Genomic DNA, 144179 nt, shown 5'->3' with positions numbered 1-144179 from the left:
TTTCACCCATGCCTCTCACTGCCAAAGTAAAAGATATTTCCCCACTCTGATCATCCTCAGCCCTTCTACAGAGTTTGAAACAGTTTGAAATCATTTACAGTCATCATAGCTTACAGGCTCTTATCATTAAGAGGGTTGCTGCTGGTTGACCTCCAGCATCCCTGGTCTCTTACAGAGGTGCCTCTGGAGAGTCCTGTGGGCCCCACTTTCTCCAGTTTAGAGATATCCATAGGCTCTGCCCACATCCCCTAGGATCGCTTTCTAGGGTGGCCAACTAACAGCTTGACTTCCCTAGAACTGAGAAAGTTCCTGAGATGTGGGACTTTCCATTTTGAATGCAGTCCTCGGTAAGCTGGAATGAACAGGTCACTCTCTTTTCTAATTTACACATCTGCTTCTGTGTTGGTCTTCACTCCCGGTGCCTGTGTCTCCTTGCTGAAGAGCTACTTTCACGCTGCTAACCTCCCCTAACCTCCTCCCCACGACCCCCCAGAGAGCCAGAAGTGACTGAGAATTTATCTGTCCCTGGGGCAGCTCTTAACCAATGACTGAAATGTAAAGGAGTTTAGACATGCCGGCATTTTTGACCCTGAAGGGGACAATGCTGCATTAGGACGTTCACTGTCTCCAGTGCTTCTTGCAAGATTAGGTCAAACTTACTCTCCATGGGACTTTGGTGCTACAGCCTTGCCTGGTTGTCTCTCCTTTGCTGTCCCACTTCCTCATTCACCTCTAGTGTTCCCAGGAATACCTCCTAATAAATCACTTCCTTATCTCAAAGTCTACTTCTGAGGAGTCTAAATATTTTAGTTGTCTATTGCTGTGTGTAAAACCATCTCAAAGTGTAGTGGCTAAAACAACCATTTTATTATCTCTCACAGTGCAATGGGAGGACTGGCTCAGGGAGGTGGTTCTTCTAGCCTGTGTAATGACAGAGGGGCCACAGTCATCTGGGGGCTTTACTGGGCTGGACTGTCCAAGGTGCCCCATGCTGTGGAACCTCATGTGTCTGAGGTCCCTTGACAGTTCTGCTTGTCACACCTGGGGTCTCCCATGTCTGTGGTCTGATGGAGGCTGGGGCTAGAGTCACCTGGAGAGCCCACCTGATTACTGGATGCCTGGTCTTTGCTCCCCCTCCACGTCGTTCCAAGGCTGCTTCACTTGTATTCACTTCCTAGGGCTGCTGAAACAAAGTACCACAAATTGCTGGCTTAAAACAACACATACATATTCTCTCACAGTTCTGGTGGCTGGAAGTCAAAGTCAAGGTGTCAGCAGGGCCATGCTCCTTCTGAAGGCTCCAGGGAAGAATCCTTTGTCACTCTTTCTAGCTTCTGGCAGTTGCTCTCAATCTTTAAGGTGCCCTGGCTTGTAGCTATATCATTGTGATCTCTGCCTCTGTCATCACATGGCCTTTGCCCGGTGTGTGTCTATGTACTTACATGACCTTCTTATGTCAGATGGTAAAGAATCTGCCTGCAATGCGGAAGACCTGGTTCAATCCCTGGGTCAGGGAGATCCCCTGGAGAAGGGAATGGTAACTCCCTCCAGTATTTTTGCCTGGAGAATTCCATGGACAGAGAAGCCTAGCAGCCTATAGTACATGGGGTTGCAAAGCGTCAGACAAGACTGGACAACAAACATTTTCACTTTTTCACTTTCTTATGAGCATACCAGCTATTGGCTCTAAGTTTCATCTAATCCATATGATCTCATTTTAATGCAGTTCTGCCTACAAAGACCCTATTTCCAAATAAGGTCTCACCTACAGTTTTCGACTGGGCACACGGTCTCTCTATGTGGCCTCTCTATTAGAGTAGCCAGACTTTTCAGAGGCAGCTCAAGGTTCCCAGAAATGCAGAAATAGAAGCTACCAGGGCTTATTAAGACTTATCAATCATTTGCAGTGTGCCTGGCACTGTTTTAAATGTTAAGGTTACAATAAAGAACAAGATGGGAGAGGTGCCTGTAGTCATACAATCTCCACTGTAGTAGAGAGAACATCACTAACCATTTCTCTTCCCTAGAACTCTTAGAGTTAGCATGTTGCAATAAAATGTGGGAAGAACTAACAAACTACATCTGGACTCTAGCTGAGCTTTGGGTTCCAGACAGAATAAAAGATAAGGGAACCTGTCCCAGGGCTCAATCACATAACATCCCTGGGCCTCCATTGCCTCATCTAAATAATGGGGGTCTGAACCCGATGACCTGACAGCCTATCAGACAACCTACCAGTCTTCCAACTGAGGTCTCCACAATTGATGCCACAGCTTTCTTTTGCTCAGACAAATTTCCAGCCTTCATCTCCTTCATGGGCTTTAGAAGTAGCTAATGCTTTATGGTCAGAGAAGGCAATGGCACCCCACTCCAGTACTCTTGCCTGGAAAATCCCATGGATGGAGGAGCCTGGTAGGCTGCAGTCCATGGGGTTGTGAAGAGTCGGACACAACTGAGTGACTTCACTTTGACTTTTCACTTTCATGCATTGAAGATGGAAATGGCAACCCACTCCAGTGTTCTTGCCTGGAGAATCCCAGGGACGGGGAGCCTGGTAGGCTGCCGTCTGTGGGGTCGCACAGAGTCGGACACGACTGAAGCGACTTAGCAGCAGCAGCAATGCTTTATGGTAAAAAAAAAAAAAAGTAAGGGTGGAATGAGAGCTATAAAGAGGAAGAAAGAAAATGAGGTTCCTGGGCCATTGGTAATCACCTCTCCCACTTTACAAGACAGCCCATCTTCTTGTACTCTTTCCTTTAAATTATGACTCTTCCCTAAATTATTAACACACATCTGCTCAAATTGTGGTTTCCATCTCAACTGACCCATTTGGCAGTAGTAACAGGCTGCAAATTGTGATCTGGGCCAACATCATCTGATTTTTTACCATTGCTATCTTGAGCATACACCTGTTACAGAGAATGCCAGGTGTGCAGCAACAGATGTGCCTGGGATTCACAAAGAAAAACAGGTAGCTGCTCCTCTATGTTTCTAAGCATAAAAACACAGTGATACCCATTACTATATTTAATAGAAGGGACCCGAGGATCAGCCCACTGGTGAAATATAGGTATCTTGTTCCAAGCAAGTCAGCAGAGCTGAGAATATGGGCCTTTTTTGAAAATAAGTGTTAACAGCGCTCTGAATAAAAGGTGACTCTGTGCCAGTGTTGTTTCAAAGTGCAGTACAGGGACCACATGTATCAAAATTACTTGGGCTGCATATAAAAGTGCAGATTTCTGGACCAATTTCAGAGACTCAGCGTTAGTAGATCTGGCACTTAATCATTTCCCCAAAGCACACTGAAAATATTGAATCCTATTAGTATCTCATCCTTTCATGCAGTTCTCATCATTCCGTGTTCTTTCGTCTAGGCTGTTTGGATTCTAGGTCAGATCTTCTCAAATAACCCTCTTGTCAGGGACCTGGAATGAGCCCATCAATACCCCAACTCCTACCCTCTCTTCCTTCTACCCTCAGCTCTGCACTCTCCACTTCTGCTGAAGCTGTAGGGACACAAAATCCAAGGGTGGAGCCAAAAATAGAATCACCCCAACCAAGGGCCAGCCGTAGGCTCTGACCTGAAGGCAGGATAGCTGGGGAACCCAGAAAGTTGGCAATGCAAGGAAGTCTGGTGAGTGTGGTAGAAAGGGGAACAGCCAGGCAGTATCCCAAAGCAGCACGCTCTGACTGCCATACACTACAGTGAGGTCAAGTTTCAAAACCCAGGGGTGGAAAAGGCTAGATTTTGTCATATGTCACTGAGAAAATTAAAAGGATTATACAATGAAATATTCAGAGTGTGGCAAGAAGCTTATACCAGAAGAAGAGACTTTTGAGTCAAAAAATTTTAACTACCTTAAAATTTAATACATTCCCTATCATTCAACAGAGATTTAGTTCCTGCCATTTAATCTGTTGCATTCAAAATTAATTCTGTTGTGTTGTAAAAGTCATTCATCTCATGTTGATTCCATGAATATTTATCAATGCCTGCAGGGGATACAATGGTCAGCAAAAACTAACTTGGTCCTTGCCCTTTGGGAGTTTATATTCTACCAGAGGAAGAAAGTCGTTGAGTAAATAAACACAGAAACAAAGGCATTATGACAAACTGAGCTATTATGACAATGAGGTTCAGAGTGTTATAAAGATATATTACAGGAGACCTGTCCCGGTCTAGTAAGGTGGGGAGTGGAGGAGCAGCAAGAAGGTGTCCCTGAAGAAGTGACATGTGGTCTAAGGGTGAAGAATGAGTAAGTTAACCAAACTTGGGGGGTGGAGGGGAGGAGAGGAGAGCATTTTGGAGCAGTAGGATGAAGATACCCACGTGCAAGCAGGCAAGTAGTCCTGACTACAGACAGCAGAGAGAAGGGGGTCCATATGAGGCTGGATTTTCTAGTCCTGTTAAGTAGGTAGTTCTTTATCTAAGAACAATGAGAGCCATGAAAGCAGGAGATAATATGGTCAGCTTGCATTTTAAAAGGCCTCTTATCCAGCAGTGTCACAAGCAGATGAAGAGGGCCAAGGCTGGAAGTGAGGCCACTACTCAGGGGCCTACGGCAATAGGTCAGATGAGTGATGACAGTGGCTGGGGCAAAGCGTGTGGCCATGGAGATGGGGAGAAGAGGATTTGAGACATATTTCAAAGGCATCAGTGACAGGACTTAATCATCGATTGGATATAGGATTGAAGGAGAGGGGAGGGATGAGTCAGGAATGATGTCCAGGTGTCTGGCTTACACCACCAAATGGAAGACCCTGTCCTTCCCTGACGGAGGAAATACTTAAGAGGATGGGATTTGTGTATGTGTTGGTCGGTGCGGGGTGGTGGTGGATAATTACATAAACTTTTGGGTATGTTTAGTTTGAAGTGTCTTTGAGACATCCCAAATGGAGATCTAGAGGCAGGTACCTGAAGTCCAGGAGTCATCATGCTTGGATGGCAATTGCATTCACAGGTGTGAATGAGGTTACCTAGAGATTCCATACACCCTATGTTAACACAGAGTGGTGGTTGAGGGCAGGAGTCCTGGAATAAAATTGCTTGGATTTGAATCCCAGCTCAGTTACCTCCTAGCTGTGCTACCATGAGAAAATGACTCAAATACTCTAAACCAAATTTTCCTATCTATAATACAGAGACAATAGCACTTCCTATCTTATAGCCCTTTTGGGAATATAAACTGGCAGAAGGTATTTAAAACTCTGAGTGTGGTTCTCAGAATCTAGTATCAATTTTGTTAACTAGTGTGGACTTTCCTTCCTCTAGAGTTAGTAAGTAGGACCCAGGGCTAAGCCTTGTGGAAATCCAATGTTTAATGACTGGATAAAGAAGGATGAAGAAAAACCACATTATGGTCTGAATCTGTGCTGTCCAAATCCACCCACCAGAGAAACTAGGTCAGCAGCTGTATCTGGAGTCTGCTAGGGTGGGTTATCCCTTTTCAGGCAGATAGAAAGGGAGGCAAGAGTTCTTGAAGGGAGCTCCAAATCAAAGGCCTAGTTCAAGGAATAAAGGGAAATAGAGTAGGGCATGATAAAGCAGAGTTCAGGAACAGGCTAGAAATAGCCCAGGAGCAGATCAGAAATGAAAGAGCAAAAGACTGGGAAATGCTTGCTAACTATGGGATTCCCGGAGCATCCTCCTGAAGGTAGGGGGACAAGATGGGAGGAGCCACAGGATTTCATACCATCCTCAGAGAGATCGAGGCCTGCTGCTCAGAACCACTTACCCTAAAAATATTTAAAATGGTTCTATACATAAACAGGGGGTTTCCCAAGTGGCTCAGTGGTAAATAATCTGCCTGCCAATGCAGGAGACTCAGGAGTTGCAGGTTCAATACCTGGGTTGGGAAGACTCCCTGGAGAAGGAAATGGCAACCCATATTCTTTTCTGCAGAATCCCATGGAGAGGAGCCTGGTGGGCTTCAGTCCATAGGGTCACAAAGAGCCAGACACGACAGTGACTGAGCATGCGTGCGTGCATTCATAAATAATGAAATAACACAACTTGGTAGCCCTTCTAGTTTAAGAGATTAAGACCATCCTATGTTATATAATGGAGAAGGCGATGGCACCCCACTCCAGTACTCTTGCCTGGAAAATCCCATGGACAGAGAGCCTGGTAGGCTGCAGTTCATGGGGTCGCTAAGAGTCAGACACGACTGAGCGACTTCACTTTCACTTTTCACTTTTATGCATTGGAGAAGGCAATGGCAACCCACTCCAGTGTTCTTGCCTGGAGAATCCCAGGGACGGGGGAGCCTGGTGGGCTTCCGTCTATGGGGTCGTGCAGAGTCGGACACGACTGAAGCGACTTAGCAGCAGCAGCAGCAGCATGTTATATAAACTTAGGCAGGACACAGTATGAAATTTTGATACATATATATTATGTTAATATGTCACTTTAAAAAGACATTGTCTGCTATTTTCAACTAGTGTTATTGTTTTGGGCTATAATATATCAGACAGGAGTTATTTACTTTATCCAAAAAACAGATTGAGAGCCACATTGAAAATGTTGTAAAAATGCTTATCAAGATGATGATAATGATGATGGTAATAGTGATATCTTCCATGGCATTATCAATGTTGTTCAGAGACAGTGGGATCTGGTCAAATGTGACACCTGTGCTATGAAAAAAATTTTATATATACATATTAATTTGTGTGTGTGTGTGTGGAGAGAGAGAGAGAGGACAAGAGGAGTATGCATGGCAAGAAAACTTAATTAAAAGGAAATTTGGATTGAAACCAAATATATAGCAGTAGAATTTGCATTATTAAAGTATTGATATTGGCTCCTGCTCCCAAAAGTCTATTCTCATTATTAGGATAGCTTCTATTTCTCCCATTAGATTGATGAATTGCTGAAGGAAGCAAAAAGTGAATTCCTCTCAGTAAGTGAAAATCATTTCATTGAGCATGAATTTCTTTTGGTCCAGCCCCAATACTAAAATAGTCACAGGATGAATATCAAGTGGTCTCCAGTCCAATCTATTTTCAGTCCAAGGCAAACATGCAATGCAGTTGAAAGGAAGAAACATTATTACTGGAAATTTAATAGAGACCTTGGGAAATGTTTAAATAGACTAAATCTACCACTCCCCCTTCCGGCACCCCACCCCCTCCACCCTCGCGTAGAAGTGTTGTTCTGAAAGGTCTCCAGTTGACACGGTCTGTTTACTTATTGATTGCATGTTTCCCACTGTGCCGACAGCCTTCTAGTCCCTGGGATCATTTTTGAAAGTAGCTTTTTAGTTTTTTAAATCAGGGCATTGTAATGTATTAAAGACAGGCAGAATGAAAAGCAGCTCTCTCTCCACACACACCCACAGGCATACACGCACCTCCACGACATACTCCCTACCCGTCTCCTTGCTGCCCTCCCTCTCTGCTGGCATCCTCCCGTTTTACTGGAGTTTGGGAGTAAAAGTCACTCATGCAATCCTCACCTTCCGATTCCACGCAGTTAAGAACCTGGCAAAAGAAGCAAGCGGGGTATCAAAGCACGGTATCAGCACTAGCGGCAGTAAAGCTGGATAGAATAAAACGGCGCAGACTTAGCACCGGATCCGATTTCTGTTACCAGCCAGAGAACACTCGGCGTTTGGTTAACCTGTGCGGAAGTACAGCCCGGACCTATTAGTTCTCTGCTCAGTAACTTTATACCTGGGAACCTACTGGACCGTGACTTATTAGCCACCTGCAAGTGGAGAAGCCAGATCGAGTGACTTTGCTGGACTAAGCCTGTCACTGTATCAGTGACAGGCTAACCACTTGGAGACCTGAGACAGGCAAGAGCAGCTCCTAGAAGCACTTGGGTCTAAGTAGCCAGGAGAAAAAGAACCGTGACCTACCAGCACTTAAACTTCGACCAATAAGGAAATGTGTCCCTCCTCGCACCAATCAGAAGACCATCTTCCTTCAAGAGAAGAACAGGGAAAGGTGGAAAGGGCAGTGCCAAAGCAAATTTCCCACCCGGGGCCACTGGCCATTCCAGATACATGTAGAGAAACTGATACTTTTCACTATTTTCCCGATGGAAATAATGCACAAAAATACTTTTTCCTTTCATATCAAGCACTGGTTATTGATGACCCAGAAATACTAGGACAGAAAAAAGTTTATTGAGGTCAAGTTTAATTATTCATGTTCACCATTTTGATGATTATTAACCCCCTTTTTCAACTGGCAGCAAAGGATTTCTGGAGATCAGCTAATTTGGTGTCTCTGAAGAAGCTGATACAGTTTGTTGTTAAATGTGTTTTGCTTCACAGACAATGTGCTGTGATGGAATGGTTTGGCCATGAATCTGCAAATAAATGAATAAATCACACACCTGTTAAATTGTGTGCTGCACATAATGAAGGGGTTGTGATGTGGGTTTTTTTCTTTTTTTTTAAGCAAAAATGTTACTTCTCTCCATTTGCTGCTCCTAAACAATTTCTAAATGTAATGTCTTGTATATCTCCCCTCTTAGTGATACTCAACGGAGAAGGCAACGGCACCCCACTCCAGTACTCTTGCCTGGAAAATCCCATGGACGGAGGAGCCTGGTAGGCTGCAGTCCATGGGGTCACTAAGAGTCAGACAGGACTGAGCGACTTCACTTTCACTTTTCACTTTCATGCACTGGAGAAGGAAATGGCAACCCACTCCGGTGTTCTTGCCTGGAGAATCCCAGGGACGGGGAAGCCTGGTGGGCTGCCGTCTACGGGGTCGCACAGTTGGACACGAATGAAGCGACTTAGCAGCAGCAGCAGTGATACTCAAAGTACTCATGGTGTCAGTATATATGAATTTTAATTCAGAGGCTACAGGAGTGACTTGAGCTCGTCACTCACTTCTTGCACTTGAGCTTTCATGCACTGGTAGAAGTGAATGGATCAACTTCCAGGCTCAGCGGTGAGCAGACTGGAGAATCCCAGGTGAGACTAAAGGGGAAGCCTAGGTTTGGGGTTGACCTTGTCCTGCCTCCCTGGGTGGCCTCGACCACAGGGGACAAACGTAATGAAGCAGAACTGGTAGCAGAAGTCTAGCAGCAAATATGTATCTGCATAGGTTGTCAGTACTATATGATCAAGTTTTTAATCTCTGTAGCTTCTATTCTTCTTACTCATGGTGTCAGTATATATGAATTTTAATTCTATTTATTCTCTCCATCAACTTTGAGAGTTGCAAATATAAGCACTGTGATTTGGCCTATGAGCAAATTAAAATATACCAACATGCTGATCCTGTTCTAGGTCATACTGGAAGGCAAGTAAGGAGAAGTAGGAGTGATAGACGCTGAACTGGTGCCAGAGCATGCCACTCACCTGGCCAGGTGGCCTGTGGAAGGTGGAAGGTGCGCAGAATCCTGGAGGAACTCACCTAAACCTTGGAGCCTCAAGGCAGCCATTCAGGAACATCTGCAATGGATGAGATCAGCATGCCAGGAACGTGGCCGTTTTATCCACTGGCCCAGGCTAAAGGAAGTAAGCAACCATGGAGAAGTTGGGTTGAAAACTTACTCATGGATAGCTTCTGAGTTGTTCAGTAGTTCTGCTGAGTTGTATCTTGCAGCTTTAAAACAATTTCATCTTCAAGAATAGAGAAATGCATTCCCTATGAAAGAGGATATTGCATCTTTATCTAAGCTAAACGATAATTGTAACACTGAATTTGTGCTACTCTGTACCTGTTATCTCCCAAGATAGTCAGGAAAAAGAGTAAAGGCATTGGAGCCAGAAAAGCTTGCTTTAAATTCATGTTCCACGTTTCTAGTTGTCATTGACGGAGTTACTTAAGTTACTGATTTGTTTATTCATCTCAAAATAGGCATTTTTAAGATTCCAAATGAAATAGAATCTAAAAAATACAGCAAACTAGTGAATATAATGAAAATAGAGGCAGATTCACAGATATAAAGAATAAACTAGTGGTGACTAGCAAGGAGAGGGAACAGGAGAGGGACAACATGGCAGGTTAAGATACACAAACTATTAGATATAAAAGAAGTTATAAGAATATGCTGTATACCATGAGGAATATAGCCAATATTTTATAATAACTATAAATGAAGTGCATGCTAAGTTGCTTCACTTGTGTCCAACTCTTTGCAACCCTATGGACAGTAGCCCTCCAGGCCCCTCTGTCCATGGGATTCTCCAGGCAAGAATACTGGAGTGGGTGGCCATTCCCTTCTCCAGGGGATTGTCCCAAACCAGGGATAGAACCCAGGTTTCCTGCATTGCAGGTGGATTCTTTACCAGCTGGGCAACCCATAAATGGAGTATAACCTTTAAAAATTATGTCACTATACTGTTCACCTATAACATATAATATTGTACATCAACTATATTTCAATGGAAAGTTTTTTAAGAGGCAATAAATTATTATACAGTAAGGCTATTGGAGGAATTAAATGAGATTGTATGTGTGTAAAACAGAAACACTCAGATTGAAATAGACATGTAGAAATTAGATGCTTTTACTGTGTTTTGGCTACTTTATGTATTAACTTCTTGGTTCACCTGTTCCATATATATTTATCTATAACAGCATCAAAGAGGTTCTTTAGCTTGAAATATCATAAAGACAAAGGGATGTGAAAGCGGTAGAAAAAAAGAATTTTAAATGATTGAATGCTGTATTACTGACAGCTATATGCAGTTGACTTAGCCGTAATTGTGCTAATAAACTATATGTTCCATATAGTGGAGTTTTGATAAAACTTACAATTCCTCCTTACTGAGAACTGAAGCCTCCCACAGGAAAGACTAATAGTCTCTGACTCGGGGTAAACTTTCCTTTCTTCTTTGTACTATTAGTTCAGCTAAGCCTTTCCTGCCTGCCTTGAGAGGTTGCAGCCTAGTTGGCCAGCTCTTATCACTTCAATGATAAGAAATTATCAATGCAAAGAAATAGAGGAAAACAACAGATTGGGAAAGACTAAAGATCTCTTCTGAAGGAGGCAATGACACCCCACTGCAGTACTCTTGCCTGGAAAATCCCATGGACGGAGGAGCCTAGTGGGCTGCAGTCCATAGGGTCTCTAAGAGTCGGACACGACTGAGCAACTTCACTTTCACTTTTCCCTTTCATGCATTGGAGAAGGAAATGGCAACCCACTCCAGTGTTCTTGCCTGGAGAATCCCAGGGATGGGAGAGCCTGGTGGGCTGCCTTCTATGGGGTCGCACAGAGTCAGACACGACTGAAGCGACTTAGCAGCAGCAGCAGCAGAGATCTCTTCAAGAAAATTAGAGATACCAAGGGAACATTTCATGCAAAGATGGGCTCGATGAAGGACAGAAATGGTACGGACCTAACAGAAGCAGAAGATATTAAGAAGAGGTGGCAAGAATACACAGAAGAACTGTACAAAAAAGATCTTCACGACCAAGATAATCATGATGGTATGATCACTCACCTAGAGCCAGACATCCTGGAATGTGAAGTCAAGTGGGCCTTAAAAAGCATCACTACAAACAAAGCCAGTGGAGGTGATGGAATTCCAGTTGAGCTATTTCAAATCCTGGAAAATGATGCTGTGAAAGTGCTGCACTCAATATGCCAGGAAATTTGGAAAACTCAGCAGCGGCCACAGGACTGGAAAAGGTCAGTTTTCATTCCAATCCCAAAAAAAGGCAATGCCAAAGAATGCTCAAACTACCGCACAATTGCACTCATCTCACATGCTAGTAAAGTAATGCTCAAAATTCTCCAAGCCAAACTTCAGCAGTACGTGAACCGTGAACTTCCAGATGTTCAAGCTGGATTTAGAAAAGGCAGAGGAACCAGAGATCAAATTGCCAACATCTGCTGGATCATGGAAAAAGCAAGAGAGTTCCAGAAAAACACCTATTTCTGCTTTATTGACTATGCCAAAGCCTTTGACTGTGTGGATCACAATAAATTGTGGAAAATTCTTCAAGACGTGGGAATACCAGACCACCTGACCTGCCTCTTGAGAAATTTGTATGCAGGTCAAGAAGCAACAGTTAGAACTGGACATGGAACAACAGACTGGTTCCAAATAAGAAAAGGAGTACGTCAAGGCTGTATATTGTCACCCTGCTTATTTAACTTATATGCAGAGTACATCATGAGAAATGCTGGACTGGAGGAAGCACAAACTGGAATCAAGATTTCCGGGAGAAATATCAATAACCTCAGATATGCAGATGACACCACCCTTATGGCAGAAAGTGAAGAGGAACTCAAAAGCCTCTTGATGAAAGTGAAAGAGGAGAGTGAAAAAGTGGCTTAAATCTCAACATTCTGAAAACTAAGATCATGGCATCTTGTCCCATCACTTCATGGGAAATAGATGGGGAAACAGTGGAAACAGTGTCAGACTTTGTTTTTCTGGGCTCCAAAATCACTGCAGATGGTGATTACAACCATGAAATTAAAAAACGCTTACTCTTTGGAAGAAAAGTTATGACCAACTTAGATACCATATTTAAAAGCAGAGACATTACTTTGCCAACAAAGGTCCGTCTAATCAAGGCTATAGTTTTTCCAGTGGTCATGTATGGATGTGAGAGTTGGACTGTGAAGAAAGCTGAGTGCCGAAGAATTGATGCTTTTAAACTGTGGTGTTGGAGAAGACTCTTGAGAGTCCCTTGGACTGCAAGGAGATCCAACCAGTCCATTCTAAAGGAGATCAGCCCTGGGATTTCTTTGGAGGGAATGATGCTGAAGCTGAAACTCGAGTACTTTGGCCACCTCATGCGAAGAGTTGACTCATTGGAAAAGACTCTGATGCTGGGAGGGATTGGGGGCAGGAGGAGAAGGGGATGACAGAGGATGAGATGGCTGGATGGCATCACCGATTTGATGGACGTGAGTCTGAGTGAACTCTAGGAGATGATGATGAACAGGGAGGCCTGGCGTGCTGTGATTCATGGGGTCGAAAAGAGTCGGACACGACTGAGCGACTGAACTGAACTGAACTGAACTATCACTCCTGATAAGAGTATTCATTAGTATTGATAAGGAAGGTCTCATTCTCTCCAGTGACTGAGTCAAAATGTTAGCCACTGTTTACTTGGGATATTGAAACAGTCCTTTGTATTTTTGTTTCCCTAAAAGCGTCCTTGGCTTTTTTATCTGACTCGAGTAGCCCCCGCCCTTATCCATAAACCATACATTTCAAGACCCTCCGTGGATGCCCAAAAGCACAGATAGTACCAAACCCTATATACATCAATATTAGGTTTTTCCCTATATATACATAGCTATGATAAAGTTTAATTTATAAACTAGGAGATGTAGTTTAATTTATAAACAGTAAGAGATAGACAACAATAATGCATAATAAAATAGGATAATTGTAATGATACACTGTAATAATAGTTATGTGAATATGGTCTCTGTCTCTCTCAAGGTATTTTCTTGTACAGATTTAAAAATTTTTCCATATTAACTGACTACTTAAGCCCCGTATTGAATTTTAATTTCTTTGTCCTTCTTTACAATTTCACAAAAAGAAGATTAATTCTTACCATAGATTTTGGCAACCACAGAGAACCATTTTTTTTTTCTTTTTGTATTAAGTCAAGAACTTTCACCTTTTCACTTAAAGTTGGAAAGCACTTTACAGTTCCTTTTTGGATATCCAAATTGCCAGCATCATTACCTTGAGGCCATCATTAAGTAAAATAAGGGTTACCTGAAAACAAGTTGCCGTGTGATACGGCAACATTTGGTCTGATAACCTAAATGACTACCTGGCGGAATACACTCAACAAAGGGCTGATCCACCTCCTGGGAGAGATGGAGCGAGATTTCATCATGCTTCTCCCAGCAACATGCAGCTTGTATGTCTGTGTGTGTTCAGCTGGTTAGTCATGTCTGACTCTTTGCAACCCCATGGACTGCAACCCGCCAGACTCATCTGTCCATGGGATTCTCCAGGCAAGAATACTGGAGTGAGTTGCCATTTCCTTCTCCACAACACGCAACATAAAATGTTGCATTCAGAAATGTTTATTTCTGAAATTTTCTATTTAATCCTCTCTGACCAAGGTTGACTGTGTTTGATTGAAATCTCAGAAACCAAAACAACTTGTAAGGAGGGTCTTACTGCATTCTATGCCATACTGGAGAGATTTTACTTTCGTTTTTCTTCTCATTTTCTCCTGCTACTGATGGAAAGGGAATTTTTCATGTTGGTTTCAACCTGAACAATGGATTCCCTCATTGAGTAAAACGTGGATGCCACAGTACTTTCTGTGTAATTTTTGCACCTGGACTGTACTGTAAGGCTGTACGCTGTAGTTATTCCTTAACTAACCATTTACAGCTGATGCTGAATGGGCTTCCAAAGCGCATAAAGTGATACTGAAACCTATGTCTGCTATCTTCAAGTGCCATTTTCAGCAGTTTGTCAGCAGGGCCTTCTAGCCTCATAAAATGACTAAGTAGAAGGCATAAGTGAAAACCATCTGGCTTCCAAAATGCTGCTCGTCTCTCTCCTCACTCTTCTATAGCCTCTGAAATTCTTAGCACTGTTCATTCATTCTTCAACCCACAAGTATTTATTGAGGTCCTCCAAGGATTTCATGACAGAACTAGGTGGAAACTCATATAGCAGTATATGTACATCAATATACATGAGGCTGCAGCACACACAGAACTCACAGTGGGCACAGGAGGGGGACAACTAAGCAATTATTACAATAATGGGTGCTCAGTGCCATTGCAGGAAAAGCACAGTCCTCTTGTGAACCTTTCTAGAAACTTTTAGCCTGTGAGGGTGGAGGGAGGCAGGAGACGCTTCCTGGAGGAAGTGGGATTTTAACAGTCCTATGACACCATTCTTCTAAACTAAGGCATTTCTTTTAACCTTTGTTAAACGACTCAGTGATAAAGATTTCACCTGCAATGCAGAGACACAGGAGATACGGGTTCCATCTCTGAGTGGGAAAGATCCCCTGGAGGAGGAAATGGCAACTCACTCCAGCAATCTTGCCTGGACAATCTCATGGACAGAGGAGCCTGGTGGGTTACAGCCCGTGGGATTGCAAGGGATCGGACACAACAGAACTGCTGAGCAAGCACCATCACCATACCAAAATGCAAACCACTTACTTGAAAGAAAAACACTTTTAGATCATAAGAACTATGGGAACTAGTTCAAACTAGTGTTCACAAACTGAGGCCCTGAAGAAATAAATATTTGAATTGTTAAATATTGGATGGTGGCAGAAGGGAAGTTAAGCCTAAGGTGGCGTTGATAAAAGAGCTGGGAGCCACTTTTGTGGAGAATTTTGTGTCTGCAGAGATTTGAGGCACCCGGGTGGGGGTGAGGTAGGAATAGGGCTTGGGGCTCAAAACCCTGAAACAAGATGCAGCTGCAGCAATCATTTCCTCCACATTTAGTTTTGCCTACAGCCTTCTCCACTCTTGAGCTAGTCCTTACAAGTCCCACTCAACGAGGAAAATGCCTCAACTTGGCTTCTAGATAGTGAAAGTGAAGTGTGAGAGGAAAAATATCTTTAAAATATCTGACAATATGTCCAAGGTATCTGAGAGCCAAGACAAGTTTGGCTGGAAAAATCCATCTTGTTTTCCTGTAGGTTATCTCTGTGACCCCTCCTTCTATGTAAATTGTTTATAACTGTGTGATTCTATAACTCAACATAAAAATTGATCATTCATTATTTGGTTACATTATATGAACATGATCTGGCATCTCCATCTTCCTCATTCCTATAACAGTTCAGAAATGCCAATAAGTGAATCTCCTCTTTATTATTTATAAAAACTTTCAGCCAAACATAATTGCAACATAATTTACACAGGTACTCTGGATATAAAAAAAATCCTTCACCTTAATCTCAATTTGTGTCATTTTTGAGTCCACCCAAACCCATGTCCATTGAGTTGGTGATGCCATCCAATCATGTCATCCTCTGTCGTCCCCTTCTCCTCCTGCCCTCAATCTTTTCCAGCATTAGGGTCTTTTCCAATGAGTCAGTTCTTCCCATCAGGTGGTCAAAGTATTGGAGTTTCAGCTTCAACATCAGTCCTGCCAATGAACACCCAGAATTGATCTCCTTTAGGATGGACTGGTTGGATCTCCTTGCAGTCCAAGGGACTCTCAAGAGTCTTCTCCAACACCACAGTTCAAAAGCATCAATTCTTCTGCACTCAGCTTTCTTTATAGTACAACTCTCAGATCCATACATGACCACTGGAAAAACCATAGCCTTGACTAGATGGACCTTTGTTGACAAAGTAACATCTCTGCTTTTTAATATGCTATCTAGGTTGGTCATAACTCTCCTTCTAAGGAGTAAGTGTCTTTTAACTGATGGACAGGGAGCCCTTGCATGCTTCGGTTCATGGGGCCGAAAAGAGTCAGACACGACTGAGCGACTGAACTGAACTGAGTCCAACTCAAAACATTTATCAAATGATTTGCTTTCTTCTATTAAGTGACTCAGTAGTAAAGAATCCACCTGCCAATGCAGGAGACGTGGTTTGATCCCTGGGTTGGTAAGATCCCCTGGAGAAGGAAATAGAAACCCATTCCAGAATTCTTGCCTGGGAAATCCCATAGACAGAGGAGCCTGGTGGGCTACAATCCATGGGGTCACAAAGAGTTGGACACGACTGGGCAACTAAACAACAGCAACATTAAGAAAATAATAGGAATGGTTTTCCTATGAAAATGAAGAGAGTTCACAAGTTATTGTCAACTAGGCAACTGGGAATTTTGTCTCTATTCCTCTTCCTGCTGCGAGAGATGTAAACTCTGAACCAGGAGCCCTACCGCTCCTCCTGATAGCAGGATGTGTGTGTGTGTGTGTGTGGTAAGTTGTTTAATTTATCCGATTTGTTTATTCATGCAAAAATGTCATAAAATTATTATAGAGTTAATAACTGGGGGAATTAAATGAGATTGTGTGTGTATCTGTGTATATGTTTGTAAATAAAACATGTACCACACCCAGGCTGAAATAGGTAGAAGTTAGATATTTTTATTGGGTTTTAGCCACTTTATGCAGAGAAGGCAATGGCACCTCACTCCAGTACTCTTGCCTGGAAAATCCCATGGATGGAGGAGCCTGGCAGGCTGCAGTCCATGGGGTTGCTAAGAGTCGGACACGACTGAGTGACTTCACTTTCACTTTTCACTTTCATGCATTGGAGAAGGAAATGGCAACCCACTCCAGTGTTCTTGCCTGGAGAATCCCAGGGACGGGGGAGCCTGGTGGGCTGCGGTCTATGGGATCGCACAGAGTCAGACACGACTGAAGAGACTTAGCAGCAGCAGCAGCAGCAGCCTGACTCCTGACTCCTCTATTGGTTCTTCTAGTCCATATAGGTATTGATCTATAACAGCATCAACAAGTTTCTTCAATTTGAAATATCATAAAGACAGAGGCAGATAAAAGATACAGAGAAAAAGAGAGAAGAAAGAGAAGAGAAAGGAAAAAAGGAAACTAGACGGCTGCACACACGTTCGTATGTTTGAGGGGCTGCGCGTGGAGTTTCCGCTTTTGCCACGGGGGGAAGATCTGCACCTGGTGTCCCAACATGGAAGTGTGGAAATGGGACACATTTCATGGAAATGATAACAAAGATCTGAATAACATGCCATAGTTTCACTTTCACTTTATTCCAACAACAAACCTGTGAAGAAAGTAGATTAGTTAGTCACTCTTCGTTTGCCGGCTTTCAACCTATGGATGTGCTCAGATAAAAACAAAACTCTCCTGTGAGAACACACTGCATGGTAGCAGCAGATGATGTTGGAATGTGGGATGCTGCCTTTTGGACTCTAAAACCACATTACTTGCCATCAGTGCATTTTGCTGTGTTTGTGTTTATTTTAAGACATTTTCCCAAACATTATTATCCACATCAGGTCCAGTAAGTCCAAGAGCATAAGAGTGTTAGAAGTCTTTGTCAAGATATACAATCACCATGGAAACAGAAGAGATTTTTAAAATTTTACAGTGGTGAAAAAAGGAATATTTCGTGTGAATGTAGAATGAATTATTCAGAGTAGAAATGACTCTGAAGGACAAAGAGCAAGTCATGCCACATAAAAATGCTGTGCATGGTCCAACAGACAATAACATCAAGAGAAAGGAAGAGGGGCACAGTGGAACACTATTTGAGTACGTGGCTAGACATGGGCTGGGTAGGAGCCTTGTGTAATTCTAAGCATTGGAGAAATTTAAGGATTAGCTGATGTGGCCCTACTCCTGAAACGCTTGTCTCTTGCCAAACAGAAAGTCTTTTCCAGTCTGCCTTACATCCACACAAGGGCAAAAATGGTGAGAAGGGGGACTAGCCGCAAAGGGACAGTGCAGGACCTGGGAGATTCCCAAGAAGAGCAGTCATCTGCTTGCACAGACTTCCATTAGACACACACAAGGATGATTTGAAGAAAATACATCATTCACTCATTCAAAATATATTTATTCAATGTATTCTGCATGCCAAGTTCTATTGTCTCAGGTAGACGTTCATGGTAGAGCACATGTATGAACAAGATCAGCCTTAATTAAAAGTTTACAAAACTGATGCATTCTCCTGTTGCTAGCAATGCACTTGGGACTGGAAGTTTAGTCATTTTGAAAATGAAAGAAAGAAAGAAAGTGAAGTCGCTCTGTAGTGTCCAACTCTTTGTGACTCCATGGACTGTAGCCCACCAGGCTCTTCTGTCCATAGGATTTTCCAGGCAAGGGTACTGGAGTGGGTTGCCATTTCCTGCTTCAGGTGATCTTCCCAACCCAGGGATCGAACCCGGGTGTCCCACATTGCAGGCAGACTCTTTACCATCTGAGCCACCAGGGAACTTTCCAATAAATGGATTCACTTACAACTTGATTGTAAGTAGAGTTTCTGTATTAACATGTGGTCTACTGGTGAGGAAAGTAGGGTTTGGAGAAGTTAAGAGATTTGCCCTCAAGTAGTCAGAACTGGAATGAAAATTCAAATCCCAGAGTTGACTTCAAGACAATTCTCTCTTCTGTGCTGTTCTTAGTCACTCAGTCATGTCCAGCTCTTTGCAACTCCATGGACAATAGCCTGCCAGGCTCCTCTGTCCACCCGATTCTCCAGGCAAGAATACTGGAGTGGGTTACCAAGACCTCCTCCAGGGGATCTTCCCAACCCAGGGATTGAACCCAGGTGTCCCACATTGCAGGCAGATTCTTTACTGTCTGAGTTACCAGGGAAGAAGTTCTCTCTTCTACTACATCATGATTCTTTAAAATAGGGTTCAATATATTTTGCAAAACTGGACCGAAATTTAATCCCCCAAATTTCCTTCCTTCAGTTCTTGGAAGGAAATGACATAAGATGCCTTAGACTTTCTTTTTTACATATGATGAGATCTTCTTTTTAATAATCAACAAAGTATGTTACTAAGAATTACTAAAATACAATATTAGAGTTTACCAAGGACTTACTCCTATATTCTACTAAGAAGACTGAATAGCACCAAAAGATTGTCAGTTTTGGCCTATGACCTACTAAAATGCATGGAGATAGTTTGGAACTTCTGCAATTTTGAGTAAATACACTCTACATTTTTAGTGTTGTTATTATGAGTGGACTGGAGATTTCAACTTCTGCCACCATTATCTTTACTTATAACTCATTGCTAATTTAATTTTAGAATTCTCCTAGTTTGCTCTGAGTTGTTAGGTTAATCTTATAGTGAATAGTGAGTTATCAGTAATATTTGGGGTCAAAATTATCTAATGACTAGATTTTAAGACTTAGGTTCTTCGAAGCTCAAAATAAGCATTTATTTTGCTAAAGCACATATATGTAGAATCCACCCTCAGCCAACAAAAGTACTGATACATGGACAGTTCATTTGGAAAGTGGAAATGAATAGAAGAGTGAACAGTATTTTCTACCTGTGCTCAAGAATATCTGAGAGTCACTTTAATCAATGAAGAAGTGAAAGAAAAGTGAAAGTGTAGTCGTTCAGTCCTGTCTGACTCTGTGATCCCAGGAACTGTAGGTGGCCAGGCTCCTCTGTCCATGGAGTTCTCGAGGCAAGAATACTGGAGTGGACTGCCATTCCGTCTCCAGGGAATCTTCCTGACCCAGGGGTTGAATCTGCATTTACCACAATGGCACCCCACTCCAGTACTCTTGCCTGGAAAATCCCATGGACGGAAGAGCCTGGTGGGCTGCCGTCCATGGGGTCTCGAAGAGTCGGACACGACTGAGCGACTTCACTTTCACTTTTCACTTTCATGCATTGGAGAAGGAAATGACAACCCACTCCAGTGTTCTTGCCGGGAGAATCCCAGGGATGGGGGAGCCTGGTGGGCTGCCATCTATGGGGTCGCACAGAGTCAGCCATGACTGAAGCGACTTAGCAGCAGCAGCAGGCAGATTCTTCACCATCTATTACTATCCTCTAGGTGGCACTAGTGGTAAAGAACCCACATGCCAATGCAGGAGACAAGACACACAAGGGCAAATAGGGGTTCGATCCTTGGATGGAGAGGATCCCCTGGAGGCAGAAATGGCAACCCACTCCAATATTCTTGCCTGGAGAATCCCATGGACAGAGGAGCTCGGTGGGCTGCAGTCCATGGGGTCGCAAAAGAGTCAGACAGGACTGAGCAACTGACACACACACACACACAGACACACACACACACACAGACACACACACACAGTGTATCATTTACTACTGGTTAGCTATTCAAGAACTGCTCCCAATCCTTTCTCTCTTTCCACCTCACACTATTGATGTTGGAAAACAAAATCTGTGCTTTCCCCATTTCTCTTGAAGCTAGAGACAAGCTTCTCTGGCCTATGAGATGTAAATGGAAGTGTTTTAGAGGAGGTTTCTTAGCAAGCTTCTTTTTTTCTCCAGTGAATCAGAGCACCCTCACTTCCAAATTTTTCTACCATTGAAAGCAACACCCAGAACAAAAACAACTGTTTTGTAACTATGAGGAAAGCAACAGATTCACAGGGATGCACTGTTAAAACCCTGAGCTTATGCCGGCAGTTGCCTATCTACACATTTCTTATTATGGGAGAAAAAGTAAATCCCTATTCGATAAGGTCAATGAGTTTTGAGTCTTAGGATCCAAAAGCATCTCTATTAATAGTTATGAATGAGAAAATAAGGATTCACGTGCTGACTTTTGTATATCAGCTCAGTTCAGCTCAGTCGCTCAGTCACGCCTGACTCTCTGTGACCCCATGAATCGCAGCACGCCAGGCTGCCCTATCCATCACCAACTCCCAGAGTTCACCCAGACTCACATCCATCGAGTCAGTGATGCCATCCAGCCATCTCATCCTCTGTCGTCCCCTTCTCCTCCTGCCCCCAATCCCTCCCAGCATCAGAGTCTTTTCCAGTGAGTCAATTCTTTGCATGAGGTGGCCAAAGTACTGGAGTTTTAGCTTTAGCATCATTTCTTCCAAAGAAATCCCAGGGCTGATCTCCTTCAGAATGGACTGATTGGATCTCCTTGCAGTCCAAGGGACTCTCAAGAGTCTTCTCCAACACCACAGTTCAAAAGCATCAATTCTTCAGCACTCAGCCTTCTTCACAGTTCAACTCTCACATCCATACATGACTCCTGGAAAAACCATAGCCTTGACTAGATGGACCTTTGTTGGCAGAGTAATGTCTCTGTTTTTGAATATGCTATCTAGGTTGGTCATAACTTTCCTTCCAAGGAGCAAACGTCTTTTAATTTCATGGTTGCAGTCATCATCTGCAGTGATTTTGGAGCCCTCCAAAAATAAAGTCTGACACTGTTTCCACTGTTTCCCCATCTATTTCCCATGAAGTGATGGGACCAGATGTCATAACATTGCTTCCAAGAGGACAAAGTGTCCTGGGTTCCGACTTTGTTTTAAAATGTTTTAAACTCTTTTTAAACTGATGCAACATGGTAAATCAACTGTACTTCAGTGAAAATGTTTTTTCACAAAGTTTTTGAACTTAAGGCCCAAACTGCTAAGCAGGTTCAAGTGTTCATCTTCATTATATCTCTCTCAACTTGCTGTTCTCACCAACCCACACACACATTTGTGCACACACACCTACTCAAAGACCTATATTTGCCCCTATTACCTAGTGCCAGGATGATAAATTGCTTTCATCTCCGGTGCCAACATTGATAGATTGGTAGTGGCTGTCCAGATCACTATGCTGAGAATAATTCTGAGGCAGACAATACAACTCGAGAGGAAGAGTTGATCAATCTGCCAAGGCCGCCATACAATGTGAAAAATGGAGCGGCAGCACCTGTGTTTTTGTAACAGTTGACCTGATCCAGTGTATCAGATTTTAATTGCTCAACCTAGTGTAATTCTTTTCTTCTCTCAACTCTGTAGGTAGGAATTCAGTATTTTGAAACTGGGACGTTTAAGTCCTCAAAGTATCGTAAATAAAACAATATCCAGCTAGCATACTTGAACTGGAATTGCAGAGAAAATATCATATCTTAAGTAACATTCAATATTTGCTGTACTGACCATGGGGTGCACCGCTTGCCTCTCCCCTTGAAGAAGAGCTTGACACTCAGCTACAAGATGGGCAACTAGCTGATAACATCCAGATGCAGAGCCTGCAGAATCCGCTTCAGCTTGCAAGCTGAGGACACATACTTCCTGAGCACTCAGACACTGATTAGAAAGGCGAGGGGTCAAGGCCTCACCATTTCTACCCAATATGCGGCTTCACTACTCTTCGCTCTGAGATTCCCCTTGTATTGGTCAAGACTTCATTAGATCTGTATCATGGTGTGAGGCCCTCAGAGCTTGATTCAGCTTCCTTCTGCCTTTTCTTTCACAGGGGGGAATGCCAGTTCAGCATTGCTGCCACACCCTGCTCCCTCCTTCTTTGTCTTTCACATGTGGTACTCCCTCCTCCTCCAGTACTCCTAACTCCATCGAGTGTTGGCTTCCTGGAGGCCCCAAACAAACACACAGACCTCGTATGGATATGTATGTGCTCAGTTGTTCAGCCGTGTCCGAATCTTTGCAACCCTATGGACTGTAGCCCACCAGGCTCCTCTGTCTATGGAATTTTCAAGGCAAGAATACTGGAGTGAGTTGCCATTTCCTTCTCCAGGGCATCTTCCTGACCCAGGGATCAAACCTGTGTCTCTTTGCATTTCCTGAGTTGGCAGACAGATTCTTTACCACTGAGCCACCTGGGATGATGCTAGTATGCTAGTATGGATATGGCTACTTACATTTACAAGGGCTTCCCTGGTGGCTCTGCAGCAAAGAATCCACTTGCCAATGCAGGACACTCAGGTTTGATCCCTGGGCCAGGAAGATCCCCTGGAGGAAGAAATGGCAACCCACTCTGGTATTCTTGCCTGGAGAGTCCCATAGACAGAGGAGCCTGGCATCCTGCAGTCCATGGGATTGCAAAGAGTCAGACACAACTTAGCAACTAAACAACAACAACTTACATTTACAAGACTTTTACATTAAGTGTACAACATTCCAAAAGAGGCAAAGTGCTGCATTGGCTTCAGCATCTGAGAATATGGATTAAAATCCCAGGCACTTAGCATCAAATGGCATTAAACTGGTGTCCTTATCTTTAAAATGAGGATACTAATGGTGATAACTGCTGGGGCCGTGTGAGGACTGAATGATATAATATCCATGAAATTGATTTCTAAACTATTAAGCCCTACGTTTCCCAACTTCCCTGGTGGCTCAGATGGGAAAGAATCTGCCTGTAATGCAGGAGACCTGGGTTTGATCCCTAGGTGGGAAATATCCCCTGGAGAAGGAAATGGCTACCCACTCCAGTATTCTTGCCTGGAGAATTCCATGGACAGAGAAGCCTAGGCACAGTTCACGGGGTCACAAAGAGTCGGACATGACTGAGTGACTTAAAAAAAATGCTGCATAAATTTTGCTTATCACTAACATGATTACAAACAAAACTAGTGGAGGTGATGGAATTCCAGTTGAGCTACTTAAAATCCTGAAAGATGATGCTGTGAAAGTGCTGCACTCAATATGCCAGCAAATTTGAAAGACTCAGCAGTGGCCACAGGACTGGAAAAGGACAGTTTTCAATCCAATCCCAAAGAAAGGCAATGCCAAAGAATGCTCAAACTATCGCACAATTGCACTCATCTCACATGCCAGTACTCTTGCCTGGAAAATCCCATGGATGGAGGAGCCTGGTAGGCTGCAGTTCATGGGGTCGCTAAGGGCTGGACACGACTGAGCGACTTCACTTTCACTTTTCACTTTCATGCATTGGAGAAGGAAATGGCAACCCACTCCAGTATTCTTGCCTGGAGAATCCCAGGGATGGAGGAGCCTAGTGGGCTGCCATCTATGGGGTTGCACAGAGTCAGACACAACTGACGTGACTGAGCAGCAGCACATGCTAGTAAAGTAATGCTCAAAATTCTCCAAGCCAGGCTTCAGCAATACGTGAACTGTGAACTTCCAGATGTTCAAGCTGGGTTTAGAAAAGGCAGAGGAACCAGAGATCAAATTGCCAACATCTGCTGGATCATCAAAAAAGCAAGAGAGTTCCAGAAAAACATCTATTTCTGCTTTATTGACTATGCCAAAGCCTTTGACTGTGTGGATCACAATAAACTGTGGAAAGTTCTGAAAGAGACGGGAATACCAGACCACCTGACCTGCCTCTTAAGAAATTTGTATGCAGGTCAGGAAGCACCAGTTAGAACTGGACATGGAACAACAGACTGGTTCCAAATAGGAAAAGGAGTATACCAGGGTCCAGCCCAGGTTGGATCCAGGGATTCCCTCAGGATGACGGCGTTGGCGATTAAGGATAGCAAAGCAGAGATTTTAGAGGCTCATTATAACTGGTTTACGTGGAAAATCAATATAACCCGTGACACCAGGTTTTCTCTGACCACAGAGGCCGCAGGCGCTCTCTCGAATCGCTGAAGGTGCCCCACCTTGGGCACCTTCTCGAGTGGGTCTTAGAAGCCCAGGCAAGTAAGTGGTCTCAGAGGACCTCCACGCTCCAATTATTTTGGCCTGAAGGAAGATCAGAAGAGAAAAGGAGGAAAAGGAAACAAGAAAGAATGACACACAGGGAGACCAAGCTTTGAGCAAGGCCCATAGCTTTATTTTCAAAGGGAGCTTATATACCTTAAGTTGTACATAGAGGATAATAGGGGGTGTGAAATCATGCAAAGTCGGCAGTCTTTGATCCTTATCGAGACCAGGCTTTCTTTTCTGCAAACTTATTGTATACAAATGGTTTAGGTGATTTACATCATCTTCTGGCCAGAAGGCCTGTTAACATTTTATGACTCTGATAAAGGTCTGTCAACCATAAGACTTATTTTCTCCAAGAGTAATTATTTTAAAGTGTGGCGCCATCCTCTGAAGGTGTTAGATAAAGCTGCATTCCTATAGGGCAGAGGTGCAGTGGGTTTACAACAAGGAAAGAATTTATTACCTTAAGGGTCTAAAGTTGTTAGCACCAAGGCCACTACTTATTTTTTCTACATACCAACTATATTAATTAATACACTTTCAAGGATACAATACAGGGGATGTGGAAACTTGGCAGCAAGCATTGGCTCAACAATGAAATCTTCTACTAGTTCTAACAATTCTTAACTCTCCGAGAGGCTCTATACTGTTTGAATATCTTAAGCTTCCCGTGCCTCTCGCTGTTGGGAGACTGTAAACAATCGTATGGATAGCTGTAGGAGTCCAGGTAAACCTGTCAGGCAAGTTAGAGAGCCATCTGAGGGGTTTGGATTGAAACACCCCTATTATGCCCAAGAGGCTAATTAGCTAGAGCTCTAAGTTGATTTCCTTCGGAGAAAGGTGATCGGGGATAGCCTCCTGTTAATGTCAGAGGAGTTGGTGAAAGTCGTAAAATAGTAAAACAGACAGATTCTGGTTTTGGGGTAGATGCTCAGGCAGGTCCAGGGGGGCCCCTCGAGTCCTGACTCGCCTTTGCATATTAGGCCTCTCCGCATGACCTTTGTCATGGGTGGGAACTCCCGTGCTGGCTCCCAGCAGGAGTACATCAAGGCTGTATATTGTCACCCTGTTTATTTAACGTCTATGCAGAGTACATCATGAGAAACGCTGGGCTGGAAGAAGCACATGCTGGAATCAAGATTGCTAGGAGAAATATCAATAACCTCAGATATGCAGATGACACCACCCTTATGGCAGAAAGTGAAGAGGAACTCAAAAGCCTCTTGATGAAAGTGAAAGAGGAGAGTGAAAAAGTGGCTTAAAGCTCAACATTCCGAAAACTAAGATCATGGCATCTGGTCCCATCACTTCATGGGAAATAGATGGGGAAACAGTGGAAACAGTGTCAGACTTTATTTTTCTGGGCTCCAAAATCACTGCAGATGGTGACTACAACCATGAAATTAAAAGACACTTACTCCTTGGAAGGAAAGTTATGACCAACCTAGATAGCATATTCAAAAGCAGAGATATTACTTTGCCAACAAAGGTCCGTCTAGTCAAGGCTATGGTTTTTCCAGGAGTCATGTATGGATGTGAGAGTTGGACTATGAAGAAAGATGAGTGCCGAAGAATTGATGCTTTCGAACTGTGGTGTTGGAGAAGACTCTTGAAAGTCCCTTGGACTGCAAGGAGATCCAACCAGTCCATTCTGAAGGAGATCAGCCCTGGGATTTCTTTGGAAGAAATGATGCTAAAGCTAAAACTCCAGTACTTTGGCCACCTCATGCGAAGAGTTGACTCACTGGAAAAGACTCTGATGCTGGGAGGGATTGGGGGCAGGAGGAGAAGGGGAGGACAGAGGATGAGATGGCTGGATGGCATCACTGACTCTGTGGACGTGAGTCTGAGTGAACTCCGGGAGTTGGTGATGGACAGGGAGGCCTGGCGTGCTGCGATTCATGGGGTGGCAAAGAGTCGGACACAACTGAGCAACTGAACTGAACTGAACTATTTATTACTGGGCTTCCCTGATAGCTCATTTGGTAAAGAATCCACCTGCAATGCGGGAGATCCCAGTTCGATTCCTGGGCTGGGAAGATTCCCTGCAGAAGGGATAGGCTACCCACTCCAGTGTTCTTGGACTTCCTTTGTGGCTCCAAGTAATCTTAAAAAACAACTACTGGCAGATCAATTAACATTCCTTTACAAGTATTGATTGTGCCTTTACCAGGATCTAGGAAACAAGGTTAACAAAGTCCCTGCCCTGGTGAAGCTTACATTTTCTACGCTAACGAAGTCAATATGAGTTTCATTTTAAAAATACTAATTAATTAGCAACAGGTCGCTAACAGTGGAGGCTGTATCTCTGGCTTGTGTTCTTAGTCACTCAGTTGTGTCCAACTCTTTGTGACCCCATGGACTGCAGCCCGCCAGGCTCCTCTGTCCATGGGGATTCTCCAGATAAGAATACTGGATTGGGTTGCCATGCCCTCTTCGTCTCTGTCTTGGTTCAAGTGTAATCCCAATTTGTTCTTGTCCCAGGCTTTGTCTTTGTTGATCTTTCCTGCTGAACTGCCTTTTCTTGCTTTTAGTTTCACCATCCTTGATGCTGTGAATCCTGCAGGGGGCTAACAGACTAGAGTGGTAACTTCTTACTACACTGCAGTTCAGCTGGCCTGCTGCTTGCCTCACACACTTTTTTTTTTCTCTTTGCTTTTCTCTCCTTGGTGACCCTACCCCCTCTTTTCCTGAACATTTGCACATCTCACTTCTCTAGCCCCTATTTCCCTGTCTTCACTTTGGCATTTCTTTTTTTGCTGCCACCCTCAGTGGGAGTTGTTCTCTCTGTGTCTTCAGACGGTCTTGTTGTTTTGGCAGGAAAACAACATACTTTCTGGCAGAAAACAACAGAAGACACACATCTCAGGAAATTAGACCTCTGTTTCTAACACTTCTTGGCACATTGTAGCCACAAGAACCAACATGCATGTCTAAGAGGTTTCGTCACTTCAGGTGAACTCAGGCCTCAACAAGATAGAAAGGAATGCAGCCATGCATTACAGACTGTGATCAGGGTCAGCTGGTCACCATTCACCAAGAGGTTGGCTGGGATGAAGTCACTGTATGGAGTATACAGTATCAAATGTCTGCAGAAACCTCTGGTCCAAAATATTTTATCACATTATACACCCAATTTTTAAATTGGCTTTTAAAATTTTTATCCTCATGCCTAGAAGCCAATAGATTAGTGGTTACCAAACTTTTTGACCATACTCTACTGTTAGAAATAAATATGTGTGCAAGTTAAGTCACTTCAGTTGTGTCTGACTCTTTGCAACACTGGACCATAGCCCTCCAGGCTCCTCTGTCCATGGAATTCTCCAGGCAAGAATATTGAAGTGGGCTGCCATTTCCTCCTCCAGGGGATCTTCCTGAACCAGTATCTTTTATGTCTCCTGCCTTAACAGGGAGGTTGAGAGCTGTGCTCAATTTCTGTGTTAGGAAGATTCCCTTGGAGAAGGAAATGGCAACCCACTCCAGTATTCTTGCCAGTTTCTGGCCTGGAGAAACTGTACTGTTTCATAGACTGTAGCCCAACAGGTTTCTCTGTCCATGGAATCACAAAGGGTTGGACATGTCTGAGTGACTAACATTTTCACTTCACTTTCTTTACCACTAGCACCACCTGGGAAGCCCAGAAATAAATATCTATATGTATAAGTACATGCATGTGTTTGTACATATGTGCATTTGTACACATATGTATTTTTATATATCTGAAACTAAAATTTCACAAAACAATATCACCTTTATTATGTGTGAAGCTCAAATTGTTCTTTTTCTTTTTAATCTAGTCTATCAATAATAACTTTTTAAATATATTGGTCTTGATCTTGGGATTTTTAATTTTTTTTTTGGTGCCTTTTCTACTCAATGTGGTAAAACTTATGGATTTCCTTCTTGGACTAATATTTTTAAATACGCAAAACAAAACTCATAGGATTACAAAGAAAATCAACTGTATTGAAATAGTCTTATCTTTGGACCTCTGTGGGGAAAAAGGGCCACATACATGGACCCAAGTTAAGAACCCGTGCTTGACTAAATTGATCTAACAACCGTCTGCAAGCCACAACCTGCAGTATGGAAGCGATGACTGTAGACAAAGGCTCAGAATACTTTGTAGTAATTCAACATTTCAGATGCTTTTTATCTTCTCATGGTTTTGTCATTCTCTTCTCCCTCCCTTTCTCCACGCTTCCTTTCCAGTGACAGCCCCTCCCCTGTGTGTGCACGCATGTGAGAGCACACACACACACACACACACACACACACACACACACAGAGCCAGGTCTTAGGTCACGTATCTGAAGTGAGACAAGACCCTGGACTACTGTGTCTGGCCCCCTTATGTCCTTACTCTCACTCCCAGGCTTTGCCTGGGTCCCAACCCCTCTGACCCCCACCACAGATCTATTTCATTGGCTTATTATCTCTGCAAGCCAGTGCTCGAAACTGTGGTTTTCTTGGTTTCCTACATGGCACTGTGATCTGATAAGTGCATTCTAACCAGAATAATGGTGGAGCCCAGAGTCCTCAAGTATCTCTCAAGTTTCAGTGACCTCTCTGTGACAGGTGTTTCCGTTAGATCTGTGGCTGAGCCTCCACCCCACTGCAGGAAGCCTCTCCCAGTCACTCCCAGGTTGATGTCCCTGATGCCCCAACCTGGCCCCGCGGCCATACAGAGCACACATTCTCCCCAGCAGTGAGCAGCTCAGTGAGGGCCTTCAGGAGGAACTGAAGTCACGGGCCACACTGAACGGCACAGGTGCTTTCTTGAATGGTTTGTGGCTAGGATTTGCCACAAAAAATGTGCGCCCTCCCCTAAACAAAGCAGGAAACAGGAAAAAGAACAGTCTGCTTCCTGTTTGGCCTGAGAATGAGCAGGCAGCTCTCGAATCATTATAATAGGCCAATAGAACTTCCTGGTCTAAAATATGAAACAGTTCAGTTCAGTCACTTAGTCGTGTCAGACTCTTTGCGACCTCATGGACTGCAGCATGCTAGGCCTCCCTGTCCATAACCAAATCCTGGAGTTTACTAAAACTCATGTCAATCAGATCGGGGATGCCATCCAATCATCTCATCTTCTGTCCTCCCCTTCTCCTCCTGCCATTTTCCCCAGCATCAGGGTCTTTTCCAATGAGTCGGTTCTTCGCATTAGGTGGCCAAAATATTGGAGTTTTATCTTCAGTATAAGTCCTTCCAATGAATATTCAGGACTGATTTCCTTTAGGATGGACTGGCTGGATCTCCTTGCAGTCCAAGGGACTCTCAACAGTCTTCTCCAACACCACAGTTCAGAAGCATCAATTCTTCAGTGCTCAGCTTTCTTTACAGTCCAACTCTCACATCCATACATGACCACAGGAAAAACCATAGCTATGACTAGATGGACCTTTATTGGCAAAGTAATGTCTCTGCTTTTTAATATGCTGTTTAGGTTGGTCATAGCTTTTCTTCCAAGGAGCAAGTGTCTTTTAATTTCACGGCTGCAGTCACCATCTGAATGATTTTGGAACCCCAAAAATAAAGTCTGTCACTGTTTCCACTGTTTCCCCATCTATTTGCCATGAAATGATGAGACTGGATGCCATGATCTTAGTTTTCTGAATGTTGAGTTTTAAGCCAACTTTTTCACTCTCTTCTTTCACTTTCATCAAGAAACTGTTTAGTTCTTCTTTACTTTCTGTCATAAGGATGGTGTCATCTGCATATCTGAGGTTATTGATATTTCTCCCAGCAATCTTGATTCCGGTTTGTACTTTCTCCAGCCCAGCATTTCTCATGATATACTCTGCATATAAATTAAATAAGCTTAAGGTGACAATATACAGCCTTGTATAAGGTGACAGTATACAGCCTTGGTATACTCCTTTCCCGATTTGGAACCAGTCAATTGTTCCATGTCCCATTCTAACTGTTGCTTCTTGATCTGCATATAGATTTCTCAGGAGGCAGGTCAGGTGGTCTGGTCTGATTCTCATCTCTTTAAGAATTTTCCAAGCAACACATTAGGAAGGCTTTTTTCTTGCCTTGAGTCACATCCTATTTCTGTTGGTATTGTTCTGTGCTTCTGGGCTCAGGAAAACAAGTCCAGCCTTTCAGATGATAATGGCAGAGCCCAGGGAAAAGGAAGTAACTCAATTCTCCGTGGACTTCACAGTGAAGGGTTTTAGTACAGTGTTGATTTAATCATTACAGTAACTCTCTGAGGTAGGTATTATTAATATTATTACCTAGTGTTATTAGGTTTAGTAAACAAACTAGAGAATGCATAGTTAAATTCAAATTTCAGATAAAAGCAAATAAATTTTAATATAAAGATGCCTCTTCCCCTCTCCCCAAATTGTGACATTAATGTGTGCATAGAGAACAGCTACCAAAGTGTCATATATGTTACTGGCATCCCTATTATTATGTCCATTTTGGAGCTGTGGAAACTATGGTTCAGAGGCTGGCAAGAAGCAGAGCTGGGATCCAAGCCCAGGTCTTTGGTTTTAAAGTTCAGTTGTTTTTTCTTTTCTTCCAACACATGATACAATTACATAGTATCTCCCCCTGACCCACTCCAAGCAAAATGTGGACTTCCTTGGAGGTCCTGTGGTTAAGATTTCCCCTTCCATTGAAAAGGGTGAGGATTCAATCCCTGATAGGGGAGTTAAGATCCCCCATGCCTCATGGTCAAAAAATCAAAACATAAGACAGAAACAATATTGTAATAAATTCAATGTTGTGTTGTTGTCTTCATGGGCTTCTTAGGTGGTGCTAGTGGTAAAAAAACCCATTTGCCAATGCAGGAACTATGAGAGACAGGGTTCTATCCCTGCATCAGAAAGGTCCCCTGGAGAAAGGAATGGCAATCTGCTCCAGTATTCTTGCCTGGAAAATTCCATGGGCAGAAGAGCCTGGAAGCTACAGTCCACAGGATCGCAAAGGGTCAGACACAACTCAAGCGACTGAGCATGCACAGAGAGAGCTACCAAAGCAATTAAAACAAACAAATAAACATCAAGCCAGAAAATAGCAAACAAAGAAATCAAACATATTTTCAACTAAGAGAAAACAACCCAGAGGAAACTATTGCTCTGTTTACTTGTGGGCAGAATTCCTGGTGAGAAACCAGCAAGAGCTTTAGCTTGGCGTGAACACTGGAGGTGTTTGGTGACCCTGAGAACAGAAGAGAACTGTGGACCGGAAGCCCCTTCCATACAGAGCTGTTTCCAGGGCCTCTGGAAAGCACCCTCCTTTATCACGGAAGTGGAGGGAAAGGGGAGATTGGACTGCTGATGCATGCCTTTCCACCTGGTGTCACTGGAACCTGATGTCCTAATCATATTTCCCTGTCACCTCTCAGCACTGATTTACTTTCTCTTCCCATTCTCCATGCGGCAGAACTAATTGCCTGCCTAATTGCCAAAACTAATTGCAGTGACATTCATTGTTCATCTGCTCTCTTCTCTGGCTGGAGCTCAGGCAGGTGGCTCACGCAAAGGCAAGGATGGAATTATTTCTGGGTTGCTTCAGGGACACAGTGCTTCAGAGCAGTGTCCCAGCAATAGCTTCAGTCATGGAGGTGGGTCAAGGAAATAGCTTCCTGGCTGTGGAGAAGACGGTGGTTCCTGGCAGGGGTTCACCTTCTTCTGGCTTGAAATGGGATTGGTTTGACAGATTTTGAGTCCATTAAATTATACTTCTCTGGAGTCCTTTTCTCCCATTTAGAGATTAGAATTAGACTTGTTGATTAAAAAATCGAGAGAGATGTGCCTGCTTCTCTCTGGCCCCATGGTTGGTTAGAGGCAGGGCTTGGATCTGGTACCCTGATGCTCCTTACTGTTACTCTTGCACTAGTTTTCTTTTACATTTCCTTATACATTTTTATTAAAACACTATCAAGTAATTTCCTCATCAGTAGCTAGAATAACAGTTGTTAATATTTACTGAGTTGTTATGAACATGAAGCCCTTTCCATACTTTTAAAATTTAATCCTCAAAAACAGCAGCGTGAGGAGGTGCTATCAGCATCCTTAATTTACAAATGCAAGGAGAGCTTAATAGTTTGCTTTGGTTCAATCCGCTGGCCAATACAAAGTCATGTGCAGGATCCTTATGACCATTTCTGGATTCTGATAGATGGAAGAACTTCCAAAGATGAATTGAAGGTAGTAGTTGGAGCAGTTTAAAACTAATCAGCCAAATTATGCAAATTATTATGTACATTTATTGTTGACCCAGGAGTCATGACATCCTCTTTTCTTCCATATTACTGACACAAACACAAATGGACTGCAATCCTGGTTTGGAGTTTAGCTCAAGGAGTTTCGGAGGACTTCCGGGGACTCACCACACAAAGGACAAAAAGACAGTGTGTTGAGAGTTGGAGGCCCAAGTATCTGCCTCTAGCAAGCTATGCAGGATGACCTGGTCACCTCAGTTTCTTCCGTGAAATGACGGGATTAGACTCCGCGGTCTAGTAGACCAAAATCATCGCCATCCTACGTGTCTTAGATGGCCCGTCCAAGATGGAAGCACACAATGGCAGAGGCCTGTGATAACTTTCAAGACAGCTCTCCAGTTACTGTAAATAAAAGTCTTATTGTTTGGTTCTTGATCTTGTCCCCACTCAGTGACAGGAAGAATAATAAAAGCACTGTCACTATTGTGTGAAATGAGAGATTTCTCATCCAGAAGAGAACTAGGACATATACAATAGCAAACTATGTGGAAGCTGAGAAAATAATTATATAATTGATTAAACAGGGTAGGAAAAATGAATTGTGATAAGGGAAAAAGACTAACAGTTTAAAAAAGTTTTGGAATTTTGTTTGCCGAAAAGGAAGTAGTGTAAGGTGACTAATGTATAGAAAGAAAGAACTATTTCAAAGAATTTTTAAGAGGAAGACCTAAACACAATTAGAAGAAAACCAGGAGAGAAAAAAGAAAAATTTAATTTTATCTGATGGAAAAAAAAGCTGTCTTCATGAAAAACAGAGATTTTGAAATGAAGAATTCTGTCTTCAATTGCCTTTTTAGAATTCCTCTGGGTAGTTTTATGAGGCCCTTGTGATCTTAAAACATCGAAATGCCTGTTTGAGGGAAATATAGTAAGGCATGAATTTAAAAATGAATTTTATAGTAGAACACTCATTAGCAGGATGTTCCTTGGAAACCTGGTAGAAAGATCTCCAGAGAAGAGGGCAGAATTTGAGTTCCTAATCCGATCCTTCTTGCTGTGTGACCTTGGGCAAGTCCCTCCGTCTCTCAGGGCCTCGTGTCCTCCGATTTGCATGAAGTCATTGGATTGAATGCCTCGAAGGCCATATTCTGTATGTTTGCATTGCTCATTGTAGATCATACTTAAAAAACCATTTGGTTAGTCATAGGTCTATAGACCATATGCATTAGGATAAAATCCAGAAAATGTATTTTTAAGATTCACATCTGGGCCGGATGAAACACAAGCTGGAATCAAGATTGCCAGGAGAAATATCAGTAACCTCAGATATGCAGATGACACCACCCTTATGGCAGAAAGTGAAGAGGAACTAAAAAGCCTCTTGAAGGTGAAAGAGGAAAGTGAAAGGACTCCAAAATGGACATAACAATAGGGATGCCAGTAACATATATGACACTTTGGTAGCTGTTCTCTATGCACACATTAATGTCACAATTTGGGGAGAGGGGAAGAGGCATTTTTATATTAAAAATTATTTGCTTTTATCTGAAATTTGAATTTAACTATGCATTCTCTAGTTTGTTTACTAAACCTAATAACACTAGGTAATAATACTAATAATACTACCTCAGAGAGTTAGTGTAATGATTAAGTCAACACTGTACTAAAACCCTTCACTGTGAAGTCCACGGAGAATTGAGTTACTTCCTTTTCCCTGGGCTCTGCCATTATCATCTGAAAGGCTGGACTTGTTTTCCTGAGCCCAGAAGCACAGAGCAATACCAACAGAAATAGGATTTGACTCAAGGCAAGAAAAAAGCCTTCCTAATGTGTTGCTTGGAAAATTCTTAAAGAGATGGGAATCAGACCAGACCACCTGACCTGCCTCCTGAGAAATCTATATGCAAGTCAAGAAGCAACAGTTAGAACGGGACATGGAACAATTGACTGGTTCCAAATCGGGAAAGGAATACATCAAGGCTGTATATTGTCACCCTGCTTATTTAACTTATATGCAGAGTACATCATGAGAAATGCTGGGCTGGAGGAAGCACAAGCCAGAATCAAGATTCCTGGGAGAAATATCAATACCTCAGATATGTAGATGACACCATCCTTATGACAGAAAGTAAAGAAGAACTAAACAGTTTCTTGATGAAAGTGAAAGAGGAGAGTGAAAAAGTTGGCTTAAAACTCAACATTCAGAAAACTAAGATCATGGCATCCGGTCCCATTATTTCATGGCAAATAGATGGGGAAACAGTGAAAACAGTGAAGACTCTATTTTTGGGGTTCCAAAATCACTGCAGATGGTGACTGCAGCCGTGAAATTAAAAGACACTTGCTCCTTGGAAGAAAAGCTATGACCAACCTAAACAGCATATTAAAAAGCAGAGACATTACTTTGCTAACAAAGATCCATCTAGTCAAAGCTATGGTTTTTCCAGTAGTCATGTATGGATGTGAGAGTTGGACCATAAAGAAAGCTGAGCGCTGAAGAATTGATGCTTCTGAACTGTGGTGTTGGAGAAGACTGTTGAGAGTCCCTTGGACTGCAAGGAGATCCAGCCAGTCCATCCTAAAGGAAATCAACCCTGAATATTCATTGGAAGGACTTATATTGAAGCTGAAACTCCAATACTTTGGCCACCTGATGTGAATAACTGAGTCATTGGAGAAGACCCTGATCCTGGGAAAGATTGAAGGCAGGAGGAGAAGGGGATGACAGAGGATGAGATGGTTGGATGACATCACCAACGCGATGGACATGAGTTTTAGTAAACTCTGGGAGTTGGTGATGAATAGGGAGGCCTGGCGTGCTGCAGTCCATGGGGTAACAAAGAGTTGGACACAACTGAGCAACTGAACAGAACTGAGCTGAATGTGTTGCTTCTGGCTATGGGTTGCAGCTCAGGCTCAGAAAGGCTGAAGAGGAGAATGGAACATCAGAAGAGTGACTGAACTTTGCCTTCAGGTAGGTCCCTTCCCTGGGCTTCCCTAGTGCTCCATGGTAAAGAATTTGCCTGCAATTCAGGAGCCACAGGAGACCTGAGTTTTTTCTTTTTTGTTTTTCTTTTTTAATTTTTTAATTATTATTATATTTTTACTTTACAATGTTGTATTGGTTTTGCCATACATCAACATGCATCCACCACGGGTGTACACATGTTCCCCATCCTGAACCCCCCTCCCACCACCCACCCCAAACCATCCCTCTGGGTCATCCCAGTGCACCAGCCCCAAGCTTCCTGTATCCTGCATCGAACCTGGACTGGCGATTCATTTCTTATATGATATTATACACGTTTTAATGCCATTCTCTCAAATCACCGCCCCCCCACAGAGTCCAAAAGACTGTTCTATACATCTGTGAGACCTGAGTTTGATCCCTGGTTTGGGATGATCCCCTGGAGGAGGACATGGCTACCCATTCCAGTATTCTTGCCTGGAGGATTCCATGGATAAAGAAGCCTGGAGTACTACAGCCCGTGGGGTCACAAAAGAGTCAGACATGGCTGAAGCAACTTAGCACGCATGCACAGGTCCCTTCCCTACCCTGAGATTCTGAACTGGTATTTTGAGCTGCTTTTCCCATGAAGAAGAACTGAAAACAGCTTAGGAGGAGACAGGTGGAATCAGGAGTGTGGTGACACAACACAACAGCATTTTCTCAGTGATTTTAGGAAAAGTCAGGGATGGAATCTGGTGGCTGACTTCACACTTGGTGGTCTTCAGTGGACCTTCTGAGGACCCAAGTAATCAAAGGCACCTTCAAAGTTGGTGAGCATGAAGCTTCTATAATTAAGAGAGCCCTCTTTAAGTAAAAAAAAAAAATTGCAGATTTACAAATACAAAATTAGGCAAGGAAGTGAAATATTTACTTCAAATAAGAAAATAGATCATGACAGATTTCAGGATCACTGAAGATTTAGGTCCTTTTCTTCCGAGATCTTGTCAGGCAATTTACCAGAAACACTTCTGATTGTCAAGCTGCTCTTTCCACCTGGATCGCTCTACAGTGCTCAGCAACTCAGACCCCTGTGGGGCCAGATAAGTGAGGGGATCTTCTGTGTATACTTTACTCGGTTCATGATTTATCTTCTCCTGCACCCAACTGAAACTTTTATGTGTGTGTTAGTCACTCAATCGTGTCCGACGCTTTGTGACCTCATGGGCTGTAGCCCGCCAGGCTCCTCTGTCTATGAAATTCTCCAGGCAAGAATACTAGAGTGGGTTGTCATGCCCTCCTCCAGGGGATCTTCCCATCCCAGGGATCAAACCCAGGTCTCCCGCACTGCAGGCAGATTCTTTACCATTTGAGCCACCCAGGATAATAGAATACTTTTATAATTGTACTTATTATATATATAATATATATATATATATATAACTGTACAGTTATAATATATACAAGTGATATTGTAAGAGTGTCAATGGAGAACTAAAAAAAAAAACCAGTGGGGGGAACTTTAATAATCCCACCATCTTAACCAACCATCTTTTTCCTTTGTCCATGTTCCCTTTTCAGTCCATGGGCATAACATGTGTGTTTGAAATCATGGTACAGATACAGTTTCATATTCTTTTTCTCTTAACATGCCATCATTTCCCTATGGTGCTCTATTGTTTCTATCAACTTGGTATTTCTAGGATGCACAGTTATCCAGTCTCCTACCATTATCAGAAATTTATATTATACAAATAAGAATGATGAAGATGAGAATGGAGTTTTACCCTGGCTATGGACAGTTCTAGGCTTCCCAGGTGGCACAGTGATAAACAGTCCGCCTGCCAATGTAGGCGGTAGGAGACTCAAGAGACTTGAGCTCAACTCTTGGGTGGGGAAGATCCCACAGAGGAGGAAATGGCAACCCACTCTAGCGTTCTTGCCTGAGAAATCCCATGGACAGGATCCTGGCAGGCTGAAGTTCATGGAGTCACAAAGAATCAGACTTGACTGAGCGTACACAGACAGCATGGACAGTTCTAACGTGCAAAAAAAAATTTTTTTGAAGAAAGACCCTACTGCTGCTGCTAAGTCACTTCAGTCGTGTCCGACTCTGTGCGACCCCACAGATGGCAGCCCACCAGGCTCCCCCGTCCCTGGGATTCTCCAGGCAAGAACACGAGTGGGTTGCCATTTCCTTCTCCAATACATGAAAGTGAAAAGCGAAAGTGAAGTCACTCAGTTGTGTCCGACCCTCAGCGACCCCATGGACTGCAGCCTTCCGGGCTCCTCCGTCCGTGGGATTTTCCAGGCAAGAGTACTGGAGTGAGCTGCCATTGCCTTCTCTGGAAGAAAGACCCTAGTAACATTTTAATTCACAGAGGCATAAATAATCTGTCATAAGAGAAAAATCAGTCAAAACAATTACTAGGTGTGGGCAAATAAAGAAACCATCAGCAGGTTGGATTTCTACTTTTCAAGTAATTTCTTCAGGTAAGCAATGGAAAATCCAGTGCGAATGACCCTTCTCATGAGGTTATTGAATAGAATAAACAGAGATTGCCATCTGACTGAGTACTACAGGGGACATTATTATTTTCTTAAGGAGCATTTCCTAGTGCAAAGTATTTCTACCAAAGTCACCCCTTGCCAATTCTAGGGAAATAATTTAATTATGCTATTTAGAATAGAAATTATTCCACAGAATAATACTGTGAGGACCCTCTCTCTGAGAAAATCGGAACAAAACGTTTCTGTAGGCTCAGTAGTTCTGCCTTCCTGGGTGGAAATTAGCTGCTGAGCACAGTGATTCAGAACTTCATGGAACAGTTGCTGTGGGTGGACTCATGCCACTCACGTCCCCCTTTACGCCCATGGCTACACCTTCTAACCTTTTACTTTCTCAGCTTCTCAGTGTGGTGCAGCAACCAAACCACCCTGGAGGGGGTTGGCTTTTTAAAATTCCACTATAAAAAAAAACTTGGGTAATGAAGACGTGGCAAAAGAATCAAAAATCTCTTATTCTAAATCCTCTGATGTCAACCGCCAGCAAGATCAGGGTTTGAAACGGTTGTTTATGTGATTTGAAATTGTCTCCACAGTGCAGTCAATTCATAAGTAAAGTGATTACAGCTCCTCACAAGTCACTGACAGCTTTACACCTAAGACGGGTCTAAGCTACTAAAATTATGCCTAAGTCATTTTTGGAATGAACCTAAACCTTAATTGACTTGATTCACTTTATTTGGGAGGTTCCTAATATGTCAAAGGTTGTCGCAAAGGTCCTGTATGAGAATTTAAATCTCATGCGCTCATGTGAAGGGCAGACAGGGGTCTAAGAGTGTCTTAGCAGAGGCCAGGTGTCTATTTCAGCTGAAGATATCATAGAAGTTATGACAGTGTTGAGGCTTAGACCCTCCCCAAACTTCAACCTGTAACCTCTCTTCAAACTTTGTGGCTTTATTGCCTTATAATGAAAGGCAAGATTTGGGGTTAACTACAAAGAACTGGTTTCACAGAATCTCCTAAGGTATTAATCTCCCTTCTGCATCAGTGACTCATTTGATGTCACAGGGATGGCGATGATCAAAGGGTTTCCGCCTGGCAAAGACAAAAATGTGTACATTCCATTTTTTTTTTTAATTTTATAAAAGCCAATGTCTATGTGAACCAAAAACAGGGACTGACATTGTGACCAGCCAATTTTCTCCCTGATGCTTTTGTAAAATGAAATTTTCTTTGCTTCCTATTTTTATTCTGTCTTATAGTGTTGCTGGCATGGGTAACAATCACACTTGGCGCTTCTGTCGTGCTTTTCATCCAAAGATTTCAAAGTGCTCCCCAACAGGATTTCATCTTCACTGCAGGGCAGGGAGGAAGGTCAGCTCTATTTTGCCTAGTGAGCAGATGGAATGCTGAGAGGTGACATGACTTATAAGCCTGCCCTGCAAAGCGGCAGGGGGAGAACCAAGTTAGAGCCCAAGCTTCCCAATTTCTAACTCCATCTGCTGTTCACTTGTCCAAACTGATGTGGCCTCTTCTTCGAAGGGCTTGAACAGTCAAACCCAGCAAGACATGTTACAAACAGCTTGTTAAGTGTTTTCCTTGGAAAGTCACCATGCCAAGGTGAACTGACCTCCAGGAGAAACTAGAAGCCCCAATCCAAAGAGGTTGGATTTGTTTTGAGAACTAGTTTTCAGACTTTAGGAGCTTGGAAAAATATGCCTAAAAAGTGAGTGCAAATCTTCTGAGTGAAAAATGGCTACCAGATTTCAATACTTGAAAATATCAAAGTATTGGCAAGGAAGTCAAGCAACAGGAATCTTATACTCTGCAGTTGGGAATGTAATTAGTACCACCACACAGGAAAACAATTTAGCAGTAGCTTATAAAGTTGAACATGAACATGCACTTCAACCCAGTCATTCCATATCTGTGTATTAATATACACATGTATGTATAGGTATACCTGGGCTTCCCTGGTGGCTCAAAGAATCTGCCTGCAATGTAGGAGATGGGTTAGGAAGATCCTCTGCAGAAGGGAATGGCTACCCTCTCTAGTATTCTTTCCTGGGAAATCCCATGCACAGAGGAGCCTGGGCTTGCAAAAGAGTCAAACATGACTTAGCAACTAAACAACAATAAGTGTGCTGTGCGCTATGCTCAGTTGCTTAGTTGTATCTGACTCTGTGACCTCATGGGCTATAGTCCACAAGTCTCCTCTGTCCATGATATTTTCCAAGCAGGAATATTGGAGTGGATTGCCATCTAAACAACAAAAAATATGTACACATAAGATATATATAATTCATGAGGTGAAATATTATCCGGGGTGAAGATGAATAAATCATATATCCACATAAAATATGGATAAATCTTATCTATAGTACTTAACAGGAAAAAAGCAAGACTGAGTAGATAAGCTAAAAACTGAATCTATTTTTGTAAAGCTCAAAAATATGAGAACTAAACATATGGTCAGAGGCACAAACATATACAGGACAAAACTATTTTTTAAAAAATAAGGGATGATAAAGACAAAAGCAGGTGGTACATCTACATCTTGGGAAAGACAGGAATCTGAGATTGGGGAGCATATAAATCAAGGTTCTCCAGACAATCAGAGCCAATAATATATGTATAGGTAGAGATTCATTATAAGGAATTGGCTCATAAGATTATGGAGGCTGGGAAGTCCCACAACCTGCCATCTGCCAGTTGGAGGCCCTGGAAAGCAGGTGGTACAGTTCTGGTCCAAAGGCCCAAGAGTCAGTGAAGCCTATTGGGGAGATCCCAGTCCAAGGGCAGGAGATGACCAACATCTCAGCTCAACAGGCAGGAAGCAAAAAGGGAAAATTTTTCCTTCTTCTACATTTTTGTTTTATTCAGGCCCTAAACAGGTTGGGTTACTTTGCCAACAAAGGTCCATCTAGTCAAAGCTATGGTTTTTTCAGTAGTCAGGTATGGATGTGAGAGTTGGACTGTAAACAAAGCTGAGCGTCGAAGAATTGATACTTCTGAACTGTGGTGTTGGAGAAGACTCTTGAGAGTCCCTTGGACTGCAAGGAGATCCAGCCAGTCCATCCTAAAGGAGATGAGTCCTGAGTGTTCATTGGAAGGACTGATGTTGAAGCTGAAACTCCAATACTTTGGCCACCTCATGCGAAGAGTTGACTCACTGGAAAAGACCCTAATGCTGGGAAGGATTGGGGGCAGAAGGAGAAGGGGACAACAGAGGATGAGATGGCTGGATGGCATCACCGACTCGATGGACATGGGTTTGGGTAGACTCCAGGAGTTGGTGATGGACAGGGAGGCCTGGCGTGCTGTGATTCATGGGGTCGCAAAGAGTCGGACAGGACTGAGCCACTGAACTGAACTGATCCAATAATTAATCAGGAAAAGTATCTGAAGCAAGTATGACATAAAAAGAGTTATTATAGTTAGTCTATAAAGAGTTCATATAAACTGAGAAGCAAGATATTAAATATAAAATCTGAGAAAGTATATGAACAAACAATTTATAGAAAAATTCACATGACAAGTATATGAAAGAGGTTTAAGCTTTATTCATAAACAAAAAATGCAGATTGGTTAGAGTAACTTTTTAAAAATTTGTAACATTGATGAAGATTGGAAAAATCCTTAGCGCTGGCAGGAGGTCAGTGGAGCAAGCATAAACACTGCTGATGTACATTTTTTTTAAAGCATTTTAGAGATAGAATTCAGTAGCTTTAACTAAGCCCATAATTTTTCACCCAATTCAGTACTCAAAACCTTTCCAAAAGAAATCATTAGACACTGAAAGCAACATGTTCAAAGCAACATTATCTTTAACGGGAAAAAATCTGTGCAAATGCTAAACAATAGGAAAATGGTTAAATAAAGTGTAGCAACCCTCAACAGAAAGCATACAACTATTAGCAATGGTGTTTTTAAAAAAGTATCTACTGATATGGAGGCACACTCATGCTAAATGAAAATCAGATACAGAATTATTTGTACAGCACAATTTAGATTTGTAAAATACATGTACACACACACATTCTCTCTCACACACACACCCAAAGGAAAATGCATGGAAGTTGCCAAAATGTTTAAATCGTGATCACTGCATTATGGATTTGTGTGGTTTTTAGTTTCTCCCATATTTCTTTCCATGGCTTCTAAATTTTCTAGTTTAATAATAAAATATAATATTTTTGAGATAAAAGCATACACAATAAACAGGCATTTCCTGTAACACAATAGTGCTGGGCCATAAAGTGTCTACTGTAGGGTGATGGACTCACATGTTTTAACAAAGAGAATATCACATCCTGGGAGCCCTCTCAGCCCAGGCAAAAGCAGGACAGTTGGTCATCCTATCTTTTGGCTTGAAAAAAATCAGTGGGGTGGAAAGAAATCCCAACTGTGAACTGCAAAAGCAGTCACGATGATTCCTTGAGTCTCCTTATAGATAGAAGTGGCTATTTTGACCTTGCAGATTTTTATCAAGAATTTTAAACAAGTCATGCCTTAAAGAGATTGTTGAAAGCAGGGCAGATTGCATCAGTGCTACATTAAGGCTGGTTAAGCTACATTACACAGGCTCTGAAAGCATACCCAAATAGGTCAGGAAACAACTACCTCTTTCTTGTCTTCAAGAAGAGAAACCTATTTTATTTATCTCTCTTTTCATTTTTGTGCTGAGCATATTCTTTCCTTTTGCAAGAGTGGGAGTGGCCGGTGTAACATGTAACCAGAGGAAAACTGAGCTCAGCTTAGAGGAGCTGAGGGGAGTCAGCTCAGAGGGTGAAGTGAACTCCCAGTTAGGGCTAAAGCCCTCTGGAAGAACAAGGATTCAGGTTAGACTGCCTTTACCTGCCTTTCCTGAACCATCAGGACAAATCCCCTCCCATGCTACATCTACAGGGAGTTTTTCTACATCTTTGCTTAGGAAGCATCTGGAAAAAATGATAGCGTTAACATACTGAGTGTGCCAACAGCCATCACTTATCACAGAGGAGAGCCACTTGTGGCAGACCAGGAAGTGACAGGGCTGTCAATTGTCTGTGTTTGAGTCAAGCCTTGTACCTTTCAGTTCAGTTCAGTTCAGTCGCTCAGTTGTATCCGACTCTTCGCTACCCCATGAATCGCAGCACGCCTGGCCTCCCTGTCTATCACCAACTCCCGGAGTTAACTCAGACTCACGTCCATTGCATCAGTGATGCCATCCAGCCATCTCATCTTCTGTCGTCCCCTTCTCCTCCTGCCCCCAATCCCTCCCAGCATCAGAGTCTTTTCCAATGAGTCAACTCTTCTCAAGAGGTGGCCAAAGTATTGGAGTTTCAGCTTCAACATCAGTCCTTCCAATGAACACCCAGGACTCATCTCCTTTAGGATGGACTGGTTGGATCTCCTTGCAGTCCAAGGGACTCTCAAGAGTCTTCTCCAACACCACAGTTCAAAAGCATCAATTCTTTGATGCTCAGCTTTCATCACAGTCCAACTCTCACATCCATACATAACTACTGGAAAAACCACAGACTTGACTATATGGACCTTTGTTGGCAAAGTAATATCTCTGCTTTTCAATATGCTATCTAGGTTAGTCATAACTTTCCTTCCAAGGAGTAAGTGTCTTTTAATTTGATGGCTACAATCACCATCTGCAGTGATTTTGGAGCCCCCAAAAATAAAGTCTGACACTGTTTCCACTGTTTCCCCATCTATTTCCCATGAGGTGATGGGACCAGATGCCATGATCTTCGTTTTCAGAATGTTGAGATTTAAGCCACTTTTTCACTCTCCACTTTCACTTTCATCAAGAAGGTTTTGAGTTCTTCTTCACTTTCTGCCATAAGGGTGGTGTCATCTGCATATCTGAGGTTATTGATATTTCTCCCGGCAATCTTGATTCCAGTTTGTGCTTCCTCCAGTCCAGCGTTTCTCATGATGTACTCTGCATATAAGTTAAGTAAACAGGGTGACAATTTACAGCCTTGACGTACTCCTTTTCCTATTTGGAACCAGTCTGTTGTTCCATGGTCCAGTTCTAACTGTTGCTTCCTGACCTACATACAGGTTTCTCAAGAGGCAGGTCAGGTGATCTGGTATTCCCGTCTCTTTCAGAATTTTCCACAGTTTATTGTGATCCACACAGTCAAAGGCTTTGGCATAGTCAAGAAAGCAGAAATAGATGTTTTTCTGGAACTCTCTTGCTTTTTCCATGATCCAGCAGATGTTGGCAGTTTGATCTCTGGTTCCTCTGCCTTTTCTAAAACCAGCTTGGACATCAGGAAATTCACGGTTCACGTATTGCTGAAGCCTGGCTTGGAGAATTTAGAGCATTACTTTACTAGTGTGTGAGATGAGTGCAATTGTGCGGTAGTTTGAGCATTCTTTGGCATTGCCTTTCTTTGGGATTGGAATGAAAACTGACCTTTTCCAGTCCTGTGGCCACTGCTGAGTTTTCCAAATTTGCTGGCATATTGAGTGCAGCACTTTTACAGCATCATCCTTCAGGATTTGGAATAGCTCAACTGGAATTTCATCATCTCCACTAGCTTTGTTCGTAGTGATGCTTTCTAAGGCCCACTTGACTTCACATTCCAGGATGTCTGGCTCTAGGTCAGTGATCACACCATCGTGATTATCTGGGTCGTGAAGATCTTTTTTGTATAGTTCTTCTGTGTATTCTTGCCATCTCTTCTTAATATCTTCTGCTTCTGTTAGGTCCATACCATTTCTATCCTTTTTCGAGCCCATCTTTGCATGAAATATTCCTTTGGTATCTCTGATTTTCTTGAAGAGATCCCTAGTCTTTCCCATTCTGTTGTTTTCCTCTATTTCTTTGCATTGATTGCTAGATACAAAAGAAAACAAACAAACAAACACTGGGACAGAATTCTGGTAATTGTTGATCTAGGTAAAATACATTGTATGTATTATTCTTTGAGTTTTTCTGTGGACTTTTACATTTTCAAAACTATAAAGTCAGGGGAAAAGTAAGAAACCTTTTCTTGTTGAAGTGTCTGGCACTTGGCTTCTTATCTGCAAACCTGTTAAAACAGAAAAGATGAACAACATGGCCTGAATGGGAATGAATAAGTCAAGCACTTAAAATACACCCTAATTTTTTATAAGTCAAGCAGGAATTAGTAGAGGGAAATCTCTGGGTTTTAATATAAAGTGAAGTCGCTCAGTTGTGTCCAACTCTTTGAGACCCTTTCGACTGTAGCCTACCAGGCTCCTCTGTCCATGGGATTTTCCAGGCAAGAGTACTGGAGTGGGTTGCCATTTAAACACCACTTAATTCTCAATGAAATTTTAGAGGAATTAAATACATGATGTGTGAGCACTTAGAAAGCACAAGAACAACCCTTAGGAGATGACATATGTTATGAAGAATTTTTGTTGTTCAGCTGCTAAATCATGTACAACTCTTTGTGACCCCATGGACTGCAGCATGGCAGGCTTCCCTGTCCTTCAACATCTCCTGGAGGTTGCTCAGATTCAGTCCATTAAGTCGCTGATGCTATCTAACCATCTCATCCTCTGCCATCTTCTCCTTTTGTAGTCAATCTTGCCCACATTGGGTCCCCCCCCCCCCCCAGTGAGTTGGCTCTTTGCATCAGGTGGCCAAAGTGTTAGAACTTCAGCTTCAACATCAGTCCTTCCAATGAAAATTCAAGGTTGTTTTCCTTTAGCATTTACTGGTTTGATTTCCTTGCAGTCCAAGAGACTCTTAAGAGTCTTCTCCAGCACCATAATTCAAAGGCATCAATTCTTCAGTGCTCAACCTTCTTTGTGATCCAGTTCTCACATCTGTACATGACTACTAGAAAAACCATAGCTTTGACTATATGGACCTTTGTTGGCAAAATGATGTCTTTGCTTTATAATATATTGTCTATGTTTGTTATGAAGAATAGCCATGCAAAACACCTTTCCCAGAGGGGAATCAAAGATACAATTTAATTGCAACAGAGTATTTGAAAAAGTCAATCATATTGGTATTGTGATTAAAATGGAAAATATAAAGTGGGTGATTAGCTGAGTCTTCCTTCCCATTCTTCATTCCTTCATCCCTTCACTCATTCGTTCAGTATTAATCATGTGTTCAGCACTACAGAGACAACCACCCTATTAGAATGAATGAACACATTACTGTCAACTCAGGCTTAAAGGAAATTTCTAAGTTTCTAAAGTGTGCTCTAGGACCAAAGCATCAGGATCACATGTGGTGCTTGTTAGACATGCACATCTGAAGTCCCATCCCACACTTACTGAGTCAAAATTTCCAGAAATGAGACTTGGCAATCTGCATGTTTAACAAATGTTCCAGATAATTCTTTTGTACACTAAAATCTGAGAGCCACACCAAAGTTCTCTGCTCTCTTTTCTGAAATCTTAAATATATTAATCAGTAAGTTAGGTGGATTCCAAGTTGGAGTAAAAATTGATAAACCATATTAAAGAATCAAACTTGAAAAAGACCTTGACAAAGGACAAAGGTGGAATGAAATTAATGATATACAACTTAATAGGGTTAAATGTTAAGTTCTGCATCTAAGTTCAAAGAATCAACTACTTAAATACAAGGTGGAAAAGCTCTGGACTGACAGCAGTTCACTGGAAAAGATATAAAGTTCAGTGAGAGTCAAAAATGTGGTATTATTTTTTTAAAAAACTAACACAAATTTTAGTATGCATTAATAGAAATTGAAATTAAGGAAGGGAGAGGGAGGGTTACACTCATTATATTTTGCATTGGCAAAGCACATCAATTTCAAGATATTTAAACACCTGTTTTTTAAAAAGTCTTTGTCAACCTAGAGTTTGCCCAAGGGAGGGTAACTAGGTTGTAAAGTGTCTTAAGACCACATCAGTGAAGACTCAAGAAGAAGAATGTATCTCATATAGAAAAGTGAAGATTTACTTCTTCATGATAGCTGACTTTGTGGGATTGGAAAACTATCAGTTGAGGAAAGAACTGATTTTTTTTTCTGTATGATTCTACAGAAAAAACCTGGGAACATTGGGGCAAAGTTATAGAAAAGCTATTTTTGGTATAATGTAAGAAAGAATTATCTAAGAGTTGGAGGGCTCTATATACTGTATTAGCTGTTCACTTTAGAGATAGTGAGTTCCCTAAGTAGGTTAAAGCATCTGTCAGAGACATTGTGGAGAGGATTCCAATTAATCAATAAATCAACCAAGGGAGGTCTTGCTCAGACCAATAGTGCTGGTGGGCTGGGAACTAAGGAGTATGGTTAACTCAACCCTCTATAACTAAAATACAAAAAAAAAAAAAAAAGAAAAAAATTTTAATAAATAAGAAAGAATACCTGCATTACCTAGGTGGTCTCTTCAAACAATGTTTCTGTTTTTTAAATTTCTGTATAAGTTTATCCAGAATGTGTCAATGAACAGGCTTCAGACCTTTATCTTGTTTTATCAGCTGTTAATCCTTCCAAAGGCAACCATTTCTGATATCTTTTACGGAACCTGTTTTGGAAAAGGCAAGAGTCAGAATGCCCACGACATACTTCCATGGTCTCCTGCAGAGGAAACCTGACCCTGGTCAACTGACATGCTTTTAATCCATAAACTGTTACTCCCCTGACACAACAACAGACAGCCTCCCCAGAAGTGGGAGCTGAACTCGACGTGTAAGCTGGCTGGTGCTCTATGAGGCAACTTGGCACAAAATCTGTATCAAAATAGGGTTAATATGACAGCAATTAATTGCAGGAATTATGTTCCCTCTTTTGAAGAGTTTCTCATGTAATACACAAATTGGTTTGAGCATTTGGAAGATGGAACAGAAGAGAAGATGCCCTGGAAGAAAATGGACTATAAAGGATATGAAAGACCACTGGACATACTGAAATTATTAGAGAAACCAATAGATACATAAAGGAAAGAAGAAACCAAAAGATATACAAAAGAGAGGAGAGGGTGGCTGGCTGGTGGGAGTAAAGACTGTTGAAGTAGTCCTTCAGAGTTATGCTATGGGCAGAGGATGAAACACTCTACTGCTGAGGTGATGTCAAGATAATTCATTTGCTAGAGCCATCTTGGACTTTTTCTCAGCTCACTCTGTTCTTTGAACAATATTCCAATTTCCAACATAACTGTTGTTCAGTTCTTGAGTTTGTCCTTATTTGTGTGTGAATCCTAAGCAATACTTCTCTGACCTTTCCACTTAACCGAAGAAAAGAAGAGCCTGTGTACTACTAGCAGTCTGGGATGGAGTCCATGCAGCTGATCACAAGTTCAACGTTTCTTTGTGATCTCTTGTTATTTTCTTTTTTTTTTTTTTTAATTTTTATTCAATTTTAATTAAAAAAAAAATTATACATGTGTTCCCCATCCTGAACCCTCCTCCCTCCCCATACCATCCTTGTTATTTTCATCTTTAAAATTTCATGAGAAATTTGCATTCTCCTCCTTAATATATCTGTACTGATTTTTATATAAATATGATGTTCAACCCATTAATTTAAATTAACATCTTAGGGAGAGACACCACATATTTTTTCAGTTGCTTCCCAAATCTCCTGGCCCGTAACTCTTGTAATCCTTGGAGGTGTGGCTACCTCAGCTTGAGAAACATGGTTGCATGACACACTAACGTTACCTGAGGTTATCTGAGTGACTGGTCCCTGAAGATTCTAATATATGCTTTTAGGGAGTTTTTTTTTTAAGTTGACAGTGGAAGTTTGCAATTTACTATTTGAGCTTTGTTGCTAAGGACACTGGTTTGCAACTGGATTTGGTTTGGTTTGATTTTTGCTTTATTTACTTATTTAATTGAAGTAATAGTTGATTTATGGTGGTGCAGGTATACAACAAAATGATTCAGTTATATACATATTATATATAACTATATTATATATATATATATATATATTTATGCCACGTGCTCAGTCATGTCCAGCTCTTTGCAACCCTGTAGACTGTAGACTGCCAGGCTTTTCTGTCTGTGGAATTTTCCAGGCAAGCATACTGGAGTAGGTTGCCATTTCCTCCTTCAGAGGATCCTCCTAACCCAGGGATCAAACCCACATCTCCTGTGTCTCCTGCATTGCAGGCGGAATCTTTACCCACTGAACCATCAGGGAAGCTATACACATACACACACACATATTCTTTTTCGGATTCTTTGCTATTATAGGTTATTAGAAGATAATGAATCTAGTTCCCTGTGTTATAAAGTAGGTCCTTGTTGGTTATCTATTGATATTTTATATACAGTAGTGTGTTTCTATTCGGAGAAGACGATGGCACCCCACTCCAGTACTCTTGCCTGGAAAATCCCATGGACGGAGGAGCCTGGTAGGCTGCAGTCCATGGGGTCTCGAAGAATCAGACACGACTGAGCAACTTCACTTTCACTTTTCCCTTTCATGCATTGGAGAAGGAAATGGCAACCCACTCCAGTGTTCTTGCCTGGAGAATCCCAGGGAAGGGGAGCCTGGTGGGCTGCCATCTGTGGGGTTGCACAGAGTCGGACACGACTGAAGAGACTTAGCAGCAGCAGCAGAAGCAGTGTGTTTCTGTTAGTTAAATGCTTTTAGAGATATTAATATGAAAGTGTGTGTGTGTGTGTGTATGCCTCAAAGCACCAGAACCTCTTCTGAATCACAAAAGCCAGGAAGACAGTATTGTAGGTATTTTAAATACATGTTGATTTATAATAAAATTAACCACAGGCTACAGAAAAATGGAATTTAATGTTTAAACATAAAAATGTTTATTTGTATAAATTTTTATATCTTCCTATATATTAAAATAACTATATATTTTTTTCTTTAGTCATTGTTGTTTTCCCCCGCTTTATTGTAGGCCTGAAGAAAGTCCATCTTCTTTCACATGAACCTTACTGAAGAAATAATAGGGAGAAGAAAGAGAGAGAAAGTTATAGAATGAGCAATACAAAGAGACAAGGATAAGATTAGACCTAAAACTAGTTCAGGTGTAGAGTTGCATATAGAGTACTTTTTCTATTGCTGCTGCTGCTGCTAAGTCGCTTCAGTCGTGTCTGACTCTGTGCAACCCCATAGACCGAAGCCCACCAGGATTCCCCGTCCCTGGGATTCTCCAGGCAAGAACACTGGAGTGGGTTGCCATTTCCTTCTCCAATGCATGAAAGGGAAAAGTGAAAGTGAAGTCACTCAGTCGTGTCCAACTCTATCGACCCCATGGACTGCAGCCTACCAGGCTCCTCTGTCCATGGGACTTTCCAGGCAAGAGTACTGGAGTGGGGTGCCATTGCCTTCTCTGACTTTTTCTATTACATTTTATTAAAAATTAATTATGTTAAAAATTATGTGCTTTATTTGCTAAAATATCATTGACAGTTATTACATGTTATTTATTAAAACCCTTATAAGAATTAAAATTTTAAATTAAATATTGACTCCCAATAAACTAAACTTAATAAGTAAGCCTAATATTAATGGTGAAGGATTACAGGAGAAGAAGACATTCATTAAAAGTTTTATACATAAATAATATGTTCAAAGATAATGATTTTCCAAGCCATTCCCCTCCCCCCCTGCATTTCTAGTGTTTACATTCTCTAGAAACTGGTGTGTTCTTCCCAGGCACTATTATGTCCAGTAACATTTACTGAGAACTCACTAATGACTGTACTCAACAGTTTAGTTCAGAGCCCCTTACTGGATAGTTATATCTACCTGACACAATAACACTAAGACTGACCCTGCCTGCAGGAGCCCACAGTCTGGAAAGAGGGAGGGATGTGAAAACACATCATTGCAGTGAAGCCTGGTACATGCTAGAGGAGAATGTGTACAGGCATCGAGACAGGAGGCTCAGGAAAGTGTCCACAGATACAAGGGTCCCTGGGTAGAATTCTGACATAATACTAGGCAGGACTTTGACAGCGGAATATCCAAGAGGAGGAGTCCAAGCAGAAATATCCAGTGTATGCAGATGTGTGAAGCAGCATGGGGTGTTAAGGAGCAGCCATTATTTAGGTGTGACTGGGAGAGGTTAGAGGAAGAGAATTACAGAGTGAGTAAGAAAGGAAATGGGATCCAGGCTAGATTTGTCGTTCCTTCTCTCTGTGTGACCATAGGCATATGACCTGATCTCTCTCTACAAGCTTCGGTTTTCTCATTTATGATTTTTTTTGTATAAAATCAAATAAGATAAAGCAATTTGAGATGAAGGCGAGGACTGGTTCTGAGCTCTCAAAGTAGACTAGTTGTTCATGGTGTTTGTGGAGATTGATACAACTAAACACAAAAAAGGGAACTCCAGGCCCACGACCTCACAGGGACCACCTTAAACTCACTGCCATCCCAATGTCTGTAAACTGGCAACAACACAAAGACAGGACTGTGGTGTATGTGTGTGTGTGTTCGTATGTGTGTGTGTATGTTGACAGACAAAGACACAAACAGAAAGACAGAGACAGAGATTGACCCTGGGAAGCAGGAATTATAATTCTACCTGTGTCTTCTACAGGCTTCCCTGGTGGTTCAAACAGTAAAGAATCTGCCTGAAATGCAGGAGACCGGGTTCAATCCCTGGGTCGGAAAGATCCCCTGGAGAAGGAAATGGCAACCCACTCCAGTATTCTTGCCTGGAGAATTCTTCTATGGACAGAGGAGCCTGGAAGGCTACAGTCCATGGGACTGTGAAGAGTCTCTGACACCTCCCAGATGATTACAATACTTCATCCACTTTTCATAATGAAATAAATATGTTGTACTGCCCCTTTTCTTCTCATTATCACAGCTGGCCTGGACAACCACGGAGCTTGTAGGAACTGCACATGCTCCTCCTCCACTCCCTGTGTGACAGATGAACTCCTACGAAAGTGATGCCTATTAGAGTGAAATACAATACGCTTCTTTAAAGACCATTTGATTGAGGCATGATTGACATACAAAGAGCTCTATGTAGTTTGTGCATGTATCACTTTATGAGCTGGAGATACGTATATATCCATGAAACCATCACCAAAATCTATGCCATAAATATCAATATATTTATCATCTCCAAAATTTTCTACTGCCTTTTACTATTTTTAATTTTTTGTAATAGCATATAACAGCTACCATCTTAGAAAACTTTGAAGTACGTAAGATAATATCATAAACTATAAGCACTTTGCTTGTAGTAGTAGATCTCTAGGACTTATTTATCTTGTATAACTGAAACTTTGTCAGTTCAGTTCAGCTCAGTCGCTCAGTCTTATCTGACTCTTTGCAACCCCTTAGACACACCAAGCTTCCCTGTCCATCACCAACTCCTGGAGCTTGCTCAAACTCAAGTGCATCGAGTCAGTGATGCCATCCAACCATCTCATCCTCTGTCGTCCCCTTTTTCTCCTGCCTTCAATCTTTCCCAGAATCAGGGTCTTTTTCTAATGAGTCGGTTCTTTGCATCAGGTGGCCAAAGCATTGGAGCTTCAGCTTTAGCATCAGTCCTTCCAATGAATATTCGAGGTTGAGTTCCTTTAGATTGACTGGTTGGATCTCCTTGCAGTCCAAGGGACTCTCTTTGTACCCTTAGACAAATAACTTCCTCATTTCTGCCTCCCCGTAGCCCCAGCAACCACCATTCTACTCTCTGCTCTGTGAGTTTGACTATTTTAGATTCCTCATGTAAATAGGATCATGTGTTGTCCTACTTTGGCTAATTTCACTTAGCATAATATCTTCCTGGTTCATCCATATTGTCACAAATGGCAGGATTCTCTTCTTTTTTAAGGCTGAAAAATGTTCCATTGTACGTATATACCATATTTTCTTTTATCTGTTGATGGAAATTTACATTGTATTTACATTGCACCCATTCCTTGGCTATTGTAAATAACACTGCAATGAGCATGGGAGTGCAGATGTCTCTTTGAGATCCTGATCTTAATTCCTTTGAGAATGTATCCAGAAGTGGGATTGCTGGATCATATAGTATTTTTTTTTCTATTTCTTGAGGAACCTTCAAACTAATTTCCATAGTGGTTATGCAAATTTACATTCCTTTCAACAGTCTACAGGGTTCTTTTTCTCCATGATATACTCAATAAAAGTCCTCACATCGAAGTTCAACTGGACATCTTTCTAGTTTTTGATTGGGAAGACACTTGGAATTCATTTATCTGAAAGTCAGTTTCCCTAAACATTGCCCTCAAACTCGTATATCCTTCTCTGCTCCCAATACTAGTCAATAATAGCATCATTATACACCCAAAGCTCATGCCAGCAGCATGAAAGTCATTCTTGATGCTTCCTGTCTTTTACTCCCTGTGTTCAGTCAGTCATCAAGTCCCAGTAAATCTGACTTCACATCACCAAACCTGTCTTCTTCCTTCCACTTCTGCTTTGGCTTCGTCAGTTCAGGTCCTTATTTTTGTTATGTTCTCATGGGACTTAACTGTGAAAGCCCTTCTCACGACTTCCTACATCCGACAGAGCCGTCACCCATGAAGGCAGAGATGTAACCTTACACAGTTCTGCTTAAAGCCCTTTCAGGGCACTCTACTGTCTACAAAGTGAAGTCAAGACAGGGCGGCCATGGTCCTACCTGATCTGATCCTGCCTCCCTCTTTAATTTATTTCCCACCTCACAACCCTTCACATTTTGTGCTCTGATTATACAAAGTTCCTGATTGTTTCCCAGAAAAACTCTTCGAAGACTTCGTACCTTTGTACCTACAATCTTCTATACTTTGCCACTCAAAATATGCACCATGGACCAGCAGCATCAACATCACCCAAGAGCTTATTACTGAATCAGAATCCATGTTTTAACAAAATCTCCAGGTGATTCTACTCACATTAAAATTTTAGAGTACTGCCTAGAATGCTTTTTCCACCTACTTTGCCCAAGTCATGGGTTCTCACCCTAGAGATGGAATGCCCCCATTTTATATATTTTTAAAAGGTATCCTGCTTTTTACTATCTTGCAACAAATGCTATAGATAAGATATATACACTCATAATTTTTAAAAATCCATAATAATACTTTAACTGTAATAGGAAAAAACGCAAGTAGTATGGAATAAAATGGATGTTTCTGCATGTATATGCTTGGGCACACCTACACTCAAAGACATAACAAATGTTTGCCTAGAACCACAGGGGACTGATAGGTACAGATGAACCAATTCAAGTGTATTGTTTCAGAGACACAAATGCCAAGAGCAATGAGACAGTCAGTGATATGACTTTTCAGGCTGGTGAATGACTCTTGGCAAAATTCCAAAAAGAACAGAACACAATCTTTCTTTGACTCATAAGGGAGTTGTATTCCTAGAAATGCACTTTTTATTAAAACTGGGTAAAGCATACTTTGTGTTTACATGTGACATGAGTTGGATATTAGGCTCAGACAATTGTAACCAAATTTTCACCCAAATGTCTGGTGGAACACTCAAATGTCCTGTTGGATGCAGGATGAGTCTTTGTGAGTAAGATCAAATCATATGTAGCAGAACATCTAGCATTTCTGGCCTTCATCCACTAAATGCCTCCTATCAGTGACCAATGGTAACACCCACTAAGGTTCTCAAACTCTTGGAGGGAGCAATATCTGTTCTGCTAAGAACTTTTAGTCAACTTGACCAACTCTAGAGCTTCCTTCAAGCCTTGATCATTCTCACCACAGTCTCCTTCTCCAACCCTGGTACTTTCTGGCTCTTTCCTTCCACAGTCCTTAGCTCTCCTGAATGTAGTACTGGCCCAACCTCCTGCAGTGTGGGAGGGCAGGTGTATAGGGCAGGATGCCTATTGATCACCTTCATACTTGCCCAGGGAATCACACAATCTGAAATTGAATAAACGTTCAAAAACATTGCTGAATAAATGACTTTAAAAACAAAAAAACAAAAATAAAAAGAACAATAGAGCTCTAAGAGCATGTAGATTGAAGATTAGAGATATAGTCATCCATAACAACCAAGTGTTACCTAATATATCTACTTTACCCTGACATGATAAAAATAACACGCTTCTCAAACAGGCAATTTGAAATTAATATCATAGTTTTTTTTCACACTGATGTATTGAGCATAACACTTGGACCCTCAGGAAATTTACCACTAAAAAATACACTCTTTTATATAGTTCAAATAGTGTATAGAATAGGTCTTAAATATATTCTTACTTTTAGGGTGGGTTGTGGAGATGGTGGTAAAAAATTAAAATGAAAATACTTCTGACAGCTGTAATATTAAGGAATTACAACAGGCATACATCTGCCTGGTTCACTGTCCCAGAATATGCCACAGCTCCTGGCATGTCCAGGCATGTAGTAAGTGCTTGTGGAATGAATTCATGCACGCATACATAAATGCATTAATTTGGTCTCTATTTCCATTTGCTCCAAGGCTTGGAATTTCTATCAAAATTACTCAGCTTTAAGGAAATAAAACATATTAAGGAAAACAACCGAGAAGGGTTTTCCCTCCCATTCTGTAGTGAATGCAGCCTTTGAGGCGCTGAAGACACCCGGTCAGGGAACGCTGTGACCTTTGGAACTTAGCACAAAGGTGGCCTTTTTTGTTTCCCTCCTGTTCATTGGTTTCAGAAGCTGGTGCCAGCTGAGTCTAGATGGTGCGAGCTTTACACTTGAATGAAACACTCCCTGCCCTCCGTTCTGGGAGCTCCACTCTGCTGCCTCCATCTGCTGCTCTGATAAATGCTCGTATTTTAAATATATTACTATCAGCTCACTCTCAAAGTGGTTTGCCAGCTCCCCACACAGCAAACAACCCCACTGGCACCGAGCCACTTCTTGGGTGGAAAGAATTCGGGCAGACAGAGGATATACCTCCCAGGGAGGAGAGAAAAGAGAGAGGAAATTGCCTGCAGAAGCTAGTGGCAAAGACCACGTCTGTGTCCTGAGGGTCCCCAGGGGCCGTCGGGATCAGTGCCCGGCTCCCGGGTGTCTATGCAGAGGGTGAGTGGGTCTGAAGTGTGGCCATTCTGAGAGTGGAGCTGAGGTGAAGTTGAAGAAGATGTTTTGCTTTTTCTCTGAAAACAAATTGAACATTCTTAGCCTGGTCGGCTGACAACCCTCCATTATGAGTAACCTCCAGGAAACTAAGATACACAGGAATTTGCCTCCAGCTCTCAAAGCCTCCTCAGCACGCACACCATTCATGCCGCTCTTCCAAGTGCTCCTGCTAGTTTCGGCTGGCAGTTGCTCCCTTTCAGTGTGCCTGCCTTCCAGCAACTGATCTCTAGCTAGCATACTCACCAATTGCATTTGGGAAAGTGGGGTAAAACAGAGTGGAAGGTCTCTCTGAAGAACACAATTACCATAGAAGCCACTAGGGTAGCTGTTTATTCTCTCACAGTTGTGGAATCATAGAATATGAGGACTGGACAGAGGGTTAGAGGGAACTGAAGGCCCAATTCCTTTATCCTAAAGGCATCTTGCATTTTCATTTCCCAAACGGACTCCTGATACCCTCCTCTCAGTCCTACACTAATCTCCCTGCTGGGTTTTCTCCCTTTATTTCAGTAGTGGTGACTCTGTTTATCCAGTTGCTCAAGCAAAATGCCTTACAGTCATCTTTGGTTTCTCTCGTCACTTTCCTTGGTTTCTCTCACACCCCACATCTGGTCTGACAGCAAGTCCTGAGGGCACTAGCTTCAGAATGTAGCCAATATCTGATCTAACTTCACCACTTCAACCTGGTCCAATCCACCTTCATCTCTCCTGTGCATTATTGCAACAACACAAGGATCAGTAGGGGCCAAATCTGGCCTGCCACCTGTTCTTGTAAATAGAGTTTTATTGAAACACAGCCACACTCACTAGTTTACCTTCTGCTATGGCAGCATCATCAAGGAGTCACAACAGATACATTGTGACCTACTAAAGATAACTATCATCTCTAGGCTTTCCCGGTGGCTCAAAGAATCTGCCTACAGTGCAGGAGACAGGTTCAATGCCTGGGTCGGGAAGATTCCCTGGAGGAGGGCAGGGCAACCCATTTTCCTTGCCTGGAAAATCCCATGGACAGAGGACTCTGGCAGGCTATAGTCCATGGGGTCACAGAGTCAGACCCGAATGAAGCGACTGAGCACAGCACACACCATCTCTAGCCAATCCCAGCAATAGCCTATTAAATTGAAGGTTGGATAATGACACTGTCCCTCAAAACTCTCTCACTCAGAGTAAAGGTTAAGTCTTTTAAGGTTCTGTGTGAACTGGACCTCATCCCCACCCTGCCCCATGATCTTCGGGCCTTATCCCTGCTATTCTTCCCCGTGCTCACTTTTGTCTGACCACACCCCACGCACACACCCCCACCCTTCCTCAAATAAGCCAGACAGATTCCTGATGCAGGATTTTGTATTTTTTACTCTCCCCTCTGCTGGAAATGATTTCCTCATGGACACCTGTGGGGCTTCCTTACTCCTCACTCACTTTTTACTCAAGGGTCACCTCCAGTGAGCCATCTCTGAGCATCTTATTTTAAATGGCGATTGCTCCCCAGCCCCTCACTGCTTTCTTCTTCTCCAGAGCTCCTATCAGCATTTAACCTACCACGCTTCCGTTATGCATTGTGTCTGTTGTCTCTCCCCACACCTCATATCCCTTCTCACTAAAATGCAAGCCCTTTAAGGTCTGTCCCATCTGCTGTTCTCATATACTCACAGTGGCTAGGCATGTATTAGATACTCAATAAATATTTGTGAATAGCTAAATAAATCCCTGGAAATAGTGATGTTACAGCAAATGTGAAATGTACCAGTGTCTCAGCAAGGGTTTCTACACACACACCTGCCTGGGAAAGAATCTCTAGGAGTAGCTGGCCTAAATGATCCATGGACTTGGGGACCCACCTTATTTCGCATGCTCCTTTTTTTCATCTCGTTTCTTACCATGTAACTAATGTCCTTATGCTATTCCTTGAGCCTATGGCTATAGTTTCTGTAGTATTTTCATTCTCACTCTGTCTTCCCTGGTGGCTCAGATAGTAAAGAATTTGCCTGCAATTCAGGAAACCAGGGGTCAATCCCTGGGTTGGGAAGATCCCCTAGAGAAGTGAATGGCAACCCACTCCAGTATTCTTACCTGGAAAATCCCATGGACAGAGGAGCCTGGCGGGCTACAGTCTATGGGGTCACAGAGTTGGACATGACTGAGAGGCTTTCACTTTCACTGTAGTCTTTTCCACCTATTGTTATTAAAACATATCTCTCTGGCTTCTATTACCAAAAGACTCTGGTCTGTTCTTTTCTAAGCTGATAAACTCATTAAAGCCCAAATATTAATGAATAATAATGTCTTTACCACCTAGAAAATAATTTGCATTTAAACAGCTTTCAGTGCCTGAATCCAAAGACACCAGTGATATGGGAATTCCCAGCAGGCAAATGGCCTGGGCCATCTGGGGTCGTCACAGAGAGGGCTCTAGAGCAAAATCAAATCCCAGCCCATGGGCAGCTGTCCACTTACCTCTATAGCGTGAATCCAGCTGTGTATATCCCCATAAAAGTGTGTGTGTATGTGTGTGTGTGTGCATGCGTGCACACACACAGATAGGCAGGGCATCAATTAGATGCACTGAGAATATCTTAACTTGCATGGAAACGAGCCTGTCACTTGTGATATATACCCACACTTACACATATTACTATCGATTCCTTCCCTTCGTGCTTTGATAGCTTTTCATCTAGCTTACAGTTCCACTGGCACAAAGCCACTTCTTGGGGAGGGGAAAGAAGCTGGATAAGCATAGACTTAACTCCCCAAAGAGGGGAGACGGGGAAAGGTAAGATGACTTTTAGAGCACAAACCACAAGCATGTTCAGTTGGCCTTCTGGGGCTGAATTTACCATGCTCCAAAACAGAGTGAGGGCTCTGAGGGTGGAAGGAGGAAGAGCATGAGAAACACAATCACAGAAAAGTCACAAAAAATAAAATTCCTAGTTCACAAGATTTTGTGCTGTGCCAGGAAACCAGCAGAGTTTCTCTGGCTTTCCAGGACTGCCAACAAAATTAAGAGAACCATCCAAACAACTAGAGGGGAACATGAAAGCGAAAGTGAAGTCTCTCAGTCATGTTCGATTTGTTGCGACCCCATGGACTGTAGCCTACCAGGCTCCTCTGTCCATGGGATTTTCCAGGCAATAGTACTGGAGTGGATTGCCATTTTCTTCTCCAGGGGATCTTCCCGACCCAGGGATTGAACCCGGGTCTCCCGCATTGTAGACAGACGCTTTACCATCAGAGCCACCGGGGAACATACCCATTAGCAAATCTGACTGATTCATCTGTCCAGAGCCCTTCTCTTGCCTCCAGAGGCATACCCCCTGGACAAAAATGTCACTTACCCCTTAGTGATAGAGAGGGTTAAGACGCGCCCTGTGCCTTAGTTTACCAGAACCTGCTCCAGGTGGTCTAGCCAGTGTAGCTGTTGAACATGAACACCTCATTTTCTTTTGAATTACGATAGAGTATGATTTTTTTTTCTCTCCTAATTTATATGCTGCCCTGTGGTACCTCTGAATTTGTCATCTGATGTAACGGGTACTGATGCATCCTTCCCCCAGGGAATCCCCCAGTTTTAGTCACTTCATTTTCTAGGCAAAGAAGCACAATTATGTAACCATATGTAAATTTTCTGCATTTTCATCAAAATGGCATCTTGTATGTAGAAACTCAGAAGAGATTAGCATAGATTTCAGGTCCTAAGTACTCTGATGGACACACAGGAAAGGCCATTGGTAAACTACAACAAAACCAGTTTCTAAATTCACTCAATATAGCACTAAAGAGATCCTCAAGCTACTTGGAAGTACACATCTGTTTCTTTCGGAAAGCGGCAGAGTATGAGTTCCTTCACCATGAGATATCAGAGAAAGCCTGCTCCCAAGGTGAGAGACCCTTCTCTTGTGGCTTCTGTGATTCTGTCTTCAGGTCACCACCACAGCCCGGCTACACTTGTGACCTAATGCCTGGAAGCCGGGAGATAACCTGGGGCATTTTGCACTTACTGTAGGCTACCTGCATTAGTAATCTAATAATCTATCTGCAGGGGATTCTCCACTGTACTACATGTGGGACTTCCCACCAAATCAAAGGGGGCAGAGGAGCTGATGATGTTTTTACCAAGATGAATGACCTCCTAGGCAGGCCACCTGACTTCTGAGATCGAGCCCTAAGCTGGTGGCTCTCAGATTCTCACATGTACCAGCACCTCCTTGAAGACTCCCCAAAACACAGATTCCTAGGCCTCAGACCAGAGTTTCTGGGGTAAGGTCCAAGAATTTGCATTTCAACCAGTTCCCAAGTGTTGCAGCAGCTGCTGATCCAGATACCAAGCTTGGAGAACCATCCTTCTAAGCACAGTGTTTTGATAACTTTTTCTTTTTCTCTTGCTATTGGGGTTCATGGAACCTGTGATTGGGGGAAAGCAATAGAAATTTCAGCTGCAGCAGCAGGGGGCATGTGGTGCCTTCAAGTCCAGGCTGCCATTCAAGACACACAGATAAGTCAGAGTAAAAGCACATGGAATTAGTCAACCTTTCTCATGATTCCAAATATATACATCTGTCTTGTCTGGGAGTCTCATCCTAGTTTATCCACTTCACTTTAAAGCTCATCTGATGATAGTTTGAGTCTCTGGTCCATGCCTGTAGCAATTAGGCCAGTATTAGAGAAAAGTAGGTTGGCATAAAAGTAGAACTCATGTAGCATCAATAAGCAAACTTCACGAGGCACAAGAGTCTTGAGTCATTTTGTGTCATGGTCGTAGTAGGGCAGGGAAAAGCACACTGAGGGAGTCCTGGTTTTGGTGGAGAACAAAGGTTCCTCAGCAGACATTCCCAGCTGCTGCAGGTGGGGAACTCTTCTGAAACTGGAGGTGAGACTGTCAGCCTGAAATGTACACAGTTCCTCTGCAGCTAATTTCAAAGAACACCCATGTGCTCTAGCCTTCATTCTTTTTTTTTTTCTTTTCTTTCTAGAAAACTTGCTCCTCTAAGGACACAAAAGGCTGTCTTTAAAATCTTTCTCTTGGGACTTCCCTGGTGGCCCAGTACTTAAAGATACACCTTGCAATGCAGGGGATGTCGTTTCAATCCCTGGTGGGGAACTAAGAACCCATGTGCTTCAGAGCAATTAAGTCTGTGACTACTGAGCTCCAGAGCCTGTGTGCTACAACTAGAGAGTCCATGAGCTGGAATGAAGATTCTGTGTGCCACAACTAAGACACAACACAGCCCAATACATAAATAAAATAGAAGATAAATAAATAAAATATAAGATAAACAAATAAAATATAAAATAAATAAATAAAATAAAACCTTTCTCTTTTTACACCTTGGCCCCCAAAGAGGAAGAATAAGCAGCAAAATGTTGCCAGTGGAGTTGGGACTCACAGAAACAGTGAGCCTGCAAAAGTCCTTTTGGGTAATGCCAGTATTCAGGGTGTTCTTTTTTAGGTAAGGTAGGGAATGGGGGAGCCGCATTAGTTGCTGGAAATATCTGTGAAGGGCTTGACGGTGTCATTAAACCCTTCAGATGTGATCCCTTCTGGAGAGATGACACATTTATTTCTATTCTTATTGTGCTTCCTTTGTAGATCAGCTGGGGCACCACTCTGCTGCATCTTCACTCCGGGACCCAGGCTGAGGGAGGAGCCACTGTCTGGAGGGCTGCTGATTGCCATGGGGGAGGGGAAGAGAGAGTGGCAAATCCCATGCTCAGATCTGACATGCTTTAATGGCTCTAGTGAGTTGACTAGTGCCTGTATGCGTGTTCAATCGTTCAGTCCTGTCTGACTCTTTGGGATCCCATGGTATCCCCTCCCAATTCATGTCCCCTCCCGGTACCTCAGAATGTGCCCTTATTCAGAAGTAAGGCCTTTACATATGTATTCAGTTAAGAATCTGGAGATGACATCATACTAAATTTAGGTTTGGCCCTGAATCTAACAATTGGTGTCCTCATAAGAAGAGAGGACACAGACAGAGCAGAAGACCACATGAGTATGGAAGCAGAGAGTGAAATGTTGCCACCAATAGTGGTAGGGTCTACCAGAAGCTTTCCTGGTATCTCAGCTGGTAAAGAATCTGCCTGCAATGCAGGAGACCCTGGTTCAATTCCTGGGTCAGGAAGTTCCATTGGAGAAAGGAAAGGCTACCCACTCCGGTATTCCAACCTGGAGAATCCCATGGACTGTATAGTCCACGGGGTCACAAAGAGTCAGACACAACTGAGTGACTTTCACTTTCACCAGAAGCTAGGAAGAGGCAAGAGATGATTCTTCTCTGGAGCCATCAGAGGGACTGTGGCTCTGCTGACACCTTGGCTTCAGACTTCTAGAATATATTTCTCTTGTTTTAAGCCCCCTCTTAATGGTAATTTCATAGGGCAGCCCTAGGAAACTAAGACTCTGGGCGAAGTCAGTCTCAGCCAATTTCAGGGGAATGGAGAGGGATAATCCTGCTGTGTTGAATATTCTCTCTCAGACCAACTCTCCACCCTTCCATACTCTGCAGAGCCTGGAAAACGGAACTTCAAGAACTGCCTGCGCAGACCTCTCCCCCTGTGGATTCTGGCTGAGAATTGCCCATGGCAGGAATTCAGAGGATGGGAGTGAAGACTTACTCTGACACCTTTTTCTCTGCCAGGCTGGTAGTGGCTGTGTTCCCCTATCAAAGGCCACCAGCTCTCGCCCAGAAACCCTCCTTCAGTTTCACCTTTCTCTTTCTCATAATCGCTTCCTCCTTTTGCACCTCCAGACCTAGGGACCTGGGAGCAATAACTATTGCTAGCTAAGAGCCCCTCTTCTTTCCTTGTCAGTTTCTTTTAACCCTACCCACATCCTTGTAAACAGTCCTTTAACCAGTCTCTTCTAAATCATTCATTTGAGTGTGCCACCTGTTTTCTGCTGATGCCCAATGGATACACTTCTCTGGGACCCTGGAGAAGAACCGAAAACTTGGTGGACACAATGGTGACTACTTCACTAAGTTGAGAAACAGCACTAGCAAAACAATAGTGGGAACCACAGTGACGGTAACAGATCATACAATTGCTTTGCTTCCACTGTTCCTTTTCCCTAGCAGAGGAAGGGGTGTGAACTCTGAAGCAACATTCAAGCTCCAATTCTACCATCTCTTACCTGTGATATAAACCTCTCTGAGCCTCAGTTTCTACACATACACAATGGGTATAATCATGCTTTCCTTATTGGACTGTGATGAGGATTGAGGGACATAAATAGGAAAGAGCTTGACTGTGATAGGCAGAATAATGCCTCCCAAAGATTTCAGCCCCTAATCGTTGGGAGTCGGAGACTACGTTACTTTACATGGCAAAAGAGACTTTGTGGATGTGATTAAGGTTACAGACCTTAAAATAGGGAGCTTATCCTGGATTACCCGAGGGGCCCAATCTAATCACTTGAGCACTTAAAAGAAGAGGAAGGCAGAAGAGTTAGTCATAGAAATGTGGCAGAAGGTGAGAAGGCAGAAGAAGTATGACAACAGAAGAAGGATTTTGGGTACTGTTGCTAGTTCTGACATGTTTTGAGACTACATGCAACTATTTGCAATGACCCCAAAGAGGTCTAGGTGCTAAAGAGCCCCCCTAAAAGGCAGCAGGCAAAGGACTGTGGACATTAGTCCTATAGCTACTGAATTCTGCCAACCATGGGAGTGATGCTGGAAACGGATTCTCCTCTAGTGCCTCCAGAAGTGAAAGGAGCCCAGTTAACACCTTGATCTTGGCCTTGTGAGACCAGAAGCCAAGAAATCAGCTGAGCCACTGGACTTCTGAACTACAGAACTGTGAGATAATAAATGCGTGTTGTTTTAAGTCCCTACGTTTGTGGTAATTTGTTCTGGCAGCGATAGAATCTGCCTGCAATGCAAGAGGCTCAGAAGATGTGGGTTCAATCCCTGGGTTGATGAGATTCCCTGGAGGAGGAAATGGCAACCCACTCCAGTGTTCTTGCCTGGAGAATCCCATGGATAGAGAAGCCTGGTGGGCTACCGTCCATGGGGTTGCAAAGAGTCGGACACAACTGAGCAGGCCCGCATCACCCTCAATGATAGAAAATGACACACTAGCGTGGAAATGTCTGGTACCTAAGGTGACCCCCTATATATATATTCCCTGCCCTCAAAGAGGAGAGGTAGGCAAGATACAAGGGGCCTTCCCAGCATCCCAAAAGTCATGTGCTCTTCAAGAAATAAGCCTGTGGCAATTTTGCAGCCTAATGTGGAGGCTGTCTTTCTCTAGCACTTTCCAGCTGTTATGAGGATGGGCCTCCTACAGGGGTAACCTCCAGCAGCAGCAGCAGGAAGAGCAGGACACACTGTGCTTCCTTGTGACCCAAGCGAAACAAGCCTGTGCACCTCTGACACCTGCAGGGAAATTCACACCAGAGCAGGCTGTCATCTCTCTGGTAGGATATCTCTTACTGGAAACCTTTAGTCCTGCTACCATCCTCCTCCAGGGAGGCAGCTTCTATTTCCAGTATTCACCTCTAACTGAAACACCAGGGAGGAAGAAGATCATTTCCTGCCTGGTTTCCTTCCATCTCTCTCATCAAATCCATCTCCCCAGCCACACATGGAAATTTTTCAGCTGCCTAACAAACCAAACCCAGAGAACACAGACCCTCATTGCTACTCAGCTTTATTCAATGACCGGGACTCCTATGCTTTCCTGGTGGCTCAGTAGGTAAAGAATCTGCCTGCAAAACAGGAGACTTGGGTTTGATCTCGGGGTTGAGAAGATCCCCTAGAGAAGGAAATGGCAACCCACTCCAGTATTCTTGCCTGGAAAATCCCATGGACAGAGGAGCCTGGTGGGCTACAGTCCATGGGGTCACAAGAGTCGGACATGACTTAGCAACTAAACCACCACCTGTGCTTTAATAACTGGGTCAAATTGAAGTAACATCCTAGGACACTGGGCCCTGAGCTAGGTGAGAGAGACAAGGGTTCCTCAGCATTCAGTCACCAGCACAGTGTGCAGAAGAGCAAGAGGATTAAGGCCTTCCCACTGGGCACAGACATGTGCCTCTAGCTTAAGTCAAAATTGTAGACAGTTCACCAAATACGTTGCTTTTTCAAGGCTCCAGATCAGCGGTTGGGGATCCTTTTGAAATACTTTTCACTGCCCTTCTAGGAGACCCATCTCACTATAAGAAGATTGTAATCCTAAGAGCTGATACTGATTGTGTGATTATTGTGTACACAGCTCTAAGTAGCTATAAAAGTGTTATTAAATTCTCAAGGCAACTTGAAGAGTTAATTTCTATTATTTTTATCAGTTTGTCATCTAACTTTTAAAACGAGGAAAGGAAAAATAAGACTCAGAAAGATTATATAACTTGTCCAAGGTTGGCTGGTGGTACATGGCTGTAACTCAAACTTAGGCTAATGTGTTTCAGTGTGCTATGGGGTGTTTCTGTACACACGAAGCACACTGAGTTCTCTTGATTGATTTAACATACACAGAGCCCTTAGAACTCAACCAGGCACTGTGCCAGACCCTGGAGATACAAATAGACCCAGAAACGTTTCATTTTTTTCATTGATAACATGATAGAAGAGGACAGGTATATAGAAAGAAATATATACTGACACATTTTACTGTGTCATGAACACAACTGTTTCATGCCACAATGTTTATTGAGGCATGAACAAATAGAAGAGGTTATTAGACCTTAAAAGTGGTAGAGAGAGTGAAGAGAAAAGGGAAAAATAGGGTTGAGAAAAGCTACTTAGAGGAGGTAAAATTTGGTCTTAGTCTTGAAGGATGAGTTGGAATTCTTTGGCTTGAAGAGAGAAGGAAAAAAAATGTGGGGGAGGACACATGAGGCAGAGGGAACAGCATGACTGAAACACAGAAGCTTGAAAATAGAATAGTCCCAGCAAGGAAAAGTCCACTGTTACAAGTGTAAAGCACTTGACTGGGGCATGAAAATTAGCTAGGAGCACATTGGCCAGAATTGTTAAAAATACAAGAATCTTCATTACAAATAGCTCCCCCTCTCAAATTATATTCAGAAACACTAAGAGAGATAATATTCATCATGTACTGCAACTAACTTGATGACTGATAAGCCCCAAAATGGAACTTAATGGTGATAAAAGCCTCTGATGTACCAGACAAGCATCAGGGTTAGCTCATTAGTGCAGTTCACGGAGCATCCCCTTTTGATGGGTACTTTGCCAGACAATCATAGAAAATAGAGTTCCTGGCCTTGAGAGGTTATTGATCATTCTTTCATTCATCATTTTAATGATTGATTTTTGATTACCTCTTGTGTGCCAGGCAGTGGGGCTAGCAGAGAGCAAGACTCATGTGGCCTCTCCCCTCATTGGGCTTAGGAAGGAGTCACTATTGAACGGGAAGAAAGCAACAGAAACAGGTATTTTTTAATATAACAAAGTAACTGATATGTACCAAACAACAGAAAATACAGAGAAGGGACCCTGAACTTACAGTGGGGGAATCCTGGGCTTTGGTCTGCTGTGGGATCATTTGATGTAGGTTCACTTACATAAAAAGGTATATCTAGCCCTCCACAAATTATAGGCCTTGCACAGTTAGGCAGGTACAGTTCTGAGCTAACTCTCCAAAGTATCAAGGATCAAGCATGGCACACCAACATGGGAACAAAAAAAAGTTCTAGTTGAATGAAAAATTGTAGTAAGGACACAACTGTATCAACACAAATTTTTAGATAATATCCTAACAATATGGGCCATGTGGTAGGATGTAGGTATAGTTTGGGGAGGAAGATAAAAGTAGATATACTGTTAAGATAGAAAGTGAAAGAAAGGGGAACTGACCGTGAATTGAGAAGGGAAGCTTGTGAACATTTTCGCTGGCCTTGGAGTCAGACTAATCACCATCCCCTCCCTGAGCACAGTTCACCTTTCTTATTTGTAAGGGTAATGATGATGGGATAGGGTAGCAATTGTTTGGGCTTGTGAGTTTATTTACCTACGAAGGGGAAACTATAACATCTTTGATGTTACAGAGTGAAAAGAAAAAGTAGGAAAAAGAAGGCAAGTGAGTTAGACACAAAGGATCATAGACAACGTGCTCATCATCCCTCTTTCCTTTTGCTTCTTTGTCGCTGAAATGAAGATCATAAAACCCATTCCAAGGTCCTTGTGAAGATTTAGGTAATATACCTAATGTGTATTACTTCTGTTCAAAACATTCTATGCATTATTCTTTTGCTTTCTATCCAAGAAAACTCCTTATGTAAAGATAAGATGAGCTCAAAATCCGCCCCCCCACCTCAAAATGCTTGCAAATGTTAAAAGGGAATGTTAAAATGTTAAATATGAGGTGCTTAGATACTTGAGAAAGGAGCCCAAGGTTATCTCAAAAGAAAATCATCAAACTTAGATAGGTTGCTTTGGATCGTCTCTCCCGGAACAGGCCTCCTCATGCCCCACCATCAAAACATATCCTGGTCAGATTCCCAAAGCAGAAGTGGTCACCCAGGTGGCCTCTCATTCACCTGACTTAAGCTATTCCATTTTCTTCACAAACTACCTTAAGCACATGACGTCAGCAGTTCCCACAATAAAACAGAGCATCACTGATCTCCACCTCTGAAGGTTAGGGACAGTCCTCCCCAGTCATTCTTCAGCTTTAGGGGGGTTGGTGGATCTCAGGGACAGCTGACAGCCTTATTTAGCCAACCAGCTGCTCTGTGATACACAATGTCCCGAATGCTCAAAGTCTGATGGATGATTCTTTTGTATCCACAGAAGCAGCAGTTGGAGGAGAATCCACCAGTCCCTTTGGTAGCCTCAGGGTGTCAAAGCTGTCATTCAAATCATTACCATCATAATTATTAACCATTGTTTTAGTAAGATATCTGCCAGGCAATTGTTTTTTCTTTCTTTCATTCTTTTTTTAATCATTAAAAAACAATCAAATTTCACTGGAGCAATGCTTGCCTCAAGTCACATCTACATGTTTATTAAAACCCCTTCTGTTTGCCTAGTTCAACAGGAAGTCTTGGAGAAGGGAATACTTAATATATCCTCTCTGATTGTAAAAAATGGATAATGCTGTGGGGAAGAGATTTACACCCCCCCCACACACACACACACAAAATCAAAGGGAAAGTTATGCAGTATATATAACACAATGCTACAGAAGGTCAGAGAGTGGTAATTTTATTTCCTGGATTTTATTACTATGGGGATGCAATGAAAGAGACACCATGGGTAGAGGATTTGGAGGACTGGAATATTGTGGTGGGAAGATTTTTTGTTTTCCACCAGGTGAGTGAAAAACCACCAAGGGAGCAGTGGATATTGAGAAATGGAATACTTCCTAGCAGGTTGGTACACAAGATGTCACAATCATCAGCGATTGCACCCATCCAGTGTGAGCAGGTGAGCCCTAAGGGAACTTAGGTAGAAGAATACCTGCTATCTAGTAGCCAGCAGACTATAGCCAAACTCTATTATGAGCCCTGGGGAAAGGAAGCTCAAGAGTGAAAACACAGGATGCTGACCCCAGATAGCTATGATGCCTATAAAAGGAATGATTTCAGTGAGCCCAGACTCTTGCATCTTCCCATACACAGTTGTTATGGTTCAGTCACTAAGTTGTGTCTGACTCTTTGCTACCCAACCCCAAGGACTGCAGCCCAGCAGGTTCTTTTGTCCATGGAATTTCCCAGGCAAGAAGACTGGAAACCCGTTGCCATTTCCTTCTCCAGGGGATCTTCCCCATCCACTGATCAAAACTACAGATTGCACTCCAGTCTCCTGCATTGGTAGGAAAATTCTTTACCTCTGAACCACCAGGGAAGTCCCTTCCATACATAGAAAAGTACTAAATTCCTTAACTTGGGATATCTGGTTTTCTTTAATTAACAATAACCTTCTCATGTTCAGACTACCTGCCCTTTGTTGCAAAGCTTCTATGTAACCTGGCTCCTCCCCCCTCGCCCCTTGGAGTTCTCTCAGGGTTACTTGAGAGGTTCCCTCCCTGGCTTACCTTCTAAAAATGTCTGCTGAATAAAACCTAACGCTCAGCATTTAGATTGCATGTAATTTTTAAGTTGACAATATGCACGCCAATACAGTAGTCACCAAGCATGACTTTTCAGCAAGCATTTTCATCATTTAGGGTAAATGTTAAAGGGGGTTCTAAAAGGGAATTTGCTTCTGTATAAATGATGTGGTCTGTGTGATTCAGACAGCTAATCAAAGACCTTGTCCACACTGTGGCTTGGAGACACACTTCGAACCCCTTTTTTAAGCAAGGTAAACTCAAACAGCATAGAAGAGGGACCACTGCGAGGGAACTAACCAGGCCCAATGACTTTGCAGGAAGGGGTATCGTGGATACTTCTGCTAACCGTTGCGACCACCCCTGATGGTTGCTAGGGTTTCAGCATCAGGACTTAGAGACTGAACAACAACAAAGTGTTCACCACCACGAAAGGAACTTGAGTAATCCCCTTCAAAGGTTGAAAACACAACAGAACTAGGCGAGAAAAAGAACGGAGGATCTCAGAGCGGCCGACAAAAACCAAAGCAGACGGGACGCGGAGAACCCCGGAGGGCCCGACAGCCCACGAGCAGCGAGTGGAAGTTCCCAGCGGACACGACCGCCTGCGACCTGTCCTAGGCGTGGTCCCTCCGGGCTCGCTGCAGGCGGGGGAAGCGTTGAGACGCCCCCACGTGGTGTGCGCTCCCACTGCAGGCGGCGGAGCTTTGGGGGAAATGGAGAGGGGTGAGAAGTGTGGAGCCGCGGAGGTCCCATCGCGCGGAAGGACGGTGGATGAAGGGAGAGGCGAGCCACTGTGGGCTCCAGAGGGAAGTGGGCTTCGAGGTAGCGCCTCGGAGGAGCGCCTGGGGAGGGGGTTCCTGAAGCGTGAGGCTGGGCGTGAACGCAGGAGAGGACCAGTTGAGATAAGATAGGGGGTCCCCAGGGACGTAAAAGGGAACAGCAGACAGGGACAGGTCCAGTGAGGTCCCCGGTGAGCGGGAGAACACACACTCAGCCTCCAGCGGGTGGGGGGTGGGGGGCGGTGTGTGGACATTGACGTGAGAGGAGGCGGCCGGGGGCCGCGGGGCGTGACCGGGAAGCGCCGCGCGCGCCACCGCCAGGGAGCAGGCGGGAGCGGGAACTAGAAGCTGCGAGTCTGGAGGGCGCGGCGTCAACAGCCACCGAGGCGGGGCGGAGACGAGGCGAGTGCGCGTGCGCGGCCCGCGCGGGCGGGAGCGCGCGCGCGCGTCCGGCCAGGCAGCCTGGGCAGCGGGTCCTGCCTGTGACAGGAGGTGGCGGCGGGTCCTCTCTGTGTCTGCTGCGGCGCCCGCTCTAGACGCCTGCGGCGGCTGCGGCGACCCAGCGGCGGGCGCGGAGATGTGGCCCCTGGTAGTGGTTCTGCTGCTGGGCTCGGTGCGCTGCGGTGAGTGGTCACTAGCTCTTGGTTCTCTACAGCTTGTGTCTCGGCGCCCCCGCGTGTGTGTGGGCTGCGTCCCGGCTGGCCCGGCGGCTCCCTGGAGAGGGTGGCCGGGGCGCGGGACAAGCGGGCCCTTGCACGGGTGCAAGGCCCGGGGTGCGGAAGCGGGAGGGCCCAGCGGGTATTCGGCACCCCCTTCCTTTCTTCCTTTCCCTCCTCTTCCTCTTACCCCTGGGTGAGAGCGGGGCACATCTTCCCTTGTTTGTCACCACCGAGGAAGACTCCAACCGTGCACCTCGCGCAAAAATTAGCTCTAGAGAGAAGGGGCACGATCGGAGGCGAGGGGTTGGCAGCTGTTAGGGTACCCGTTCCTCCCCGTGCTTTAAACGTTTTGGGGGTTGAAGGAAGGAGAGTAGGAGGGCCCCAGCCTCTTGTGATGCAAGTACGCATTTTGGCAAAGTCTGCTAGAAGGGGTTTCCTCCGTTTGCCCTCCCACACGAACATAGGAGTTAAGAGGACGTAAAGGACACAATTAAGTTTCATTTCCAATCCAGCGTTTAATCAGAAGATTCTCTGGCTTTTTTTTTTTTTTTTAAACCCTAGGAATATAGCTTACTGAGTGGAAACTACCCCCACGCCCCACCACCATCAGCCACTTCAATACAGTCTAAATTGCGCGTTCAAGTTTTCCTACATTATTTAGGGGAACCGTTTTAAAAGTAATCCAGACTTCGCTTCAAGTATGAAGATAGTAACCTCTAGTCAAAACACATTTGCGGTAGAGTGGGATTTGGTGTCTTTCAACACCAAAGGCGTTTTGGCCCCCCAAGCTTTTGGAATCCATTTCGCTTTTTTAGAACGTGTGCTTCGCCTGTAAAAACTGAGGAAGGAATAGGAATTTTCGTGGCTCTATAGTGCCTGTCACGCTTCATATCTATACATTCTGTTGTGAACTTTTTGTAAAATTCAGAATTGAGTTAGAGTAGTAGTATCAAGCAGTTGTTACATTTAATTCTGGAATGCTAAATTAATTAGATTTTAAATGGGTTATTAGCCTCCCTCTACCATTTATGAAGGCTTGTGACTTCAAGCTGTTTACAAAATGCCCTTATGCCCCGACTTAGCTTCTTCCCCTTCTGTGAAACCTCCTGAGATGTTGGAGCTCTTAATAATCAATCTCTGTTATCTAAAGGGTTGATACTAGGTAAGGTAGTGTTTTCTGTTATCATCCTTAACATCTTGTTTCCTGTTACCATCATAGCTCAGATAATACTGCTTTCAGAAACCTGTTGTATGATCGGAAAGCCTTATACTGAACCCGGTAATGAATTTTTAATAAAATATTACTAAATCAGACCAGTGGTCTCAAAGCTAGTTTGAAGCATAAAAAAATGTGAATCATGCACTGTTTTAAAAACAAGGGTCCTATTTTCAAGTAGATTAGAAAGAACTGCTAGAATGGTACTTTTGAGGATAGAAATGGTTAGGCCTTCTTTAGTAATAGGTATGATCACGTATGATTAGCATTCATTTACATACAATATTAATATGCTCAAGTCCCTACAGAGTCTTAGAATTCAGAATTTATGGTCTTTTATTGTAGTTAGTTAATAATGACCTAAAAAAAAAAAACAGAGATATTATACATTTGAGTTGTTAAGTGTTGAATATAAAACAGGAAGGGATAGTGTTTGTCATAAGCTATAATGTATTTTTGTGCATGTGTGTTTAATATGTAGTTTTAAAAGAGCATGTAGGAAGAAATGTTACATTTCAGAACACAAGTAGTTGTAAACCCAAGTATTTGGAAGGCTGAATTTAGATTCTCGAATGAGTAAGGAAGTCATGGGTTTGTATGTTTATTTGTACTCAGGTTTGATTTTGCTTTCGGTTTCATTTATAAGTAATTGCTGGTCAAAGGCTATTTCCTGGTAGCCAGTACAGATTCAGTTGATCTTTATAGTAAAGAAAGTTATTTAAAATGCCCATTCCTTTTAATTATAGGCAAAATACAGTTTTCTGTATTGGTTTACAAGATACAGAATGAATTATTACTATTCTCCTTTCCTCCTCCCTCCCCCATATGTCCAATTATATGTTGTTTGAAAGCACATCATCAGTTTCAGTGATATTCACTAACTGGTAAATAAAAGGTTACTCAGATAATGACACTGATAGGAACCGTCTTTTCAGTGGTTGATTTTTCTTTATTTAAAGTGAGTTTTTAGAATCACAGGTACACATGATTTTAAAGCATTTTTATTGTCTAAGTCTAGTAGTAATTTAGTTGGCTTAAACAAAAATGTTTTCTTTTCTCCTAACAGATACATTACTTTGAACCACAATTTGCCATTTTAAGGAAGTAAATGCCTCTTTAAATGTACTTATTTCCGGGGCCGCCCAGCAGTCTAGAGGCAGGGTGCTAAAGCATCGCACTAAGTGCCTACTATTAGGACACTTGCTCATGCTGTCATCTGTATTTTGGCAGATGTTTTATGTTTGCCACTGAGTTGTTAATGAAGATTTGAAAGGCCAGGTTCTAAAATAGAGAAATAGGTGGTTTCCCCAAAATTGATAAACATTGTAAATCCAAAATGCATTATTAAAACTAAGTTTGCATTCCTTAATATTAAATCAACTCTAGCTAGAATAGGCGTCTTTTTTTTTTAAATACATTCATCTTCTTTTAGAGACATAGTTTTCATGTAACCATTTTACCCCTCTTTTAGCTTATTTTGCCGCCATACCTTTTTATACAAGAAAAAATTTTCTGTATCTTGTGGCTCAGCCTAATATAATGCACTCTTGGGCTGTGAGAAAGCAAATTTCACTCTGTGTACTAGTGCTGATATTTCTTCTATGATAAAAGAACAAGAATGATAGTGTAGGATCAGTTTTGCTGAACACATTGTAGCACTAAAGTGAAAAAAATGTATAGAGCATTCAGGAAATTTGATTGTGGTATACCTAGACTAAGACAGTAGAGTCTGGATTTTCATTCTCTGTGGTTACATGGAGTTGAAACAGGAATTAGAAGCTACACCCTGCTCTGAATATTTTATTCCATCTCCATGATGTGTGTGTGCTCAGTTGCTCATTTGTGTCCTACTCTTTGCAACCCTATGGACTGTAGTCTACCAGGCTCCTCCATCCATGGAGGAGTGCTATTACTGGAGTGGATTGCTATTTCCTCCTCCAGGGCATCTTCCGGACCCAGGGATTGAACCCTCATCTCCTGTCTTCTGCATTGCAGGTCGATTCCTTAACACTGAGCCATCAGAATCTGGTCAATCCCAGGGTTTGAGATTTAAATTCAGATTTAAATTAAGTGCATATTTGAACTTAATGGCTCAATTGGTAAAGAATCTGCCTGCAATGTGGGAGACTTGGGTTCAATCCCTGGTTTGGGAAGATCCCCTGAAGAAGGGAATGGCAGTCCACTCCGGTATTCTTGCCTGGAGAATTACATAGACAGAGGAGCCTGTTGGGGTTGCAAAAAGTCAGACATGACTGAGTGACTAACACACACACACACACACACACACACACAAGTTAAACAGTAAGTCAAGGGATTGGGGAAGTGCAGGGTCTGTCAACATTGCTTATTCTGTTTCAAGTAAGTATGAACCCATGTTATGCTTTAAGCATTTTGCAAGGCCTTCTTGGGCATACAGACAAATTTCAGACTGTACGCCTCTTAATAACTTAAAGTGTAGTTTATAAAGAGAAGGGATTTTTTGTTTTTATACCTCAATAGTACTTAATATATTTTAAGTGCTTGAAAAGGCTATAATTGTGGATGTTACTGCCTTTAAACTGCCCTGGGCCTTATAACTCTAAGTTGACTACTTCTGTTCTTTTGCTATGCTATGCTAAGTCACTTCAGTCGTGTCCGACTCTGTGTGACCCCATAGATGGCAGCCACCAGGCTCCCCGTCCCTGGGATTCTCCAGGCAAGAACACTGGAATGGGTTGCCATTTCCTTCTCCAGTGCATGAAAGTGAAAAGTGAAAGCGAAGTCGCTCAATTGTGTCTGACTCTTAGCGACCCCATGGACTGCAGCCTACTAGGCTCCTCCATCCATGGGATTTTCCAGGCAAGAGTACTGGAGTGGGGTGCTTATAGGGACCATTTAAAACCCCAGTGGGAGATCAGTTTGAGTCAGAACCAAACACCTGTGGACACTTGCCTTTTTAAAAACCTGACTTTGTTTGGTCTCTGTTGAGGAGAGATCTGACTAAATCCTCGCTTTGACCCTAAATTTAACCTGATTCAGTTTGAGACTCCAGTTCTTCATACCAGAACCCAAGCCTGATGGCAGAAATTAGATGGATTCATTTCTAGCAAGTGTCTTGACTCATGAGCTTTGCTTCATTCACCTTAGTGACTGCTGGGGCTTCTTACCCCATTCCTGATCATCCATCCTGAACAAATAATTAACTTCCTACTCTGCTGCAGAAAATAGTGATGTGTGGTGTGGACTCTTTCAACTTCCCACCCACCATTACTAAACTTGTGTGTAATATCTTAGGCAGCATTCATTTCATTCTCCTCCTTCACCAGTGTCGGAAGTGCTCCTATTCACCTTTCCAAGGAAAGACCCCCACTGTCTACAGGTCTTGCACTTCCACCATCTTGGAAACCTGCCTAATCACCTTAATCCTTCAGTCTTGTACCTTAGATCTTTCCCTCTTCATTGATTCCTTCTTCTTAGTTTGAAGACAAGCTCAAGTTTGACTCCATATTAAAAACAAACAAGAAGAGCAGTTCCATGCTCTTTCCATCATTGCCTTGTTTCTCTGCTCTCTTGTGTGTGTTACTCAGTCAGTTGTGTCCGACTCTGCAACCCCACGGACTATAGCCCACCAGGCTCCTCTGTCCATGGGATTCTCCAGGCAAGAATACTGGAGTGGGTTGCCATTCCCTTCTCCAGGGGATCTTCCTGATCTAGGGATAGAACCTGGGTCTCCCACATTGCAGGCAGCATCTGAGCCAGCAGGGAAGCCCACAAAAGTGAAAGTGAAAGTCGTTCACTCCTGTCCGACTCTGCGATGCCATGGACTAAACAGTCCATGGAATTCTCCAGGCCAGAAAACTGGAGTGGGTAGCCTTTTCCTTCTCCAGGGGATCTTTCCAACCCTGGTCTCCCGCATTGCAGGCGGATTCTTTACCAGCTGAGCCACGAAGGAAGCCTGCTTTCTTATACTGCCAAATTTATTCATAGAGAATCATTGCCTCTTCTTTCTCCCCTCCCCTTCACTTCCCAAATGCAGTCTGACTCCAGTCCCTCGTCTGCTGACATCTCTGCAGATAAAGAAGCTAAGAATGAAAATTTAAATCTAGAGGTTTTTTTTTTTTTTACTCACCCTGCTTAACATCTATTTTGCCCATAGTTAAGACCCTTCCATTGTGTCTGCAGTGGTGTTATTTGCTGCCTCACCTACTTCACCTCTTTTCTCACATCCTTAGTTTGTTCCTCTTTAACTATTTGCTCCATAAATATTGATATTCCCCAGCATTTTATTCTCTGGTACCTGCTCTGTTTGCAAGGACTCTCTGAGTGATCTTGTTTATGCTCACAGTTTCAGTTATCAGCTGTATTCTTGGTAATTCCCAAGTCTCTGTAGCCCAGACCTTTCTTCTTAAATCCACATTAACATATCCTGGGATCCACTGGACATCTCCATTTCAGTGTGCCACTGGTACTTTTAATACTCAGACTATTGAATATTGAAAGAATATTTACTGCTGAATCTCTTAAGTATCTTTACTCTATAGTTAATCTACAATCTAACTAGTTATACATACCATTTTAGTTAATAACTGTAATTCTTCTTGCTTCTCCTTTACCTCTCACATCTGACTTAGTCCGTTTGCTTTTTTTGTTCTTTCACTATTATTTTTGGCCTTCTCTTCACTTGTCATTTTCCTGGATTATTGCAGCCATCTCTTAATGAATCTCCTTTCCCAAAGCTCTTCCTGTCCTCAATTCACCCTTCATACTGCTGTTATTGTTATTTTTTTAATGTCATTAAGTCTGAGTGGTTTGCCATTACTTAGGTTATCAGCTCCAGACTTCCCACAATGACATTCAAGGAAGCCTTTACAATAAGTCTTAATCATCTTTTCCAGCCCCTTTTCCTGGAGTTCACTTGAATAATCATTGGCCTTCGGGTATTCTTTCTTTATTCCTCTGTACTTGTTATGGCCTGAAAAGCCCTTCCTTTTCTAGGACATTGCAACTCATCCAGTTTAAACACCGCCCAGTAGGAGAAGCATTCTTAGAGACGTCAAGTGATTTTAAAGGAACTGTTCCATCCAATCTGCATCCAACTTGGTTTAGATTTTTCATTAAAATATGTAGCCTCATGATACTACAATCAGGGCTATAGAAGTAAGAAACAGTGGAGGAGTCTCTTGAAATAAGGAAGAAGAATGAATCTTCCCTGATATGATATTTAGATTTTCTTTTCATGGGATTCATACTTTAAATTTTTACATTCAGGAGGAATGTATTGAGCCCTACTGTCTGGACCCTGAATTAGATCCACAGGATATCAAATGAATACATTGTCCTTGTGTTTCTACCTTTTTATCCTAATGGAGAAATCAGTAGAGTAAAACAGTAGTTAAAAAATTTGGAACTGAGCGACAGCACTTGAATGGGGGGAATAGGAGCAGTAAGGAGGGAAGAATAGAGTTGAGTAGTAGCAACGACAGGGACAGTATTGAACATCTCAGCTGTGCCTTCAGGAAGAGCCAAAGTTAGTGAATTGTAGCTGCCATTTATTGAACATTTGCTGTGTAAGTGAAAGGCATTGCAGTAGGAACTCCATGTTCATTATCTCATTAAATCTCACAAAATCTCTATGAGGTGTACATGATCACTGGTCACATTTTATAGGTGAGGAAACTGAGATACAGAAATTAAGTAACTTGCCTAAGGTTATACACCTAGGAAGTGCTAAGTCTTGAGCCAAGTGTGTGCTCTTACTTGTACCTCCAGTGAAAGGTATGGGCCTCCTTAGGCTGGGTAACAGCTTGTGTGAGTGGGGAAAGGCCTGGAGATGAGAGTACATTTGCATATCCGGGAATTGCTAGGTCATTATGATTGAAGCTTACTTGGGAAATAAGAGAGTGTAAGAGGTGAGGATGGACAGGATCCTGAAGGACCTGGTTTGTATTCCATGATAATGTACTTGAATTTAGCCTGAAATTGGGGAAGGGGTGCTGTTAAAGTATATTAGGCAAAGGAGTGCACATTTGTGTTTGGAACAGTTATTTTGGGAACTGTGCAAAATGTATGACTGGGATGGGGAAACTTTGAGGCTGAAGGCAGGGAGCTAGTTAGGGGTTGCAGCAATAGTTCAAGGCAGAAATGATGAATGTCTAGTTAATTCATATAGCAGACATTGGATTTAGGAACAATTACATAGATTGAGCCTACCCAGAACTCGCCTGGCTGAGGAGAGGGCAGAATCTAGCATGATTCTTATCTAGGTCTGCTTGACTGCTAGATAATAAAAAGTACTTTAGGGAGGTGAGGATTTGGGATGAATGTAGGCAGAAAGTAGATTTTTGTTCATGTTGACTCTGAAGTAACTGTAGTATATCCAAGTGGAAACGCATAGCACATGGTTGTCTTCTTAAGCTCTGCAGCTAAGGAGAAAGGTGGAACCCAGTTAATAAAATGTGTGGGTAGTTAAAACCTGGAGTAAGGGAGAATGCTGGAGTGGGGAGGGATGGGGGTCAGGGCTTGGTAGGAAGTCCTTAGCAACCTAATATGTATTGTGAGTCAAGGAATAGATTTCAGTAAAGCAAGCAAGCTGCGATGAGGTGGAGAAAGCACTAGGAGGAAATTCAGAGATACAGAAGCCAAGAGACAAGAAAGGGGCTCCCCACAGGCTCAAGAACTGTAGAGAAGTCAAGATGGAGAGCGAACCATGTGCATTCCGTTTTCACGGGATGATTGGCGACGTTGGCAAGAGCCATTGTAGTGAAGAAGGCAAGGTGGAGGCCAGGTAGCAGGGATGTAGGAAGTAAGAGATGAAGAAATGCATTTAGATTATCTTTCTAGATGCTAGGAAAGAGAGAGACAAGTACAAGGGATTTTTTTTTCCAGTTGGCTGATATTCAAGTATTTTAAAAAATTTAAAAACCTATTGTAAATGAACTTGGGGGATGTCACAGGATGGTAAACAACTAGGGGAAGTCCTTGATATTGATGAGTGTGGAGACAGAAATGGAAACTAGCTCTCAAGTGAAGGAGTTCATTTCTGAAGTGGAAGAAGTGAGGGGAAGCGAGGTGTGGATAGGTAGGGCAGCAGGAGAATGTCCAGGGGGAAGTATTGGAAGCTTCTGGTTTCTTATCTGGAGGACTCAATTTGAAGTAATCAGGAAGGGAGGGCTCCTTTGGAGAGTATTGGATAAGCTCTTACAAAAGGAGAGTATTTTCAGAGTTGTTCTAAAGGAGAGAAATTTTCCGTGGAACATGTGAAAAGGTAAAAGAATGAAGGATTAAATAAATGGACAGAGTCTATGATAGTCTTCTGTTTTTCCTGTAGTAGCAACAAACATTTTCCTAGAAGTCTAAAGACTAATTACTCTCTTGCCCATCCATAGCACTTTGTTCATATAGGAAAGAAAGCACTTAACGACCTTGGGTTATAAAAAGTATATATCAGTCCCCCAGGGCTTCCCTTGTGGCTCAGCTGGTAAAGAATACGCCTGCAATGTGGGAGACCTAGGTTTGATTCTTGGGTTGGGAAGATCCCCTGGAAAAGGAAACGGCTACCCAGTCCAGTATTCTGGCCTAGAGAATTCCATGGTCTGTATTGGGATCACAAAGAGTGGGACACGACTGAGAGACTTTTACTTTCACTTTCATCAGTCCCCCAGGTGAGAATTCTGTTTTTTAAAGATGATTCCTACATTTTTTTCATTATTGTATTCGCACCTCCTGTTAAGTGTTTCAGATCAGATGAGATGGTTTGACCTAGCAGTTTGTATTCATAGAAGTTGTAAGGTCCAATATTTTTGGCATTTGATATAAGTTAATTTTCCCATTTCATTTGTTAATTTATCTGTAACTCCAGCATCATGGATGGTTATACTTATCAATTTCTATCTGATTAGACTGCTGTAGGCATTTCTTGATTATTCAGAGTTTACTTATTCATGATAATTATCTATATGATCCTTTATTTGCTCTGTATATTTTAGATCCTTTCTTCACTGTGCTGTTTCATCAGAAGGCAGTAGGCAAAATAGAGAAAAACCAAATCAAATAATTCCACTGCTTAATAGCTGTTTAACAAATGTTTGTACAGGATGAAGTTGTAGTTAACAGCTGATGAAGCAACATTTTTGGACTGTATTTATTAATTGTTAGTGCAAGGATTATTCAAATTATAGTTGATCCAGGTCAATTTCACTTTGAATTTTATTGACAGCATTTATTAAACTTAAATTGCTTCAGCTATAAAAATGGCTGTATTGATATTACAACAAATACTGCAGTGGAATCAGTGCTTTCTGTATGCTTTAGAAAATTCATTTCCTAAACACAAGTTATAAAGTCACTGAGTGCTTGCTGACCACTTTGTACTCACTTGCTGCTGCTGCTGCTAAGTCGCTTCAGTCGTGTCCGACTCTGTGCGACCCCATAGAAGGCAGCCCACCAGGCTTCCCCGTCGCTTCTAAAAAACTTTGCTGAGGTAACTTAGCTTTTCACTTGTATCTCTTTAATTAAAGGATAATTTTTAGGAGGTATAGTTTGACTCAAACAAATATGAAATGCTCATGTGTCTAAGTTTTTATTTCACACATTAATTAACAAGCAAACCAACAAGATGGTACAACCATCTTGGTTTTAAAAGAGAATTGGAAGGGACTTCCCTGGCAGTCCAGTGGCTAAGACTCTGCACTCCCAGTGCAGGGGGCCCAGGTTTGATCTCTGGTCAGGGAACTAGATCCCTTATACCACAACTGAGAATTTGCACACGACAATTAAAGATCCTGCATGCAGTGGCTAAGGACCCAATGCAGTCAAATAAATATTAATTTAAAAAAAGAATTGAAAGAATAGACACATGTACATATAGGCAGTCAGGAATGGTGAAATGAATCTGTGGATAGATGCAAAGTTGGTCAGTGTCCTCAGGGCAATAAAATCTTTTTTTTTTCCCATGCTGTGTGGCATGTGGGATCTTAGTTTTCCAACCAGGGATCAAACCCGTGCCCCGTGCAGTGGAAGCACTGTCTTAACCACTGGACTGCCAGGGAAGTCCCTAAAATGTAATTTTTAAAAAAATTCCTCTCTTCCAACAGGTCCAAATCAACTGCAGAACAAAGTTTGTTTGTATCTCTATGGTTATGAATCGTTTGCATTACCATCAGTTTTCTACATCTTACAAAACTGTAAAAACAGCCTAGTCTTGGCAAGAGGCCCAGGCTGCTATAGAGTTATTCCAAACGGATCTGTCCGATAAGGCCCAGCACCCCGTTGAAAGGACTCCTGGTAATCTTTTAGTCTGTTTCAAAATCATTGACCATAGTTTCTGACACTTTCCTTCCTTTCTAATTCCAGCATCATAACCCCTTTCTTCTGTCCTTGTACACTCTATAGTCTCCACCCAGTGCTTATTTCTCAGGGGAAATAATTCATAACTCCAGTGTTTTGAAGAATGCAGTTGGAAGTCCAGGTTTTGTCTAGAGCTTCCTGATATTTAGGTGGCTAGAAACGGAGAGAACTGGGGGAAGGTGAACTGTGGATGACCACAGGGTTGATTTAGACTGCAGTTCCCAGAAATGTAACAGTTTAGACCTGCCAGTCAGAGAAGGTCCAGAGCATTACATTAAGATGCTGGAGTGCCTAGTTTTTATAGTATGACCTTACATATTTATAGCACAGTACAGAGCACTTACCAATGTTTTCTCCATTGATGCTGACCACAATTCTGTGAGGGGCTCCCCAGGTGGCACTAGTAGTAAAGAACCTGCATGCCATTGCAGGAGATGCATGACATGCAGGCTCGATCCCTGAGTCAGGAAGATTCCCTGGAGAAGGGCGTGGCATCCCACTCCAGGATTCTTGCCTGGAGAATCCTGTGGACATAGGAGCCTGGCAAGCTGCAGTCCATAGGGTCACAGAGAGTCGGACATGACTGAAGTGACTTAGCATGCACAATTCTGTGAAGCAGCCCAGTGTTCATTTTTTGATCCTCTTACTTATAGAGAGTAAACCAAGGCATAGAAAGTTAAGCAAATTGCTTAAGGTTTCACCCTGAAAAGTAACAGACAGAGATGGGATTTGTTCTCAGGCTTCTGAGCATTGTTCAGTTCATATTCCATGCTGCAGCCCAGCATTCAATTCAGTGGGCATTTATTGAAGAGTAATTATGTTCCTAGAGTAATAATATCCTGTGCCCCTGATAAAGGAAAATTCTTAAAGATGAACAATTAAAACTAAGGTTTTATTTATATCTGTCAATCCTTTTTTGAAAGGAAACACCAACTCACTGCTTACATGAAAGAAGTCATAAGTGGCTGAAGAATATGGAGAACAAGTACAGTTTGTCCACATTTTTGCACATTCCACATGAAAGGGGACCCATTTCTCAACCTCTCTTTTATAAGGCAACAATCAGTAGTTTATATTATTGAAAAGAGTTGATCTGATACATGCTACTTATTAGTAGTATCCGATCTTGGTTTCAGCTTGCATCTTGTCTTTGTTTTGGGTGGTTTGTGGTTTCTAGAAGAAAGGGACACCTGTAATATATATTTGGAAGTTGTTCCTTAGTTTCAGTGAAATGTGGGAGTGGGAAAATGCCATTCAATTGTGTATAATCCTTTATGATACGTGCATACTGAATGTCTGTGGCTGTCTGTATTTTGCAATGGAAAAATAGCTGTAGAGAATATTTTTTTTTCTTAATCCTTAGCATTCTAAGGCTTACCATCCTAGTGGAAAGATGTGATGTGATTCATGTGATTTACTTTTTATATTTAAGTACAGTGGAGCCTGCTACCTTTTTTGGAAATGCAACCTAGGGATAGAAATAAACTTCCTATCAGTTTAGCAAGTTCTATTTGGAGAAAATGTATAGAAGTTGAGACTGAATATATTATTTGATTTTACTTTCAATTTAAAAATTTTCTCATAGTAAAGTCAGTATTTTTCTTTAAATATCAGAATACACAAGCTTCAGAGTTTCCAAAGCCAGATACTACATCTGCATGTTCTAACACAGTTGCTGAGTTTATTCCCAGGATACATGAGAATGTATATTTTGTGTTAGTGGGAATGAATAAAGAAGAGGTACAGTGTTGTCTATCAGCTGAGCACATTAATATTAAAATAATTTGTTCTTTTCACTTCACCCATCTTCCCTATAGTTGCTTACTTGCTTAAGTGAACAATAGAAGCACTTCTCTTTATCTTAAGAATTTGTAACATACCTAAGATCTCATAGTATTCTGTATGAAATGAAACAATTTTATTTCTCTTTTCCAGGTTCAGCTCAACTAATATTTAATGCAATCAAATCGGTAGAATATACCCTTTGCAATCAAACCGTTGTCATCCCATGTTTTGTTAATAATGTGGAGACGAAGAACATTACTGAATTGTATGTCAGATGGAAATTTAAAGGAGAAAACATTTTCATCTTTGATGGAAGTCAGCGGATGTCCAAGCCCAGCAGTAACTTTTCTAGTGCAGAAATCGCACCATCAGAATTACTGCGTGGCATTGCCTCTTTGAAGATGGCTAAAAGTGATGCCGTCTTAGGAAACTACACCTGCGAAGTAACAGAGTTGAGCAGAGAAGGGGAAACCATCATAGAACTAAAATATCGTGTTGGTAAGACTTCTATAAAGTTTCCCTGTTATTTCTTCTGCAGCAACATGATCCTGTTAAAGGAGGGTAAAATGGGGCTAGGAACTTCTTTGAATCAAAAAGCATACTATTAATACTTAATGTTGGAGTGTTTAGCAGCATTAAGATCATGAGTTTTATCTTATTTGCTCTTCTCCTTTTCTCAATAAATCTCCTTTGTTGGTTGATAATTTGTGCATTGTATGGTCCTCAGACTTTAGGTCTGAGGACTGTGACATTTGCAGGGAGCAGTCCAGGGGTCATGTCCTCTGAGGTTTTGTTTGCTGCCATCAGAAGTATTTTCTTTCATGTGATTTATTTTCAAGCCTTTTTCCCAATTATTTCACCTTTTTGTTTTTTAACCTTACACTTTGATCAAGGGTTGCCAAGTCCCAAACATGCTTCCTCTGGAAAGAACAGATTAGGAGGAGAATAAGAATATTAAAAATCATGTTATCATAGCTGATTCCTTGAGATTTCCTGTGCTTAGCCTTGCTTTGGTGTTGTTCCCCCCTCCCCACCTTGGCTAAGAAGTGGGAGAGCTAGGGATTCAATTTAATATATTTAAATTCAGCTTTGATTATAGTAGCACGATCCTGCCCTTTCTGAGTTGGTGAGTTGCATAAAGCAGTAAAGTTAGCTGAGTAAAAAGTTTTCATTTCTTTCCTATTCCTTGCAGTGCCAGCTAAGTTCTTCAGCCACACAGAGGTACATTTCAGCTTTCTGTTTTGAAATCTCTATTTAGAATTGCTAGCTATATTACTGATCTCAGGATTAGACCATATTTTGAGAACCTGCTCTTTTCGTGGACTCAGATCGGTTCCATTGGATCCACTATTTGCCTCTGTTCTTCTTGCATTTACCATTAATAAATGTCTCTTACCACACTGGGAATGAGGTGCTTGGGTTGATAGAATCCTTTAACATTGCTTAGTATTATGAAATCAGCAGATCCGGGTTATATCCCCTATTCTGCAACCTAACTGTTCACCTTTATGCTGTTGAGCAGTTACTTTGCCAAGTCAAGTTACCTCATCTCTAACATGGGGATGAAGATAGATTCCTGCCTTTATGTCTTATCCTAACAGTCTGATGAGCACCAAATGAGGTCCCTTGTGTACAAGCACTATGTGAACTGAAGTGCTTTATAGGTGTGAATTGTGTTCTTGGGATGTTTGTTTTATAAAGGATGGTGTCAAGCTGTGAAGCTGGCCTGCGGTTGTAAGAGGGATTCTTGCACCATGAGGAGAGGCTGAGAGATGGCTTAGAGTAGGCTAGCAGAATCTGGAAGGCTTTTCTGCTCAGAAATCTCTCTTACATTGTATCTTGTATTAAGTTGTACTAATTTAGGCTGAAGAGCTTTTTTTGTTTTATTTATTTTAAAGTATACCTTTCAACAGGGGGTCGAATCTGGAATTGCATAATCTAATATCTAGTTGAAACTTTTTCTGAAGGAATGTACAGTTTTATTGGAATGAAAAAACAAGACATAGGGATCAATCATTTGGTAGTTGTGTAGGTCACCGAGAGGTAATCTCAAGATATGAGACTCGAAAGGCCAGGAGATGGAATGAAATGAATGGGAAAGGAATACCAGCATCTGAAGATGAAGAGAAAGTGTATAATTTTGTGTGTCTGTGATTGTTTTATTTTTCTTTATTTTCAAAGTACCCTATAAAAATATGAACTATGTTTACTTTGGGACCATTCAAATGAGGAAGTATTATTTGGAGAGAAGTATTCATTGGAGGAAGTATTCATTGAGGAAGTATTCATTGGTGAGAATGTATGAAATTCCACCAGAGGTCTCAGACATTTGGCTTTGCACTCATTGTTTATTTTTTGAAATAACTATAGACTCATAGGAAGTTCACAGAAATAAAAAATTCACAAAAATAAAACAGAACAGTGCTGGGTGCTGTGTACTCTTTTCTAAGTTACCCCTAATGCTTAAATCTTGTGTAACTTTAAAAAAAAACAAAACTGGGAAGTTGACAGTGGTACAATATGTGGGTATTTCTTTGTCATTTTGTGATATGTATATTTGTGTAACTACCACTGCAATCAGGACGTAGAACGATTTCTTTAGCACAAAGCTCTCCCTCACGCTGACCTGGCAAGGACTGATTTGTTCCCCTTGTCCATAGTTTTGTCACGTTAGTGCTGTTATGTAAATGGAATCACACAGTGTGTAATCTTTTGAGACTGGCTTTTTTCGGTCAGCACAGTGCCCTTGAGATGTAACCAAGTTGTTGCCTGTATCAGTTGGTTCTCTTTCTGTGTTTTTGGCTGAGTAATATTCCATGGTATAGGCATATCACAGCTTGTTTAACTGTTCACCTGTTTTAGGACATCTTGAGTGTTTCCAGTTTTTGGCTATTACAATCATGTAGAGGTTTTTTAGGTGGGCACAGTGTTCACCTCTCTGAATAAGTACAGATTATTTGGTTGTTTGCATGTGTATGCTTAGTTTTTAAGGGAACCATCGAACTGGTTTCCAGAGTGGTTGGTCCATTTGACACCCCATCAGCAGCATATGGGTGATCTCATTTCTTCACCTCCTTGCTAGCATCTGCTGTTGTCATATCATTGTTTTGCATCCATTTTTTACTGGGAAAAAAAAAAAAAAAAGAACCTTCTTCCAACAAAAAGTTAACTGGAGCAGGACTGTTACAGTGGAATACAAATGTATTGTGATAATGGAACTTGCCCTCATATGGACATTGGGGATTTAGGCAATAGAAACCAATTTTTTAGGCATAGATGAGGAACTGAAATTGTGTCATAGAGAATTATACTTAGTAGAATGTGGATTAAAGGTGGCCATTCTTTGTGCCATTCTTTTAAGTATTTTAGAACTACTGTCAAATATATAGAAAATCTTTTATATATATATATATTTTATATACCTCTGGTGCCTATGTATAGTATGGTACCATGGACAGAGCACAGGACTCAAATTTAGAAAGCTTTTTATATACATTTTTATTTTCTAGTTCAAGAAAATTTGGATAAGAAACTCAACCTGTCAGGCCCTCTGTTTTTACCCGCTAAATGCAGACCATTTCATCAAAGTCTTTCTCAAAATGTCTTGCTTACTTAACCAGAGATTTATTGAGCACCTACTGTGTGCTGGGCAGTGTCCTGGGCACTGGATTCAGTGATGACTAAGGCGAGATCCCTGATTTCAGGGAAGTGATAGTACAGTACCGCGGTAAAATAATCTTATAAGACCAAGTAGTTTATGTTTATTGTGTCTTTAATTTAAGAACTCTGGGAGTTAGTTATAAGTCTTACCATTTAACACATGAAGTAAGAGATTTTGAGTACTTGTTCAAAATCAGTGTCATAGCCAAGATTTTAACCTAGTTTTGTCTTTCTTTAAAACCAGTATGTTTACTACCACTGCATATGGTTGCTATGAAAACATCTTGTAAACAACCAAATTACTAAATGTAAATAATAATAGTTATATAATGTGTTACTCTTATTTGTATGTATAGTATAGTGATTCAAAAACTTAGAAGCATAAATCTTTACTTTTTTCAGAGTAAGCTCTTAGGGTTTTGTTTTAAAAGGTCTGTTCAAGTTTAGAAAAGTTGCCATTTCCGTTATTATCAACATGAAATGTGTTATGTTCCTAATGTTGACATGAAGGCATTTTGAGATCCTTGTGTTGGTTTTCTAGTGCATGTGCAAACAACCACAAATGTAGCAGCTTTAAACTGCACCCATTTATTAGCTCAGCACTTTGCAGATCACAGTTGTGGTCATGGTATAACTAGGTTCTCCATTCAGTCTTATGAGGCTAAAATCAAGATGTTTGAAGGCTGTGTTCTCATCAGAAGCTCAGGGTATGTTCCAAGCACACATGGTTGTGGAAAAATTAATTTCCTTGTGGTTGTAGAACTGAGGTCCCTGTTTTCTTTGCTGGATGTCTGATGAGGGCTTCGCTTAGTTCCTAGAGGTTGCTCCATTCTTGCTCCAGAACCTCTTCCATATTTAAAGTCAGCTAAGAATAATCTTCTTCTTATTGATTCCTTTGCACATGTTGATTTTTTATTTTTTTGGCTAGAACAATCCAGATCCTTTTAAGGTCTTATTAGGTTTGCCTCCTCTCCCTCAAGAATAATCACTCTTTTTCAAAGTCAGCTGATTGGGGACCTTAATTTACAGTCAGCAAAATCCCTTTGCCATGTGACACAACATAATCATGGGAATGAAATCCATCATGTTCACAGGCCCCATCCCTCAAGGGGAAGGAGTTTTTTTAAAAAAAAAAAAAAGGCTTGCAGGGGACAGGGTTTGGGAACTACCTTAGAATTCTGGCTTTGATTAAATAACTAGGGATTATATCTTAGCCAAGTCAATGCATCAGAAAAACCCCTTCACAATCCTAAAGCATCACTAAAAATGTGGCTTGAATTTATTGTGATCTTCTTTTATGGAAATGTGTTCTTTGTGCATGGAGGTGTACCTTGTATATATTTGAAGGAGTTGTTGTTGTTTAGTCACTAAGTTGTGTCCAACTCTTTTGCAACCCCATGGACTGTAGCCTTCCAGGCTCCTCTGTCCATAGGATTTCCCAGGTAAGAATACTGGAGTGGGTTGCCATTTCCTTCAGATCCAGGGATGGAACTCACATCTCCTGCATTGACAGGTGGATTCTTTACCACTGAGCAACCAGGAAAGTGATCATATACATGAGTTCAGTTCAGTTCAGTTGCTCAGGTGTCCGACTCTTTGCGATCCCATGAACCACAGCATGCCAGGTTTCCCTATCCATCACCAACTCCCGGAGTTCACCCAGATTCATGTCCATTGAGTCGGTGATGCCATCCAGCCATCTCATCCTCTGTCGTCTGCCGGGGTCCAGCCCTGGCTGGATCCAGGGATTCCCTCGGGAGGATGGCATTGGTGAAAGGATAGATAAAAAGAGAAAAAGATAAGGAAAGAATTTTGTAGTTAAGAAAATAGAGGAGAGAAAAGAGGCTGATATTTCTTGGTTTGCGCAGAAAGCCAATAAAGCCCCAGCACAGGACTTGCTCTGTTCACGTAGGCCACAGGCACCCTCTCAAATAGCTGAAGGTGCCCCACCTTAGGCACCTTCTCAAGTGGGTCTTAGAAGCCCAGGCAGGAAAGTGAACGCAGAGGGCCCCTCCGCTCCAGGAGATCAGCCTGAAAAGGAAAAGGAAAGAGAAAGAATGACATGGGGAGACCAAGCTTCGGTGAGCAAGGCCCGCACTTTATTTTCCAAAGTAGTTTTTATACCTTAAGTTGTGCATAAAGGATAATGGGGGAAGGGGTAGAGTCATGCAAGGTCAGCAGTCCTTGATCCTTATGGAAGCCAGGCTTTCTTTCTGCAAACTTATCATATGCAAAAGTTTTAGGTGATTTACATCATCTGGCCAGGAGGCCTGTTAACTTTTCTTGAGAAAACTTATTTTTCTCTAAAGGTGATTATTCTAAAGTCAGGCGCCACCCTCCAAAAGCATTAGATAAAGTTGCATTCCTACAGGGAAAAAGTGTGGTGGGCTATAACAAGAAAAGAATTAACTCAAGGGTCCAAGGTTACAAACATTAAAGCTACTACTTACATTTCTATACACCAACTATATTAATCAATACACTCCTAGGGACACAGTAGGTAAGGGATATGGAAACTTGGCAGCAAGCATTAGCTCAACAAAGAAATCCTCTACTAGTTCTATTTTAACGATTTTAACTCTCTGAGAAGCTCTGCATTGTTAGAATATCTTAAGCTTCCCGTGCCTTTCATGGTTGGGAGGCTGTGAATCTGAACAAACCTGTCAGGCAAGCTAGAAAGTCATCAGAGGGGTTTGAATTGAAACACTCCTATTATGCCCAGGAGACTTATTAATTAGAGTTTCAAGTTGATTTTCTTACAGAGAAAGGTGGTCGGGGATAGCCCCCCGTTAATGTCAGAAGAGTTGGTGAAAGTCATAAAATAGTAAAACAGACAGATTTTGGTTTTGGGGTAGATGCTCAGGCAGGTCCGGAGGGCAGACCCCCTCGAGCTCTGACTCGCCTTGCCCATCAGAGCTCTCCTGCATGACCTTGTCATGGGTGGGGACTCCCGTGCTGGCTCCCGGCAGTCATCCCCTTCTCCTCCTGCCCCCAATCCCCCCCAGCATCAGAGTCTTCTCCAATGAATCAACTCTTCACATGAGGTGGCCAAAGTATTGGAGTTTCAGCTTCAACATCAGTCCTTCCAATGAACACCCAGGACTGATCTCCTTTAGGATGGACTGGTTGGATCTCCTTGCAGTCCAAGAGACTCTCAAGAGTCTTAAACACCACAGTTCAAAAGCATCAATTCTTCGGTGCTCAGCTTTCCTTATAGTTCAACTCTCACATCCATACATGACTGCCGGAAAAACCATAGCCTTGACTAGATGGACCTTTGTTAACAAAGTAATGTTTCTGCTTTTTAATATGCTATCTAGATTGGTCATAACTTTCCTCCCAAGGAGTAAGTGTCTTTTAATTTCATGGCTGCAATCACCATCTGCAGTGATTCTGGAGCCCCCAAAAGTAAAGTCTGACACTGTTTCCCCTGTTTCCCCATCTATTTCCCATGAAGTGATGGGACCAGATGCCATGATCTTAGTTTTCTGAATGTTGAGCTTTAAGCCAACTTTTTCTCTCTCCTCTTTCAGTTTCATCAAGCGGCTCTTTAGTTCCTCTTCACTTTCTGCCATAAGAGTGGTGTCATCTGCATATCTGAGGTTATTGATATTTCTCCTAGCAATCTTGATTCCAGCTTGTGCTTCTTCCAGCCCAGCATTTCGCATAATGTACTCTGTATAGAAGTTAAGTAAGCAGGGTGACAATATACAGCCTTGATGTACTCCTTTTCCAATTTGGAACCAGTCTGTTGTTCCATGTCCAGTTCTAACTGGTGCTTCCTGACCTGCATATAGATTTCTCAAGAGGCAGGTCAGGTGGTCTGATATGCCCATCTCTTTCAGAATTTTCCACAGTTTATTGTGATCCACACAGTCAAAGGCTTTGGCATAGTCAATAAAGCAGAAATAGATGGTTTTCTGGAACTCTCTTGCTTTTTTGATGATCCAGCAGATGTTGGCAATTTGATCTCTGGTTCCTCTGCCTTTTCTTAAAACCAGCTTGAACATCTGGAAGTTCACAGTTCACGTGTTGCTGAAGCCTGGCTTGGAGAATGTTGAGCATTACTTTACTAGCATGTGAGATGAGTGCAACTGTGCGGTAGTTTGAGCATTCTTTGGCATTGCCTTTCTTTGGGATTGGAGTGAAAACTGACCTTTTCCAGTCCTGTGGCCACTGCTGAGTTTTCCAAATTTGCGGGTGTATTGAGTGCAGCACTTTCACAGCATCATCTTTTAGGTCATATACATAATTTTATATAAAACATTGGTTTTACCCTAGAATCTCATTTTATATTTGAATATCCAATTCAGTGATCATCATACTTTTCCCATCTTACCAGTTAGAGGTACCATGTTTATGTCAATGAGAGAAGATAAATTACAGTAGTGATTTTAAACTGAGTAAGTTGTGGACACCCACCCCCTACCCCCATAGCCACACACACACAATTGTTGGAGTAAAAGCTGAGAGGGCAGTGTATGTAAAGTGAAGTGAAACAAAAGTCACTCAGTCATGTCCAACTCTTTATGACCCCATGGACTGTATAGTCCATGGAATTCTCCAGGCCAGAATACTGGAGTGGGTAGCCTTTTCCTTCTCCAGGGGATCTTCCCAACCCAGGGATCAAACCCAGGTCTCCTGCATTGCAGGTGGGTTCTTTACCAGCTGAGCCACAAGGGAAGCCCAGGAATACTGGAGTGGGTAGCCTATCCCTTCTCCAGTGATCTTCCCAACCCAGGAATGGAAACGGGGTCTCCTGCATTGCAGGCAGATTCTTTACTAACTGAGCTATGAGGGAAGCCCTGGAGAGTATGTGATGTTTGGATAAACCCCAGGTGGTTTTGATAAGTTTCAGTTAAGAATCACTTAGTCAATAATGTTATTTATTCATAATCCTACCCCACATCTTTGAAATAGCTCTTATACGTGTTATTTCTGCCTAGAGGTATAGAGTCAGCTGTTAGTCATCTAGTCTGTTTCCCCATCTAATTCATGATTTCCTTCTATCATACCGTAAGTAGTTGGTCATTCAGACTTTTTACATAAATGTTTGACATGAGGAAGCTGTTACTTCCCAAAGGATTTTAGTCTATTATTAGGCAGTTCTAATTCTTCCTGAAATCAAACTAAAGCTTGCAACCCTTCAATTTCTCACTCACTAGGAGGGCTGTGGTATTTCTCACCCAAGTTTCTTCTCTAAGGTAAAAATCCCCAGTTCTTTCAATCATTGCTCATAGTTTCAGCATCCCCATTCTAGTCACTTTCCTTTGTAACAGTTCCCTATTATGACTTTAAATTTGATGAGTAAACTGAACACAAGACTGGACTGCATTTGTCAAACACATCCTACCTTTGTGCTACTACCTGACTGCTGCATTAACTTTCTGATAAGTCCTGTTTCTCTGTAATCCATTCTCCTCATGGCTACCAAGGAAGATTTTAAGTAAATCATTTTTCTGTTTGACGCTTTCCAATAACTTTTCATTGTAGAATAAAATCCAAACTTTCTAAACAAGCTAATAAGACCCAGCATGATGTTAATCCCAGCAAACTCTTTCCATCTCATCGTGTATCATTAAATTTTAGTCACACTGGCCATCATTTAGTTGCTCAAACTTGCTGTTCCTTTGGTGTATCTTCTCCCCTGTCTGGAAATGGCAGGCTATTTCCAGTCCAAGGTTTGGGGCCAGTTCCTCTCCCCAGAGGCCTTTCCTTACTACCCACAAGAGTCTTGTCCCTCAGCCCCTCCCCCTCCTCAAGGCTTGGCTTCACCTAGCTTGTTCACTGCTGAATCTCAGATACCTAGAAGAAATCCTATCCATGCATGCATTCTCACTTGCTCAGTTGTGTCCAACCCTTTGTGACAATATGGACTGTAGCCTGCCAGACTCCTCCCTCCATTGGATTTTCCTGGCAAGAATACTGGAGTGGGTTACCATTCCCTTCTCCAGGAGATCTTCCCAATCAAGGGAACTGAACCACATCTCCTTTATCTCCTGCATTGCAGGCAGATTGTTTAACCACTGAGCTGCTGGGGAAACCCACCCTACCCATGGTGGGCTTTTAATAAATTTTGTGTAATAAATGAAAAATGAGTGGTCAGACCAAGTCAAACATACTTCTTATTTTCACTGGTAGATTTCTGTTAATAAATGCCAAGAATGTTGAATATCATTCTGTTGTGTAGGCAGGGAGGCCTGTGAAATAACATTTCCTTCTCAGCCCATCTTGAACATGAGATCAAATACTGGCTGTATCTTGAAAGCAGCAACCACAGGATTTACTGTCAGACCAGAAGTAGGGTGTGAGAGAAACCATGGAGTCAAGGATGATTCCAAGGCTTTTAGCTTGAGCAACTGGAGAAATGGGGTCACCACTACTGAAATGGGGAAACTGAGAGGGTAGGTTTGGTGAAGGAGTAGGGGGAACTTGTGTCAGAAGTCAGTTGCTTAATTATCTAGACCTTAGTTTCCCATATGATAAGGAGGGGTTAATTAATCCTCCTGTAATAATTGTGAGGATTTGGGGAGTTAATGATATACACAACTCAAAACAAAATAATAAAGGAAGTAGAGAAAAATAAGTCAATTAAGAATAATCATTAAATCATAGAGCTTTTACTAAATCCTTTGGGCATTTAGATGTGAAAACCTAGGGATAATTCATAAAGGTTTCTCTTGGTAGGATTTTAGACTGAATTGAAATGGATTTTTCTTGGTAAAGGAAGATGCTCAGTAATTGTTGGAAATTAAGGTATTAATTCAGAAGACATCTGTCTCTTGGTAGAGACCTGCAACCATGAGAGCATCCACCCCTCACCCAAAAAAGCTGTCTTTCATTCACTCACTATTTTTTGACTGTTGGGACCTTCAGCAACAAACCAATTGAATCTCTGCATGTGTAGGGCAAAATGTTAGATTATGGAAAGCAAATATCTGTGAGATAGAGTTTATAACATTATTATATTCTGTGGATTATTGTTAACATCTACCAGAGCTTAACATTATAAGCTAAGGTGGGAAATGCATAGTTAGCCTTACTGTATGAAAGCCAGATAGTTTCCTTACTTGCTGATAAAGAGGCAGAACAGTGGAAGATTTGAAAGAGTTAATTTTAGAAGAACATGAGTGCTTGCTTTGGATAAAATTAGGATTTCCCTCTATACAGACAAACTCTGAAATGCTTTCAGTGCATTTACTTTGCTTTATTGTTAGAGAAGAAATTTCACAGGTAAAATTATGGTCTTAAGATGCAACTAAACTTAATTTTTTTAAAGTACTCAACAAACCTTCTTTGAAGACTTAACATCACAATTTCTTTTATATAGAATGTATCATTTTATAATATCATTCTCTAGGTAACTTGTAACACACTTAATTGTTGTTGTTGTTCGGTCACCAAGTCGTATCCGACTCTTTGTGATCCCATGGACTGCAGCATGCCAGCCTTCCCTGTCTTCTACTATCTCCCACAGTTTGCTCAAGTTCATGTCCATTGAGTCGGTAATGCTGTCTAACCATCTCATCCTCTGCTGTCCTCTTCTTTTGTCTTAATCTTTCCCAGCATCAGGGTCTTTTTTAATGAGTCGGCTCTTTGCACAATTAATAGAAGCTTCCTTAATAGCTTAGTTGGTAAAGAATCCGCCTACAATGCAGGAAACCCATGGTCGATTCCTGGGTCAGGAAGATCCGCTGAAGAAGGGATAAGCTAACCCACTCTGGTATTCTTGGGCTTCCCTTGTGGCTCAGCTGGTAAAGAATCCGCCTGCAATGCGGGAGACCTGGGTTTGATCCGTGGGTTGGGAAAATCCCCTGGAGAAGGTAAAGGCTACCCACTCCAGTATTCTGGCCTGGAGAATTCCATGGACTGTAAAGTCCATGGGGTTGCAAAGAGTCAGACACGACTGAGTGACTTTCACTTCACTTCACTTAATACCTAAAGCCCCTCATGTTACTTTACACGTAAACAATCATTTGAGGCCTAATTATTCATAAATGCATCTTCTAATCTAGAGTAAGTTTGAGAAAAGCTAGGGCTCACATCTGTCCGGTTTTAGTCAGAGAAAGGTGAAGGTACCCAGTAGTACAACTTCCTCACTTTGATACCCTGAGTCAGTCTTTACAGAAAGGCGTCACTGTTAGCTTAAGATAAATTCTTGGCATTTACATGTAACAGGTATTCATTGTAGCAGTGCATAATTATAATTGTAGTTAATGTTTACTGAGCACTTGGTAAGTGCCAAGGTTTTTTTATGTATTAACTTTGTTAGCAGTCACAGTAGTCCAGTGTAACAATGAGGACACTGAAGAACAAGAGGGGTTAAGACTTTGTTCAAGGTCACAGAGATTGTAAATTAGCGTTGCGTTTCTACTGTGGCTGTAGAACCTTGTTCTTAATTCCTGTGCCGTACCACCTCCTTCTAGAAGTCATAGGTTAGGGAAAATGTGGTGAAAAGCACTTACATAAATAATTTTTTGTTTCATAAGTAAAATTTGTTGTATAAGTAAATTATATGTATAGTTTGTTTATTTTAAAGGTGAACTTTTAATTCAATTATTTTTATTTTCCATCTCCACAATAATATACATTGTTGACTAGTCACAGTTAGGATTTATAAAGTGATTATAGTAAGTGTTAATTGTGATTTTTGTTTTCTTTCTTCCCAGTTTCATGGTTCTCTCCAAATGAAAATATCCTCATTGTTATTTTCCCAGTTTTGGCTATACTTCTGTTCTGGGGACAGTTTGGTATTGTGAGTAAGTATTTATTTCTATTTTTCATTTATGTTTTACTGGTTAAATTGTTGTTTCTGGGAGGCAGTGTTGGCAAAATGTTTAATTTAGCAGAACTGTATTAGCAAGTATGATATTGTGATAAGTAAGAATGTGCAATCAATATTAATATTCTCCTTGAAGTCTATATTGTCCTTCATAGTTTACTTTGGTTCACTTTTAATTCCACAGAAGGTTTTCATTTTTTAACTTCTTAAGAATTAGCATTGTGAATCCTGATAATAACAGTACCTTGACTCAGCTGGTTTTAATGTTTACAGAACATATATAAAAATATTATTTTCTTTGGTAAAGATATGGTTACAGTCTTCATTGGTGATAAGATAGGATGTTGTAGAAGAAGGAATCAAGATGGCAGCATATGAACACCCTGCGCTTACAACCTCCCCTGGCACATCAAAGTTATAATACAACTGTTTTCAGAGCAGCTGTCTCTGAGAATGACCCAAAGACTGATAGAGAATATATTCTACAACTGTAAAGAGGAAACCACAACCAGATGAGTAGGAGGGGCAGAGATGTGGTCTGGTCAGAACCCACACTTGGGGTCCTTAAGTGGGAGGAAAATCACAGCAGTGGAGTCCTCCCTGAGGGGTCAAGCCCCACATCTGGCTCCCCATCCTGGAGGTCCTAAACCAAGTGTGTGTGTGTGTGTGTGTGTGTGTGTGTGTGTGCGTGCACGCGTGCATGCATGCGTGCATGCATGCACACACACACATGCATTCAGTCATGTCTGACTCTTTGTGACCCCATGGACTGTAGCCCACCAGGCTTCTCTGTCCATAAAATTTTCCAGGCAAGAACAGTGCAGTTCAAGTGCCCAAAGTATCTGACCTTAAATACTGGTGGGACTTAGGTTTGGGAGAACCAGTGACTGTGGTATACCAAGACTTTGCTCTTAAAGGGTGTGTCCAAAAGCATATTTGCTTCAAGTCCCAGCACAGAGGTAGCACTTGACAGCTGTCTGGGTCAGACCCAGTGACTTTTCATGGAGAGCCTTGCTAGGAGACCATAGGCAGCTGGGATTACCCCCCAGAACTGAGATGCTGGTGGCAGCCATTTTTGTGATCTTGTAGTACCCCTCTTGATGCCTGAGCTGGTGGGCACCATGTTGGAATTGTCTCTCTCACATATTAGCACCTGGGGCTGGCACAGCCCACCAGCAGTCATGAGACTGGTAATAGTCATAGACTGACAGGTTGCACAGCCAGCAGTGTTGGGAAGTCTATCATGCCTACCAGTGTGCCTGCAGGAGTCAGCCTCACCACAATAGAAGAGCACACACAGGAGATACTTCTGGTGCATCTGGCTCTGGTGGCCATAGAGAACCTTGACGCTGGGCCCCATAAGACATCTCCCACATAAGGCCACTTATCTAAGATTAGGAGGTGTAATGGACCTACCTAATATCTAGAAATAAACAGAGAATTAGGCAATATGAGGAGACAGAGGAATATGTTTCAAATGAAAAAACAAGAGAAACTCTCAGAAAAAGAGCCAAATGAAACAGATAAGCAATTTTCTTGATAAAGTGTTTAAGGTAATAATCATAAAGATGCTTACTAGTCTGGAGAAGAATGGATGAAAACAGTGAAAACTTCAACAAGGAGTTAGAGAATAGAAGAAAAGAATCCATCAGAACTGATGAATACAATAACTGAAGTCAAAAGTACGGTCAGTTCAGTCTTTCAATCATGTCCATCTCTTTGTGATCCCCTGGACTGCAGCACACCAGCCTTCCCTGTACCATCTCCTGGAGCTTTCTCAAACTCATGCCCATCGAGTCAGTGATGCCATCTATCTTGTCCTAGGTCATCCTCAAAGGACAAAGGATTGTCACTTAAAAAGTGAAGGTTAAATGACAAAAAATAATTTTTGTAAAATCAAATGTAACTATATACAGTGAGTGTTATTTGTGTGTACAGAATAGAAAGATATAAATATGACATCAAAAACATAAAACATGGTTTTAGAGTAGGGAGGAGTAAAAACAGTTTCAGAATGTATTTGAACTTCAGTGACTATCAGCTTAAAATAATCTGCTGATAGATCAATATATGTAAACTTCATGATAACCACAAACCAAAAGCCTATAATATATACACAAAAAGTAAAGGAGAAGGAGTCCAAACACAAAACTAAAAATCATCAAACCATGAGGGAAGAAACTAAAAGAAGAAAGAAACAGAAAAGAACTACAAAAGCAACCAGAAAATAATTAACAAAATGGCAATAAAAGTGCATACCTATCAGTAATCACTTTAAATGTAAATGGATTAAATGCTCCAACCAAGAGACACAGGATGGCTGATTGGACACAAAAACAAGATCCATCTATGTGCTGCCTACAAAAAACTCACTTCAAACCCAAAGACATACATGGTCTGGAAATAAAAGGCTGGGAAAATATGTTGATGCAAATGGAAACAAACAGAAAGCTGAACAGCTGTACTCATATCAACCAAAATAGACTTTAAAACAAAGACTTTAATAGAAGACAAAAAAAGAGAAGGTGTTACATAAGGACAAATGGCTCAATCCAAGAAGAGGATATAACATTCAAAAGTATTTATGTATCCAACAAAGGAGCACCTAATGTATATAAAGCAAGTATTAACAAATAATAGGAAAATTGACAGTAATACAGTAGTTGGTTACTTTGATACTCCACTTACATCAGTGAATAGATCATCTGCACAGAAAATTACTTGTCAGGCTTCATGTAACTTATATATACATACAGATGACTCTTGAGAGTCCCTTGGACTGCAAGGAGATCAACCAGTCCATTCTAAAGGAGATCAGTCCTGGGTGTTCATTGGAAGGACTGATACTGAAGCTGAAACTCCAATACTTTGGCCACCTCATGCGAAGAGTTGATTCATTGGAAAAGACCCTGATGCTGGGAGGGATTGGGGGCAGGAGAAGAAGGGGATAACAGAGAATGAGATGGCTGGATGGCATCACTGACTCGATGGACATGAGTTTGAGTGAACTCTGGGAGTTGGTGGTGGACAGGGAGACCTGGCGTGCTGTGATTAATGGAGTTGCAAAGAGTCAGACACGACTGAGTGACTGAACTGAACTGAACAGATACACACACACACACACACATATGAGCACACACACACACATATATATATGAGCATACACACATATATAGGATATTCCATTCAAAACCAACATAGTACACACTCTTTTCAAGTGCACAGGGAATATGCTCCAAGATAGATAATGTGCTGGGCCACAAAACAGTCTCAATAAATTTTATAAGATTTACAGACAAGCAAAAGCTGAGACAATTCAGCACCACCAAACCAACTCGTCAACAAATGCTAAAGGATCTTCTTTGGATAGGGAACACAGAAAAAGTTTATAAAAATGAACACAAAACAACAAAGTAAATGGCAAAGGATCATACTTATAAATACTTTAAATGTAAATGGGTTAAATGCCCCAATCAAAAGACAAAGACTGGCCGAATGGATATAAAAACAAGACCCCTGTATATGCTGTCTACAAGAGACCCACTTCAAATCTAGGGACACATACAGACAGAAAGTGAGGGGCTGGAAAAAGATATTTTAGGCAAATGGAGACCAAAAGAAAGCAGGAGTAGCAATACTCATATCAGAAAATAGACTTTGAAATAAAGACCGTAATAAGAGACAAAGAAGGACAGTATATAGTGATCAATGGCTCAATCCAAGAAGAAGATATAACAATTATATATGTGCCCAGCATAGGAGCAACTCAATACATAAGGCAAATGCTAATAAGTATGAGAGGGGAAATTAACAGCAACACAATAATAGTGGGGGCCTTTAGTACCCCACTCACACCTATGGATAGATCAACCAAATAGAAAATTAGCAAGGAAACACAAGCTTTAAATGATACAGAGGACCAGTTAAACCTAATTGATATCTGCATTTCACCCAAAAACAATGGATTTCAACCTTTTCTCAAGTGCACATGGAACAGATAGATCACATCCTGGGTCATATATCTAGCCTTGGTAAATTTTATAAAATTGAAATAATTTCAAGCATCTTTTCTGATCACAATGCAGTAAGATTAGATGTCAGCAACAGCAAAAAAAGGAAAAATACTATTAAAAACACAAACATATGGAGGCTAAACAACACACTTCTGAATAACCAACAGATCACCATGGACGAAATTGAAAAGGAAATCAAAAGAAACAAGTGAAAATGAAAACATGACAACCCAAAATCTATGGGATTCAGTAAAAGCAGTGCTTAGAGGGAGATTCGTAGCAATACAAGCCTATTTTAGAAACAAGAGAAACCTCAAATAAACAACCTAACTTTATACCGAAAGCAACATAGAAAAAGAGCAGTAGAACCCCAAAGTTAGTAGGACAGAAATCATAAAAATAAAAAAAAAAAAAAGAAATAATAAAAATCAGAGCAGAAATAAATGAAAAAGAAAGGAAGGAGACTGTAGCAAAAATCAATGAAAACTAAAAGCTGGTTCTTTGAGAAGATAAAATAGACAAACCATTAGCTGGACTCATTAAGGGAAAAAGGGAGAACAATCAAATCAGCAAAATTAGAAATGAAAATGGAGAAATCACAACAGACAACACAGAAATACAAAAGGTCATAAAAAACTACTATGAGCAATTATATGCCAATAAAACGGACAACTTGGAAGAAACAAATTCTTTGAAAAGTATAGCCCTCCAAAACTTAACCAGGAAGAAATAGAAAATCTGAACAGACCCATCACAAGCACGGAAATTGAAACTGTATTTAAAAATCTTCCAACAAACAAAAAAGTCCAGGACCAGATGGCTTCACAAGTGAATTCTACCAAAAATTTAGAGAAGATCTAACACCTGTCCTACTCAAACTCTTCCAGAAAATTGCAGAGGAAGGTAAACTCCCAAACTCATTCTATGAGACCACCATCACTCTAATACCAAAACCAGACAAAGATGCCACACAAAAAAGAAAACTACAGGCCAATATCACTGATGAACATAGATGCAAAAATCCTCAACAAAATTCTAGCAAACTGAATCCAACAGTATATTAAAAAGATCATGCATCATGACAAGTGGACTTTATCCCAGGGATGCAAGGATTCTTCAGTATTCACAAGTCAGTCAATGTGATACACCATATTAACAAATTTAAAGATAAAAACCATATAATTATCTCAATAGATGTGGAGAAAACTTTTGACAAAATTCGCTTTTGTCAACACCCATTTATGATAAAAAAAAAAACTTCTCCACAAAGCAGGCATATAAGGAACATACCTCAACATAATAAAAGGCGTATGCAACACACCCACAGCAAACATCCTCAATGGTAAAAAATTGAAAGTATTTCCCCTAAAATCAGCAACCAGACAAGGGTGCCCACTCTTACCACTACTATTCAACATAGTTTTGGAAGTCCTAGCCACAGCAGTCAGAGAAGAAAAAGAAATAAAATGAATCCAGATTGGAAAAGAAGAAGTAAAACTCCCACTATTTGCAGATGACATGATCTTCTATATAGAAAACCCTAAAGATACCACCAGAAAATTACTAGAGCTAATCAATTAATATAGTAAAATTGCAGTATATAAAACTAGCACACTGAAATCCCTTGCATTCCTATACACTAACAGTGAAAAAACAGAAATTAAGGAAACAATCCCATTCACCATTGCAACAAAAAGAATAAAATACTTAGGAATAAATTTACCCTCATGCGAAGAGTTGACTCGATGGAAAAGACTCTGATGCTGGGAGGGATTGGGGACAGGAGGAGAAGGGGATGACAGAGGATGAGATGGCTGGATGGCATCACTGACTCGATGGACGTGAGTCTGAGTGAACTCCGGGAGTTGGTGATGGACAGGGAGGTCTGGTGTGCTGCGATTCATGGGGTCACAAAGAGTCGGACACAACTGAGCAACTGAACTGAACAGAAACAAAAGACCTATATATGGAAAACTATAAAACACTGATGAAAGAAATCAAAGATGACACACATAGATGGAAAAATATACCATGTTTGTGGATTGGAAGAATCAATATAGTGAAAATGAGTACACCAATCAAAGCAATCTGTAGATTCAACACAATCCCTATCAAGCTACCCATGGTATTTTTCATGGAACTAGAACAAATAACTTCACAATTTGTATGGAAACACAAAAGACCTTGAATAGCCAGAGCAATCTTGAGAAAGAAGAATGAAACTGGAGGAATCAATCTGCCTGACTCCAGATGACACTTGATGACTACAGTCATCAAGATAGTATGGTACTGGCAAAAAGACAGATATACTGATCACTGGAACAAAATAGAAAGCCCAGAGATAAATCCACACATCTATGGACTCCTTATCTTTGACAAAGGAGGCAAAAATATACAATGGAGAAAAGATAATCTCTTTAACAAGTGGTGCTGGGAAAACTGGTCAACCACCTGTAAAAGAATAAAACTAGAACACTTTCTAACACCATACACAAAAATAAACAAAATGGATTAAAGGTCTAAATGTAAGACTAGAAACTGTCAACCTCTTAGAGGAAAACATAGGTAGAACACTCTCTGACATAAATCATAGCAAGATCCTTTATGACCCGCCTCCCAGAATAATGGAAATAAAAACAAAAATAAACAAATGGGACCTAATTAAACTTAAAAGCTTTTGCACAATGAAGGAAACTATAAGCAAGGTGAAAAGGCAGGCTTCAGATTGGGAGAAACTAATAGCAAATGAAACAACTGACAAGGTATTAATCTCCAAAATATACAAGCAGCTCATGAAGCTCAATGCCAGAAAAATGAACAATCCAATCAAAAAGCGGGCCAAAGAACTAAACAGACATTTCTCCAAAGAAGACATACAGTTGGTTAACAAACACATAAAAAGATGCTCAACATCACTTATTATCAGAAAACACAAATCAAAACCACAGTGAGGTACCCATCTTACGCCGGTCAGAATGGCTGCCATCAAAAAGTCTACAAACAATAAGTGCTGGAGAGGGTGTAGAGAAAAGGGAACCCTCTAACACTGTTGTTGGGAATGCAAACTAGTACAGCCACTATGGAGAACAGTGTGGAGATTCCGTAAAAAAACTGGATATAGAACTGTCATACCACCCAGCAATCCCAGTGCTGGGCATACGCACTGAAGAAATCAAAATTGAAAGAGACACATGTATCCCAGTGTTCATTGTAGCACTGTTTACAGTAGCTAGGACATGGAAACAACCTCAGTGTCCATCAGCAGATGAATGGATAAGGAAGTTTTGGTACATATATACAATGGAATAATACTCAGCTATAAAAAAAAGAACACATTTGAGTCAGTTCTCATGAGGTGGATGAAACTGGAGCTTGTTATACAGGGTGAAGTAAGTCGGAAAGAGAAACACCAATACTGTATATTAAACCATATGTATGGAATTTAGAGACATGGTAACAATAACCCTATATGCAAGATAGCAAAAGAGACACAGATGTAAAGAACAGACTTTTGGACTATGTGGGAGAAGTTGAGGGTGGGGTGATTTGAGAGAACAGCATTGAAACATGTATATTACCATATGTAAAATAGATGACCACTGCAAGTTCGATGTATGAAGCAGGGCACTCAAAGCTGATGCTCTGGGACAACTCAGAGGCATAGTGTGGGGAGGAAAGTGGCAGGGGATGTGGGGATTCATGTACACCCATGGCTGATTCATGTTGATATATGGCAAAAACCACCACAATATTGTAAAGTAATTAGCCCCCATTAAAATAATTAATTAAAATAAAAGATTTAAATCATAATGAGCATTTTTTTCCTATTACAACAGTATGAAACTAGAAATCAGTTACAAGAAGAAAAATGGAAAAAATACAAATAAGTGGAGGCTAAACAGCTTGCTACTAAACAAATATTGGGTCACTTGAAGAAATCAGAGAGGAAATTTTAAAATACCTCGGGACAAATGAAAATGGAAACACAATGATCTAAAATCTTTGCATTGCAGCAAAAGCAGTTCTGAGAGGGAATTTTGTGGTGATACAGACATATGTCAAGAAGTAAGAAAAATCTCAAACAATATAACCTTATATCTAAAGGAACTGGAAAAGAGGAATCAGCAAGGCTCAAAATTAGTAGAAAGAAGAAAATAGTAAAGATCAGAGCAAAAATAAATGAAAAAGAGACTTAAAAAACAATAAAAAAAGATAAGTGAAACTAAGAGCTAGTTTTTTTTAAAGATAAAATTTATGAACCTTTAAGCCAGACTCATTAAGAAAAAGAGAAAGGACCCAAATATAATAAGAAATGAAAGAGGAGAAGTTATAACTGATACCACAAGAATACAAAGGACCGTAAGAGATTACTAAGAACAATTATACACCAGCAAATTAAACAACTTAGAAGAGATACATAAATTCTTAAAAACATACAATCTCCTAAGACTGGATTAAGAAAAAAAAATAGAAAATCTGAGCAGTCCAATTACTAGAAATGTAATTGAATTGTATGCTAAGTCGTTTCAGTCATGTCCAACTCTTTGTGACCCCATGGACCATAGCTCACCAGGCTCCTCTGTCCATGGGGTTCTCCAGGCAGGAATACTGAAGTGGGTTGCCATGCCCTTTTCTAGGGGATCTTCCTGACCCAGGGATTGAACCTGGGTCTCTCACATTGCAGGCAGATTTTTTTTTTTTTTTTTTTTACCATCTGAGCCACCAGGGAAAAAAAAAACTCTGAACAGAAAAAAGTCTAGGAGCAGATAGCTTCACAGGTAACTCTACTAACATTTAAAGTAGAGTTATTAGGTATCCTTCTCAAAAAATTCCAAAAAATTGAAGAGAGAACACCCTCAAATTTGTTCTATGAAACTATATTTAATCCTGATACTAAAACCAGGCAAACACACTAGAAGAAAAGAAAATTACAAGCCAATATCCCTGATGAATATAGATGCAAAAATCCTTAACAAAATGGTAGCAAAATAAGTTCAACAATACATTAAAAGGATCATGTACCATGATCACATGGAATTTACCCCAGAAATGAAAGGACAGTTTAGTATCCACAAATTAATTTAATATGATATACCACATTAGTAGGAGGAAAGATACAAATCATTTGATCATCTCAATTGATGCAGAAAGAGCAGTTGACAAAATCCAATATCCAGTTATGATAAACACTCAACAAAGTGGGTATATCCAACATAATAAAGGCTATGTATAACAAACCCACAGCTATTAATAACATCATATTCAGTGAAGAACTGAAGACTTTTCCTTAAAGATCAGAAATAAGACAGGATGCTCACTCTTACAACTTTTATTCAACATTGTATTGGAATGACTGCCACAGCAGTCAGACAGGAAGAGGAGATAAAAGGCATCCAAACTGAAGAGGAAAAAGTAAAACTGTCATATTTACAGATAACATGATACTGCATTTAGAAAACTGAAGAGGAAAAAGTAAAACTGTCATATTTACAGATAACATGATACGGCATTTAGAAAACCCTAAAGACAAAGACATTGGTGAAAGAAATTGAAAACAACACAGAACCCTGAATTTTCATTGGAAGGACTAATGCTGAAGCTGAAGCTCCAATACTTTGGCCACCTGATGCGAAGAGCTGACTCATTTGAAAAGACCCTGATGCTGGGAAAGATTGAGGGCAGGAGGAGAAGGGAGATAGAAGATGAGATGGTTGGATGGCATCACCAACTCGATGGACATGAGTTTGAGCTAACTCTGGGAGATAGTGAAAGACAGGGAAGCCAGTCCGTGGGGTTGCAAAGAGTTGGACACAACTAAGCGACTGAGCAACAGCAACAAAATGGAAAGATATTCTGTGCTTATATATTGAAAGAATTAATATTTTTAAATGTCCATATTGCCCAGAGCAATCTTCAGATGTAATGAATCTCTATCAAAGTATCAGTGACATTTTTTACAGAACTGGAACAAATAATCCTAAAATTTGCATGGAAACATAAAAGACTCTGAATATACAATCTTAAGAACAAATATACCATATGGTTTCAATATCCATGGAATCTAGAAAACAAAACAAATGAACAAACAAAACAAAATAGAAACAGACTCATAGATACAGTAGTCATCAGAAGGGGGGGGTCTGAGGGGAATGGGCAAAATGGGTGAAGGGGATTTAGGAGTATAGTCTTTCAGTTAGAAAATAAATAAGTCATGGGGGGTGTGATGTGCAGCATGGAAAATATAGTCTAACTTTGTGTGGTAACATGTTTACTAGATTTACAGTGATCAATTTGTAGTGTATATAAATGTTCATTCCCTATATTGTACACTGAAATGAATATAATGTGTCAACTATACTTCAGGATGTTGTTCTTTTAAGTATTAATTATTTCCCTCTCTTAATTTTTCCCAGTTTGAACTTCCCAGGAAAATACATGTGCTTGGAAAAGCCCAATTTAAGCCATATTTTGTCATCCTTTCTATATAGTTCTGCAGCCTCTAAGAAAGTAGCCATAGAAAGTGATGTTATTGGATTATATTTTACTATGATAATCATGTGACTGAACTTCTCAGGGAAAATCTTTCTGTATCAGATTTAGCATCAGCAATGTAGAATTGTCATTAGTAGTTAAAAAATGGTATTTTGCATTTTGGTTGATGTTTATATTCAGCTGTATTTCTGGACCAGTTTGGTAAAGGAAATTTACTAAATTAGTAAAATTCTGAGATGATAGTCTAAACTTTTAAACTTTAAGATTTCTTTCCCATCTCCTTATAACACAATGAAATAAGTTAGTCATTGAAGGCCACTAAAGAAAGGAAAGGGGAAAAGTATATTTAAATAAGGCAAGGAGTAACTAATGGGTGGTTTCATTTACTTATTTTATTCTGCAGCCTTTATAAAAAGAAAGCTAGTAAAATATTGTAGCAGATTAGCTATTATGGGATTCCCTGATGGCTCAGATGGTAAAGAGTCTGTTTGTAATGTGGGAGACCCAGGTTTGATCCCTGCGTCAGGAAGATCCCCTAGAGAAGGGAATGGCAACCCACTCCAGTATTCTTGCCTGCAAAATGCCATGGATGGAGGAGCCTGAAAGGCTACAGTCTGTGGGGTCACAAAGAGTTGGACACGACTGAGCAACTTCACTTTCCTTTTTTTTCAGTCATGTGTATCTAGAGTGATACATAAAAGTAGAAGTGAGATGACTGATTATATATTCTAAAGACTCTTTTCAATGTAGAGCACCCTGGAAATGCTTTGTGATTTCAAAGCTGTTCTCAGCTTTTGTCTAAAAGGCAAAAAAGACAAAGAAAGGGCTAAGAAAGACAACTGTCAAGACATTGCACAACTTTTTCAAAACAATGTCTGAAATTCTTATGGCAATTTCTTAGAGTTTCAGTAAGCTTTTTATATTAAGAAAATAACTAGTATAGCATCAAGACCTTGTCCACTGACATTAGGGGAAGGCTTTAATCCTATTGGCAGACTCAGGTGTTAAGGCCTATGTCTTGTGATTTAGGTGGGAAGTAACCTTTTTCTAAGATCATGAACTCACTTAACAGAAGTGTGACTTGTTGCATGTGGATTGATTGAACTGTGCTGATCATGGCATTATCATTAGTGAACTGAACCAGGAGTATGTTCACTATCAGCCATATTTTTACAAAAGTAAGTTTTACCATTGTTTTTCTGAATTAAAAAAGTAATACATACCACTTTAGAATACCTTATGCAACATAGGAAGTGTAAAGAAAAGACAAATATCATCTAGAGTCTCAGAACCTAGAAATAAACTATTGAGGTATTCTGGGGAATTTCCCACTTCTCTGTCTTTTTTTTCTTAAAAAAGGAAAACCCATAAATGGATTCATATAGCTTATATACTTGTGAATGCTGATTTTCCTCCTGTGTTTTCAGAAATCTTTTTATAGTTGCCTGTGCTCTACTTTTATGGCTGTACTGTAATTTACTTAACTCTCATCTTGATGGATATTAGGATGTTTCCAAATTTTCTTGATGTTACGAAAGTAAGTGTGCTAAAGATATGTAACACTTGAAATGGCAGAGAAGGTATTTTAAGGCTCATGATATTAATACATATTGCCAACATGTTTTCTAGCACCATTTTATCAATTATTACTGCAGGTGAGAACACCCATCTTCCACCTCACAAACTTGACATCATTATAATTCTAAAATCTTTGGCAATTCAATGATTGAAAAAAAATCATCTTAATTTTCATTTTTGTGTTAGTGAGGGTAATTCTTTTTTATACTTATTCTGTTGGTCATATTTTTTTTTTTTTTGACCATGCCTTGTGGGATCTTAGTTACCTAACCAGGGACCAAACCCCTGCCCCCGGCAGTCAAAGCACAGGGTCTTAACCACTGGACTACCAGGGAATTCCCTTTTGTTAGTCATATTTTAACAAATGTGATCATAAACCTAAAAAAAAAAATTGTGGCAATGTTTATTTAGACTCATCTTAGAACAGGTAAATGTGTGTGTGTATAGTGTTAGTTGCTTGGTCATGTCCAGCTCTTTGCGACCCCAGGGGAATCTTCCCAACTCAGGGATCAAACCCAGGTCTCCTGTATTGCAGGAGAATGCTTTACTGTCTGACCCACCATGGAAGCCCATTTGTGTGCGTGCGTGCTTGTGTGTGTGTGTGTGTTTAGGAGGAACCAATATACTTGATTCACCCAGCCTGCACTCACATTTAAAGTGTTTGTGATAATAGCACCTAAGCTTTGTGTGACAGCACTATGCAAAGTACTCTACATCTGAAATCACATCTGCTTCTTTCGGGAACTCTGTAGGGATAGATACTGGGGTTCTCATTCTCATTTTGTAGATGAGAAATAGAGGCACAGATAGACTAGGCAATTTTCCTACAGTCACCCAGCCATTTCTTGATGGTACTGGGATTTGATACAGTGCTGTTTACCACTACATTATACTGCTTCCTTGTCTTGAAATTATTTTAAGAGTGTGCTTTTTTTTTCCCACAAAGGGTGAACCTGTATCTGGGTATACACACTGAGTAAGTGAAGCCGTTATTGATAGAATAGAATGTGGACCCACTTTTTTAAATAAATGTCTTTTGACAGGGTACATACTGATTCTTAGCCACTGGGCTGTGTGCTCGAGATGTGGAAATGAAATGTTCATTGCCCCTGGCTTTATAGCATTCCCGTTTCTGTTGTGATATGTAAGTGTACATGCTCTGTGCCTTCTGTCACATCTTCATGATAGACATGAATCTAAAATCCACTTTTCTCTCGGTTCTCTTTGTGGGAGACATTCTGTTTCTGGCCTGGGGATTCCACCCAAGGAAAACCCCTTTGTTTTGCACTCGCTGCTTGGTTATGCATTTTTTAGAGTGCAGAATCTTATAGCCTCTACAGTATTAATGGTAACTCAGACCCATGTCTCTCCCTTTCTAGATTTTCAGTTCCTTTTAACTTTTCCTGATTATCATTTATAGTCTTTCATTTATATCATTTATACACAGGGAATTTCTCTCTGATTTATTTGGCTCTGTGTGTCATTCTTTTGGTCACCCAAAATAAAACCTACACTTTTCATCAGCTAAACATCCAGTAAAGACATCAGATTACACTTTCACTTTGAGGAGAAAGTTTCTTTATACCAGAACTGTATTTTGAACTCTGTCTCAGGATGCCATTGATCTCACTGAGAAAAAAGCTTTGAGACCTCTAAACTCTGGAAGCCAAGCCAAGGACTCCCAAATATGGTGAGCCCTAGCCCATGTTTCGACCACAAAGGTCCCTCACAGGGAAATACCTTTGCCTTTAGCTTTAACTTACAAAAGTCTGAACAGAATCTTATGGTAAACCAACTGCTCAGAGAATCCTAGAATCAAACACCGAGCCTTCTGCTAACCGAGTTACTTTGGCTAACAAATTATGGATTTGCTGGCTGAAATAACGAATCTCTAATAGGATTTTGTTTCAGGTATTTTGTTTTTGTTCTGAAAACTGTACCAACTCAGTTTCCCACTGCACTGGCAATTATGTTCCTGACTGATTTTCAGGATTGTTCTTCCTTACTCGTTGTCAATATGACAGGTATTTTCCATCATTTAGCTGTGTAATGAATGATTTCAAGTGCTTCTCACTAGGATATCCAGTTTTTATAGGATTAATGTTTAACTCCATGTTGAGAACTGGATAACATGTTGAAATTCTTTGTGATATGATTGCTTGTTCTTATTTTTTCTTTTTTAGAACTTTTGTTATATTCAGTGAATCCCTGCTTTACACAGAACTGCAGGACTATAAACATGACCATGTAAGCTGAAACTCTGCAAAGCAATCTAATAATAAATGCCAAAACTACTGTTGTTCCATGACCTTTAAATTTTTGTCAAAACATTAAAACCTCTTATTGTCAATAATAAATGTATTAGGAAGTGAAAAAAGAGTAAATTTAATATTTAGTACATGATAAAACATTGAGAATTGGTGAATTTTATCAAGAGCAGGTTGAAAATGCTTGCCTTTTCTTGTTATATAACTTTGAATACAGAGCATGCATCTTGTCTACACCTTGGTGAATTGTCATACTCCTTTCTAAGCTCTAATCAGCTCCCAGCACTTTCATGTCTTGAACTATCCTTTATGCATATATTGTCATGAACTGTCTCCAAGAGTTGCTTTCATATGAAGTTTTTTTTGCCAGTCACTTCTGGGACATCTTTGTTTTTGTCACAGCCACCTCATTGTCCTCATGTATGCCAATAAGTTCACTTTTACTGAGTTCTTCTAACTGTATATCTAGAGATTCTTGAATGGCAATAGTATTTACATTCCACAGTTAGCTATTCTATAATGCCAGTTACTGTCTATTGGAATTTCGCTTCCAGCATTATCACATCTCGTTTCTTTGCTCCTTCATCTTTATTGCCCGGTTTCCTTTTTTGATTATCCATTGTAAAATGTCACCATGGTTTATGACTGGGAGACAGGAGGTAGCACAACATATGTTTTGCTGTCTGTGTGTGAATTGAATAACAGATGTGCAGTGAGCAGTCACCAACAGTCTTTGAAAAGGATGACATGAGTGGTCACTGATGGTGATGCACATCTCTTATTTATATAGTGACTTGTGGATTGAAGAGATAACAGTGAAGTTTACACTTTATTCAATTACTCAGTTATTATATTGGGATGGTGGAAATTTAAACTGTGTTTTGGGAGGACTTGTGTTATTTAACTAAATGATGGTAACTGAAATTGATGCATATCAGAACCAGAGAAAGAGAGGGACAGCTGTAATTTCAAATTTGTTCATTGTAGGCATCTTTCATTTTGTTTTCTAACTTTCTAGTCCTTGCTCAATATTATTCCACAATGATTTTGGTTACTGCTCAGAGGTTTTTTGACTGGAGGCCTCTACTGAAATCAGTTAGAAAATTCAAAGGAAAAATTTCTCCATCACAACACCCTTGAGATCCTGCTAAGTTCTTGAGTCCAATCTTGAGTACTAGCTTGATTTTGAAAGTGATTAGGCCATGAAACCACATTTAAAAGAAGTAACGGAACAGAATTTCTTTGTAGATTAGAAAAATCATTCTGAAGAAATAAAGACATATATGGGCTTCCCAGGCAGCACTACAGGTAAAGAATCCACCTGCCAGTGCAGGAGACACAAGAGACTTGGGTTCCATCCTCGGGTTGGGAAGATCCCCTGGAGAATGAAATGGCAACCTGCTCCAGTATTCTTGCCTGGGAAATTCTGTGGACAGAGGAACCTGGCAGGTTATAGTCCGTGGGACTGCAAAGAGTAGACATGACTGAGCAACTAAGCACACATGCACACACACAAAGACATACTAACTGTCTAGGAAACTTCCATCCAGGAAGGCAAAACATCATCATAGTAAATGTTATTACTAAGATTCTGTTACATAATCTTGAACTCCCATTGCTTTTCCTTGGTCCTGTCCACATAATTATCCAATTCTGCTTATTAAAACATGTTTTTATATACTGGTTTTATTGTGGAAGGAACTGAACAAACCTACAACTTAGCAATATACTCTTTTGTAGAAATATAGTTGCTGTTACTTTGACTCTTTCCAAATTCAAACGTGCCACCTTCCTACATCTATTCTGAAGGGGTGGCATGGTCCATAAGACCAGGAATGTTTGGAACTAAAGAAAAGAAGTTAGTATGTTAGGTGTTGCCTTCTTTTATCTTTTATAGTCAAAGTACTTCAAAGCCCAGACTTCATGAAACTTGAACTCTTTTATTTCTCTGTCCTGTAGACTAGGAATGTGATTTCTCATCCGTCTTCATTTTGACAAAATTGTTTCATCAAAGAAAGTTGGATAGTGCATGGTGTTCATTATAAAATTATTTTACTCGCCTTCTGGCAAGTAATCAGTTTGTTATTGGCATTCTTGTTCATTTTTATCTAGTACAGTTTCACAAAGCCTTCTTTTTTTAATGTGTGTTAAATATTTTTAAAATAGTAATTTTAATATAATTAAATACAAATTTTGAAGTTGTAATCTTTTTTAAAACTTACCAGATGTGCTTTATCCTTCATCAGGTAGAGTACCAATGTGCAGCTCAGTTCAGTTCAGTTCAGTCGCTCAGTCGTGTCCAACTCTTTGCGACCCCATGAATCGCAGCACGCCAGGCCTCCCTGTCCATCACCAACTCCTGGAGTTCACTCAGACTCACGTCCATCGAGTCAGTGATGCCATCCAGCCATCTCATCCTCTGTTGTACCCTTCTCCTCCTGCCCCCAATCCCTCCCAGCATCAGAGTCTTTTCCATCGAGTCAACTCTTCGCATGAGGTGACCAAAGTACTGGAGTTTCAGCTTTAGCATCATTCCTTCCAAAGAAATCCCAGGGTTGATCTCCTTCAGAATGGACTGGTTGGATCTCCTTGCAGTCCAAGGGACTCTCAAGAGTCTTATCCAACACCACAGTTTAAAAGCATCAATTCTTTGGCACTCAGCTTTCTTCACAGTCCAACTCTCACATCCATACATGACCACAGGAAAAACCATAGCCTTGACTAGACGGACCTTTATTGGCAAAGTAACGTCTCTGCTTTTCAATATGCTATCTAGATTGGTCATAACTTTTATTCCAAGGAGTAAGCGTCTTTTAATTTCATGACTGCAGTCACCATCTGCAGTGATTTTGGAGCCCAAAAATATAAAGTCTGATACTGTTTCCACTGTTTCCCCATCTATTTCCCATGAAGTGATGGGACCAGATGCCATGATCTTCGTTTTCTGAATGTTGAGCTTTAAGCCAACTTTTTCACTCTCCTCTTTCACTTTCATCAAGAGGCTTTTGAGTTCCTCTTCACTTTCTGCCATAAGGGTGATGTCATCTCCATATCTGAGGTTATTGATATTTCTCCCGGCAATCTTGATTCCAGCTTGTGCTTCTTCCAGCCCAGCATTTCTCATGATGTACTCTTCATATAAGTTAAACAAGCAGAGTGACAATATACAGCCTTGACATACTCCTTTTCCTATTTGGAACCAGTCTGTTGTTCCATGTCCAGTTCTAACTGTTGCTTCCTGACCTGCATACAGATTTCTCAAGAGGCAGGTCAGGTGGTCTGGTATTCCCATCTCTTTCAGAATTTTCCACAGTTCATTGTGATCCACACCAAAAACATCCTAAAATTACTTTCTGAGAGTTATCAGAAGATAGCACTGTAATAATAAAATCAAGCATATGTCTTCTCTTCATGATTTATTCTTTATTTGATGTGTCTTTTACCTCACTGGTTAACCTTCCTGTCTCACTACTAAACTCACTAATCACTTAGGGATCATTTAATTGTCATGCAGTTAGAACAGGCATTGAATTCATGAATTTTGGGGTTTTGTTAGCTGGACTTCAGCCTGTGGTGGATCTATATGGGCTTATTGAATCCCATCTTTGGGATGTCATGAAAACTAAAATGATAGTTTTATTTGATCTCCAGGTTGAACCTGGTAATTTCACAAGACTTCTTCAATGACAGCCTGCATTGTTGTATATGTCCTTTACATCAGTGACGAAGACACAAAAAAGCCTTAATGGAGTATCTATCAATAGTATTAGCTACGTTTCTTCAGGTGGCTAGAGGGACATGTCGTGTCTCTGTTCACATGAATTTGAAAGCTTAAATACGTAATAAGCCTTGCTTAGGCTAGACCCACATCTTTTACTTAACTGGAGGAGAATATCTGGGAGTAACACTTCCTATCACTCATTCCCCACCACCAACACACACACACACACACACATTCATTCATACATTAGAATATAAGGAGCATTGAGGCAGAATTATTGGTTCACTGCCCGCACTTAGAATAGTGATTGTCACTTAGTAGGTGTGTGATCAATTATTATTATTGAATAAAGTAACTTCTACTTGTGCCTCAATTTGGTTGATGTGACTTGGGCTAATAAATGGGCCCAGTACATGGTAGGCACACAGTAAAGATAGAACAAATGAATGAACTACCCATCTCATCTCTGAGAAGTAGCTGGCTAGATTTAATTATTTTATAGAATGTATAAAAGGGAAACTTGGAATTCCTAATTTGTTGAAAAAAACTTGACATTGTCTCCCTGTATATTTGGTATTCCTGTGTCAGGCAGCACTAAGTTTATAGGTTTTTCTTAAAAACATAAGTTTTGACCACACCAAATGTTGGTCAGTGTGTGGAGCAAAAAGAACTTTCATTCACTGCTGGTGGGAATGCAAAATGGTACGGGTACTTTGGAATACAGTTTGGTGGTTTCATATAAAGCTAAATATACTCTTATCATATTTTCCAGTAATAGTTGTTGTTTAGTTTCTAAGTTGTGTCCGACTCTTATGCAACCCCATGGACTGTAGCCCACCAGGCTCCTCTGTCCATGAGATTTCCCAAGCAGGAATACTGGAAGTGGGTTGCCATTTCCTTCTTCCCACCTCAGGGACCAAACCGTCATTTCCTGCATTGCAGGTGAATTCTTTACCACTGAGCCACCAGGGAAGCCCTACTCCTTGGTATTTACCCAGATGGAGTTGAAAACTGAAGTCCACACAGAAAACTACACATGGATGTTTATAGCAGCTTTGTTCATCATTGCAAAAATTTGGAAGCAACCAAGATATTCTTCAGTAGGAGAATGGATAAACTGTGGTACATCCAGACCATGGAATATTACTCAGCACTAAAAACAAATGAGCTGTCAATCGTTAAACGATATGCTGCTGCTGCAGGAACCTTAAATATATATTCCTAAGTGAAAGAAGTCAATCTGAGAAGGCTACATGCTATGTGATTCCAACTGTAAAACAACCGACCCTAACAACAAGATACTCTGCAGACTTGCTATGGGACCTGCTAAAACATGGCCATTGTGAGCAAAGAAAATGAGTCAAAAGAAACCCTTTTTAAGGTTCACTAAAGAAAACATGGACATAATCTTTCATTGCCTGTGATTACTAAAGTAGACTCCACTAATATATTTATTGGAAATTGCTGCTTAAATTTGAGGAATAGTTTAGGTAGCCTTGAAAATTAGTAGTTGAACCAATCAGCAGAAATGAAAGCTACATCCAAAAGTTTTTAAAAAGACCATTCTATGGTAAAACACTGTCAGTAATAGCATTTTGTGGCATTTTATTTTTGTTTCTGTTGTTGACATTATTTTTCTCCTGTAGCTCTGCTAAGCATGAAGAGATTGAATTTTATATGAGGTTCAAACTCTTATTTTTCTTAAGAATGGTATAAATCAGCCATTTTGCATGTACTTATACTAGACTCTTGGAGAAGGCAATGGCACCCCATTCCAATACTCTTGCCTGGAAAATCCCATGGACAGAGGAGCCTGGTAGGCTGCAGTCCATGGGGTCGCGAAGAGTCGTACATGACTGAGAGACTTTACTTTCACTTTTCACTTTCATGTATTGGAGAAGGAAATGGCAACCCATTGCAGTGTTCTTGCCTGGAGAATCCCAGGGACGGGGGAGCCTGGTGGGCTGCCGTCTATGGGGTTGCACAGAGTCGGACACGACTGAAGGGACTTAGCGGCAGCATACTAGACTCTGGGCTTCCTTTGTGGCTCAGCTGGTAAAGAATCCACCTGCAATGTCGGAGACCTGGGTTCAGTCCCTGGGTTGGGGAGATCCTCTAGAGAAGGGAAAGGCTACCCACTCCAGTATTCTGGCCTGGAGGATACAATCCATGGAATCTCAAAGAGTCAGACATGACTGAGCAACTTTCACACACTGGACTCAGGTGAAGTCTTGCTGCTTGATCTTTGTAGCTCTTTTATGTGCTGAGTTAAACCTAGGGGTGTATCTTATGAATATTTGTTTGATTGTGAGGTAATTTGAAACAGCTTCTATTTTAGAAGCCTTTTGCAGAAATTTCAAACTCTTTTTAGTTAATAGTATACATGGGATTGGGGCTTCCCAGGTGGCACAGCGGTAAAGAATCTGCCTGCCGATATAGGAGACGTGGGTTTGACCCCTGGGTTGGGGAGATCCCCTGGAGGAGGGCATGGCAACCCACTCCAATATTCTTGCCTGGGAAATCCCGTGGACAGAGGAGCCTGGCAGGTTACAGACTGTGGGGTCGCAGAGAATTAGACACAACTGAGTGGCTGAGCACACATACATGGGATTAAAATGAAAACCTTGCCTTATGTCCAATATTATAAAGCATTTATCCTCCAATTAAAAGTAAATTTTGAAAAAAAAATTAAAAAGAGAAGGTTTCTTTTTCTGTCTTTATCTGTGCCTTTTGTAACATATGCACTGAATTTTTATCATCATAGCCAGTGTTTGAGACTAGAAAGTAGGCTTATAGGAAAAAATCTGTGCCCTATAAGAAGGCAGGGACATGACTGAGTCATAGTCACATAAGTTCCAAGTCTGGATAGATCAAATGAAGGCTTGGCAAGCTTATTGTTTCTTACTTTTTTCTGATTAATGTGAATTTCACTTTTCAGCTTCAGGATTAATTACGATTAGCCCTCCATCCCCCTAAAGAGGACAAAGTTGAGGTTACAAAGTATGAGTAGAGATTTTAAAAGGTAATTATACCTTTTAAATGCTTAGCCATAGGTTATAATCTAACTCTAGGTTATAATACCTTAAACATGGACTTATCATGTTCATTTAGGAGTTTATTAGTTGTTCTTACTGTAATTTATCTGTTTGTCATTTTACTAGATGAAAATTAAATGCTAAATATAAAATTATTGAAAAAATTCTCCTCAAGACAACTGCCCATTGGTAAATAACATGGAGAGAATCATGTACGGATGGAACAGCTGAATTTCAATCACACACTCTTTCTCTCAGCTATTCAGTGTGCTTTTAGGTTACTCTTAGCAACTTTCTCGGTGAAACACTAATTTTAATCTTAACCAGAACAAAACTGGAAGGGTAAATACATGATTAAAAAAATAACATTTTTAGGTTTATGCATTATATCACTCTTTTACGGAAGCTGGATGCTTGACAACAGAGCCAGCATCAAAAGTGTAACATATATATTAAAACCTGTGGAGTATTTGTAGTTTATTTGTATGAAAGTATTTTAATTGAACAATGTAAGCACTTCCCCCCACCTCAGGATTTCAAGAGGGTGGGATTTGTCCAATGTATACTTTTTCAAAACAAAATATCTGGATTTCCAGACGTTCTACTAATTTTATAGAAGGTATTACAAATTTCTCTTTTTCTCAATATAACTGATGAGTCAGTTATTTCTCCTCAGTAGTGTGTCTATCAGTCATAAATAGACACAGCAGTTCTGTTCCTCAGGGAACAATGTCTGGAGATATTTTTAACTGACACCGTTTGGGGGTTATTACTGGTATGAGATGTGCAGAGGTCAGGTATGGTACTAAACATTCTGTTGTGTGTGGAGCAGTGCCTAACAGCAGCAACTTACCTGACCTAAAGTATTAATAATGCTATGATTAAGAAAGCCTGATATATATAACTTCATTTTAGGGGAATAAAGTATCACCTATAAAGTCAGCATCCATATTTATATTGCCGTGATACCATTTAGCCATTGACTCATTATGAAAGAGATTTGAGGTGGCTTGACATGATGTGGAGTTTTGTTTCTCAAAGGTTATTCAATTATAGTAAGTTACCAGTTTAATCTTTGTACCTTGTAAGTTACATAAATGGCTTTATTTCTTGTGATTGAGTTCATGTAATTCTTTGTGTTTTTTTAAGCGCTTAAATATAAATCCAATTATACGAAGGAGAAAGCCATTTTTCTATTAGTTGCTGGACTACTGCTCACTGTCCTTGTCATTGTTGGAGCCTTTCTTTTCATCCCAGGTAAGATATACAGTTATTATGAGGGAAAGGAGGATTGATAAGGTTGAGGACATTTCTGGAGAGGTGCATGTTAGTTTCCTAGGGCTGTTGTTAACAAATTACCACAAACTGGGTATCTTAAGACAATAGAAATTCTCTCACCGTTCTGGAGGTCATAAATCTGAAATAAAGATGTTATCTTACACCCTCCTGACCCATTCAGGAGGGGAGAATCCATTCCATGCTCTCCTAGCTTCTGGTGTTTGCTGGCCATCTGTGCATCTCCTTGGCTTGTGGTAACGTAGCTCCCAGCTTCCTCCATGGTCACGTGGTCTCCTCCCCTCTGTGTCTCCACTTAATTTCCTGCTGCTTCTCTGTTACAAAGCTACCTGTCACTGGATTCAGGACCCACCTGGGAAATCCAGGGGACATTCCTTCTTTCAGATCCTTAACTTCTTCATGTATTTTACTATATACGTTAATATTTACAGATTTTGGAGTATCTGGGAGGTGGACATATCTTTAGGACAGCCATTAGGCCACTACAGAGGCACACTTTATTAGCCAAGACTTGGTAGCGGGAATGAACTTGGGAACCCAGATGGGTCTGAAATTGCAGTTGCCCATGAAGGATGGCAGTATGAGTTGGGGGGAAGGGTCTGCATCACATGAAAAGAGCAGCAGAGACAGGCTGGGACTCACAAGTGCAAACTGGAAGAAGCCTTGTTTTTTGAGCAGAATACAGTATAAGCATAATGTTTAGGAATATCAACATGGTAGCTCTTTTTGCCATTGGAGTTAGTAAAGACGGGAAGTTCAGCTCAGTTCAGTTCAGTCACTCACTCGGGTCCAACTCTGTGACACCATGGACTGCAGCACGCCAGGCTTCCCTGTCTATCACCAACTCCTGGAACTTACTCAAACTCATGTCCATTAAGCCAGTGATGCCATCCAACCATCTCATCCTCTGTTGTACCCTTCTCCTCTCACCTTCAATCTTTCCCAGCATCATGGTCTTTTCCAGTGAGTCAGTTCTTTGCATCAGGTGGCCAAAGTATTGGAATTTCAGCTTCAACATCAGTCCTTCCAATGAACACCCAGGACTGATCTCCTTTAGGATGGACTGGTTGTATCTCTTTGCAGTCCAAGGGACTCTCAAGAGTCTTCTCCAACACCACAGTTCAAAAGCATCAATTCTTCGGCATTCAGCTTTCTTTATAGTCCAACTCTCACATCCATACGTGACTACTGGAAAAACCATAGCTTTGACTAGATAGACCTTTGTTGGTGAAGTAATATCTCTGCTTTTTAATATGCTGTCTAGATTGGTCATAACTTTTCTTCCAAGGAGCAAGCATCATTTAACTTCACGGCTACAGTCACCATCTGCAATGATTTTGGAACCCCCCAAAAATAAAATCTGTCACTGTTTCCATTGTTTCTCCATCTATTTGCCATGAAGTGATGGGGCCAGATGCCATGATCTTAGTTTTCTGAATGTTGAATTTTAAGTCAGCTTTTTCACTCTCCTCTTTCACTTTCTTCAAGAGGTTCTTCAGTTCCTCTTCGCTTTCTTCCATAAGGATGGTGTCATCTGCATATCTAAGGTTATTGATATTTCTCCCGGCAATCTTGATTCCAGCTTGTGCTCCAAGACAAACCATTCAGTATCACAGTAATCCAAGTCTATCCCCTGACCAGAAATGCTGAAGAAACTGAAGTTGAACACTACTATAAAGATCTACAAAACCTTTTAAAACTAACACCCCCCAAAAGATGTCTTTTTCATTATAGGGGACTGGAATGCAAAAGTAGGAAGTTAAGAAACACCTGGAGTAACAGGCAAATTGGGCCTTGGAGTACAGAATGAAGCAGGGCAAAGGCTAATAGAATTTTACCAAGAGAACGCACTGGTCATAGCAAACACCTTCTTGCAACAACACAAGAGCAGACTCTACACAGGGACATCACCAGATGGCCAATGCCCAAATCAGATTGATTATATTCTTTGCAGCCAAAAATGGAGAAGCTCTATAGTCAGCAAAAACAAGACCGGGGGCTGACTGTGGCTCAGATCATGAACTCCTCACTGCCAAATTCAGACTTAAATTGAAGAAAGTAGGGAACACCACTAGACTATTCAGGTATGACCTAAATCAAATCCCTTACGATTATACTTTAGAAGTAAGAAATAGATTTAAGGGACTAAATCTGATAGACAGAGTGCCTGAAGAACTATGGACGAAAGTTCATGACATTGTACAGGAGACAGGGATCAAGACCATTTCCAACAAAAAGAAATCAAAAAAGAAAAATGGCTCTCTGAGGCAGCCTTACAAATAGCTGTGAAAAGAAGAGAAGCGAAAAGCAAAAGAGAAAAGGAAAGATATACCCATTTGAATGCAGAGTTCCAAAGAATAGCAAAGAGAGATAAGAAAGCCTTCTTCAATGATCAGTGCAAAGAAATAGAGGAAAACAATAGAACAGGAAAGACTAGAGAGCTCTTCAAGAAAATTAGAGATATCAAGGGAACATTTTCATGCAAAGATGGGCTCAATAAAGGACAGAAATGGTGTGGATGGACCCAACAGAAGCAGAAAATATTAAGAAGAGGTGCCAAGAATACACAGAACTGTACAAAAAAGATCTTCACGACCCAGATGGTGTGATCACTGACCTAGAGCCAGACATTCTGTAATGTGAAGTCAAGTGGGCCTTAGGAAGCATCACTGTGAACAAAGCTAGTGGAGGTGATGGAATTCTTGTTGGGCTATTTCAAATCCTAAAAGAGGATGCTGTGAAAATGCTGCACTCAATATGCCAGCATTTTTGGAAAACCCAGCAGAGACCATAGGACTGGAAAAGGTCAGTTTTCATTCCAGTCCCAAAGAAAGGCACTGCCAAAGAATGCTCAAACTACCGCACAGTTGTACTCATCTCACATGCTAGTAAAGTAATGCTCTAAATTCTCCAAGCCAGGCTTCAACAATATGTGAACCATGAACTTCCAGATGTTTAAGCTGGTTTTAGAAAAGGCAGAGGAACCAGAAATCAAATTGCCAACATCTGCTGGATCATCACAAAAGCAAGAGAGTTCCAGAAAAATATCTATTTCTGCTTTATTGACTATGCCAAAGCCTTTGACTGTGTGGATCACCACAAACTGTGGAAAGTTCTGAATGAGATGGGAATACCAGATCACCTGACCTGTCTCTTGAGAAATCTGTATGCAGGTCAGGAAGCACCAGTTAGAACTGGACATGGAACAACAGACTGGTTCCAAATAGGAAAAGGAGTATGTCTAGCCTGTATATTGTCACCCTGCTTATTTAACTTCTATGCAGAGTACATCATGCAAAATGCTGGGCTAGAAGAAGCACAAGCTGGAATGAAGATTGCCGGGAGAAATATCAATAACCTCAGATAAGCAGATGACACCACCCTTATGGAAGAAAGCGAAGAAGAACTAAAAAACCTCTTGATGAAAGTGAAAGAGGAGAGTGAAAAAGTTGGCTTAAAGCTCAACATTCAGAAAACTAAGATCATGGCATCCTTTCCCATTACTTCATGGCAAATAGATGGGAAACAGTGGAAATAGTGGCTGACTTTATTTTTGGGGGCTCCAAAATTACTGCAGATGGTGATCATGAAATTAAAAGACCCTTATTCCTCGGAAGGAAAGTTATGACCAACCTAGATAGCATATTAAAAAGCAGAGACATTACTTCACCAACAAAGGTCCATCTCATCAAGATCATGGTTTTTCCAGTAGTCATGTATGGATGTGAGAGTTGGACTATAAAGAAAGCTGAGTGTCAAAGAATTGATGCTTTTGAACTATGGTGTTGGAGAAGACTCTTGAGAGTCCCTTGGACTGCAAGGAGATCCAGCCAGTCCATCCTAAAGGAGATCAGTCCTGAGTGTTCATTGGAAGGACTGATGTTGAAGCTGAAACTCCAATACTTTGGCCACCTGATGTGAAGAACTGACTCATTGGAAAGGACCCTGATGCTGGGAAAGATTGAAGGCGAAAGGAGAAGGGTACAACAGAGGATGAGATGGTTGGATGGCATCACTGGCTCAATGGATATGAGTTTCAGTAAACTCCAGGGGTTGGTGATGGACAGGGAGGCCTGGCGTGCTGCAGTCCATGGGATCACGAAGAGTCTGACATAACTGAGTGACTGAACTGAACTGTGCATATAAGTTAAATAATCAGGGTGACAAGATTTAGCCTTGACATAATCTTTTCCCAATTTGGAACCAGGCTGTTGTTCATGTCCAGTTAAATGTTGCTTCTTGATCTACCTACAGATTTCTCTGGAGGCAGGTCAGATGGTCTGGTATTCCCATTTCTTTAAGAATTTTCCACAGTTTATTGTGATCCACACAAAGACTTAGGTGTAATCACTAAAGCAGCAGTATATGTTTTTCTGCAACTCTTTTGCTTTTTTGATGATCCAACAGATGTTGGTAATTTGTTCTCTGGTTCCTCTGGCTTTTCTAAATCCAGCTTAAACCTCTGAAAGTTTGTGGTTCACGTACTGTTGAAGCCTGACTTGTAGAATTTTGAGCACTACTTTAACAGGGGGAGGAAGGAGATTAATTCAGAAGACAACTTGAAAGAACAATTGCTTTGACTTTGGACAGGTTGAGTATAGCAAGGGAAGGGAATGGTAAGAGATCTGAGTTTCTCGTTATAATTATGTGAAGTAGTTAAGAAGGAGGCAGAGCCAACTCAAGGGTTGACGTCTTCAGACTTATGTGCTGACATTTACATGTCTTAAATTTGGTCTAGAATAATAAAAAAAAATAGTCATTTATTTTGTGTGAAGTTTTGGGGGAAATATTTTTAAACCTTTTGTAGTTTATAAGAGTGGTATAGAGATTAATACATTTAATAAATTAAGTAATCTTTTGTAAGAGTAGGAGGTTTGTAGGAAAATATTAATTATTATGTTTAATTATTAACAGGTGAATATTCAACAAAGAATGCTTCGGGACTTGGTTTAATTGTACTTCCTACAATAATATTAATATTACTTCATTACTGTGTATTTATGATAGGTGAGTATTTGTTGTGATGGAATGATTTTTCCCACCTTTTTCATTTAAAGAACAGCATTTTTGGTTAAAATATTCTTGTATTTTTTTTTAACTACTCAGTAGAAGTTGCTTTATTAAAAGATTTCCCAGGCTATTCTTAGTGATATTTTATCCATATGGAATTATTTTAAAGTTGGCTTGGGTTTTCAAGGCATTCAGTTATCTTGTAAAAAATTATTTTTATGTATATTTGATATCAGTGTATTTTTAAAGTTATGCTATATAATTTCCTAATGATTATTATCATATTTTTATTTCAGGTTTTAACTATTCTACAAAATAGAATTATAAATAAGAAAGAGTAGCTTTTTTTTTTCAGTTATGGCAAATCTTAACATGTAGATATCCAACCTGTAATTGGTGTCATTTTAACTGCATTTTAGGAGTAAATCACTAGCATTTTTGTTAATATTAGAATCTATTTTTTTCTAGTTACCCATGTGACTCTCAGCCTTAGAGCCTATCTCTGGCCTGCTGTACATTGGAAAAGTATTGATTTGTTATAAAATTACAGATCTAGACATAGAAGATAGGTCACTGGGAAAGAATTTACCATCTGACAAGAACTCCAGAGGTGGTCTTTGGTCATAGGCTATTATTCTTGATTGCAGAAAATACAAGCAGAAGTGATTGCTTTTTAAATACTCTCAACCCGCTTTTCCTCCGTCCAGCTATGGGGATGTCCTCCTTCACCATCAGCATACTGATCCTTCAGTTACTGGGCTATGTGCTCTCTGTGGTTGGATTCAGCCTCTGTGTCTCAGGTAAGAGTCCCAGTCTTCTCTAGTCTCACCTTGTCTTAGCAGGGCTTTCTCTTGGACGGAGTTCTCTTTTGTTCTCTTCTTGCTTTTTTTTTGTAGGCTTCATTTTTTTTTAGAGCAGTTTCAGGTTCACAGCAAACTTGAGTAGAAAGTACTGAGTTCCTATGTACCCCCATAGCAACCTCTTCCACTATCAACATCCCCCACCAGAGTGGTAAATGTGTTATAGTCATTGAACCAACACTGACATATTATCACCCCAAATGCATAGTTCACATGAGGGTTCATTCTTAGTGTTGTATATGCTATGATTTTGATTAATGTATAATGATATGGATCATAGTCATGGATATGATATCATTCAGTTCAGTTTCACTGCCCTAAAAATCCTCTCTTCTGCCTGTTTATCTTCCCTCTCCCTAATTACCCCAGCAGCCACCAGTGTTTTTAATGTGTCCATAGTATGTTGCCTTTTCAAATTAGCTTCTTTTACTTAGTAATATTCATTTAAGATTTCTCTGTCTTTTTGTGGCTTGATAGCTCATTTCTTTTTAGCACTGAATAACATTCCATTGTATTCTATACTACAGTTTGTTTAAGCATTCCCTTATTGAAGGACATTTGGTTGCTTCCAGTTTGGGGCAACTAAGAATAAAGTTGCTCTAAACATCCATGTGCAGGTCTTTGTGTGGACGTAACTTTCTCCTCCAGTGGAGTGCAGTTGTTGGGTTGTATGTTAAGAACATATTTAGTTTTTCAGCACACTGCCACACTGTCTTCCAAGGTGCCTATACCATTTTGCATTACCACCGGCAATGGATGAAAGTTCCTGTTGCTCCACATCCTTGCCGGCATTTAGTGTCGTGTGCTCCCCACACTGAGGATAGTGCTTTCCACATTGCCGTGTGTATACTGGCTGTATATGGCTTGTGGGTTGATTCTTTCAGCAGCCAGACTGCTCTGCCTATATCTGTGAGAGAGCTTTTAAAATAACTAGGCTCCATCCAGTGGGTTGGGGCCTTCGGCTTTACACACTATTTCCCATTAGTCTTGATGTGATAAGGTACATATTATACAGACAAAGGATTTTTTTCTTTTAATAATTTGAAGTCATTTCATTGACTGACTTAATAGTGATGAACAAATGTAGATAATTTTTGTTTCTTAATAAAAGGGTGATTTCTTAAAACTCAATATTATTACTGTCATTGCTAGTTCTTTTAAAAAATCAATTATTGCATATGAATTTCTAATATAGAACTTCATTTGTTTTTGCAGAATGTATCCCAGTGCATGGTCCTCTTCTGATTTCAGGTTTGGGTATTATAGCTCTAGCAGAATTACTTGGATTAGTTTATATGAAATGTGTTGGTAAGTCAGCCTTATTTTTGTTAGCCTATGCCAGGAATTTCAAATATATAATCTGGATAATGCTTTTGGTTGATTCTTACTGTCTAGGACCAAAGAAACGCATGAGTAATTCCAAAAATGAGAAAACACAGCAAATGCCACTCTATTTTTTAAATAATTAATTTGAAATCGTTTGTGCTGTGCCTTGTGCTTAGTTGCTCAGTTGTGTCCAACTCTTTGTGATCTTGTGGACTGTAGTCCTCCAGGTTCCTCTGTCCATGGGCATTCTCCAGGCAAGAATATTGGAGTGGGTTGTCATTTCCTTTTCCAGGGGATCTTCCTGACCCAGGGATCGAGCCAGTGTCTCCTGCATTGGCAGGCGGGTGCTTTACCACTGAGCCACTAGGGAAGTCCCTGGTTTATATTAGTCTCCCTTTAAGCTTCCCTGTGGAGAAGGCAATGGCACCCCACTCCAGTACTTTTGCCTAGAAAATCCCATGGAGGAGCCTGGTAGGCTGCAGTCCATAGGGTTGCTAGAGTCGGACATGACTGAGCGACTTCACTTTCACTTTTCACTTTCATGCATTGGAGAAGGAAATGGCAACCCACTCCTGTGTTCTTGTCTGGAGAATCCCAGGGACGGGAAGCCTGGTGGGCTGCCGTCTATGGGGTCACACAGAGTTGGACATGACTAAAGCGGTGTAGCAGCAGCAGCAGCAAGCTTCCCTGGTGTCTCATAGAGTAAAGTGTCTGCCTACAAGGTGGAAGACCTGGGTTTGATCCCTGAGACCTGGGTTTGACTTTTTAATCACCATTTGTCTGGTTCTTGAAGATGACTCTGCTAATGATGTTGCTCCCTATTAATACTTGAGAATAGTATGTGACCTGCAGTATCCATGCAGCTGATGTAGTATTAGGTGTCTTTGACTGGTGGTCAGCTCTGTTCTTTTTTTCCCCTCATTATCTGTATTTCCCTCCCTTTTATTCCCATGCTCTCTCTTGCCTTCCCTGTCTGACGACCAGCAGGTCTGGAGATACTGACTCAGTGGAAATAGGCATCTTCTAGCTGCTGCCCCCTTGATGTTGCTCTCTCCCTTTTCCCACCACTACACCCCTGAGAAGCCTGTGAAACCATTATCATTACAAACGTATTATTCTCACATCAAATTCAAAGTGAAACTGAATTCCTAGCAAGTTCCTCAAACTGTTTTTTCTTTATGGTAGTTTTATAAGTATATGTAAGTGAAGAATTAAGTTAGGTTTTATTTACATTTTGAGACTTTTCTAAATTAACTTTTCAAATCAACTTATCTGATACTAGAGTTCAGAGAAATGCCTTCGGTCAGTTGAAGGACAAGAAGAGAAAAGGTACAGGGAAGTAGCTCTTTAGATAATGTGGTAGACTAGAAAAGTTGATGTATTTTTCATATATAACTGAATATGTAAATATAAGTATATATAACATTTAAGGTTGCAAATTTGAGCATTTATATTAAGAAGTAAAAATTGTAAATGCTTTCAGTGTAACTTTTACTTGTTGCTGATGTTCTATTTTGGAAAAGTCTAAAGAATGTGTCTTGACTTTTAAATCCAAGCTGTTTATGTCCCTGTGAGAGATTTAACTTTCATTATTTTCATTATTTCCCAATTTAAATTTGTAGCCTTAAATATTACTTAAAGAGTAGGATTTTAAATTTCATTTTCTGTGTTATTTTTTAACTGTGTTGGAGTTTGTTTACTGAAACATTTGTTTCATAAAATGAAATCAAGGGTTGAGAACAATAACAATATGAGAAAATATAGAAGATTAAAAAGAACTAACTAAACTCAGCAGTGAAGTTGGGTATATTACCTATGTAGGGTGCTAATGTTCATTCTTCATAAGAGTCATTACTTATTAATTTTCTTAAGCCATTACTATTTAATTCTGTATAAGTGAATATAGTAATGTTTTGATACAAATCAACCACCTAACAGTCAGGAACCATATTGACCACATCTCACATGTTTTAGAAAGACACAGAATAGATATGTAAAATTCAGTGAAATTTTCTTGCCCATTGTTGGGGAGAGGTGAATATGGTATCAAAAGATAAAGTTGTCCCTGAAAATTCAAAACCTGGAAATATATTTAGTCCTTGTGTCAAGTGTTTTTGGTAGAGAAGAAGCTTTGCAAGTGAGCTTACATGAAATGCTTAAGGCTTGTGATTTATACACACACCCACACTCACATACATACATACATGGCTGTCATGCCTTAGGCCCATAGCAACAGCAGACAAATCACAATCATTCTTTAGTCACATAGGTCATATGCCTATTAGAGAGGATTAACTCAAGCTAAATTCACTTCTGCATTGTTTGGTCTTACATTAGAGGGGTCACAGCTGACTGGTGCCCTTTGAATCAATGTTCTTTATAGAGCTCTTTGTTTCAGAATGGGCTAGCCAAATATGATGCTCCTTGGACCTGAGAATTAGAACTCAGAAACTTCTTCACACTTTTTTAAGACTGTTAAAAGAGTTGCTTGGCAGTTCTTAATACTAATTCTAACAATTTATGAGGTCAAAAATATAGCTTTAAAATCTTACCTCTGACCCTTCACATTACATGGCTGTTAAGTTCTATTTTCCTGGATAGAACATGGACACGGGGCATGGTTTAGTTGAAGTAAGTTGTATATACATATAACTACCATAATTGTCCCAAATAAAGTTCTATAATTCTGCTTGGTTTATTTCAGAGGTTGCTAATTGTGATTACCCATATTCCCAACACATTTTATTCCATAGTACTTTAAAAAGACATTTCTTCTTGTTTGGTCTCAAGGACCAAACCACTTTCAAATGCCTCCAGTAAAGGAGATTTACTTTGACACCACACATGGCACTAACAGAGATCGGAATCTCATGAAAGCAGATACATAACTGATCCTCACAGAGAGTGGAACAACTAAGTGGTTTAGGAATTGGAAGAATCCAACACATGTCTATGAGTCATGATTTGCCCTCTCAGTAGCAAGAGCTAGCGGATGCCCTCCTGCCAGTGTACTTACTTCCTCTCTCTCTCTCTTTGGTTCTTTGCCTGCTAGCCAGATAGCTCATCCTCTCCTTAATGTTTTGTTTTTGTTTTTTTTGATCCTATTCATGTCTTCTCACTGGTCTATTTTCTTACCTTTGGCTCTAACCTTTGAGCTTCTCCTTGCTTACTTTCTATCTCCTTTTCACCTTTCTTTCCCTTCACCAGCTTTCTCATCTTCTTTCTTCTCTCCAGGTTCCAGTGGGAAAGAAACTTTTCAGGCCAGTCAGTTGCCATTTTCCCTTTTTCTTACCAAGCTTCTGACTTGTCTGTAGATTGGCTTTCCATGGCTCAGGTCTTACCCCCATTTCCCATCAGCTTTGGAAGCTTGATAGAGAAGGCATGGAGAAGTGGTAGGAAATACTGAGCACAGAAGACCAGAGCAGTTCTAGGGGCCTGCCTCAGTCTGCTCATAAATAAATCCAGTGCCATCATCCAATCCAGAGATCAGTGGAATTGACCATCCAGTAGCATCCTCTTCCTATAGAATGACCCGCAGGGTGTTGCCCCTTGACGCTTTTGTATCTGTAGGACTCTGATTCTGTATTTAAGACCAGTTTTAGCTGCTCCTGGACCTTCTCACTTGGTTTTTATAAGGAGCGTTTCTCTTCTTCCCTGTGCAACTAGAGCCATTCTTGTGTCACTTTCTTCATGCCCTTATTTCTTCATCTTCATTAACCAATCCAGTGAGAGGCAGTGAAGAGTAATTTGAAAAGCTAGGAAAAAAAAAAAAAAGAAAAGCTAGGAAGGAATACAGACAGAGAAGGGCTTGATTGTAGCTAAAACTAGCTGGCCTCAAATAATTCTCTAAACTCAGAGGGATCTGATATTTTCTTTAGTTTGTAAGCTAGCTGGAGCTTTGAAAACTGGAAAGATGGAAGGAGAAAAAAAAAGGATGGGCTGCAGGAACAACAGCAGGGAGCTAAGGGTGGGCAATTCCACATTCCAGCTGGGTTGAGTAGGGAGGGGTGTAAAGCCTACTGCGGGGGTGAGTAGATGACTGTTTTTCCACCACGAAGTGTAACAAGTGACTGATTTTGAGGGACATATGGCATGTACAAATGAGAGTGTGTGTGTGTTTATTATTTGATTGGGGTGGATTGTTTGCATATTTTTTTGTGTCAGTGTATATGATTGAGTGTTCTGTACCTTTAGTCTATCAAAGCCAAACTCTTGCAGTGGAGTTTCTGACATGTTTAGTTTTAGCCCTAAATGTTTTATCTTAAAATTAAACATAATATTGCCTTAATTTCTTTCATTTATTAAATTAATTTTCTTATTTTTTTAATATGATCAGCTTCCAATCACAGGACTATACAACCTCCTAAGGTAAGTTAAAATTTCTTAAATAAATTGGGTGTGATACTTGATGGTTTAGTCTGAGGAATGGTAATTGAGATATTGAACCCCATTACTCACTGTTCACCATGACATCAAATTAAGAGAACACTGAAGTTATTTCAGGGTTTCCCAGGTTGCACTGGTGGTAAAGAACCCACCTGCCAATGAACGAGACATAAGAGAGGCAGGTTTGATCCCTGGGTCAGGAGGATCCCCTGGAAGAGGGCATGACAAGCCACTCTAGTATTCTTGCCTGGAGAATCCCATGGACAGAGGAGCCTGGCAGGCTACAGTCCACAGGGTTGCAAATAGTCAGACACAACTGAAGCAACTTAGCACACATGTATGAAGTCATTTATGACCTTTGCATGGATAGATCTAATCTATTTTAAAACTTGGTCATTTACTAGCAATGGGTTAGAATAAATGATTCCTTAAGATTGTGCTGTTTTCTCATGCCCAGAACTGGAAAGTTTGTGTGTAAGAATAATGGTCATTATCTACTGAAAGAATCTGATTCCAATATATTGCCTCACCTGTTGGACACATTTGAAGTGCATATACAGAATGATATTTCAGGCTTAAAAATGAGGAAAGAAGTTCATATTAAATTTATTTCATTAAAAACAATAATCTATAAAATAAATGGAACTATGGCCAAAAACTAGCTGTTCTGAATTGATTCATTTCCCTCTTTCTCCCATTTTATAAGCATTTTTCTTCCTCCAAATTGCACTGTAGTTTTTCTGTATCATAAGCTACCTGATAAAATTCCAAGAAAAGGAGCAATTTAGAAGGTAAACTGAAAGGGATAAATGATGGGGGATGAAAAAAGCCATTTTTTCATCATGGTGACAGGGACAGGAACTACTTTATGGAAATAAGATCTGGAAAGGGCTATATTGTATTCATCTTCCTAAAAAGGATTAAGGATTAGTAATAGCTCTGTCTGGGATGCCAAAAGTGAGACTCTGTCCTGTCTGTGGCAGGAAGGGGTGATTACACATGCCCGTAAAGCTGATAAGCCTCCACAGACATTCCGGAAAGGTGAGGGACGTGGGGGTCACCTTACCCCACGTGTTCATTCTAAAAAGATTGATACCATAGCTACACAGGTCCCAAACAGCTAGAAGTTTTAAAAGTGCCTCTGTTAAAGATAATTCTGCCATTAGACCCTTCAGTCCTAACACCTGTCTTTCCTGTTACCAAGTTCAGTTTGCATGACTTGAAAATGATTGCTCTCATATCTGGCTTAACTGTATTGCTTATTATGTTACTATCTGTGTTTGTGTTCTGTAGTTAGGATTTCTTGAACATAGAGAGGTAGGGTAGGGTGGGAAGTTCTGCACAGAAAGTATTAAGAGAATGATTCTGTTATTAATCAAACTATTAGCTAAACTTGGCAAGCTCTGTCTTCCTAACCTTTATTGCCTTACTTTGTCTTTTGGCTGTAGGATTCACTGTTTATATACAGTTTAAATGTTAGCATATATAAATTATAGTATGAAAGAACATGAAATAAATTCTCTTTTATGTAAATATATTTTAAATATTTTCCAGAAAGCTGTAGAGGAACCTCTTAATGGTATGTGGTTATTACAAATTTATATGTTCTTCTTGATCCATTACCAGATCATAATAAATTGAGTTAGCCCCCAAAGCAGTTTGAATGCTCTCTGTGCCTTGAGAAGAATCTAGTTTTGTTTTTTTTTTTTTAATTGCCTAACCTCTCTTTTCTTGATTATTCATCAAGAATTAAGAGTATTGCTTTTGTAGTGTTGTCACCTCTGAGAGAAAAATGCACTGTTCTGTGTCTCTCGAGCCAAGTGATTTTGGGTGGGGGCACTCTCTTGCCTTTTTAATTGGCCAAGATGAAATGTAACACCCCCAGTAGAGAAGGATCTCAGTTAGTTTCAATTTTGTATTATAAATTTCAGATCCAGTCTGTCATCATGGAGTGAGACCAGAGTATCTCACTTCTCCCTAAATCTAGATCTGTATTCCCAACGGCTTTGTGTCCTTCGTGGAGCCTGTGGGTGTGACCCACAGGAAGGCTTTCGTAACTAAATAGTAATCTTAACATTAACTGGGCATGATATTACTGCATATTTGTTTGCCTAGAAATGATTTCTAATTGTGGAATCTTACTAACTGCTTGGCTTGTTACTAATTCTTAGCATTTAAAGAATCAAAAGGGATGATGAATGATGGTAAGTATAAAATCCACCTGCAATTATAGCTTGGTTAAAATATGGACGTTGAAAAGAAGTAAAATTGCTTCTTGAAAGTGTGGTGTTTTTTTTTAAGGGACACTGTCAAATCATAAAGGCCCACATTTCTCAGTTTATAAAACTTATGTACTGTGTTACAAGTTGCAAAACTAATAATATAAAAGCTGTAGGGTATCACTAATCAGACTCTCCAGTCATATTGCTCATAACAAAGAAAAATAACTGCTTTAAAAAATAAACATTTTTCAGATGCAGTGTGTGATGACTGAAACTTTAAATGCTCTTTGTAAGACACTTAGATAATTTGGCACAAATCTTTATCATCTTGACAGGGTTTCTTTTGTGCTCATGTTTGGTGATTTTTGTTGCATTTAGCCTGTGAAGACTTAATATCTCTGCTTTTCCAAGCAAGAATTGGGTTCTAACCTTTTGGGAGAGGATTGAAAAAGAGATATTTAGTCACTCCAGCTTTTTGAAGAGGGGACTCTAGGCTAATAATTTTTAATTTTTAATGACTGTTTCAAAGACCTATATTTATTAGTTCTTAAAGCTAATTTAGTATGAGATATTGAGTACTGTAAGCATTCATTTTAATTTTACCTTATCATATTCTGATATTTGAGTTCTGTTAACATTTGAATAATTATGTTTTCATTTTATTGAAACTTTCTTCATACCTTTGATATTTATAGTCATTCCTTGATCATGTAAATAGTCTGCTTTCAGTATTACTGTTCTAAAGTCTGTGACCTATGTGCTCCCCTCTACAGCAAAATGCAGCATTTAACTCAAGAGGCTATATTCCCCTGAGTGCAATTAATTTTTGCATAAGATTAAAAACATGCCAGTTGTGTTTGGTGAACTCAGTTTAAAACGGTGCCTGGACTGTGTTCAGTAAGCAGTCACAGAATGATCCCACTTTTGTAAATTTGTGTCACAGCCTTTATTACAAAAAATGCATGCTCTGCTAACCACTGCACTCCTAAAAAAACAGGATTAGAAGGAAAATATTAAATGACATTTTAAAAAGAACTGATACCTGAAAGTGTGGCATGGTTTGTCTGTGTTTGCATTCTCGTGTTCTGTTGTTGGTTTTTTGTTTTTGTTTTTCTAAATTTCATTGTTTTTCTCCTTTTCCTACTGTGGTGTCAATCTTCTGTAGTCGTATGAAGAAACTGAACTCTTCCCCATTTTCAGAAAACCAGTAGAAGAGCCTTGAGTGCCTCTTCCTTTATTAATTTCCCTTAAGATATGACTTTTTGGGCATCATTGTATAGACAGCAGATTTTGTATTTTCATAGCACGTGATAACTATAGCAACCTTTGAAATTCCCTTAATTTTGTTAATTTTAGCTGTTCAGAATTTGTTGGGTTTTTTCCAAATGTCTGTGTGGTGGGCTCTTCCTACTGACAGGTCACAATGCCCATGGTGTATCTGCCTTTTTGGTGAGTGAGGTACCAGGTGCCCCCTTGGGACCACAGTCCCATTTCCTCTTTCACTTAACACCTGATCACATATTTAATTTTCTTACATTAAATGAATGGTGTCAATCTAAAATGAAAGTGATAGCATATTATTCTAGGATCAGTGTCTTTTGCTTTGGAAAAATCATCCTCTCTTGATTTCTTCTCAGCTAACCCAGCAAACTGAGGTTATCAGATTTTGTTGATTTACATTTCCATTTGGCATTGGCCTTTTGGTTACTGCAGCTAAAGAGGCTAATGGATTGTCTAGTTTATGTCTGTGACCTTTGCAAATCTAAGATTAAATAATTTTTCCTTATTTTTAGATACTGTATATCTGAAATAATTTTCAATTTTTAAAATACATCAACTTGTTAAGGCATAGAAAATAGACATGCATAGCAATTATATATTCATTTTTCAATTTTCCAGAGTAACTGAAGTGGAGTGATGGACTCTGATTTGGAGAGTAGTATGACATGAAAGAAATACACTTGTATTTAAGCACCATGGCCTTGATTCATTGTCCTGGAGAAGAAAACAAGAAAAGTAACTGGTTTCCATCTGTGGGAGAAAGTAAATAATTGACCTTTAAATGATTGTTACAGTTAAGTTTTTATTCAAAGCATTTTAAAATTTAATTAATAAATGAATTATGATCTGTGTTGTGTGCCCAATTGATAATCCAGGTTTTTGTTGTTATTTTTATTCAATTAGGGGCAAAAGTAGAGTGGGCAACTTCCAAGAATGATGCCTTCCAGATCCTGAGGCCTCTTAACTCTAGGTCACCAACTTAAATTGGTTCAAGGTGAAAATTTCCTGGCACTACCCTGGTTACCCAGAGCAATCTATGAAAACAGAGGCTTCCATCAAACCTTAGCAAACTTTGGCACCGCCACTTTGGCTGTTATGGTGTTAACTGAATAATGTCTGCCTCTTCTGGGTCAGGGGCATAATATTAAGTACAGACGAGAAATTCATTTAGGAACATCTTGTCGGCTGCTTACATGGGGTATGATACTGCTGAGGATCATGGTCTTCATTCTTGGGGGTTGCCACTCACACGTTATCCCCTCAACATACAGTGTACCAGACCCTTTCCAGATTGAGGGTAATTTTGTTGATGGATGTTTTCTTCCCTTTTTTTTTCACATGACCCTTTACATGCTGTCTTGTCCTCCTGTTATTTGCTTCTGCTGTATGAGATGTAGCGCTTTTTCTCCTCTTTGAACATGGTCCAGTGACACAGTAGCATCACTTCAGAAAGGAGCCAGACTTATTCTCAAAGAACTATGTTCACACTTTTCAGCAGAAATAGCGATGGTTGTAACATATGTATCCCCTCCCTCGGATTTGAAGGCACAATCTACAGTGTTTCTTCGCTTCTTTTCTGATCTGGGGCATGAAAAACCAAGATTGAGATTTGAACTATGAGTCTCCTGCATGGCAACATAATGTGTGTCACCGTCAGGCCAACAGGCCAGCCCTGAACGGGTGGTTTTATTACTGTTGTATCTGTGTTGCATGATAAACACTCATCATCTCCTCCTGTAGTCCTGCCTCATATTCACTTACCCTAAGATTGAAAAGTAAAACAAACCCGCCCCCCACGTTTCCTACCCCCCATTAGAAGATTAACATTCTGACAGTTGTGATCACCTGGAGTACTTTTAGATTATTAGGTTTTCTTCCCTTGCAGGTGTGTGTTTGTGTGTGCACATGTGTAAGATAGGCACGTACCTCTTCTGTATGGACAACAGTGAGGTACCTACGGGAGAGCAAATGTTAATTTCATGCTTCTAGCGAGAACATTTAAAAACAAAGATCTTTATTGGGTGGACTTCTATTTCATGTGAATAGTCGATCACTTAAAACGTTTAAAAAGTTCTAGGTAATTTGCCAAGCTTTTTGACTGCTCACCAGTGCCCTCTAAAAATACTGGTTTTTTTTCCTGTTTGTGTAATAAGACATTGCTATTTGTAGTTGCATTATTAATAGTTATTTCTTAGTCCACTGAATGTTCCCATGTACCTCATTTATGCCAAATAACTTGTCATATTTTACGTTGGGACCAAGTGGTTTGCCCATGGCAAACCAAAATTTATGACCTGCTGATGCCTCTTAGAAAAGTGAACATACTATGAAAACAGTTCTTTTTGAAAAAAAGAAAAATAAATGTTCTTCCCTAATTGTGTTCCTGTCCAAAGTATTAACATGTAGAGGGAGCTCTATTCCTTTATACAAATTTGATGGCTCCCATTGCTCTTCTTCCTTCAGAAAACATTTGTATTTTACTAATGTAGTTTGTTAATTTAGAAATCAATTCTGATGAAAGGAGGAAAAAAGCAGATGGACTTGAAAAAGATCCAAACTCCTGTTCTCTATATGAAATCTTATAATAAACTTTTTTGTGAACCAGAGTTGTACCTTTTAATATGTAGTCAGCTCTCATTTATTTGGGGCTCAGTCTTGGGAACTTATCCATCCTTTGTGTTCTCTTTAACACTACCTGTCTTTGGAGGCAGTCCCTGCCCTAGACAGCACACAGAGGTGGCAGGAGAAAGGCCAGGTATGTTACTGTTACCCTTGCTGTTACTTGTCAACTTCTCTGGAAGAGGGACCGCAGCAGCAGGCGCCGTCTTACTTGGGCATCGTTGGGCCAGTTCATTCTCTTTAAATTAGACTTCTAATGACAGTAAGTGTTCTGTCACACCAAATTAAAGTTGTCAGCTGTTTTGAGTATCAATATTATCTGTTACCCCATAATATGCTTTTTTAATCAGTGATCCCAATTTCTGCCGTCGACTTCAGTTTTATTTACTGTATGTTCTCAGAGTGACAACATTTGTCATTTTGGCAACAAATCAAATTCTCCTTCAAAACATTATCCCCCCACCTTTCCTCCCCTTCTGGCTCTCCTTTGAGGTCTGTGCCTATCTGGCTGCCTCTCATCTCTTACTTACCTTTCCTAGTACTTTGCGTGTCTCTGCTTAGCTCTGTTGGGTTTTTGTCTTGCTCCTCTCATTCAGTTTTAAAAATTCCACCATAAAACAAAAGTCTTTTTTCCCTTTCCTTTCTCTTCCTGCAGTGTTTGCATACATTAGATGCTCACTCTGTAAATTTGATGATTGAGTAGGCTGTATTTCAGTTTCCCTATATTGTTAATAGAGTGAGCCAGAAATTTTTCTTTTTAGACAAATTTCACATGCTCTGAAAACCTTCAAAGGTGATAGTTTTTTCACCTGAAAACCCTAGGTCCAATCTGTTAATTTTCTGAGAACGTCAGAATGAAAATAATGGGGTTATCCCATACTTGAGAGTATTGTTCTTTTCAGGATGTTGTAGTTACTTTAGTAAGTGACCAACCAAATTGTGATTTGACTTATAATAAAGCTGAAAAAGTTGTGAGTTTATGCTTTCTTCTCGTTAATAAGAATTAAGCTCTGTATCACCTAGATTTCTCTTGTCCTAACATGGGTATTCAAAAACAGACATCTGTAGTGTATGTATGGAATGGCACACCCCTTGTCTACCTGTTATTGGAAACTAGAGAAGTGATTGTTGGGCAACGCTTTATCGTTACATTGTGTTTAATTTGATGAAGATTCTGTGTAGAAACAGTCTTTCACGTGTCATGTTTTCAGCCACTAACTGCCATCACCCACTGGGGTCCTTTGTTAAGTCATCTTCCATGGCTAATAGGGATAATCCAGGTAACTTTTCAGAGATGAGCAGTGAACAGGAAGCTTTCCTGCCTTTGGCTTTTGACAGCCCTTCCTTAATATTTAAGAACAGCTTTCCCATAAATTTAGCCTTTTGAAAAGAAGAGAGCATCTGTAGTGAACTTCTCTGTAAGGCAATATCAGTGGAATCTTAAATGTTGTTATCAGGGTTGGTGAGAGACGGAAGCATTTTTGTTTTTATTAAACAGAGCATTATTTACAAAGAGCCATTGTTGAGAATTAGATTCCACACCGTATAAATATCCATTAACGATTCTAAATAAAGGAAACTCTGGTGTTGCTATGCGTGAGATCCTCTCCTGGGGGCTTTTTTCCATAGCAATTAAAGGTGTGCTATTTGTCAGTAGCCATTTTTTGCAGTGATTTAAAGACCAAAGTTGTTTTACAGCTGTGTTACTGTTAAAGGTTTTCTTTTTATATGTATTAAATCAATTTATCACTGTTTGAAGCTTTGAATATCTGCAATCTTTGCCAAGATACTTTTTTATTTAAAAAACATAACTTTGTAAATATTACCCTGTAATATTATATATACTTAATAAAACATTTTAAGCTATTTTTGTTGGGCTTATTTCTATTGCTGCCTCAGCAGGCGACAAGTGCATTACTGAGAAGTTTTAGTTTATCAATGTATTTTCAGGTCCATATCCTATGTACCAATGCAAATGATGACTTAAAATATTAATTTGTAAGTTCTTTTTTTTAAAGTATAACAATATCCAAAAAGTAAATGTTTGATCAGAGCAGAGTTTTAATTGAAAGTTCCAAGTAAGTCCAATGCATTAGTTTTCCCCATGGTAGAGTGAATACTTCACTTTTCTAGTCCTGGGTGTACATACTCCGGACTAGCAGAGGACCTCAGCAAGCCAACTTACCTGCCTCTGTGTCCCCCCTTATCTGTAGAATCAGATCAGCCTCTTTAAGACTGAAATGCAAATTGAAATGGTTCTCCATGTTAATTGGTTATCAGCTAGGTCTAGTTTGATTGCAAGTGAAAGTAAAACTAAATATAAGAAAAGTGGGATTTATTGGCTCCTATAACTGAAAATTCACCTGTCCAGCCGGAGAGGGCCTCCCAGCAGTGTCCTCAGGATCAGAGTCTTCAACTTTCAGCTTCAGTCTCCTTCCTGTTGCCTTCTTCAGAGCCTGTGTGTGATGGCAGAATGGCTGACTGCAATCCAGTACCCACCTTCTCCTGAGTTCAGGGAGGGGAGAGGGGAGAAAAAAAGAGTGTCTCTCCCTTTCTGAATAGTCCTATCCACCCAAGATTGCAGCTCGGAGCTCGGCCTGGGCCAGGGGCCTCTCAGTCAGTGGGGCCCAGTATCTCTGACACCCAGTTTGGGCCAGCCTGAACCTCATGTCTGTCTGTCCTGGAGGGAATGGAGCTGTGGACTCCATCTGGGATAGGGGTGGGGGACAGAGGGAGTTAACTGAAGCAAAATCATGATTGTAACCAAATTAAGATGGCATTAGATTTTAGGCCTGTTTCTTGCAGGTATATACTGTGATTCTGCATTGTATGTGTGATTGTAAACCATTTGAATGGAAAATAATATTTGGCAGCAAAGTACCATCTCATTCCTTACCTCATAGGCAATTTAATTTTTATGCATTTATGAGGACTTTTTTCACTCAGCAGGAGTAACTAATGGAGTTCAGAAAGCATTTAATAGCCTACCTCCTGTACAGAAAGCTGTTCTGTGCAGCTCATAACAGCGCCCAACTTCTTTCAAACTCCCACGGAGGTGTAGGCTTCCAGATGCATCTGGATTTCGTTTTTGTGTGGCAACCCTTCCAGCTCAAGGCCTCAAGTCTGACAGCTTTAGAAAACAATGTATTATGGTAACACCATCCATGTAGGACATGATTTCACCAGTAGCTCAGAGATTTCTGCACAATTGACAGAGTTGGGTGTTTGAAGTGAGACTGTGCTGGGACTCAACCCCTGGTGTTTATTTTGAGAATTTAAGTTTCATGCTCAAGTACCCATCCATCAGATCAGAGGGAAATGAAGTATTTAAGTTATGGATAATTGGATTGATTATTTAATGCCAAAGACAGCACTGCAGACTACATAGAAGTGATCGTAGATTAAATGATTAGAGCTCCACTTATTCAGCATTTATTTAGTCATTTGGTGATAAGACAGCAGCTTTTCAATTCTGTTCATAGTCACTTGTGGAAGACCAGGTATGTCGTCCCAGTTTGGAGAATGAGAAATGTTTGGTAAAGAGTCTGGTTTGGAGAGAAATGATTTATATGTCGGAAGACCCATCCGATGTCAATCTGGAGGCCAGATAGCAGGCAAATCTGGCGGATTCATGAACCTGCTGCTGCTTTTCCCTTACAGATGTTGCAACTGCATGCACTATACCGGGCGCCCAGATCCCTCTCTTAAAATGACCTTATTTAATCATAGACTTGTCTTCCAAAAAAAGAACCACTATCGTTTGCTTCCTAATTTTCTTTGAATTGCCTGCTACATTCTTCAAGGTCAAACTGACAACGTAAAATCTGGTAGACTTCCATTCTAAACAAATGTGGTTTTCAGAGTTAAAGCGTATTTGTTTAAAACGTGGATTATATCTTCCCTGGATATACTCTCTACTTATTAATTTCTTAAATGATAATTAATCTTTTTAAGCCAGTCCATAAAGGCCTTCTGAGTCATTTTTATTTAAAAAGTGTTTGTTTTGGGGGTGCTGTGGTTAGGTTGCATTATGGGTGAAGTTTTGGGGTACATAGCAATCACTGTGTAAATTCTGTGGGGTAATTTTTCCCTCATGCACTCATACTGAGGGCAACCAGAAAGCACTGAAAACTGCTACATCTCTTTCTCCAACAGTTGTAGCAGTAGCTGCCCCACCGCCTTCGTGTAAGCCCTGTGTTGGAATGACTTACCCACCCTCCCAGGTAAGTCATTCTAGGAATGCTGCTCACTCTCCAGGGAGTCTCCACCCCTAGCTCCACCAGACATTTTTAGAATGTAATGTTCATAAACCTCTTTGCAAGTTAGAGGATGCATATATTTGGTTACCCCAAGAAACGTTTCTTTATTGCAGTGTTAACAGTCATTTAATTCTTGCAGTTAAATTGGTAGGCATATATGTTGGTTTTTTAAAGTTTTATTATCCTTGATTCAATAGAACTCATGCCTCCTCATATCTTGAACTATATGCCTAACTATCAACTGAGGTTGTTGCTTAACAACTATCACTATGTGGAATAGAAAATACTACTCTGGGTCCTGGGCAGGGATGTATTTGAAAGCATCAACAAATATCAGTTGTTCTCACCCCTATTCAAGGGAAGTTGTTTAAAAAAATTATAGAATCTTTATTCTTTAAGCTGATTGACAGACTGTGGTTTATTTATTAATGGCTTAAAATCATTGTGCTTGAAATTACACAAAACATTTTTTCAACTTTTTCAAAAGCAACAAGTTTGGTAAAATTAAACACTCATATTATTTTATGCCTCTGAAAAAGTCATTGATGCAATCTCCCGGAAAACATTTGATGGAAATGTTTGGCTGGAATATTTACCAAATCTCATCCTTGGGCCTTCTGGCTGGAATCGTTTACTTTACTGTGTGAATAGACTAGACTTAGTAAAAAGAGACCAGCCAGCTCTTTGTCCTTCCTCTAAGGCACCAGGGATTCTCCAAAGGAGTCATAATATAAAGTGATAAGACAGTCTCAGAACAGATTTCTCCTGAGTGACTGGGTCCCGAGAGGCCACTCAGTGGCTTTAACACATGTTAATAAGGCCCATGATCCCCCACCTGAGCCAGCTTCATATTTGTGTGGCTTTTCTTGCTCCTCAAAGGATTTAGAGTGCCCCATTTGGGTCAGATAGCTGCTTTCCATGATCACAACCACTCAAGCGTGGTTGTAAATCAGCGTGGGTGTGAAGGAGAGCAGTGCAGCATTGGGTAAACAGCAAAGCCTAAACGCCTTGCTCAAAGCGACCTCGCATGAGGCTAAGAGATTCGTTTGTTCATATAAAAAGCAGTTTTATATTTTCCCCCCTGAGGAGCAAAGCCACCACCATAATTTTCACATATATGTAGAAAATTTATATTTAAAACATTCCAATAGCCTGGATGCAATCCAAGTGAGCCTCTCAAAGACACAGGTGCTGATGGAAACGACATTCGATGACGCTAACTTCTCTGGTCTTCCTGGGGATCTTTGGTCTTCAAATTGGAGATAAAAATAAGATTTGATCTCTCAAGGTGAGGAGAGAGACGGTAGTGTGTGTTCTTCAAAAGACTCAAATAGATAATAGATTTTTTTTAAAGCTGTGGCTGAGTGTAACTTATAGCTTCAAAGGGCTTTTTTAAAATGAAATCTTTACAAGCAATAGTAAAGAAATCTAGAACCCCCTGGGGTGGTGGTTAGAGTCCTGTCAGGGATTTAGATCTAATTATTAGCCTGAAAGTAAAGAAGAGAAAGAACCAGCCAAGTGTCAGCCTGGAAAACAATAATAGCTCATGGAGTTCAGCAGCCCAGTCATTAGCGCCTTAAAGGAGAATTCAGCAAATTTATTCTTATCCTGGAAGGAAGGCCACAGCGGTTGCAGTGTTTTCTGACAACAGTTCCTTTTTCTTTGGAGTAGAGATGCTGCCTACGCTTTAGATTTCATCTCTTCCTATCACCTAGTAAACCTTAGAGCCGGCTCCCCATGCAGGTGCTTAAAGGAGAGGCAGTATGCACGGAGTCAGAGTGCCTTCATCAGCTGTGTGGCCCTGTGCAAGTAACCTAACTTCTTTGGGCCCTCTGCATCTCCCTTTTACACATGAAGATGAAATAAGATAATGCATGTGAAATATTTAGCACAGTACCTGGCCCATGGTAGGTACTCAGGAACTGTCAACTATTTATCTTTTTCCCCTTCTTATTAAACTTTGGCTGGGGAGGAAAAAACTTAGCATGATAGTCTAGAGATGAGCACAACATATACTGGAATTCATACTTACCTATGTTGGGTTACTGCCAAAGAAGCAAATCAAACATAAACTGACTTGGCATATAAAGTGATACGACAAGCACTGCTACGCTGCAGACCTGATCCATCCAAACACGATGTTCTTGTTAGGTGTACCCTCTGGTTCCCTCAGGGCTTCCCAGGTAGCCCTAGTGGTAAAGAACTTGCCTGCCAATGCAGGAGAGGTAAGAACCACAGGTTTGATTCCTGGGTTGGGAAGATCCCCTGGAGGAGGAGCATGGCAACCATTCCAGTATACTTGCCTGGAGAATCCCATGGAAAGAGGAGCCTGGAGGGCTACAGTCCATAGGGTTGCAGAGAGTTGAATACAACCGAAGCAACTTAGCACACACGTACGTGTGCTGGTTCCTTCAGTGAAACCAGAGGATGGCAAGTGAGAGAGAGGCATCGGAAGATCTGATTCGCCCTTTCCTGGAGAGACAGGAGCTTGTCCTCATAAACATGTGGAGGGTCTTTAGAAACCACTTTGCCTGCCAGCAATACTCAACTCACCCATTTATTCATTCATATCAGAGGCTGATGCTCAAGACTCTAAAAGTGTGCTAAGAGCAGGCCCTTAAATCACTATAGATTCATGGGAGAACTCAGAGCTGCCTTTAGGCTAATAACTAGCAAAGACTAAAGCCAAGTATTGATACATGGGAGTGGAGGTGCTTGTTGAAAATATAGAGGCCTGGTAAATATTATTTCACCGATGGAAGTATTTCAGTCGGGGGTTTTAATAAGGCTTAGGTGATATGTAATCAGCTCACTCTCTTCTCTGAAATGATGAGCGTCTCTGCTCTACCAGTGCTCCTGGGTGTCTGCAGAGAGCAAAAAAGGCAGCTGAAGACATGCTGTGAATTGGAAGTGACTTCTATTTACTTCTTCTCTGCCTACTCATATGGCCACGGATGATGCCCAGTTCAAGGGGGAATCAAAAGCCAAGTGGGGCTGTCTGGCTGCAGTCCTTTGAGTGGAGTACAAAACGTGCTTCAGAGAGTGCTTGATTAAAGGCCCCCAGTTCGTTTGAAGGCTTGGTTTTCTATTAAGCCTTGGATGCTTAGACTGTTGGGTACTTTCCACAGAGACAGAATCTGAGCTGTCCTCGTACGTTGTTTCAGCTCCTGACTCCCGACTTGGCCAGATGTGTGTTGTGAATCAATATGTCACAATCTGTTAAGGTGTTTTACTGTTTATGTTTGTTGGGTGTTTCGAGATGCAGTAACTATAGGAGTCTTTTCTTAGTCTGTCATCTGCATCTGAAGAAAAAGAGAGTAATGCAGAAAGCCAATCACAGCACCATAATTATATCCAAAAGTAGGCACTTGTGTCCTTCATCAGGGACATTTCCAATCCATGCTACCCAATGAAACATCTTTTATAGACACCTCTCTCTCATTTCTTCCTCCAAACTGATTCCTCACTTTCTTCCACCCAAATTAAAGTATACTGTGAGTCACAGCATTATTGATGAATGTTCAGTAGGGAGGATGTTAGGAGCAGTGAAAAATATAAATAATTGGTTCTACACTGGATAATAATTGGTTCTACACTGGAATTAATGGTGAAGCCAGGAAGATAAATACAGCACAATTAATTGCATTCAAGCAAGATTAACAAGAGTATTGTTCTATGGAAAGAAAAAAATCAACAGCGTTAATGAAAATTCAGCAATATCTTAGTGGAACTAGTAAATAAATAAATATATCTCTATATGTTTAATTAAAAGCAAGACTCAATTATGTCTCGTTTCTTACTGAGCTGCTTAATTCAAGAAATGTTAATGTTAAACGAGAAAATCAACTCAGGACACCTTTTCATCTGCATTTAATTAAGACTTCTGTGTCTCAGACAAGCTTTTGAGACAGGTAGTGGCAAGTGTGTACTTAAGAATCTCGAATGAACTCGCTTCAGCTTCCAGTTTACAGGTCTTTAGATTTCCTGTTTGGGTACAGAACTCTCCTAATAGTATTGCAA

The 144179-nt window shown here is 40.8% G+C and overlaps 1 protein-coding gene across 2 annotated transcripts; it reads left to right on the top strand.

Annotated features, from left to right (window-relative positions):
* The first annotated feature begins 70664 nt into the window (after positions 1-70664).
* Positions 70665-136880, top strand: CD47 (CD47 molecule). 2 transcript variants are annotated; one of them, XM_061386311.1, is made up of 11 exons: positions 70665-70991; positions 83503-83850; positions 95682-95771; positions 118050-118157; positions 123111-123203; positions 123914-124006; positions 125282-125374; positions 129729-129760; positions 131333-131357; positions 131950-131982; positions 133900-136880. In XM_061386311.1, exons 1-11 carry the CDS (start codon positions 70946-70948, stop codon positions 133902-133904), a joined length of 966 nt encoding a protein of 321 aa, XP_061242295.1. In that variant the 5' UTR covers positions 70665-70945; the 3' UTR covers positions 133905-136880. The 2 variants fall into 2 exon arrangements, with proteins under 2 accessions (XP_061242295.1, XP_061242204.1); XM_061386220.1 differs by lacking the exon at positions 131950-131982 and having other exon boundaries at positions 70778-70991.
* Positions 136881-144179: the final 7299 nt, after the last annotated feature.

This window comes from Bos javanicus, chromosome 1, assembly GCF_032452875.1.
Source record: "Bos javanicus breed banteng chromosome 1, ARS-OSU_banteng_1.0, whole genome shotgun sequence".
In the NCBI taxonomy this organism is placed as follows: domain Eukaryota; kingdom Metazoa; phylum Chordata; class Mammalia; order Artiodactyla; family Bovidae; genus Bos; species Bos javanicus.
This window is presented reverse-complemented; position numbering and strand designations above follow the sequence as displayed.

What these genes read in the sequence shown, in the direction of transcription:
- CD47 (XM_061386311.1), top strand. Translation starts at nt 70,946, where the DNA reads ATGTGGCCCCTGGTAGTGGTTCTGCTGCTGGGCTCGGTGCGCTGCG. An exon ending in GCTGGGCTCGGTGCGCTGCG is followed by an intron (nt 70,992 to 83,502) that starts GTGAGTGGTCAC and finishes TCTCTTTTCCAG; the next exon opens with GTTCAGCTCAACTAATATTT. An exon ending in AGCCTTTCTTTTCATCCCAG is followed by an intron (nt 118,158 to 123,110) that starts GTAAGATATACA and finishes AATTATTAACAG; the next exon opens with GTGAATATTCAACAAAGAAT.